The sequence below is a fragment of the Corythoichthys intestinalis genome, chromosome 6 (genome assembly GCF_030265065.1).
Source record: "Corythoichthys intestinalis isolate RoL2023-P3 chromosome 6, ASM3026506v1, whole genome shotgun sequence".
Taxonomy (NCBI): domain Eukaryota; kingdom Metazoa; phylum Chordata; class Actinopteri; order Syngnathiformes; family Syngnathidae; genus Corythoichthys; species Corythoichthys intestinalis.
In genome coordinates this window covers 35,657,529-35,801,707 of record NC_080400.1, presented here as the reverse complement: position 1 = coordinate 35,801,707, position 144,179 = coordinate 35,657,529, and the positions used below count along the sequence as shown (strand labels likewise).

The 144,179-nt window shown below is 38.9% G+C and overlaps 2 protein-coding genes and 1 long non-coding RNA gene across 16 annotated transcripts; 1 reads left to right on the top strand and 2 right to left on the bottom strand.

Annotated features, from left to right (window-relative positions):
* The first annotated feature begins 8,925 nt into the window (after positions 1-8,925).
* Positions 8,926-10,196, top strand: LOC130917363 (uncharacterized). The gene is made up of 2 exons (XR_009063450.1): positions 8,926-9,875; positions 10,009-10,196. It is a non-coding gene; the product is annotated as an uncharacterized LOC130917363 (long non-coding RNA).
* A 39,737-nt stretch (positions 10,197-49,933) lies between these two features.
* Positions 49,934-113,557, bottom strand: igsf5b (immunoglobulin superfamily, member 5b). 4 transcript variants are annotated; one of them, XM_057838417.1, is made up of 10 exons: positions 110,878-113,557; positions 110,200-110,293; positions 107,146-107,454; positions 93,086-93,213; positions 86,347-86,512; positions 83,066-83,197; positions 77,989-78,013; positions 72,591-72,679; positions 67,257-67,321; positions 61,587-67,043 (listed from the first exon to the last, which is right to left on the bottom strand). In XM_057838417.1, exons 2-10 carry the CDS (start codon positions 110,276-110,278, stop codon positions 66,933-66,935), a joined length of 1,104 nt encoding a protein of 367 aa, XP_057694400.1. In that variant the 5' UTR covers positions 110,279-110,293; positions 110,878-113,557; the 3' UTR covers positions 61,587-66,932. The 4 variants fall into 4 exon arrangements, with proteins under 4 accessions (XP_057694403.1, XP_057694400.1, XP_057694402.1 ...); XM_057838419.1 differs by lacking the exon at positions 67,257-67,321; XM_057838420.1 differs by lacking the exons at positions 61,587-67,043; positions 67,257-67,321; positions 72,591-72,679 and adding an exon at positions 49,934-50,327.
* A 147-nt stretch (positions 113,558-113,704) lies between these two features.
* sh3bgr (SH3 domain binding glutamate-rich protein) lies at positions 113,705-143,885 on the bottom strand. 11 transcript variants are annotated; one of them, XM_057838421.1, is made up of 12 exons: positions 143,663-143,827; positions 134,611-134,796; positions 134,422-134,502; positions 131,388-131,477; positions 130,656-130,796; positions 130,268-130,294; positions 126,318-126,341; positions 125,941-125,967; positions 124,553-124,579; positions 118,764-118,793; positions 118,641-118,696; positions 113,705-113,958 (listed from the first exon to the last, which is right to left on the bottom strand). In XM_057838421.1, the coding sequence occupies exons 1-11, from the start codon at positions 143,705-143,707 to the stop codon at positions 118,679-118,681; spliced, it is 696 nt and encodes a 231-aa protein (XP_057694404.1). In that variant the 5' UTR covers positions 143,708-143,827; the 3' UTR covers positions 113,705-113,958; positions 118,641-118,678. The 11 variants fall into 11 exon arrangements, with proteins under 11 accessions (XP_057694404.1, XP_057694405.1, XP_057694407.1 ...); XM_057838422.1 differs by having other exon boundaries at positions 126,318-126,338; XM_057838424.1 differs by lacking the exon at positions 125,941-125,967.
* Between the last annotated feature and the right edge of the window lie 294 nt (positions 143,886-144,179).

Sequence of the window (144,179 nt, the reverse complement as noted above, 5' to 3'; positions counted from 1 at the left end):
GCCGGGTCTTGGTAGATTTGCAATGGTCTGATGCTCCTTCCATTTCAATATGATGGCTTGCACAGTGCTCCTTGAGATGTTTAAAGCTTGGGAAATCTTTTTGTATCCAAATCCTGCTTTAAACTTCTCCACAACAGTATCTCGGACCTGCCTGGTGTGTTCCTTGGTTTTCATAATGCTCTCTGCACTTTAAACAGAACCCTGAGACTATCACAGAGCAGGTGCATTTATACGGAGACGTGATTACACACAGGTGGATTCTATTTATCATCATCGGTCATTTAGGACAACATTGGATCATTCAGAGATCCTCACTGAACTTCTGGAGTGAGTTTGCTGCACTGAAAGTAAAGGGGCCGAATAATATTGCACGCCCCACTTTTCAGTTTTTTATTTGTTAAAAAAGTTTAAATTATCCAATAAATGTTGTTCCACTTCACGATTGTGTCCCACTTGTTGTTGATTCTTGACAAAAAAATTAAATTTCATATCTTTATGTTTGAAGCCTGAAATGTGGCGAAAGGTTGCAAGATTCAAGGGGGCCGAATACTTTTGCAAGGCACTGTATACATATATATACATACATATACATACATACATATACATACATATACATACATATACATACATATACATACATATATATACATATAGATAGATAGATAGATAGATAGATAGATAGATAGATAGATAGATAGATAGATAGATAGATAGATAGATAGATAGATAGATATATATATATATATATATATATATATATATATATATATATATATATATATATATATATATATATATATATATATATATATATTAGGGCTGTCGCGTTATTATCGCGTTAACGGGCGGTAATGAATTTTTAAAAATTAATCACGTTAAAATATTTGACGCAATTAATGCACATGTCCCGCTCAGACAGTATTAGGGATGGGAATTGATAGGATTTTTACGATTTCATTATCGATATTGTTTAACGATTCGATTCTTTATCGATTCTCTTATCGATTCTAATTTGGGGAAAAAGAACAAACGTTTTGATTGGCATCGAGTTTGTTTAATCAGAACTCACAACGTTACAAACTCACAACGAAATCAAAAGAGGCCCAAAGCCTCAATGTTAATAGTGGCAATAAGTGGCAAATAGACAAGAATGTGTAATATTTTACTGAAACATTTATCTAATAGAAATACAAAATATTGGTATATATTGGCAGATAGGTTGTTGTTCTGCCTTTGGCAATATGTGTTAAAGCAGGGGTCCCCAAACTTTTTCCTGTGAGGGCCACATAACTTTTCCCTTCTCTGATGAGGGGCCGGGGTCAGTTTGTAACAGGAAAAAGTGTGACGATTGCAGAAGTGCATAAATATTAAAAATTATTGTTTTTCAGAAAGCCACAATCAAATAACCCTTTCTGGATTCTTCACGGAATGAAAGTAAATAAAATAAAAATAATAATATAATAATAATAATTAATAATAAAAACACTATTAATTAAATAGATAATAACCAAATAACCCTCTCTGAATTCTTCAAGGAAAAAGGCCAGGAAATAAATAACACGATTGAGAAAAAAAAAAATTCAAAATGGCCGGACCAAATGTGGAGGTGGGCCGTATTTGGGCAGCGGGCCGCAGTTTGGGCACCCGAAGAAATGCCGCATCCAAGCGAGTGAGCGAGCGAAGTGAGAGAGGGAAACACTTCTATGAGCCTACGTTCTTTGTTAATGTTAATATCTACAGAGGCAACGCCTGTATGTATCATCTTTTGTGTTGTTGTTGTTGTGTTTCCACTCGCGATCGGACACTTAAATCCAGTTGTGTAGTGGTTTGAACGATGTGCTAATGCTAGCGAACGAATGCTAACCATACTGTTATTAGCAGCTAATCATCGCTGATTTACGTTGATGCAAACCTGTTTGTTATTGGGGACGGAATTGATTTTTTTCATTTCTATTCTTAGTTTCACTCTTCAAGTGATGGTTGAATAAAGTCACCAAATTATACCAACGTCTTCTACATCGTCATTTGGGAGTTTAGCTAGCTGTATAGCCAGAACTGAGCTTTAGCCTCTCTGTGAGGACAGCGCAGTCGTATTCCCTCCCGATGCAGTTACCTCCACCTTGCAAAGACTGCAAGTCGCTTTGTTGTAATTTTTCCTCGTGAAGTGAAGACACACTTTCGAGCGTTTGAACCTACGTGCTGTCATTGTTATGTTTATGGCTGCAATGCTCGTGCTTACCCATCGTAACCTTTCTTTTTCACACTCTTTCCTGGTGAAGTGTAGTCAAACTTTGGAGCGAGTGGTTCTTGGCGCCATGCTAGTTTGATGCGTCTGGACAACAAGACACGTCACGACGCAATACGTGTCTTTAGGAATCGTTAAAGGGATCGTTAAGGCTTTTTCATTGTGATGTCGAGGCCTCGAAACACTCGGAACCGGTTCCGAAGTGGAATCGGATTTCGATTCCCATCCCTAGACAGTATTCTGCCTTTTGGTAAATTTTACAGCAAGGCTTTTTGTGCTGTCTAACAGCGAACTCTTGTGGTCGCTTTGCGACATGGTTTATTGTTTTCTTGCCAGTTCAATATGGCTGCATGACGTTTTAGGCTGACACCTACGTTGTAATTTTGTGCTTATATGATCCTTGGACAAGATTTGTCCATAAGTATGGTTGTTGTAAAGAATGTACATATTATGTTAGTAAGCAAAATGTTATATTTTTTGTATGAGATGCTTTTTGTTCATGTTTAGTGAACCTGTATAGCGTGCTAAGCTAACTTTGTTGCTAATGCAATGCTTGTGTACGTTTTTTTGTAGTTTTACGACGGTCTAAAGAGGACAATGGTTTGAGGCCATTTTATTAATAAATCAGATGAAAAAGGAAGAAGTCTGATTATCAAGGCGTCGTTCACTCGCTGTCTGGCTTTGGAAAAAGTAGACGCTTCGGAGTGAGGAAAGCATAGACAGATTTAAATGACAGTAGAGTGAAATGCCCACTACAGTCCTTATGTACCGTATGTTGAATGTATATATCCATCTTGTGTCTTATCTTTCCATTCCAACATTTTACAGAATATATACAGTGGGGAGAACAAGTATTTGATACACTGCCAATGGGTTTTCCCATTGGCAGTGTATCAAATACTTGTTCTCCCCACTGTATATAATTTACAGAAAAATATGGCATATTTTATAGATGGTTTGAATTGCGATTAATTGCGATTAATTACGATTAATTAATTTTTAAGCTGTAATTAACTCGATTAAAATTTTTAATCATTTGACAGCCCTAATATACATATATATATATATATATATATATATATATATATATATATATATATATATATATATATATATATACATATACATATATATATATATATATATATATATATATATATATACATATATATATATATATATATATATATATATATATATATATATATATATATATATATATATATATATACACACACATATATATATATATATATATATATATACACACATATATATATATATATACACACATATATATATATACATATACATATACATATACATATATATCATTATCAAGTCTATGGACTAATATTTGACTGATATCCACAGGTCTAATTTCCAGGTTCAGTTTCAGTTTATTCACACATCGTATCATGGTACACACAAGAACATGGTCATATATACAAGCAGTTCATCTGACAAGATGCATGAAAGGGACACTCCGAATAAGCTATTTAAAGCTTTCAGTAGGGGCCCAGTCAAACAGCACACACATACACACATCCATACACATACATACAATTAACTATGGAAAATTTCAACATTCTGATTACATCGAATTTGACATGCGATACCTTAGTAATGTTATTCAAAGACAGCATATTAAGCATACATTGCAAGGAGGTGAGTTTTCAGTTTTTTCTTAAAAATGGAGATGGAGTGTGACATTTTAAGTGTTTCGTCCAGTTCATTCCAGATCTGTGGTCCTTTGCACACAATGCCAAAGCTTCTAGACTTTAGCATTCTGTTTTTTCCTGTGATGTGATTTTTTCTTCTGGTAGTATATTTGTACTAAGGAGTATAGATTGGGAGAGAGATCACTTAATTTATGGTTTAGTTTATGGATGACCTGATACATTATGCAAGCATTTTGAAAGTCGTATAGTTCTTTTAGCTTCAGAAGGTGGTGATGGTAAAAAATATAAATTTAGTTAGAGCATTGAACCCGGACCAATTTATGGCACATTTTTTTTTCAAGCTTTTTTAGATAGGTTGGAAATGTGTTGCACAATATGATATTACAATATTGTAAATGTGGTTCAAATAAAGATTTATACAGGGTGAGAAGTGCAGATAGTGGGATGTAATGTCGCAGTTTAAAAAACAAAGCAGCATATTTCGACAGTTTATTTGTGAGCTCATCGATATGTTTTTAAAATTAAGGTAGTCATCAATATGGATCCCCAGGAATTTTGTAGAGCAGACTCTTTCAATGGTTTCTCCATTTATGTTTAAACAAATTTGTTTGATGGGCTGTTTTTTATTGGAGCGAAACACAATGTAATTTGCTTTATTGATATTTAGATAGAGTTTATTAAATTTGAACATGTGACTATTTTCTTTAGTTCACTATTTATGATTTGCTCAAGTGCAGAGGGATGTTTATGGGAAAAGAATACATTTGTATCATCAGCAAATAGTACTTTATGAAAAACAGATGAGGAATTAACAAAGTCATTAATGTACAGGATGAAGAGGAGCGGCCCTAAAATGGAGCCCTGGCGGACTCCATGATTGATGAGTTTGTATGACGATTCTGATTCTGAGGTTTTTTGTTGTTTTTGTTTTTTTTTGTCATTATGTTCCCCAAAAGCAACACATTGAGATCAATGTTTATATTTACCAACACAGAGTTGTTAATACATCATTACAGTAGCAGCCACTTTCTGAGGCTGTTTTAGAATAATCTTGTGTGGTTTTTTTTTGTTGTTTTATTTTTTGGGATGGGGGGGCAAAATACTCCAAAACAACTTCCTACTTCCTAAATCTATTTTTCTGCGCCAGTATGCAGCATGTGAATTAAAGTAACTCTTAGCTAACCAATTCACTATGAGATGCAAGAAAGGAAAGCTTGCAGATAATTATTCTACATAATCTTTAAATTTACTGGGGCAAGTTGGCAGTGACTGAAGGTATGAAAACATTTACGCTGACATCTTTCCACTTGTTCTCCTGTTCAAACCCTCTTAGGCTCAAACCTGTTTCTGCAACCTTCCTACTTATTAGCTTGCCCTGCAGTCCCCCAAAGTCTCTGAAGTGCTATTTTCAGCCTCCAATCTCTGGGGTGTGATGCTGTAATGATTTTGTAGTGGGTAAATTTGCAGCATGCAGCAGGAATGCCATTTCACTAATTCAGTCGCTTGCAGCCTGCTGGAGTGGGAAGGTGTACATACATGACTGAAACAAGTGCACTTGCCTTTCTGTTGCTGAGGTTGCTGGAATGCGTGATTTACATGAATGCTATTTGCACAGTAAGCAATGAATACATATTCTGCTATATTAGGAAAAGACATGATTTAAATATTCAGTCTAACTGTATACAAGAATCATAATGTTCTTTTTTTAATTGCCAATTTGCCACTATCATTGTGTCTATATCCAGATCGATTTACTGTATAGGCTTGCATGCAAACTGCTTGCCTATAATTTATCAAATACTGCAGGGGAAGCACTCCCAAAGCACTTCACCTGAGTAACAGGCTTAATAGAGATGCCTATTTATTTCATTGATTCACCATACATTGTGGATAGCCTGTGCAAGTGCCGTCAAAACCATTCAGAAACAGCATGTGGCACCCCACCTACCCCCCACATCAGCTACCCCAGCGTGTGCACAGCTTGTGAATATATGGGGTCTATAATACTAAACAGCCTCAAATGTATTATTAAAAAAAACGAGTCAGTTAACCACCCAGTGTGTAATAGCACTAATTTCAGCAGCAATTCTGCAGGTGAGTTTGTCAGTGTCATTTATGCAGTATCATCTTTCCCCTGTTGGCTGATGGTGTGATTACTAATTAGATTTAGTCTGATGAGAGTCAATAATAAACACCATTGAGTTAATATAAATTGATAATCGGACAACAGAGACTCAAACTTTACAGCATACACAGAGCAAACATTATGTATAAATCTAAAATGTTATGTTTAAACACCAAGTTATCTTGTGTTATTACATTCTACATTAAAACGAAACAAAGAGCAACAAATGAAACATCATTACATCTTTGTTTAATAAAGCTTCATTTTTTTGTTGCTATCTGCAAAACAACAATAACTAAAATAGAATCTCATTAGATATACTTCATTCACTTGACTTTTGGTCAGGCAGCGTGGGTTCAGTTCCCAGTCTGTGATGATGTGAATGTATGAGAGAAATATTTTCTGTGTATGTGCCCCGTGACTGACTGACGACCAGTCCACGGTCTAGTCTGCCTATTGCTCAAACGTCTCCTGGGATAGTTCCACTTCCTCGTAATCCTGAAGACGGTAAGTGGTTTTCAAACTGTTTGAATTGATTGATATCACTTGATTGTGCAGATGATGCATGGTACTGAAATGCCAAACATGGATGGTTAGATCAGACCAAAAGAAAAAAACTTAGTAAGCACAAAAACAAGTTTAGCACTTTTAAAAAGTCAAACAGTCTCTCCAGGAGGGATCCATCTGCCTGTTCAGTGGCAAATGAAATGCGACCATCAACGTGGGAGGCTGCGACACAACAGAATGACACAATCCACAAAAGTCCCCTAATCCTGCAGAACACGCGCTAAAGCTGCTTAACATCTGAACATAGTGACACACTAGTTCCTCTTGGGGCTTTGCCAATCAGCAGAGACTAGGGCAGACTTATTTTGTGGCCTCCACAGGGGTATGAATACAGATTTTCACCCTCAGATACATTTGGTGGATTAAACTCTTCATAGAGCTGATGTTGAAAGCCACTAATGTCCCTTTTTTGATGGGATGGAGAGGAAGTGCTTTAACCCAGAGATGAGAAGAGGAACAACCAAGAGAGGAAAACAATGGGAAGACTAATTCCCTAAATGTACCCTTGTTAGAAAAATGAAAAGCAGGCCAGGCTTATTCCTGCATTATTGGTACTCTGTAGTCAAAAAACCTCTAACTGAAACAGATATATTTTTTTAAGTGCCCCATATTGATGCTGCTGACCAGTAAGACATCTTTGACTGCCTTTTACAGCAACACTAGGTTACTTTTCAACCTTTATGAAACATTTTCATAACATTCGTGATATTATGTCGAGTGACAACTCGTTGAATGATACCTCTTTTATATCTTGAGGGGGTCTGTATTGCTTTCACCGGCACTAATTAACTTTGAGGAGGGTGGCAAGAACCCTGCCACACACAAAAAAAAAAAAAAAAAAAAAAAAAAACTACATATGTGCTGACTGCTTTACAGCATACTTCACTTCCCCCTTTTCCCCCCATTCATCGTGAATTCTGCAAAGATGGCAGAGCAGACAAAAAGTCTCATCTCTGACAATGAAAAAAAAGCCATAATATACAGAATAAACATTGGCCCGGCTTTCACTCATTGGCGTGACAGTTCAGGTGGGGTGGGGGGGTTAGCCACACTTAGCCACACGGTTGCTACCAGTCATATGCTATTGTTTAGCCACAACAGAATTCATTAACTTATTACAATTCTTCTTTCACACAACCACTGGAAACAGAAATGTTGTTAATCCGTCTGCAGGCAACCGGGAGATTGATTTTTAATTGAATGATGATTTTTACGACACTCTACGGGTGTGCGCTGGTCCTCGTGGGAAACGCAGTCTTCCTGAAGTCAAAACAATACCACTTTTGTCCACAGGCCTTGCTAAGATCAACCAAAACTGAAACGTTCTAAAGTGTTGCTTTAATTGTAGAGCTGTTCTGTGTTATTTGTCCACTTTGTGCCAACTATCAATGTAATAACCTCCTCTTACACCCTGTCTAAAAAATTTCACTTACTCATTGAAAACCTCTTTAAATCAATAAATAGCTTTTAATGTCAATTCTATCATTCCTGACTGCTTGTTGGATTTAAGCCAGTACAAAGTCATAAAAGGCTAATAATTCTGAATAGTTGCAAAGCTGTACATTTTCATTTAAAATTCTCAGCCCGGACCAAATGGATGCCAATTTGCAATTCTAGTAGTGAAATTCTCCAAATGCATAATCATTGTGCGAATTTCCAAAATACCACATCCAGCACACTTACCAGACATTTATGAAAATGTTGTCCCTACACAAAGAGAATGTTTTTCGTCCATATTGCAGATTATTACATCATCAAAGCAAAGGATTGCAAGATAAGAGGTTACGTCAGAAGCAGCTCAAATTTTTGTTGGTATGTTGCCAAGGGGCACTGTGACTCATCAGATTCACTAGATTGAGTGATGATAGGAAATGAGCTTTCAGTGTTTGATTTTACGGAATTGTATGTATTTAAAAATCAAAAAGTTGCATTTTGCTATTGAGTTACAAATTCTATCTCCTTACTGGCTCAGCCATTGGCTGACGTCCAAAGTCACTGCAAATAGCTCCAAACCACCAGGGACGCTAGGATGGATCTCCTCTTGTCAGAATCAAAATTGCATTCCATACACTGCGCTTCCGTACCATGAACCCTCTCGGTCCAGCTGCATGCTAAGGAGGCTGTTTTGCCTATGAAGACGCCTTTTTAAAAACTATATCTGTTTTTGGCCAGATTGCTTCTGAAAAATAAAAGCTAGAATGACAGTCTTGGAAACTCTAATGATCCCTATGTCTTAATCAAACAAGTCAGGCTGACATTTTTAGGAATCCTTGGTGAAGGTATGCTCTTTTCCTTATTGAGTTCACAAAAGGAAGCACACCCACACATTTTTAACAATATTTTCATTTTTCTTCTCATATAAGATTTCTTTAGTGTTTAGTGCTATGATTTAAAGCAGTCCCTATATAGCTTGTATGACAAAGTACATTTACTCATCATAGAGGCACAGCCATTAGCGTCTGGCAAAAAAAAAAGGGATTTCTGTACAAAAAAGTACCGTGCTGTCAAGTGCTGCTTGGTCTTTTCCGGTCTAAATAAAAAATGTTATTTACAATACAGTGTTAACAGCACTTGTCCGCACTAGCACCACAGACTCAGACATACAGTACATCGCCTTTGTACAACCTTGTCCTCTGAACCGAGCAGCAATTTAGAGAAGCTTTTTAAGATGTATGTGTCCTCTTGCATAATCATATATTAAATTACCGTAAGTAGATTGTTCTAAACATAGTGCTTGCACTAGGTGCTATGAATTGAATTCCTATGAAATATTACTGTGGATATTTAAGCAGGACATATCTACAATTGGGTTGTTTGCGTATTAACGAGTTTGAAATGAAGTATGATCACACTGCTCCTTCTACTGGCAAACTAGGAACCTACGAACAACAATAAGGAATGGGACGTACTACGTCATTGTTTGGACCCGCCTCCATGCTGGCAATATAATTCACTTCCGGGCCGGCAGAGTCAATGCGGATTGTAACGTGTGGTAGTGCTAAGCTAACTCTTTCGGTGTTTTAGAAAGAAAATATGGGTGCTTATTGTTGCGTTACCGGGTGCAACAGCGTCTCCTACGACAAAAAAAGGGGTTAGGAAAAATGGACTCACTTTTCACCGTTTTCCTGCATGGAGGACCAAATATCAGATCACGAAGGTACGACGGATGGCTGGATTGCAGCGGTTCGTCGGAAAAGCATTTCTTATGATCATATTTCTGCTGGAATGAGAGTGTATTCCCCTCATCTCTACTCTTGTAAGTTGAACGATTTATCCGTTTTGGTTTCAATACGTTTTTTGTTTTTGTTTTTTTCTTTACTGTTGTGTAAATCTGCCTCGGTAGCAATGCTAACCTACTCCTCCTCATCACCTACCTGTTGTGTTACTAGGAAAACCTGCATATGAAATGCTGACAACACATCCCGATTGGTCACCATATCTCTTCTTGGGTTATTCTGAGGTCAAGCGCACCACATCGGAGCGTTGAGAGGTTGGAAAGGCGAAGAGTGCACGCTGAAACTTCAGTTTGCTCTGCTCTTACAAACACGATCCCAAGTGTTATGAAAAGTCAATAAAATATGAATACCAAAACATGACTTGAACAACTTCTTGACAAACTGTAACTGCTTGTTGTTTACTTCAGGTCTTCATAATAAACAGGTGTAATAATTACAAAGTCAGGTGACTTAATTTTGTTATTCTATTTGGAATATGCATTGACAATTTTTGGACAGTGTTGTAGACAAGAACTGGGACTGATAAGTTGCAATAGATTTATTTCAAGTAATGCAATTTCTCCAATACGATATTTGAATTGACAGTTTAAAATCTTTAAATTAGTGCAAACAAGGCCCACCCTCTGACGGTGGCAGCAAATATTATATAAGTAATACACAAATACAAGATCACAATAAACGTGTCTTTGTCAAAGCAGTTTAAAACACTATTTACTGGCCTTGGGTAAATTGCCAGACAGGATAAATATGTGCTTTAAAGTTCTTGCATTTCCATTTTAAGTATTGCAAGTACTAGTCTCCAACACAGTATTTGAACTGACAGTTTAAAATCCTTTTAGTACAAAATGGCCCACACTCTGGCAGGGGGCAGCAAATATTATAATACATAATACATTATAAAAAGCTATATACTATATAAATACAAGATCACAACAAAACCTGTATTTTTCAAAGCAGTTAAAAAACATCCAGTGGCCTTAGGTAAATAAAGGTGTATAAATATGTACTTTACAGTTCTTGCATTTCTATTTTAGGTATTGCAACTTTTCCAACACTATTTGAATTGACAGTCTGAAGTCTACATAAGTGCAAATAAGAATATTATAATTTAAAAATAATAATAGAATATATAAATTCAACATTACAATGAAAGGTGTCTTTGTCAAAGTGGTTAAAAAAAAAAAAAAAAAAAACGTCACTGGCCATAGTTAAATAGCCAGGCAGAATAAATATGTGCATTAAAGTTCTTGCATTTTCACAAGTTAAAAGCCCGCAGTTCATCGACGAGAAGGGCAGACCCAGATGGCGTCTGCTGCAGGGGCTTGTTTGAGTCCGACACAGGACAAATGGAACCACTCCATTGAACAAATTTTCTTTGTCAAATGATCCAAGAAGAGAGATGGTGACCAATCGGGATGTGTTGTCAGCAGGTTTACCTAGGAACACAACAGGTAGGGGAGTCGTAGTAGGCGAGCATTGCTACCGAGGCAGATTTACACAACGGTGTAAAAAAACAAAAACGTATTGAAACCAAAAGTGGATAAATCGTTCAACTTACAAGAGTAGAGATGACAGGAACACCAGCCATCCGTCGTACCTTCGTGATCTGATATTTGGTCCTCCATGCAGGAAAACGGTGAAAAGTGAGTCCATTTTTCCTCACCCCTTTTTTTGTCGTAGGAGACGCTGTTGCACCCGGTAACGCAACAATAAAGCACCCATATTTTCTTTCTAAAACACCGAAAGAGTTAGCTTAGCACTATCACACGTTACAATCCGCATTGACTCTGCCGGCCCGGAAGTGAATTATATTGCCAGCATGGAGGCGGGTCCAAACAATGACGTAGTACGTCCCATTCCCTATAATAACCACAATAAATAAATGTAATTAAGCAGCCCTGAGACAGAAAATATATATATGAACAGAACTCTTACACAAATATGAAAGGAGTAGCCATTTTAATTCCACAATTAATTGATCTAATTAATTAGCCCACAGACATTAAATGAACAAATAAATGAATAAATACATAAATAAAAAAGGGCTCCATGGACAAATATTAGGAGCAATTTTGGACAACAACCATCCTCATGAGGATAAGCGGAATGAAAAAAAAAAGGTATTTATTTCACAATTTGTCACTCAGTGTAAAAATAAGCAAGGCAAGGTTCTTAAAACAAAAATTCGCTCCACCAAGGAGGACAAAAATGTTATCAAAAACACAAAGTAACAAACTAAAATGGCTTATGCACTATGGCTGTGGACAAAACGATGGCTCGGGTGACACGTCAGCGGACAATGACACTCTAGTAGATGACAAAGGGTAGACTGACTATATATGCACAGAAAAGGTAATGGGAAAGAGGCGGGATCAAGTGGTGATTAGGAAGAAGATGAGAAAGGGCAAGTGCCCTGAAATGAGGAGGGTAAAACCTTCAAAATAAAGTAGGAAATGATGCCACGACACAACAAACCTTCCCACGGTGTGAGAGAATGAATGACTGAATGAATGAATGAATGAATGAATGAATGAAGTTAGTGAGATTTTGATTTTCCTTCAGACAGTCTGAAAATCTGTCTGGCATTTGTATCAATGTGAGTGAACCGGTTATCTTCCACAAAGAAGACCAGAAAGGCTAAGTGTAAATTAATTCCAGGAAATGTTCACATTGAGGTGCAGTTGTATTTATTAGACTTGCACAATATATCATTTGAACATCGCAATATGGGCATGTGCAATAGTCCCATCGCAGGACGTGTTTTTTTTTTTCTGTAAGCTTTTTTTTCTGCATTTTCTGCATAAAAGCAGAAAATGTCCAGAGACATGGTTTCTTGGATCCGCTTTATATACACCAATCCTCATCATTCACAGATAAACCCCCTTAGCTTGGCTTAAACGGTTTTATATGAATTCTAGACATGTCCGGATCGCATATTTTTGCACCCGAGTGACCTAATTTTGAGACTCTGCCAAAACCAAGTCTTGATCAGATACCGTATCTTTTTTTTTTTTTTTTTTTGCTTTGACACTCACACTGCTGAGAACAGCCTCTCACTTACACAATGATTTAGTTGCCCCAGCACACTTCAGACTGTGTACCAAGCTTAACGATGATTAACACATTTGTGCCTTTGATCGTAGAGCTATTGAGGCGTCTCTGGCCAGATCAAAGCGACCAGCCTTTCTATCATCGTTAACTTTAAGTTCGAAACGCCAGCTGCACTGGTGACCAAGAAAAACAGTTTGGTCACACTGCTTAACGGGAGGGAAGGTGAGAGGCTACACAAGCATGAAGAAAAAAAAAGGATAAATATATTTTTCTGATTATTAAACCTTTTCACCTGATACTTCTCTGCAAAATGGCATGACTTTGTGGGGTGGTGTGACTCAGTGGTAGAGTAATTGTTCCCCAACCCAGAGGTTGTGGGTTCGATTCTCCGCCCTGATGAACACGTCTAAGTGTCCTTGAGCAAGACACTGAACCCCACGTTGCTCCTGGTGCTGCGTCACCATGGTGAGATGCGGATGGTGAGATAGTGTAAAGCGCTTTGAGCGCCTAGAAAGGTGGAAAAGCGCTATATAAGTGTAACCATTAACACCATTTACCATGATCGGCCCGACTTTTGATAATGTGATCAGATCGGGACATCTCTAATGAATACAATGTGGTCATAGTGATCCACCAAAGTCTTCCCAAACAGAACTATTCAAGTCATCTGGTGAAAATTATTCCAGTTTTGATATCGCAATAAATATCACAATATATTGCAAACCCCCAAAAAGTCACAATGTCAGTTTTTTCCAATATTGTTCAGTTCTAGCATTTATTATTATTTTCATAAGCAGATATCGTCACTGAACCCGACAACTCTTTGAAATCACTCATTGCTCATTTCCGGTTCTGGGGTCTCTTTTTCTCAGAACAAAACAAAACAAAACAAAAAACGATCTTTATGAAAGCTCAAACTGGGCTGGAAACACGAGAATATGAACGGAATTTATGAATAAAGACCAGAAAGGTGTAAGCAGTAAAAACAGATGTCACAGTGTTTTGTGCATAGAGCACGTTAGTACAACCATAAGTGAAAATTGAAAACAGTCCCAATTAAACATTTTCCTTTCCTTTCCTTTCCCTTCCTGTAAAAATGTTGTTAGTATTACAAGGTCTCTGATGTAAATGGGTTGCAGGTATGTTGAATGTTGTGTTATGATTTTACACTATCTCATAGTGGTCACTCAAAGTTCAATTTGGCACCTCACTTGCATTTATGACAAAATGTATCTAAGGTAACTAGGACATTATGCTTTGTCAGGTAAGTTATTGTCTGATGGTGTCAATTAAAAAAGAGCATTATTCACTTTGTAAAGTATAGATTTTGATACTGGTTGGTGAAATCTTTGCAGATCTGTAAATGTATAAAATAAGGCAGCTCTGTTGTTGATTGTGGAAGCACACTGTAAGGATAGGATATAAATCAAGATATGTAAAGTGTTTAGCATAATCTTTAATATTGAGTAGGTTTCATTGCTTCGCTGCATGTGCAAGCAGTAGTAATGGAGATGAGGCATTGACAGTAGAAACTGGAAACATGTAGCAACTTTTTATTGCTGCTTTTTCATTCCTGTGTTAAATCAATACAAGATAATCTCATGGATTAAATGTTATTTCGAGTAACATTCTATAATGGTGAGTGCAACAGTGTTATTATGTCTAGTAACAGTATCAGTAGCGTAACCTCTGGTCTGCTCATAAGGGAAAAGGGATTAAAACATCTCAGTCAGCCATTTTTCACTATCTGGAGCAACTGACATTTTTTTCTGCTGTCAGCTCATTCATTTGTCTTTGACATGCACATGCTGACAGAAGCTTTAGGGACTGCTCTGTTGGATTTTTAATCTTTTTTGAAGTTGTTGACTCGCTTCTCTGGTAACAGACACAAACTTGGAGGGGGGCAGAGAGCTCATGGAGCATAATTAAAAAGCAAAGATAGAATATACCTTTGGGACATTTAGCAGCTTCACTGCAGTAATATTGGCAAAATCTTATAATACTGAACATCACAGGTGTCTAGACGTTTTTAAGAATGTTTGAAATGCATGCATTTAAACAACATGTTATTTAATTCACAATTGTAGCTGTAAAGCATCATAGTGAGTTGTTTTTCAATAGTTTTTTTGTTTGTTTGTTTCAACATTTTGTTATGATTAATAGTTTCCTCGTTATTTTTCAAGAATGTTTACAAAAAATATTGATGGCATCAAATTCGCATCTAAATTAGAAAGCTTACATCCTCATTGGATGCAAATTGCTGAAAGTTTTACATTATTTTTTTATATCAGTAGATAATTAGCCGATATAGTAGTAGTATAACTGTTATGTTAACTGTTTAGGTGATGATCTTTATTAATTGTAATTCTGTATCACTTAGGGGCCACTGTTACAAAAAGGAATAGAAGAAGAAAAAGTTCTTCTAATACCAGTCCTCGATACCGTGTTTTGGCTTGAATAAAGTGTAATTGCACATTTAATCAGTGGGTGGCAGTGGCACTCTCATTTTAAGAGTGCACGTAATATTTTTCCATTAAACGAGCACACAGTAAAGAGCATGAGATGTGAAGTACATTGAACAAACCCTTCAGCGACACCATGAAAAAATATGTTGACACGGATGTCAGAGATGTCTCCCGAAAGCTACGACGAGGAAATAGGAATTGGATGAAGCCTATGCAGCATTTGGATTCATTTTTAATACAGTGGGAGACGAGGAAAGACCGGTATATTTACAGTGTTTAAAAATGTTGGCAGCGGACAGCATGAAGACAAATCATTTAAGATGTCACTTAAAGACAATAGACCCCAATCACATTGATAAGCTGCTTGAATTTTTTTCCCCAGCAAAAACGTGCCAAATATTGCCAACAATCGTCCCACTTTGTGAGTGTTACGTCAATAAACCAGCGAGCACTGTTAGCATCATATAAAGTGGCATACCAAGTTGATTAGAGCATTCAACCCCACACCATAGCAAAGGAACGGATATTGCCTGCAGCTTTAGACACGGTCTCGGTCATGCTGGACGATAAAAGTGCAGCAAAAATTAAAACTTTCCATCTGTCCAATGACATTGTCGTTTTATATTCATTTTTGTGGGGGTTTTTTTGGTCAAATGGTTTGGCATATTGTGCTCTGAGTTAATGTTGCTCACCAATTTTTCATTATTATCTATTGAATTTATTAAATTTAATTTTTTGCTTTCCAATGGTCAAAAATGTTCCTTGAGTGTATGTTTAAAATTTGGATGTGACTTTTTTTTAATTCAGGAAAATTGATGCACTTTTAGCCATTTCTGTTATCAACAAAAAACAATGTTAATAAAGTCATACTTTATTGTAAGTTGAGATATACACCTTAGCACAATGTCACTTACAGCTACAAATCAAGTCAGAAACCTTGGCGTAATTATTGACTCAGACCTAAAATTTGATAGCCATCTAAAGTCCGTCACTAAATCTGCTTATTACCACCTAAAAAATATAGCCAGAATTAAGGGGCTTCTGACTCAACAAGACATGGAAAAACTTATGCATGCATTCATTTTTAGCAGATTGGATTATTGCAACGGTATATTTACAGGTCTTGATAAAAAATCAGTCAGGAAGCTGCAACTAGTACAGAATGCTGCAGCCAGAGTCCTCACAAATACAAGGAAACTGGACCACATTACACCGGTTTTGAAAATATTACACTGGCTTCCAGTGAGTCACAGGATAGACTATAAAATACTACTGCTCATCTACAAAACAATTAATGGCCTTGGACAAAAATACATGTTTGATTTGTTAGATTCCTATGAAACATCTAGACCACTAAGGTCGTCTGGAACCGGTCTCCTGTATGTTCCAAGAACAAGAACCAAGCAGGGTGAATCAGCATTTAGTTATTATGCTCCTCACCTCTAGAACAAGTTACCTGAAGGTCTGAAGTATGCTCAAACTGTTAGCTCCTTTAAATCAGGGCTAAAAACGCTTTTGTTTAACACTGCATATCCATAACTGTCCATATATTTCAATCTATTTGCTTTCTATTTCTCTTGTGCTTTATCTCCATCGCTGATTTCAATTTTTAGCAGTAGTAGTAGTCATTGTTTTCATTCATTCATTCATTCATTTATTCATTTTCCATTTATTTTGTATTTATTTTTTTTATTGTATTTGTGACTAAATGCGATTTTTATGTATAAATGTATTTCCTATTTCGATTGTCTTTGTTTTTACATTCTATTGATTTTAATGTGATTTTCATGTGATGTAACGCACTTTGAATTTGCCCTGTGTTGAATTGTGCCTAGCCTTGCCTTTAATGTTAACAAGCGTGTTGATGTTATGCGAGGTGTACTTATAATAATTTTATAGACAAATTTCATAGACAAATTATATATTATATAAATTATACTATTTACAGTGGCGTCAGAGAGATGGGAGGTGCGAAACATTTAATTATTCCTTGGTGGGGGGGCATAACAAAAAATATTTGACAAGAACTGTTCTAATATATACAATTATATTATGAGTGTTTCATTGACTTTCATAATAAACATGCTTTTAAAAAAGTATATTGGCCACAAATATCGTTTTTTAAAATTGGCTTTAGACATTGGCAAGCAGCTGAAGTTTTCTTTCAGTCAGCATCGGCATTCCTCTAGTTTGCGCGACAACTTGCGTTCAAAGTGCTCAGAACATAATATTTCAAGCCATTTTAGTTAGTTCTTTTTTTTGCCTTACTGCCACATCCCAATTCACATTAATATGTAGCTGACTGGATTAATTTGAATATTCAAATTTTAAATTTCACATCGCAGAGACACGGACAACAATCGTTCTTCAATGACACCAAGCTTGGACATTTCACTATTACAGTGATACCTTGTTTTTTGCGATGTAGCGCACCTGCCCACCCCCCCACAAAAAAAAAAAAAAAAAAAATTCAAATTTTTTTTTGGGGGGGGTGTTCAATGTATTTATTCAGATTGATTGACACAAGCGGCACTTCAGAAGTTCTTGACTTTGGCAAGACCAAACACATTCATCTGTCAATCATCGTTAACTTTAATAAATAACTCCAGTGCTAGTGCACTGCCTGCCTGACGAAAAAAGACCAAAAGAGTAGGGAGAAGGAGGGAGTGTGAGGGAGACTGCGCGATCATATCAGGACAGCTCATCTCTATTTTTTTTTTTGTGGAGAAAAAAAATCGCAGTGGGGTTCTGTGCACGCAAGTTAGCAAAGAGGTGTATTCCAGACAGGAGAAAGCATACAGTTTATGCTAGGAGTTCCTGGTTCCAAAATGCCCATATATTTCTTATTTCTACCGAAATATATCATTTACTCTTTTGACGGCAACACAAACACGATACATCCTGGTCATATTGCAGATATCCAAAAATGAAGCAAGAGAGGTAAAAAAATTTTTTTTAATTCCATTGAGAACCAGGCGAGGAGGCCAACTTTTGCTGGTGAACAAGCCAAGTAAAGTGCCTCTCAGCCAGCCAGCTAGATACAGTGCCTTGCAAAAGTATTCGGCCCCCTTGAATCTTGCAACCTTTCACCACATTTCAGGCTTCAAACATAAAGATATTAAATTTATTTTTTTTGTCAAGAATCAACAACAAGTGGGACACAATCGTGAAGTGGAACAACATTTATTGGATAATTTAAACTTTTTTAACAAATAAAAAACTGAAAAGTGGGGCGTGCAATATTATTCGGCCCCTTTACTTTCAGTGCAGCAAACTTACTCCAGAAGTTCAGTGAGGATCTCTGAATGATCCAATGTTGTCCTAAATGACCGATGATGATAAATAGAATCCACCTGTGTGTAATCAAGTCTCCGTATAAATGCACCTGCTCTGTGATAGTCTCAGGGTTCTGTTTAAAGTGCAGAGAGCATTATGAAAACCAAGGAACACACCAGGCAGGTCCGAGATACTGTTGTGGAGAGGTTTAAAGCCGGATTTGGATACAAAAAGATTTCCCAAGCTTTAAACATCTCAAGGAGCACTGTGCAAGCCATCATATTGAAATGGAAGGAGCATCAGACCACTGCAAATCTACCAAGACCCGGCCGTCCTTCCAAACTTTCTTCTCAAACAAGGAGAAAACTGATCAGAGATGCAGCCAAGAGGCCCATGATCACTCTGGATGAACTGCAGAGATCTACAGCTGAGGTGGGAGAGTCTGTCCATAGGACAACAATCAGTCGTACACTGCACAAATCTGGCCTTTATGGAAGAGTGGCAAGGAGAAAGCCATTTCTCAAAGATATCCATAAAAAGTCTCGTTTAAAGTTTGCCACAAGCCACCTGGGAGACACACCAAACATGCGGAAGAAGGTGCTCTGGTCAGATGAAACCAAAATTGAACTTTTTGGCCACAATGCAAAACGATATGTTTGGCGTAAAAGCAACACAGCTCATCACCCTGAACACACCATCCCCACTGTCAAACATGGTGGTGGCAGCATCATGGTTTGGGCCTGCTTTTCTTCAGCAGGGACAGGGAAGATGGTTAAAATTGACGGGAAGATGGATGCAGCCAAATACAGGAACATTCTGGAAGAAAACCTGTTGGTATCTGCACAAGACCTGAGACTGGGACGGAGATTTATCTTCCAACAGGACAATGATCCAAAACATAAAGCCAAATCTACAATGGAATGGTTCAAAAATAAACGTATCCAGGTGTTAGAATGGCCAAGTCAAAGTCCAGACCTGAATCCAATCGAGAATCTGTGGAAAGAGCTGAAGACTGCTGTTCACAAACACTCTCCATCCAACCTCACTGAGCTCGAGCTGTTTTGCAAGGAAGAATGGGCAAGAATGTCAGTCTCTCGATGTGCAAAACTGATAGAAACATACCCCAAGCGACTTGCAGCTGTAATTGGAGCAAAAGGTGGCGCTACAAAGTATTAACGCAAGGGGGCCGAATAATATTGCACGCCCCACTTTTCAGTTTTTTATTTGTTAAAAAAGTTTAAATTATCCAATAAATTTTGTTCCACTTCACAATTGTGTCCCACTTGTTGTTGATTCTTGACAAAAAAATTAAAATTTTATATCTTTATGTTTGAAGCCTGAAATGTGGCGAAAGGTTGCAAGGTTCAAGGGGGCCAAATACTTTTGCAAGGCACTGTAGGGGGTGAGGTTGTAGTTGGAAAAAAAAGTTGATTGTGAACTAGGCAAGGAGGCATATTTATGGCGACGAGCAAGCCGACCAAAGTGCACCTCAGCCGGCTAGATGACAAACAGTGGCGTAGGGTGGAGGCATTGGGGAAAAAGAATAATAACGACAAGAACTAGTCAAGTGACAAAAGTACTGTACTAAACCCCAGTGAATGCACATGAATAGATTTAAATACCACATGATTTGAATACTGTATGTTTGGTGCGGCTCAGTTTTGAACTATGAGTGGCCAACTCTAGAAGAACTTACCCGCCTCCTCCCCATATAAGTAGGTCTGAAGGAAGAATGACGAGAGCAGGTACTTGCATAATAAGACACACTTTGACGTCACTCCATCAAAAAATTTTCAAGCCAACTATTTGCAGAATAAAATCATTTGCAAGCAAGATTGCAATCAAATAAAAAACTACACAGATGACACACTTTAACCAGGACACACTCTCATTTCTTATGCATGGAACGGTTAAGAAGTATTGGAAAAAGTCTTTAGTGCCTCTTTAACACTGAAAATCCAAAATAAAATGATCAAGTCTTTGTTGTGAACACAGAGTGATTCCATACTTTTTAAATACTACTGTGAATAATATTCTAAAGATAATACAAATAATATACTGACAGAGGAGCCAGGAGCATAATTGTCACAGCTGGGGGTTTACATGTTCTCCTCAAGCTTGTAAGGATTTTCTCTGGCTGTCGGCTTAACTCATGCATTAATTGGGTTCCAAAAACTTCGAATTGACCTTGTGAATGTCAGTGTAAATCGCTTTTTTTTTTTTGTCTATATGTGCCCCTTAATTGGTAACAAACATTGAACCCATAACTCAAATGAGGATGGATGGATGGATGGATGGATGGATGGATGGATGGATGGATGGATGGATGGATGGATGGATGGATGGATGGATGGATGGATGGATGGATGGATGGATGGATGGATGGATGGATGGATGGATGGATGGATGGATGGATGGATGGATGGATGGATGGATGGAAAAATAGAATTAAATAGAAAAATAAACAACAGCTAAAACATTTAACATTACTAAATGAAAAGTATGAAGAAATAGAAGTAGGTAAAGTAAATAAGAAGCAATAAAATAATTATAATTAGAGCTGAAACGAATACTCGAGCAACTCGAGTAACTCGAGTTTAAAAACTGATCCCAGTAATTTTATTCACCTCGAGTAATCGTTTATTTTGACAACTCTAAGCATCACGTTTCGCTCGGACTACTTTTAATGCGGGACAACGCGCTGACGTCACGTGCGTAGAGGAAGAAGCAATAAAAAAAATATAAAAAACATTTCCGCAGCCGACAGCCGCTCCAAACTACGCCGACGTTGCTAAAAACTAGCCCGCATGATGTTAAGTTGGTAGCAGGTAGCATCTGAGGAGTCTCATAGAGATCACATGTATGTTGAACTAGATGCATTGTGATAGACTCGGCCGCGTCTGGGCAGCGTTAATAAACAGCGGCCATCTTAAAGCAGTAGAGCGCTAAGCGCTAATAAAGAGCGCTAAGCGCTAATAAATAAGATTAACGTTACTGTCTGAGTCACTAGCTCACGTAACGTTAGCCCTGCGGAGGGCTAGGTTTCTATTAATTATGACCACTTTCGATGCGTGGCTAACGTGTCTTACATACAGGCTTTAACATAACATAGCTTTGTGGAGTGATAAGGGTGTAAAATAAAAACTCAATAATGCTAACTATCAATTTTAGCTTAGTAGTCATTGCTGGATAAAACACCAAGTAGCACTGGTCCCTAATGTGCTCCAATACAGCCTGTATCATACATTTATCTTGAACACTGCAAAAACACAAAATCCTATCAGGACTTACAGTTTAAGAGTAGCGTAAAACTTAACTAGAACTTAAAAATGGCTTGACACAAATAGAAATTCAATTGAAACAGGTGGGAAAAAATCCCAACTTTTAAGTAATGTGTGTTATCAAGCGTAATGGCATTTTTAGGTATAAATATATATATATTTTAATAAGATCTAAAGGTTTTTTGAGTGAAAGCAGTGAATTTGTCTTTTTTTTAAAATTCTAGTTACATCTGAGATGCAATTGTTGTCGGTTTTCAACAATATACATCGAAAATAAAGACATTGATTGACTGAAAATGGTTCAAAAGTAGATGAAATGTCTTGTTTTCTCATGTATATTTATAATTGCTCTTCACCTAAAAATATATTTGTTTTATCCGATTACTCGATTAATCGATAGAATTTTCAGTCGATTACTCGATTACTAAAATATTCGATAGCTGCAGCCCTAATTATAATTATTTATATTTTTTAGGAAAGTCTATTAGCATGGCATTAGGTCTGAGCTCTGAGAGTCGAATAGTTGTTGGCATGCCACGAACATTTTTTGGGCCCTAAGTGCTCATAGATGTGATGCGTTTTTACTTGTATAGCGCTCTTCTACCTTCAAGGTACTCAAAACACTTTATAACTGTCTCCTCAGTCACCGATTGTCGCATCAGAATCAACTTCGGTTCAGTATCTTTCCAATGGATACTTTGACATAGTCGCTAGGGCAGTTATCAAACTCAATCTGTGGTTTAAGACACGACTACTCTACCAATGAGCCATGCCTGATGAAAAATGTTTGTTCATATGTGCCTGGGATTGGTTTTCACCAAGTCAAAGGAATACTCCACCTTTAACTCAAAGTCATCTGAGATGAGCTACAGTTACCCATGGTACTAATGAGAATGTGAGAGGTACTGTATATAGATGGTACGATGGAGTGTAATGTTACTGATGGCTTTATAAAAGAGCGAATCGAGCCAGAGAGGCTGGTGTTGATGGAGGGAGGTGACTCATTCATTTAAAACATAATGCTTTTCTGCTTTTCACTGCTGTTGCCTATAACATGATCATGTCATTCTTACTTCATCCTGCTTCCGTTCGCACTACATCTACTCTAATGTAACACCTTTTTTAATCAAGAGGAAGTGTCAGCCTCTCTTTACTTTGCATATTAACACCAAATCAAAGGCTCACAATTTTTCTGCGGGTGAAAGGGATTCAATTATTCAAACAGCTCCTGTTGTGTGTGTGCACACCCAGTATGCATCTTTTATTAAGCTGCCCAGCAAACAATTTGTCACAAGCAGCTTGCGGCAAAGTGCACTGATGTCTCCATTTGCCATTTGAGGTGATGACAGACATACATTTTAATAGAGCTGTGCGTTGAAAGTAAAACTGTCTATTCTTTGGATGTTACTATCAGTGGTGGCATTTTTTCCCCTGAGTTGACCTCCACAGGAAAACTTGATATAGATAGATTTTTTTAATGGTCATAAAATGCTCCCAACAAAAATATTTCTATGTGAGTTAAGACTGTAAATGGGATGCTAAAATATTCTACTGATGAGAGGTTCACTTCATTGTATTCCTTTCATATAAACCTCAGAAGACCTTTTTTTAGCATTGTATGGCTGTGATCGCATAGCTGTCTTTTCTCTGCATTTCACTCCATGGCTATGTATAAGGAGGGATAACATACCAAAGGCACCAAATTGATGAAGAATATTCATCAATTCAATCCCTCAGAGACTGCAAGCTGTTAAAAAAGCTAGAGGTGGTGCTACTAGAGATGTGTTTTGATTGTTATTTCTTTGTTTATTTCTCATGATTCCATATTTTTCCTCAGAATGGAGTGATTCCATATATATTTCCCTGCACTTGCTCTATAAAAGTAACATTTACTGACCACCACGATGTTTTTTATTCATTTCTTTTCGTGTTTCTGAACGCTAAAGAGCACTTTTGAACTAATTCGTTATTTTTTCAAGCTTTTTATCTGAGTTTGTTCTACATGATAAAATGTCTGAGTGAGTGCTCGTCCGAGACTGGTGATTCCATACTTTTTGCTAGGGGTTGTATTTCAAAGTCATAGCAGCAGCCATAATGAAATTTGAAAACAAGCAGCATTTTGGACAATTGCAACGGTATATTTACAGGTCTTAATAAATCTTAATTAAAAAAATCCGTCAGGAAAGTACAGCGGGTGCAAAATGCTGCTCCCAGAGTCCTTAAAAATACAAGGGAAACTGGACAACATTACACCGGTTTTGAAATTGTCACACTGGCTCCCAGTGAGTCAAAAGATAGATTATAAAATACTACTGCTCGTCTACAAAACACTTAATGGCCTTGGACCAAAATACATGCTTGATTTGTTGGATCCCTACGAAGCATCTAGACCGCTAAGTTAGGGTGACCATATTTTGATTTCCGAAAAAGAGGACACTCGGCCCGGCCTCGAGATACTTGAATTTTACTCGAACTTCACTCAAAGATGCCTATATCACTTTAATATATTTAAAGTGTGCCTCCTCCGTCTGGATAGAAAAATTCAATTTCATATTTAAAAAAAAAAAAAATTATTTTTTAATTAAAAAAAAAAAAAATTTTTTAAACGAATTAAATAATGATAATAAAAATAACACAGTGTAATGCAGACTCATGGAAATGTAGTTCAGTCAATACACACACACAGTAGGCTATGTGCCAACCAGGGGTCGCGTTAACCGGAAATTTTCCGTCGTTGACCGGTGTCCGTCAGTCATTTTGACAGGTTGCAATTCACACCCCAGACCACAGGGTGGCGAGTTAGCATATTAATTGGCTATTGTCTCTCTTAATGCATGACGTCGATGGCTATTCTGTCAGAATATTGTAGCGTAACCGGGGTCTGGCGGCGGCACCGTGATTGACACATCAACGCGAGATTCTTATTGGTGCACCCGGTGTGCCAGCGCGTCATCCAATTGATGGACAAGATTGCCGCCTGTGTATAGACCCCAATCACATGACGTCACAACTCTGCCCCCCTGACCGGAGCCGCCATATTGTGTGTCAGCCCGTCATGTTTATACATTACCGCTACGTACATGCCTCCTATTACGGCGTGTTTTTCTGCTCGTTAATATTAATAATCAAAATGGTGAAGGCGTGTGTGGCGGTTGGTTGCTGTAACAGAAAAGATAGACGGAGAGACTTCAAGTTCTACCGTATTCTGAGAGACGCGAAGATGAGAGCGAGATGGACTGCTGTAATTCGACAAGAAATCTGGGCACCAAACGATCACCACAGACTATGTAGTAGTCTTTTTATATCTGATAAGATGCAATTAATATATATTTAGAAGATTTTGGGCTGACAACCACAATTAAGATCATTGTGTGACGTTGGTGATTGGGGTCTATATCGTTGCCTCCTTTTCTTTGGGTGCGGAGTTGTTGGCGGTAAACAGAGTAAAAAGGGTGAAAAAAACCACGACTTCCGTGTCTAATTTTTCGCCGCCAAGCAAGCATTACAATATCAATTAAAAATGAATGAAAACTAAATACTATTGAATATGTCATCATTATCATTTAAAAAATTTAAGTGACGGGTAAAAATAGACTATGACCGGATTTTTATGACCCTGTCAGTCAAAATGACAGACAACGAAAATGTCTAGCGCAACCTCTGGTGCCAACTAAACATTTTTATAAATTACTATCACGACAATTGTTCTTGACAAATTGTTATTCCCACTCAATTGTTATTCTCATTCAATGTTCTAGATTGCACACAAACAATAACCGTAATAAAAGTTTACAATCATCGGCAGGGCAACAATTTGACACCAAACGGGATTTTACAGATCACGCCAGTACAAAGCTATGACAGAAGTCAACAGTTGTCATTCTATACGTATTCATCGCAAAAAATTTAACAACTGGGCAGGCGCTCTGGAAACACGTCACAGGCAACTAACTGCCTGAGCTCTTGCCAAATAGTAAACCCAGCAGATGGCGGTAATGCCCAATGATAACAGGGGGTAAACTGCCAACAAAAACAAGAAGAAGAAATACTCCTTCCCTCCCTACTAGTAGGAGCCACGTCAACGCAAGTAGGCGCTGCCCCCGAGTGGTCGTAGGGATTCTCCCGTGAAAATTCATAAAAACCAGAAATTTTCGTGAATTTGTAAAACCCAGCCGGATGCTATGGAGAGGATGTGAAACAAGGACTTGTCCAGGAAAAAATGGACGTTTGGTCGCCCTACCCTAAGGTCATCTGGAACTGGTCTCCTACTAGTATATGTTCCAAGAACAAGAATTAGCAGGGTGAGGCAGCATTTAGTTATTATGCTCCTCACCTCTGGAACAAGTTACCTGAAGGTCTGAAGTGTACTCAAACTGTTAGCTCCTGTAAATCAGGGCTAAAAACGCTTTTGTTTATCACAGCATATTCATTACCGTCTATATAAAATTTAAAGCTATTTGCTTTTTATTCATTTTCTGCTTTAGTTCCATTTCTGATGTCAATTATTATGTGTTTTAATCCTATATGTGATTTAACGTTTGATTTTTATGTAGAATTTTATTTCCTGTTTCAAATGTCTTTGTTTTAACTTCCTTTTGATTTAATGTAATTTTGACTAATCATTTTAACTCTGCCCGTGGATTTTCATGTAGTGTAAAGCATTTTGAATTGCCTTATCTTGAATTTTGCTATACAAATAAATTTGCCTTGCCTCGCCTTGCCAGTTGTTGTATCATCTTGATTGCTCATTCCATGCCCTGCTAAGAAATCCATCATGCTGTTTTCTTTACCAGCAAGACCAATACAACAACAACAAAAAAACATCAAATCCAGTAAGTTTCTGCTGGATGTTGTGTTTTGGTACTGCTTTTGCTGGTTCAGAAACCATTATTTGCTGTATTTCTAGAAGGAAAGGAATTTCGAATAAAATGACCAAATAGCGCCGCTGTCAATGGATCAATTATTGTGATCAAGTTTAAACACTACTCAGTAGCCTACATCTACACCAACCCACCACATTACAATTTTTCAACTCGAAACTGGTTCCTGGATTAAAAATGTAAATAATAAAGCGTTTATTTGTTGATTTCGTGTCCACTCGTCAGCACTGTTGACAATATGATCGGAACAAGTAGCAGTTCAGACTTGTGCGTAAATCCACCCTGAGGGGAGTCGCCCGGAGCACACGCGGATGTTCCAGATGCGAGTAATACATCATTAAAAGTGACCAAATAAGTCGACAATCGCAGCGAAAACTTTCAAAAAAACCTCGTTAATAGCGATGCTTAGCGCTGTGCGCATTACCATCACCATTACCGTCAGTTCAGATGCGTCAAATAGTCCTTACCCCGCTCATGTTGCACCTTGAAGTGGAGCTTGGCGGTTCTCTAAACAGGCTCAGTTTCGTAGCGAGTGAATGGCCGCGCGCACAGATGCTTTTATAAAGTCCTCAAGCCGACTCCTCCATGTGATCACGTCACCGATAAACCAATGGCAGCGCCGTGGGCGAGCGGGTCTCCCCTAAATTGCCACCCAATTCATCGTAGTGGAAGCCCCCCTGTCGCGGTGATTAGCCTCGGGGAAAGGCACATCCCATATTCAGGGAACAGTTGGAAATATTTCACGACAAGGTTTTCACAGCCACAGCTCTTATTTGTAACAAACGCGTATTTGTCCTCCCTTTCCAACATGAGTGTGGGATCAAATATGAAGATTTACATACACTGCTGGCCAAAAGTATTGGCACGCCTGCAATTCTGTCAGATAATGCTCAATTTCTCCCAGAAAATGATTGCAATTACAAATGCTTTGGTAGTAATATCTTCATTTATTTTGCTTGCAATGAAAAAACACAAAACGAGAATGGAGGAAAAAATCATGATCATTTTAAACAAAACTCCAAAAATGGGCCGGACAAAAGTATTGGCACTAGGGTTGTTCCGATCACGTTTTTTTTTGCTCCCGATCCGATCCCGATCGTTTTAGTTTGAGTATCTGCCGATCCCGATATTTTCCGATTCAATTCCAATCATTCCCGATAATTTTTCCCGATCATATACATTTTGGCAATGCATTAAGAAAAAAATGAATAAAACACGGACGAATATATACATTCAACACACAGTACATAAGTACTGTATTTGTTTATTATGACAATAAATCCTCAAGATGGCATTTATATTATTAAGATTCTTTCTGTGAGAGGGATCCACGGATAGAAAGACTTGTAATCCTTAAAGGATAAATGTGACTTTGTATATTGTGACTAAATATTGCCATCTAGTGTATTTGTTGAGCTTTAAGTAAATGATACTGTAGCCATTTAACTGTTCTGCCCAAATGCATAATGGGAAGTGCAACCATGACTGTGAGTAGTGGCACCAATTGATATATCTTCTCTGCGTTGGGTAATAACACAGGGTGTTAAGAAAAAGATCAGCTACAACATTTCTTCCCCACATTGCTTCCCACGATATTTGTATTTGTTGAGGGAGGGATTGTAAGGCTTTAGCCAATTAAAACAAGGCTCCAAAGACTGCCAAAATTCACTCTACTCATTTTACGCTGTCTTTTAGCTCTATGTATAGGTAAAACGGCGCCATTATAGATTGAACGCGACAATGCGTGAGTGAGTCGTGCAGGGCATGCGTTAATTGTGTTATATATTTTAACGTGATTAATTTTTTAAAAAATTAATTACCGCCGTTAACGCGATAAATTTGATAGCCGTACTTTAAGCCAAAACCAAAGACTCGGATGAGTGTAAGACATTTTGTCTGTAACGTTAAATACAATTAGAAAATGATTTAATTAAAAAATATATATACTGTATATTAAATAAAGGCATGTCCGATATTTTTTTGCCGATTCCTATACTTTGAAAATGACGTGATCGGGATGCCAATCGATCGGGACATCTTTAATTGGCACCCTTTGAAAAATCATGTGATGCTTCTCTAATTTGTGTAATCAACAGCACCTGTTACTTACCTATGGCACATAACAGGTGGTGGGAATAACTACATCACACTTGCAGCCAGTTAAAATGGATTAAAGTTGACTCAACCTCTGTCCTGTGTCCTTATGTGTACCACACTGGTCATGGAGAAAAGAAAGAAGACCAAAGAACTGTCTGAGGACTTGAAAAGCAAAATTGTGAGGAAGCATGGGCAAGCAAGGCGACAATGTTGATTGACCTGCATGTTCCTGTGTCTCCCGTGCGCAATGTCATCGATAAGTGTAAAGACCATGGCACTGTGGCTACCCTCCCTCGATGTGGACGGAAAAGAAAAATTGACAAAGTGTTCAACAAAAAATTGTTCGGGTGGAGGAAAAAGAACCTCGACTAAAATCCAAACAAGTTCAAGCTGTCCTGCAGTCTGAGGGTACAACAGTGTCAACCCGTACTATCTGTCAGCATCTGAATGAAAAGGGGCTCTATGGTAGGGTACCCAGGAAGACCCCACTTCTGACCCAGAGACATAAAAAAGCCAAGCTGGAGTTTGCCAAAACTTACCCGAGAAAGCCAAAAACGTTTTGGAAGAATGTTCTCTGGTCAGATGAGACAAAAGTAGAGCATTTTGGGAAAAGGCATCATCATAGAGTTTACAGGGAAAAAAACGAGGCCTTCAAAAAAAAGAACACAATCCCCACAGTCAAACATTGAGGAGGTTCCCTAATGTTTTGGGGTTGCTTTGCTACCTCTGGCACTGGACTATTTGATCGTGTGCATGGCATTATGAAGTATGAAGACTACCAACAAATTTTGTAGCACATGGTAGGGCCAAGTGTGAGAAAGCTGGGTCTCCCTCATAGGGATGGGAATTGATAGGATTTTTACGATTCCATTATCGATATTGCTTAACGTTTCGATTCTTTATCGATTCTCTTATCGATTCTAATTTGGGGAAAAAGAACAAACGTTTTGATTGGCATCGAGTTTGTTTAATCAGAACTCACAACCTTACAAACTCACAACGAAATCAAAAGACGCCCAAAGCCTCAATGTTAACTGTAGCAATAAGTGGCAAATACACAATAATGTGTAACATTTTACTGAAACATTTATCTAATAGAAATAAAAAAAATATTGGTATATATTGGCAGATAGGTTGATGTTCTGCCTTTGGCAATATGTGTTAAAGCAGGGGTCCCCAAACTTTTTCCTGTGAGGGCCACATAACTTTTCCCTTCTCTGATGAGGGGCCGGGGTCAGTTTGTAACAGAAAAAGTGTGACGATTGCAGAAGTGCATAAATGTAAAAAAAAAATTTCAGAAAGCCACAATCAAATAACCCTTTCTGGATTCTTCACGGAATGAAAGTAAATAAAATAAAAATAATAATATAATAATAATAATTAATAATAAAAACACTATTAATTAAATAGATAAAAACCAAATAACCCTCTCTGAATTCTTCAAGGAAAAAGGCCAGGAAATAAATAACACGATTGAGAAAAAAAAAATTCAAAATGGCCGGACCAAATGTGGAGGCGGGCCGTATTTGGGCCGCGGGCCGCAGTTTGGGCACCCGAAGAAATGCCGCATCCAAGCGAGTGAGCGAGCGAAGTGAGAGAGGGAAACACTTCTACGAGCCTACGTTCTTTGTTAATGTTAATATCTACAGAGGCAACGCCTGTATGTATCATCTTTTGTGTTGTTGTTGTGTTTCCACTCGCGATCGGACACTTAAATCCAGTTGTGTAGTGGTTTGAACGATGTGCTAATGCTAGCGAACGAATGCTAACCATACTGTTATTAGCAGCTAATCATCGCTGATTTACGTTGATGCAAACCTGTTTGTTAGTGATGGCCAAATGAAGCCTCATGAAGCAATGAAGCTTTGCAGCCAATTGGTTTGCACATGTAGCAAAGCTTCATGGTGCTTCATTTACCCTATGGCGCCATCAAGTGGTCTAGAAGCCCAAGAGGTCAACATTGTTAAGAATTCAATTGCTATTTGCTTAAGACAAAGATATGAATGTGCTTGTGTTAGTAATTTAGTATGTGAACAAAATACAACAAGTGCTAAGGGTAATTTGTTATTCATTTTTATTTAGAAATAATAGCTTTCCCACAGTGGCTGGCTTTAAACAGTTTCTTTTTTTTTTGGAAAATATTTCACCAGCTTTAGAAAATATTCTTTCACAAGGCACAGATGAAGCTGGGGTGCAGAGAAATGTGAGTGCCAGTTTATATAAATTTGGGTAGGTATTCTTTTGTGCCTCCCAGTACACTAATGGATTGTTCATTCTGTTGATGTTTGGTTCAGATAGGTACACACACACACACTCACATTTATATTAAAGTAGTTTTTCTCCCTTACCTTATTGAAAGCAATCAAATCAAAATGTTCCCATACAGGGGAGGATCGCTCTTTTCGCGCAGGTTCCATCGCAAGCAAAGGACAAGGCTCGAAAAAAGATTGCACTGGTTGCACTGTTGCGCACAGATGTAACAAGTACAGGAGCCCGAAATCCACAAAATGTGAGATAACAGGCGATCGCCATTGCGTTTTGCAACCAATTTATACCGTAGTCTGTCCTGTTTTTGCAATGTGCGCCAAACGTTGGATCACTTCCGAAGCACTCACGAGATTCAGCCAGCCGCCGGCCGCCGGCAAGGCTTCCTACGTCATCATTTCCGGGTTTTGCCGAAATGAAGCGCGCCTCGCTACAAGCTTCGTGGAAACCCCCCTCCCATTACTCGACACAAGCTTCGGAACCTCGGCTCATTTCGTCCCATCACTACTGTTTGTTATTGGGGACGAAATTGATTTGTTTCATTTCTATTCTTAGTTTCACTCTTCAAGTGATGGTTGAATAAAGTCAGCAAATTATACCAACGTCTTCTACATCGTCATTTGGGAGTTTAGCTAGCTGTATAGCCAGAACTGAGCTTTAGCCTCTCTGTGAGGACAGCGCAGTCGTATTCCCTCCCGATGCAGTTACCTCCACCTTGCAAAGACTGCAAGTCGCTTTGTTGTAATTTTTCCTCGTGAAGTGAAGACACACTTTCGAGCGTTTGAACCTACGTGCTGTCATTGTTATGTTTATGGCTGCAATGCTCGTGCTTACCCATCGTAACCTTTCTTTTTCACACTCTTTCCTGGTGAAGTGTAGTCAAACTTTGGAGCGAGTGGTTCTTGGCGCCATGCTAGTTTGATACGTCTGGACAACAAGACACGTCACGACGCAATACGCGTCTTCAGGAATCGTTAAAGGGATCGTTAAGGCTTTTTCATTGTGATGTCGAGGCCTCGAAACACTCGGAACCAGTTCCGAATTGGAATCGGATTTCGATTCCCATCCCTACTCCCTCAGAGGTCATGGGTCTATCAGCAGGACAATGACCCAAAACACACTTCAAAAAGCACTAGAAAATGGTTAGAGAGAAAGCACTGGAGACTTCTAAAGTGGCCCGCAATGAGCCCAGACCTGAATCCCATATAACACCTGTGGCGAGATCTGAAAATGGGAATTTGAAGAAGGCACCCTTCAAATCTCAGAGACCTGGAGCAGTTGACCAAAGAAATATGGTCTAAAATTCCAGCAGATCATTGTAAGAAACTCATTGAACTACTCATGAACTACAAAGTAGTTAAAATTTCAGTTCATAAATATAAAAATTGTTAAGTTCATATTTCATAATTCAAAATTTTAAAACTAAAGCTGATGGTGCAAAAAATGAACTTTTGTAGCTCTGTTCTTTCTTCTCCCCAGTGATTGCTGCAAGCTATTATTGACATAGTCGATATAGAACCATTGACAGCAATTATTTGATCTACTTAAACACTGAAACTGTGTCAGACTCATATTCATATTCAATTGCAAATCCGCGTCGGTACTGATCTGTTTGAAAAACTTACAAAGTACAAAGTAAACACCAAAAACCTTCTATAAAGAGAGGAATATGGACGTGTGATCATGGACGCACACGACGGAATGTTCTACTCTCACACATCCTACCATGTTCCTGTGCACAACTCAACTGCACGCCGCTCTCTCGCTGTTAACGTCTTCCCTGTGCTATTAAGCATTTATTTACGCTGTATTCATGCTGAACAAGTGAGTTTATGATGTAACTTGTTAATTTGGCAACCTTGGGTAATATTTGCTTGTTTGCTGCCATAAAACCTTCAGGAGCAAAAGCTTTCGTATTTGCTAAAACAACACAGCCGTGACAGGCAGCTTGGGTTGCCAGGTTGGATAGTTTTTCACTAGTAAGGTTTATTTTTTTATAGTGTGTTTTTAGTTTACGGCTTTATCTGCAGTTTAGCCGGACAGCTCTAATTCTGAACCCGTGAACGATGTTATGAACGCTGCTCACAACCGCTATAATGAGCGTGTTCACAGTGAGGTTCATGAGACAGAAATACAATTCGTTCAATTCACGTTCGCCCAAAATATAAACGTGTCCGTTAATGATCGTTCATTGAACGCGTTAATGCACAACACTGGTCACTTACGGGATGCCGTGTTGAGTTCTTATATAGTGCTTGCGGCGGGCCAGAAAGAAAGTTCTACAGTAGGTGACATCATCTTTTTAGGCCCGCCCAAAAAATCATGGGCATTGACACGAAGAAAAGAGCTTTTTGTTACTCAAAGTTTATTGCTACTCAGACATTAAGCACTGAACTGCACTCAGCCTGTGCACTTGTTTTCAGCACTTCAAGCATCTTTCATATATTTAGAAACAAGTCATCCAAATTGACTGGAATACCCCTTAAACATTCTTAATTCAAATATTTGCTCTTTGCAATTTTATTAATATATTCCCAACAGTTAAGCAGGCCATAGTACAGTAGCAGCACATTCAGCAAACACACCTACTGTACATGTTCGAGGCAATAGAAAATAGCGCGTTTTATTTTAATTTTTTTTTGTTTTACGATTTTTATACCTTAGTTTATATACCTTGTTATTTGTTTTAATCATTCAATTCATTTTATTCAAACATGTTTAGCTTTAGAGGGTCTTAAATAATCAGCATTTCTTTTCAGTTAGGGTTAAGATAATTTAAGTTACATAAGTATTCACCGAAGGCACAGGTACTAAGGATACAGCCCATATATATCTAATTAAACAAATTAAGGTAACCGAAATATTAGAAATATCTCTCAGTGTAATCCATTGTGGTTCGTCATGTTATTAAAAAGCCGGTCTGTGAAGTAAAAATTTGTATGGGACTGCAGTTGTGTTGTGTGCAAATTTTCCAAAGTGTTACTGAATGTAGCAGTTTTAACAAAAGAATCGGTTTAATGGCACAATAACTTTAACATATATACAGTGTTTACTGGAATTTTTTTCATTATTGGATAAGTCTTCTGCTTAATTTTTACCACGTCGTGTTCCGCTCAATTATGAAATGACATCCATACAAATAGGTCCCTACAAGCAAAATTAAGAGACCAAAAGGAGGACAGGACTACAGATGAAGAGGCAACTGATACAGCAGGCCCAGTGATGTCTTGTGGATGGAGTTTTGATGGAGGAAGTCGATTTGAAAAGAGGTTCAACATATTTGACCGCACCAGCATGTCCGTTACTAACTGTCAACTTGTCTGACAAGGTGGATTTGCTCCCAGAAAGGCTTTGGGCTCTCCGTTCTACAGAAATAATCTTCAAAATTCCCCGCTGAAGATAGTTGAAAGGACAGAAGTTGTTTATTCTTTGCCAAATGTAACAGATGGTACCAGAGCCTCTATAGTCACCAATGCACAGTACATTCTGTGGTGCTAGCTATGTGACTGACTGTGAAAATGTCCCTCAGAGTACAGAGCTCCTATATGCTAACTGCAGAGTTGCCCTAAAGTAAAGAGAAGAAGCTACCCTTAATGAGTTTACTGAACAATTAAGTGACCTACAAAATGTATTTAAATTGTAAAAACAGAAATGAAATGAGTTTTGGAATATAATCAATAACAAGCACTGGTCTAAAAAGCATTCATTTTAAAATAGACCACGTCCATCTAACCACGTATCTACCCAATCGACAGTATGTGCCTGGCAACATAAGCAGTGCTTGTGTAACAGCAGCCATTAGGGGGGAGAAATCGAGACACGAGAAGAGAAAAAAAGAACTATTGATTTTGTCTTCAGGGAAGCAAACGGAAATATTTCAAAACAGGCAGCATTGCGAAGCAAGTGGATTAACGTTTGGGGAAATAACAGACATTCCCACAGAAGACAGTGAACATCGCTATGAGGCAGGTTTCAGCATAGGTTTGTAGAGCGTGCCAAGTGTATCATGGGTAGACACAAGAGAGGCTCTTGAGAGAAAAGCACACAAGCATTTTTTTTCTCTCTCTCACTACTACTCTACCTAGTAACTACCTGATTAAAATAGCTACGTGAACAAAACACACTGCTCATATCCCTGCAGAGGAAGATAGAACAGCTCTGAGTGAATGTGACGTGAAATGTGGTATTATCATTAATCTGATTATTGGAAACATGAATTGTTTCATTCCAATATGCTCATTTCAAAAAAAGAACTTCCAAAATAATGATTGTTTTAAAGGGTTTCCATACAAACCAGGAAAAGAACAAATCAGCTGGGTTTCACCTGGGGGATTTTCTAAACACAGCAAATCAGAATCCATCTGTTCCATTTCAACATTAGGCCTATCTAACAACTTGAAGTAATCTACTGTCTTCACATTTAATTCGTGAAACTTTCTTTGACACTTGTGTGGCAGCTAAAAATTAGACGTGTTAACCATTTTTTTAACCCTACATAAGTTTAAGACCTTCATACAATACCATTTAATATCTGCAACAAATGGTTAAATTACTTGAACATTTTTACCATGAGGGTATATTCGTGTCATACCAGTTGCAGCAGTCATGTTTTATTTACAATGTCTTACAGCCAGTTTTTAAATATTTGATGACCTCACAATATATGTTTTTTACAGTCGTTACTGGCAGAACGTATCGCTTCAAGCACTTTTGAAAGCATCTTTATAATGGGTACATACAGTACTGTACATGCAGTCAATCCATTCTGTATATGCAGTCCATCTATGCTCCTAATTGCGTTCTTTTGCATAGTGTGACGCAATTAATTAATTAAATTAGCATATTAGAACTCCTTTTCTATGCCACACTTTGCATGAACAAATGGCACTCCAGTCCGGGCGCACACAGATTTGTGTTCAATTGTCTTCTATCTGGTGGTGTCCCCCATAGTACACATTACTCTTTGCTTGCCAAAAGTGCACGCGCTGACATTAAATCTGCATCATTCTCAACAAATCTGTGTGTAATTATGGCTATAAGTGATGTAAAGGGCTCTGAAGCATCTTACAATTTAGACTTATCTGAGCTGAAATGCATGGGAACACTAATGCTTTTGAGAGGACTGAATAAATAACCAGTTCTGCATGGTTTAGAAATTGGTACGCTGAGCAATGACGTTGCAGGTTTAAATTACGCTCAGCAGCATTTTATGACTTTGATTGTAGTCATTGTGTATACTATAATGCAGGGTTCACTAAATCCGGACCTCGGTGCCACTTTTCCTGTTGTGTTTTCCACGTCTCTCTCCCCTAACACACCTGAATCAAATGATTATGTCATCAGCAACCTCTCCAGAAGCCTGATAATGATCCTGATTATTTTGATTCAGGTGTGTTGGAGGAGGGAGACATGGAAAACATGACAGGAAAAGTGGCACTGAGGTCCGGATTTAGTGAACCCTGCTATAATGTATACAATTTAGGATGATGGGTAATTTTTGAAATAAATATACTGTGATATGACTCTAAAAATCACCTTTCAAAGTTCAAGGTGTGTGATGCAAAACACTGTAGTAAGTGTGTGGAAGCAAAGAACTATTGTAATCTTTTGGTATTGTAAATGACGGACACGTCATGTTTCGTTACGTTAACGCAAAATATGAAACACATACAAACATAAAATTTAACATCATGCACATCAAGGCCAGGCAAGGCATTGTACCATGAATAAATGTTACTCATTCATTCATTCATTCATCTTCGCAAGTGCAAGTGCCTCAAGAGTGCAAGAGCCTATCCCAACTATGGGAAGGAGAGGCAATGGGACTGTTGAATAATATAATAAAAGGAAATTTATATATATATATATATATATACAGTGCCTTGCAAAAGTATTCGGCCCCCTTGAACCTTGCAACCTTTCGCCACATTTCAGGCTTCAAACATAAAGATATAAAATTTTAATTTTTTGTCAAGAATCAACAACAAGTGGGACACAATCGTGAAGTGGAACAAAATTTATTGGATAATTTAAACTTTTTTAACAAATAAAAAACTGAAAAGTGGGGCGTGCAATATTATTCGGCCCCCTTGCGTTAATACTTTGTAGCGCCACCTTTTGCTCCAATTACAGCTGCAAGTCGCTTGGGGTATGTTTCTATCAGTTTTGCACATCGAGAGACTGACATTCTTGCCCATTCTTCCTTGCAAAACAGCTCGAGCTCAGTGAGGTTGGATGGAGAGTGTTTGTGAACAGCAGTCTTCAGCTCTTTCCACAGATTCTCCATTGGATTCAGGTCTGGACTTTGACTTGGCCATTCTAACACCTGGATACGTTTATTTTTGAACCATTCCATTGTAGATTTGGCTTTATGTTTTGGATCATTGTCCTGTTGGAAGATAAATCTCCGTCCCAGTCTCAGGTCTTGTGCAGATACCAACAGGTTTTCTTCCAGAATGTTCCTGTATTTGGCTGCATCCATCTTCCCGTCAATTTTAACCATCTTCCCTGTCCCTGCTGAAGAAAAGCAGGCCCAAACCATGATGCTGCCACCACCATGTTTGACAGTGGGGATGGTGTGTTCAGGGTGATGAGCTGTGTTGCTTTTACGCCAAACATATCGTTTTGCATTGTGGCCAAAAAGTTCAGTTTTGGTTTCATCTGACCAGAGCACCTTCTTCCACATGTTTGGTGTGTCTCCCAGGTGGCTTGTGGCAAACTTTAAACGAGACTTTTTATCGATATCTTTGAGAAATGGCTTTCTCCTTGCCACTCTTCCATAAAGGCCAGATTTGTGCAGTGTACGACTGATTGTTGTCCTATGGACAGACTCTCCCACCTCAGCTGTAGATCTCTGCAGTTCATCCAGAGTGATCATGGGCCTCTTGGCTGCATCTCTGATCAGTTTTCTCTTGTTTGAGAAGAAAGTTTGGAAGGACGGCCGGGTCTTGGAAGATTTGCAGTGGTCTGATGCTCCTTCCATTTCAATATGATGGCTTGCACAGTGCTCCTAGAGATGTTTAAAGCTTGGGAAATCTTTTTGTATCCAAATCCGGCTTTAAACTTCTCCACAACAGTATCTCGGACCTGCATGGTGTGTTCCTTGGTTTTCATAATGCTCTCTGCACTTTAAACAGAACCCTGAGACTATCACAGAGCAGGTGCATTTATACGGAGACTTGATTACACACAGGTGGATTCTATTTATCATCATCGGTCATTTAGGACAACATTGGATCATTCAGAGATCCTCACTGAACATCTGGAGTGAGTTTGCTGCACTGAAAGTAAAGGGGACGAATAATATTGCACGCCCCATTTTTCAGTTTTTTATGTGTTAAAAAAGTTTAAATAATCCAATAAATGTTGTTCCACTTCACGATTGTGTCCCACTTGTTGTTGATTCTTGACAAAAAAATTCAATTTCATATCTTTATGTTTGAAGCCTGAAATGTGGCGAAAGGTTGCAAGATTCAAGGGGGCCGAATACTTTTGCAAGGCACTGTATATATATATATATATATATATATATATATATATATATATATATATATATATATATATATATATATATATATATATATATATATATATATATATATACACTTACCGGCCACTTTATTAGGTACACCATGCTTGTAACGGGTTGGACCCCCTTTTGCCTTCAGAACTGCCTCAATTCTTTGTTGCATAGATTTAACAACAACATTCCTCAGAGAGTTTGGTCCATATTGACATGATGGCATCACACAGTTGGTGCAGATTTGTCGGCTGCACATCCATAATGCGAATCTCCCGTTCCACCACATCCCAAAGATGCTCTATTGGATTGAGATCTGGTGACTGTGGAGGCAATTTGAGTACAGTGAACTCATTGTCATGTTCAAGAAACCAGTCTGAGATGATTCCAGCTTTATGACATGACGCATTATCCTGCTGAAAGTAGCCATCAGAAATTGGGTACATTGTGGTCATAAAGGGATGGACATGGTCAGCAACAATACTCAGGTAGGCTGTGGCATTCCAACGATGCTCAACTGGTACCAAGGGGCCCAAAGAGTGCCAAGAAAATATTCCCCAAACGATTACACCATCACCACCGCCTGAACCGTTGATACAAGGCAGGATAGATCCATGCTTTTATGTTGTTGACGCCAAATTCTGACCCTACCATACGAATGACGCAGCAGAAATCGAGACTCATCAGACCAGGCAACGTTTTTCCAATCTTCTATTGTCCAATTTCGATGAGCTTGTGCAAATTGTAGCCTCAGTTTCCTGTTCTTAGCTGAAAGGAGTGGCACCCGGCGTGGTCTTCTGCTGCTGTAGCCCATCTGCCTCAAAGTTTGACGTACTGTGCATTCAGAGATGCTCTTCTGCCTACCTTGGTTGTAACGGGTGGTTATTTGAGTCACGGTTGCCTTTCTATCGGCTCGAACCAGTCTGGCCATTCTCCTCTGACCTCTGGCATCAACAAGGCATTTCCGCCCACAGAACTGCCGCTCACTGGATATTTTTTCTTTTTCGGACCATTCTCTGTAAACCCTAGAGATGGTTGTGCGTGAAAATCTCAGTCGATCAGCAGTTTCTGAAATACTCAGACTAGCCCTTCCGGCACCAACAACCATGCTACGTTCAAATTCACTCAAATCACCTTTCTTCCCCATACTGATGCTTGGTTTGAACTGCAGGAGATTGTCTTGAACCATGTCTACATGCCTAAATGCACTGAGTTGCCGCCATGTGATTGGCTGATTAGAAATTAAGTGTTAACGAGCAGTTGGACAGGTGTACCTAATAAAGTGGCCGGTGAGTGTATATACGTCTATATATAATGTCCTCATTTTAAATGACCATTCAATATTAACTGTAGAAAAGGTTCAGTATTACAAGTTTCCTGAGCGAAACATGGGCGGCGCCATCTTGAAAATGTCTGCTGTGAACTTCCGGTTTAGAAAGAACAACATGAATTGCGGTTGAAGTAAGCAGTGTGTTGACAAAGTTAAAACTGCAAAATCAAACCTGAGGAACCCATAGAATCTCCAGAAAATTGATTCAGCACGACTTAGACGACAATCCGAGACATCAACTCCTGGACGCGCCTATATTTATGGTTTGAAGTGGAATATTTTGAACAGCCTCCAGCTTCAAAGCGCCAGTGTCAAAGCGCCAGTGTGGATCTACCTCGCCATACGCCTTAAATCGAATCCAGCTGCAGAAAAGAAGTTTAGGATGAGATTAAAACCTAAGGATATACCTAAAAGACTGTATGATTGTTCTTATCACTTCGTTGATCATTCGTGGACAAAATAGCAACCTGTCAGCCTGTGTTGACGTGAGGTGTAGATTGATACGCCGGCCACTTGAGTGTATAAAATGAGGTGAAATTACAAATAATACTACATTTGCCAAATGCAGACGGGCTGACACGGATTTTGTTGATACAAGGAAATACTACAAGGTATGTAAATATATTTTTAAAAAAACATAGTATGTCATTCTTTTTTATTGCAGATATTGATCGCAATAAAACATTTGGACAACATGATTCCATATCTTGTTTTATTTAAAATGATTGGTGCATGTGCAAAACAGGTCAATAAATTACAATTTATAAAATGAGCAGAAAAATATTAAAGAAGGTGGAGCATACTAGAATCTCTGGAGATTTTGAACCGACATTACGGACATCCTCGGCAGCCTCCAGATGGCCTTTATCCGGTTATCCTCGGTAATTCCAGCTCCAATAGCGTATCTTAAAGTTGCTGCAGTTAAAAAGATCCTAGTTGGCTTGTGCCATCTACACATACGGAACAGGCTTGCAGCAGATACAGTAGTTGTAGTAAATAATATTAAAGATCATCATAGTTAAAATCATCATCGTAATAACAAGTTTCATGCGCAAGATTTTAGCTTGAGTATTTTTTGTGCACCGGACACATGAAAATGCAGGGATAGGAAGAACATACCTTCCAATACACAACGGCAAAAAGGCTACAAAAACACCTGGTCCTTGTGGTGGCACGAACTTGGTTCCTGAACATGCCTTCATGAACATGTTGGCCTCCCCTGTCGTGATGATGGCAGATGGATGTGGTATTTCCAAATTGTCTTTTTTAAAGGATTGTTATGAGTAGTGTTACTTCAGCTCCACTGTTGTTTTGGGTGGAGAAATTCAAAAAAAGAAATTGCAAGCAAACCTGCATAAACTTGTCTATACAGTACAGTATATTACAACAACACACTTCAGGCCGTTACAACAGAGGATTTCAAGGTAGGCCTACACCTGCAGTCAAGTTTTGAGACAATTCACCATTCAGTAGGAGATCGTGTCTCAAAATGTTTGACCACGGGTGTATTCCAAATGTTATTTTTATTGATTGTATTTTTGTATGTAAAAGACAGAGGTCAATAATTGTTTGCATGTAGACATTACCCACTCTTTATCCATAACAAATACAAAAAATGGATTTCCAGTCATTGTCAAGATGGTGAGTCTCTTCAACACACACAAAGAGAAAACCAGCATCCAGCACATGATTAAACCGCCCCAACAGTTAAATAATGAATTGAAATATGCAGTAGCATGCAGATACCACTACTGTTGTTGTTACAATATGCCATATGACCAAAATGTATGGTTAAGTATGGGAAGTACATAACATTTCTTTCGCCCATAATTACTCCCAGATGTACAGAGAAGCACATTAATGTTATATTGATTTTGTAGTCCATATAACCACCCTCTGCTTTAATCATTGCAATGATTCAGGGAAGGATTTCCACATATCTTTGATACAAATCCCACAGTACAGCAACAAGCTTCAGAGGAGAGTCAGCCTCATTTCCCTTCATATCAGGTAGCTCATTTTGTAAGCCTTGTAGCATTTTATGGCTCAATTGAACATTTCTCATCCTCATGCATTTGATTAAAGCACAACCGTGCAGCGTTCACCACAGGCCCATTCCAAATGGAGCTTTTATATTTCAGTGCTATTCTAAAAAGCTTTGGCTGAAATACTGCAGAAGAATGAGAGAGAAAACTACAGTGGGGCAAATAAGTATTTAGTCAACCACCAATTGTGCATGTTCTCCTACTTGAAAAGATTACAGAGGCCTGTAATTGTCAACATGGGTAAACCTCAACCATGAGAGACAGAATGTGGGGGGGAAAAAAACAGAAAATCACATTGTTTGACTTTTAAAGAATTTATTTCCAAATTAGAGTGGAAAATAAGTATTTGGTCACCTACAAACAAGCAAGATTTATGGCTTTCAAAGAGGTCTAACTTCTTCTAACGAGGTCTAACGAGGCTCCACTCGTTACCTGTATTAATGGCACCTGTTTTAACTCATTATCGGTATAAAAGACACCTGTCCACAAACTCAGTCAGTCACACTCCAAACTCCACTATGCCCAAGACCAAAGAGCTGTCCAAGGACACCAGAGACAAAATTGTAGACCTGCACCAGGCTGGGAAGACTGAATCTGCAATAGGTAAAGCGCTTTGTGTAAAGATATCAACTGTGGGAGCAATTATTAGAAAATGAAAGACATAGAAGACCACTGATAATCTCCCTCGATTTGGGGCTCCATGCAAGATCTCACCCCGTGGCGTCAAAATGATAACAAGAACGGGGAACAAAAATCCCAGAACCACACGGGGGGACCTAGTGAATGACCTACAGAGAGCTGGGAGCACAGTAACAAAGGCTATTATCAGTAACACAATGCGCCGCCAGGGACTCGAATCCTGCACTGCCAGACGTGTCCCCCTGCTGAAGTACACGTCCAGGCCCATCTGCGGTTCGCAACAGAGCATTTGGATGATCCAGAAGAGGACTGGGAGAATGTGTTATGGTCAGATGAAACCAAAATAGAACTTTTTGGTAGAAACACAGGTTCTCGTGTTTGGAGGAGAAAGAATACTGAATTCCATCCGAAGAACACCATACCCACTATGAAGCATGGGGGTGGAAACATCATGCTTTGGGGCTGTTTTTCTGCAAAGGGACAAGGACGACTGAACTGTGTAAAGGAAAGAATGAATGGGGCCATGTATCGAGAGATTTTGAGTGAAAATTTCCTCCTTCTATCAGCAAGGGCATTGAAGATGAGACGTGGCTGGGTCTTTCAGCATGACAATGATCCCAAACACACAGCCAGGGCAAAAAAGGAGTGGCTTCGTAAGAAGCATTTCAAGGTCCTGGAGTGGCCTAGCCAGTCTCCAGATCTCAACCCCATAGAAAATCTGTGGAGGTAGTTGAAAGTCCGTGCTGCTCAACGACAGCCCCAAAACATCACTGCTCTAGAGGAGATCTGCATGGAGGAATGGGTCAAAATTCCAGCAACAGTGTGTGAAAAGCTTGTGAAGAGTTACAGAAAACGTTTGGCCTCCGTTATTGCCAACAAAGGGTACATAACAAAGTATTGAGAGGAACATTTGGTATTTTCCAAATACTTATTTTCCAACATGATTTGCAAATAAATTCTTTAAAAATCAAACAATGTGATTTACTGGGTTTTTTTTTTCCACATTCTCTCATGGTTGAGGTTTACCAATGTTGACAATTACAGGCCTCTCTAATATTTTCAAGTGGGAGAACTTGCACAATTAGTGGTTGACTAAATACTTATTTGCCCAACTGTATGTAATGATACAGGGAATTTGCATGCATGTTTTTTTTGTCAAAAGGCTCTAAGTTTGAAACTTGACTCAAGCCCTCCAGTGTGGCGTTCGCATGTATGCTACGCTTATATTATCTTACTGTGTTATATCACCACTAGCCCTCACAGTTAAAATGGATTGAAAGTCTACTGCCATCACTGGAAGCAAATTAGTTCATGTTTACAACTTATCCATTCATGTGCATTGCTGTGGTTTGCAACGGATTTATGACGGCAGTAGCTTGAATCCGAAACATGTTTTTCAAACATACGCCATTTCCAAATATGAATGTAATACGGTAAATCGGAATAATGCATCAGAACCAATTGTGTTCAACCATGAAGGTGCCACTGTAATTCAGCTTTACTTGTGTTACTCTGTAGGATGTCAGATCTTGAAGACTTTTTGTGTTTAATCTTCTCCTGCACGCAATCACCAGTGGAGAGGCAGCAACATAATGAAATCTCACACTGGGACAAGCTGACAGCTCTGCCTGCCTGTGATCATCTTCATTATGATCCACTGCCACTGAAGCCCCCTCGATTCAGACTCCCTCTGTTTTGGTTGGTGTCATCTCTCCAATGTCATCTCAAAGTTCCTCCTTCTGTCACTCACCTCTTCATTGTTCTTTTCTGCAACAACTCAAAGATATAGTTCACTATCTGCTGTGGTTAAAGTGCATACGACAGGAGAAAAAAAGTCTTGAATAGGATTATTATGTGAATTAGAATCATATTTTGAGACGATTCGACTATATACAACAATTTAGCAAAGCGCAGATGACGAGAAATTCGTCTTTTAATCTGCCGGTTAGCCACGCCTACCATTATAGGGCTCTAGCATCCCCAACAGGTGGATGACGTCAGCGGAGTCACGATTTCATTTGATTTAGTATGCAGCACATTAAGGAGGAATTATTCACAACGAGGAAAACACGACTAAGAGAGCTGCAAAATATCATTGTTTCAGTCTCTCTACTCCAATATTTTTACAGGATATTCTTTTTATCAAAGTATTTTTCTCCAATAGCTAAATAAATGGCTTGAGAAGGACCAGTCAGCCCATTGAGGGGGAATTATTCAGAACGAGGAAAATGCGACGAAGAGAGTCGCAAAATGTCATTGTTTCAGTCTCTCTACTCCAATATTTTTACAGGATATTCTTTTTATCCAAGTATTTTTCCCCAATAGCTAAATAAATGGCTTGAGAAGGACCAGTAAGCCCGTTGAGGGGGAATTATTCAGAACGAGGAAAACGTGACGAAGGGAGCCGCAAAATGTCATTGTTTCAGTCTCTCTACTCCAATATTTTTACAGGATATTCTTTTTATCCAAGTATTTTCCTCAATAGCTAAATAAATGGCTTGAGAAGGACCAGTCAGCCCGTTGAGGGGGAATTATTCAGAACGAGGAAAATGCGACGAAGAAAGCCGCAAAATGTCATTGTTTCAGTCTCTCTACTCCAATATTTTTACAGGATATTCTTTTTATCCAAGTATGTTTCCCCAATAGCTAAATAAATGGCATGGTCGTGACAAATAACAGTCTTGTGCTAAATGGAATATGAAATAATTAAAATGCATTTATTCAAGACGACATGGCAAAATTACTCCATAATGGTCAAAACTGTCGGCTTCACCTTTACTGTTGCACCTCCCGAATGATATTTTATGCCACCTAAATCGGGCTTATGTCTTTTCCCTTCCCCGGCTTCGGAGGATAAAAACAAACCAAGAGGCGTGACAGGAAGCCAACATGCTAACCTGAACTGAGTGATGTTTCAAAGTCTTTGTTGAGTTAATTATCGAGGGTTGATTGAATATTTGCTTGATTGATTGAATATTTGCTTGTGCTCATACATACCTAATACATACATAATACATATTGCCATATTTTTTCTTATTGATATAACCAGTAAATAATTATTGCTTGCTATACTAGGTTGTAGTATAATGTTTTAGTTAGTTCCACCTACATGCTCACACATAGCCAACCAAAATCACATGGGTGTCTCCAGCTTGCTTTCCCCCTCCTTTTAGGGCGGCACCCTTCTGTGTTAGGACAAACCCCTAATAAAAAGAGCAAGGAGGGTTTTTCTTTAGATCAATTTTGGTGACTATACAGCGTAATCTAGCATTTCTCTGTCTAGTCCCTCTTTGCTCTCCTTGGCCAAGAAAACTGAGTGTCTTCTCTCCTTATTTTTGGGTAACTTTACAAATGTCTACCTAAGGGTCTATTTTTGAACTTGACAGTCTTCAAAGCGGAAAATCACACATAACTAGCCCGGATCATTTCACATGACGACTGGGTGGTCGATTGTCTTCGCCGATGGGCAAACCGCCCGGCAGAGAGCAATTTACAGCTCGTTCCCCTGCTACTACGGACAGGAGAGCTCGCCGGAGAGGTTTTTACATCCCCATCCATGATCAAACGTAAGTAGTCCTTTATTTAAAGAAAGTTTGCAGTGTTTACTTTGTATTCGCTGTATTCGCGGCTATTTCTAACTCAATGTCGCAATTTTTGATCGGTCAGAAAATTTGACAGAACACCGGGCACATGACCACAATAAGCCGAATACAGTGCCTTGCAAAAGTATTCGGCCCCCTTGAACCTTGCAACCTTTCGCCACATTTCAGGCTTCAAACATAAAGATATAAAATTTTAATTTTTTGTCAAGAATCAACAACAAGTGGGACACAATCGTGAAGTGGAACAAAATTTATTGGATAATTTAAACTTTTTTAACAAATAAAAAACTGAAAAGTGGGGCGTGCAATATTATTCGGCCCCCTTGCGTTAATACTTTGTAGCACCACCTTTAGCTCCAATTACAGCTGCAAGTCGCTTGGGGTATGTTTCTATCAGTTTTGCACATCGAGAGACTGACATTCGTGCCCATTCTTCCTTGCAAAACAGCTCGAGCTCAGTGAGGTTGGATGGAGAGTGTTTGTGAACAGCAGTCTTCAGCTCTTTCCACAGATTCTCGATTGGATTCAGGTCTGGACTTTGACTTGGCCATTCTAACACCTGGATACGTTTATTTTTGAACCATTCCATTGTAGATTTGGCTTTATGTTTTGTATCATTGTCCTTTTGGAAGATAGATCTCCGTCCCAGTCTCAGGTCTTGTGCAGATACCAACAGGTTTTCTTCCAGAATGTTCCTGTATTTGGCTGCATCCATCTTCCCGTCAATTTTAACCATCTTCCCTGTCCCTGCTGAAGAAAAGCAGGCCCAAACCATGATGCTGCCACCACCATGTTTGACAGTGGAGATGGTGTGTTCAGGGTGATGAGCTGTGTTGCTTTTATGCCAAACATATCGTTTTGCATTGTGGCCAAAAAGTTCAATTTTGGTTTCATCTGACCAGAGCAACTTCATCCACATGTTTGGTGTGTTTCCCAGGTGGCTTGTGGCAAACTTTAAACGAGACTTTTTATGGATATCTCTGAGAAATGGCTTTCTTCTTGCCACTCTTCCATAAAGGCCAGATTTGTGCAGTGTACGACTGATTGTTGTCCTATGTACAGACTCTCCCACCTCAGCTGTAGATGTCTGCAGTTCATCCAGAGTGATCATGGGCCTCTTGGCTGCATCTCTGATCAGTTTTCTCTTGTTTGAGAAGAAAGTTTGGAAGGACGGCCGGGTCTTGGAAGATTTGCAGTGGTCTGATGCTCCTTCCATTTCAATATGATGGCTTGCACAGTGCTCCTAGAGATGTTTAAAGCTTGGGAAATCTTTTTGTATCCAAATCCGGCTTTAAACTTCTCCACAACAGTATCTCGGACCTGCATGGTGTGTTCCTTGGTTTTCATAATGCTCTCTGCACTTTAAACAGACCCCTGAGACTATCACAGAGCAGGTGCATTTATATGGAGACTTGATTACACACATTTGGATTCTATTCATCATCATCGGTCATTTAGGACAACATTGGATCATTCAGAGATCCTCACTGAACTTCTGGAGTGAGTTTGCTGCACTGAAAGTAAAGGGGCCGAATATTATTGCACGCCCCACTTTTCAGTTTTTTATTTGTTAAAAAAAGTTTAAATTATCCAATAAATGTTGTTCCACTTCATGATTGTGTCCCACTTGTTGTTGATTCTTGACAAAAAAATTAAATTTCATATCTTTATGTTTGAAGCCTGAAATGTGGCGAAAGGGTGCAAGATTCAAGGGGGCCGAATACTTTTGCAAGGCACTGTATAGTGCTTTCCCGGCGGGGGGATGTGCGACAAACTGCCGGTGTTGTGCCGAAAAATAGCCGGCCTGCATGCATGTCAGCCACAAAATGCAAGCCACCTACATATTAAAATGATCCCAGTATTTGAGATAATACAAAACACAATGTTTACTCACTTCCTCGTAAGTCCCATGGTCCCACAGTAGTAGGGCTTGTTTTGGCCAATATCCACCGGTGAATGGGAACCTTTTGAAACCCCAAAAAAGGCGCACACACTTCTCCCTCGAACAGCAAGATTTTTCTGCAGGTGTTTGGCTGGCGTGATGTGAAAAATAAACGTATTAATCCGCACAATCAGCTGAATCTTCAGTCCTTCTCATACAACAGTACGGCTATATAGTGAAGAGGACTCCTTCCTCCGTACATGTCACAGCGCCCTCTTTCTCAACACCAGACTGTTGCCGGAAATCACCCTTTTTTATGACGCGGGATTAAAAAAACTAAATAAATATAGCGATCACTTCCACACACATCCAAGCGGTCCATTTCATTCAGGAGCATTAAATACCGCGTGTATTATGAAATAAACATGCTTTTTTGTGTCACAGGCACTTTAAACAATCAAAATGACCAATGTAAACATAGCCAGTGTGAGTAAGACATGATGCAGAGCTGTTCTCCACCACGGATACACAGTACACAAATGTTAAGTTAAATGAATAGCACTTCTAGTTCCTCTTCATGACGTTTAGTAAGATGAATGCAGGAGAGGGGAGAGAAAATAAAATGCTAAGTGCACTGAAATAACAGTCACACAATGATCAAATACAATTACATTATAATGAGAAAGAAACGAGTGACTGAGTGCAATAGCTCAACTTGAAGAAACTTACATTGCTAAATGTGATTGAGTCACTAGGGACATTTTATTTAAAACAAAATGTGTGTGATTGGTCTTCATGCTACGTTCATTCAAAATGCAGATCACCCTATTTTTTAAAAAGAAATCACCACACGTGATTTAGAGGACGAACCAGAACTTTCTGCTTTACAAGCAGAATTCAAAGATCGCCACTAGGTCATTTAAAGCACAGAACTGATGCCAAATGACAAAAAAGGTAAATACAAACTACAAAAAATATATTATGTATGTATGTATGTATGTATGTATTATGTATGTATGTATTTTATTGTGTTTCACCGATACCATTGTCGGACTTCCAATTCCGATACCCAGCAGTGTGGTATCGGCCAATGCCAATGTTTTTGAAAAAACACACATTTTATTTTTATTTTAACACTAAATTGCTGCATTGCCTCGTCAGTGTGAACTAATTGCTATAATGGGTTGGTCAGACAACGCTTAACTCATTAGCCCCTTTCACATATGCCTAATTACCGTTAAAATCCCGGAATTTAAACGGGCAGCCCTTGTATGTGAAAGCAACTCCATTTTCTGACTGACACAGAGATTACGCGAAACAAGGTTGTACCTCAAAGCACAAAACGATGGAGGGATATTTTCAAGGGTTTATTAAATACAAACAAAGATAGACGCGATCGCGGAAACGGGAATAACTCGCAGCCCATCCCTCCTCCCACAGCCCAGCAAAGGAGCCCCCCCCCGTAATCCAGGGTGGTCCCCCGGGCCACCCGCGCACCCATCAACTGGCCTTCAGGGATGGCAAGAAAGGATGCTCCACCAACCCCACATCCACCCCCGCCCGCCCACCCGGCCCACAAGCCACAGCCGCAGCCCCCCAACCGGCACTGCACGCCACGGGACCCCCAGCGGCCCACCAAGCCCAGGGCAGTGTCCCCCGCCAGAGCAGGCCACATCCAGCCGATACACCGGCGCCCAGCCAGCGACCCGGGACGGAGCACAGGGCGGATACCCAGTCAGAGAAGAGAGGGGCGACGCGAGATCGGAGCCCCGACCTGCCCCCACTCCTGCGGCCGGTAGCCCAGGTAGAGGGGAGGCCACGCCCCAGGAGCCATGTCATAGAGAAAAAGTGTGGGACCCACCTACCACCCTATTACTGTGGCTGCCAGGTTCCCAGCTAGCAGGTGATCAATAATTCTAACCTAAGTGTTAGTCAGAGAGCTGATAAGACAACAAAACAAATACACTCAAATACCAGCACAACGTAGGTGATTTCAAAACAAGGGCGGCAGAGGTGTCAAATGGCGCCCAAAAAGTTAATATCTTGGCGCCCTTCTCTTGGATTGCCTGGGCTTAAATACAGTCTTCATGAGCTTGAAATGGCTGCAGTTACGACATCGGGAACGCTCCCACAACCGGCTCTGTAACAAAACACAATATGACAGACAATGTGACAGCTGATGCAAACCAAAAATGACCTAATGTCCGGGATATAAAATCGCGCCATCAGCCCTCCCCTCAAAGAGAGCGCTAGTGGGCAACATGGGACAAGTCTGTGAAAGTATCCAACCCGCGTCATTCCCGGGATATCTCTACTAGAGTTGCCACCTGTTCCTTGAAATAAGGAACGATCCGTAATTGGGAATTAAATGTTGCGTTCCGTATTGAACTAATACGGAATATGTATGAATAGATACATTTCTATGCATTTTAGGAGTTTTGGGGATGTCTCTTTTTTTTCTGCCTGTACGGTTTTGGGCGCAAGGAGGGCGTCCCGTATTTCTTATTTCTGAAAGGTGGCAACCCTGATCTCAACATCCGAGAAAGCAATGACGCTAGTAAATCCCGCATCCCCTTACACGGGAATTTTCCGCGATATGTTTGTGTAAGGGGCAATTGTCTGCCATCAGCGGCGCTAGACGTTCCAATCCATTTAACGTGGAGGGTTGTTCGTTCATTTGCTGTCAGCCCTCCCACTTCAAATGGATTGGACGTCTACTCGTGATAAACTCAAATTCACAGCAGAAAGATGAATGGATGCCACACGAATTCACTTCTATCATCATCTGAGGAAGGGTGAAAAGCGCGCCTCTTTTTCACGGCAGAGTGCGTAGCTGGCGGCCATCTTGGATAGGGCAACCAGCAGTTGGAAACTAGATCTCGAAGAGTACATATTACACAGCAGCGACATGTTATATGTTAATACCGTATTGGCCCGAATATAAGACGGTGTTTTTTGCATTGAAATAAGACTGAAAAAGCGGGGGTCGTCTTATATTCGCGGTCTAGACGTTATACCCATTCACGACGCTAGATGACGCCAGATATCATTGAAGCGATGCTCTGTCACGACAGATCTCAGCTACTCTCAAGTTTAACCAGTTTGCATTATTTTATTGCAATGTTTTTCCTTATTCAGATTTGTTTCAAGACTACAGTTAGTTAGACTTCACTCTGATGATTAAAGCAGTTATTGCAGTTTTGTTGTTTTATCACAATAGATTGGTTTATTTACATTTCAAAAACCAGGAGCCATTCATTTACAAATGTGATTGCACTTAAATTTACATATTTAAATGTTCAGATATTAAGATTTGAATGAGGCAAAACAACAGATGTACTGTAATTATTTTCTGTATAAAAAAATAATCTGGTGTTCAAAAAGTCTTTTTTTCAAACTTGAGTCTTGAAAAAGAGCGGGTTGTCTTATAATCAGGGCCATCTTATATGCTGTATCGGTAACGATACCGATACGAGTATCGGTATCAGAGCAACACTAGTATTTTTTCCCAAGAATTTCAGAGACCTTTTCTTGTGATACCCAGGAACTGTTTCAAACAACTAAATTGTTTACTTTAAGGAATAATAATGGTATATTAGTTTAAAGCTGTGTTTGAAATTGACACGGTGGGCAGTAGCAACAACAGACAAAACAATAAATAGTGGCGTGATGTCATGAAAATATTGCAGCCACACACAGCGTCCCGATTTATAACATCTTCTGTGCAGTAGCAGACAAGTCAAGACAATCCATGTCATGTCTCTTCTGCTACCCCCGCATAGGCTAATTAACAGGAATGTTGCTAGTCAAAGGGAAGTGAGGATCCTCTGTCTGAATGTCTCACACTAGATGAATGTTTTCCAGTCAGAGCAAGAACGCGATGAATGAAGTGAAGTCAATCAGCCTGATTCGCTCAGAGTGAAATTAGTGCTCTTTGCCTGAAAGGGGAGGTTTTGATATACTTCATCATGCCTTGTCTAGGCTCCTGATCAATGCCACTTGCCTTACAGATGTGCAAAGTCATGGAAAAAGAAAATAATGATAGTAACTGAATCCAATGGAAACCAATCTCGCTTATCACTTACATAGGGAAGTAGGTCGGTGCTTTTAAGGTTAATACAGTATGTCCACAATATCTCCAGGGACAAAGAAACATATAAAAGTAATTAACTGTACAGGCAAATTCATTTTTTTTAATGATTTACTTTTAGGTGGGGAAAAATGAATCAATCACTGTTTGTACATTCAAACTACATTTAAAATTTAAAACATTATTCATTGTTTAATGGTGTTTTAGTGTGTATGACACAAAAAAACATGTTTATTTCCTATATCACGCAGTGTTTTATGCTCCTGAATGAAATGGACCGCTTGGATGTGAGTGGAAGCGATCGTTTTATATATTCAATTTTTGAATCCCACGCCATGAAAATGAGTGACTTCCGGCTTCAGTCTCGGGTTTAGGACGAATGTGAATGTGACATCGCCCGGGTCAGCATCTCACAATACAGCATTGATTTATAGCATCCAGATGGACTGCGGATTCAGCTGATTTTGCGGATTGTTTATTTTTCGCATCGCGCCAGCCAAATGGCTGCAGAAAATTGTTGCCGCACCAGGGAGAGGTGTGTGAGCCTTTTTGGGTTTCAAAAGGTTTCCGCTCACCGCGGATATCAGCCAAAACAAGCCCTACTACTGTGGGACCATTGGACTTACGAGGAAGAGTGTAAACATAGTAAGTTGTTTTATGTCAAATACTAGGATCATGGCACATGTTTTAATACAGAGGTGGCTTGCATTTTGTGGCAGATTGTCCACCAAAAATGCTAGTCGGCCGACGGCTTGTCGCACAACCCCCCGCAGAGAGAGCGCTATATTCAGTTTATTGCCCTCTTCGTGTGCCCGGTGTTTGGTCAAATTTTCAACCCGATTAGAAATTGCAACAGTGTTAAAAATGGCCACGAATACAGCGATTACAAAGTAAACACTACAAACCTTCTTTAAATAAAGGATTATTTACTTACGTTTGATCATGGATGTACATGTAGAAAAGTTCCCCTCAGACACACCCTGCCATGTTAGCTGCACAAAAACTGCACACTGGCTTCTTTGGCCAAATCTTTGTAAATAACCGCTAGCTTGCAGTTGCGCTAAGTATACGTGTTCATGCAATTTTAAAAAGTTTTCATCACAACAAACCTGTGTCTTTTTCACGTTTATGCTTCTCTTTTTTTAAAATTCTTTCTAAAATGCGACCCAGAGGGCTTTTGTCTTTTCATGATGTCATCACCGTAACGTCGCTTAACTGCGGTGGCTAAAAATAACACCTTCAGGTAGCACGCTGTTCTGCGGGGGGGTTAGTGAGATTAAAGACTTTGTTAAAATTACTGCATCACAGGAAATAGTGAAATGGGCAGAAGGCACATTAGAAAAATTATTTCATTATTGTTTAAAGACTTATTACGATATGTATTGTTGTTCCTGTGTTTTATTGTCTTGTAAAGTTTTTTGAATACTGCTATCATCAAATATTTAAACATTTTTCTTGACTTCCTTTTGGGGCCCCTAGCATTTGCCTAGCTCGCCTAATAGACCGCACGGGTCTGTTGCCCAGCATCATATTGTAGGCATACAGTTGTGGTCAAAAGTTTACATACACTTGTGAAGAACATAATGTCATGGCTCTCTTGAGTTTCCAGTTATTTCTAGAACTCTGATTTTTCTCCGATAGAATGATTCGAACAGATACTTCTTTGTCACAAAAAACATTCATGAAGTTTGGTTCTTTTATTACTTTATTATGGGTTAACAGAAAAAGTGATCAAATCTGCTGGGTCAAAAATATACATACATGGATCTGAAAAAGCGAATCATTGACTTGAACAAGTCAGGAAAGTCACTTGGAGCCATTTCAAAGCAGCTGCAGGTCCCAAGAGCAACAGTGCAAACAATTGTTTGTAAGTATAAAGTGCACGGCACTGTTTTGTCACTGCCACGATCAGGAAGAAAATGCAAGCTATCACCTGCTGCTGAGAGAAAATTGGTCAGGAGGGTGAAGATTCAACCGAGAATCACCAAAAAGCAGATCTGCCAAGAATTAGAAGCTGCTGGAACACAGGTGTCAGTGTCCACAGTCAAGCGTGTTTTGAATCTCCATGGACTGAGAGGCTGCCGTGCAAGAAGGAAGCCCTTGCTCCAAAGCGGCACCTTAAGGCTCGACTGAAGTTTGCTGCTGATCACATGGACAAAGATAAGACCTTCTGGAGGAAAGTTCTGTTGTCAGACAAAACAAAAATCGAGCTGTTTGGCCACAATGCCCAGCAATATGTTTGGAGGAGAAAAGGTGAGGCCTTTAACCCCAAGTACACCATGCCTACCGTCAAGCACGGTGGTGGTAGTATTATGCTGTGGGGCTGTTTTGCTTCCAATAGAACTAGTGCTTTACAGAGAGTAAATGGGATAGTGAAGAAGGAGGATTACCTTCAAATTCTTCAAGATAACCTAACGTCATCAGCCCGAAGATTGGGTCTTGGGCGCAGTTGGGTGTTCCAACAGGACAATGACCCCAAACACACATCAAAAGTGGTAATGGAATGGCTAAATCAGGCTAGAATTAAGGTTTTCGAATGGCCTTCCCAAAGTTCTGACTTAAACCCCATTGAGAACTTGTGGACAATGCTGAAGAAACAAGTCCATGTCAGAAAGCCATCAAATTTAACTGAACTGCACCAATTCTGTCAAGAGGAGTGGTCAAAGATTCAACCAGAAGCTTGCCAGAAGCTTGTGGATGGCTACCAAAAGCGCCTAATTGAAGTGAAAATGGCCAAGGGACATGTTCCCTAATATTAGCGCTGCTGTATGTATATTTTTGACCCAGCAGATTTGATCTCTTTTTTCTGTTCACCCATAATAAAGTCATAAAAGAACCAAAATTCATGAATGTTTTTTGTGACAAAGAAGTATCTGTTCCTAACACTCTATCAGAGAAAAATCAGAGTTGTAGAAATAACTGGAAACTCAAGAGAGCCATGACATTATGTTCTTCACAAGTGTATGTAAACTTTTGACCACAACTGTAAATAGGAAGGTGAAACTTGAAATTAATTAGTGCATGTTTTGGTTTTATTTCCACAGCTTTTCCTTGGTCCAGAAGAGGTATTGCTCAAGACAACAGAAATGTTTTGGTTTTTTTCCTGGCTAGTATGAATGACTGAATTTGAACTGACATAACACAGTGAGTCACAAACAGAGTGTAGGAAACGGAGAAAGCTTGGGATTGAAAATGCTCCGAGGCAGTGGAATTACTCCGCTCAGCCAGGCAGCAGAATTCGGTCAGTGATGATACCCGTTGCACTGTCGCCAAGGCCACTAAATCAGCTGCGGCAAAGCGAACCACAGGGGGGAAAAGTCTTATATCCAGATTTCTTTTTTTAGCCTCACAATGAACTTCCATTAGTTGTTTACTATGATTAATAGCCTGTGAATCTCCTGTTTCCAACATCATATACATTGTTTCTTGACAGTACAGTTGAATCAAAGATTCTAGCCCAATCACTCTGAATTGCAATTAATGACCCCTATGACCACAAAGCACTGTTTTTTTTCCATTGAGTGCGTGCTTGAAAGTCAAGGCTTGAGATGATGTGCTAAGTTATTCATCTGTGCTGCTGTTCCGCTTCATGCCTGGGAGCCCAAACAAAGCAACGGTCACCTAATTAGCCCTGATCGGGGGTAACAGGCTGCTTTGAATCAAGTCGTTCGCAGTAGAAGTGGCAAACCTTTTATGCACAGGCTGTGTTAGGAACCAATATACATAGAGCTGACAATGCTCTCTCTCTCTTTGTTTGAATGTCTTGTCAGTGGAGAGGCATCCTTAACTAGCAAAACTTTCAGGACGAAATACCTCATCAGACTTTTGTTTCCACCATAGGGTGCATAAGCAGAAGAGTCAGCTTCGTAAATTGTCATCATAGGTGCGTGGGAAAAAATTCATTAGCAAAGACGGGCACCTCGCGGATGATCAACTACCTCAATTTTTCTGTGCTTCTGCAATGAAAATAAAGTCATTTTATTATTTAGCATTTTATCCTAGGAGTAAAACTTGACAGCAAACAGGTGCAAGCTTTCAGTTCAGGTATGGCTGGAAAATAAGACTCCATTTGTGGTTAATAGGGAAAGTTTTGAGCCAGCACAATTCTTCTGTTAGTAATACTTAGTCGTTTTTCCCTCTGTGAGTAAATTATATTATTGATCCATTTCCTTTTGTCTTCAAATATTTGGCCTTTTTTATCATTGCTACATCAAGACAAAAATTTCAAATTTAGGAAGGTGATGTTGCAATAAATACCGTGATTTTTTTTAAAATTTGGGATTATTTTGCATACCTTTTACAGCAGCACTGCGGACCCTAATGAACAGGAAGTGGTAAGGAGTCTATAACAAGCCACTTGAGATGGCATGCTGGACCCCAGAGAGCTATTAGCCAAAGTTTCCATTTTAAACATTGACCAAGAAAAGAGTGTGTTGATGTATTGCTAATTACTCTCAGGAAGTTGTTACAGGGTTTGGGGAACTGCATTCCTTATTCAGAGTCTGACGGTTCGGTTCTGCTTAGGATGTTTCTATTATTCCTGTGCGTTCTGCAGACAACTGCACGACTCCTTCTGATCTGAATCCAATCAAGTTGCAAGTCATTTGGTCTCAAGCAAGTCCCAAGTTTTTCTGTTGTCGGAAAATCGTGACAAGTCGTGTTGAGTGACAACGTTTAGAGTCAAGTTGTGTTGACTCAGAGGATTATGTCAAGTCGAGTTAAGTCACGTGTCAAGTCGTGTCCGAGGTTAAGTCAAGTAGAGTCACAAAGTTATGTTGAGTTGATTGAAGTCAAGTCACAAGCTTATGTCAAATCAAGTCATAGAGTTGCTAAGCCAAGTCGGGTCAAGTCACAAGATTGTCGCGTTGAGTCACTGTCATGGCTGGAGTTAAGTTTTGCTCCGTTTGTGCCCTAGTATTTCTTGTCCATGCGATTACTCATTGATTTTACCCGTTGTGGCTTGCTCCTTGTGTCTTGACCAATCTGCTGCCTCTTGTATCAACCACCTGTGTCTTATTGTCTCGTTACCCCATATCTGTTTTTAAGTTCCCCATGTGCTGTCTGTTCTTGTTGCGTCGTCAATTCATGTGTCTATCCCAGTGTCTATTTCAGTGTCCGATCCCCCCGTTTTCCCGTGCCCTGATCCTGCTTGGTTTTCTCATTCTCAGTGAGTTTTCATGACAGTCTTCTGTTTGCCTGTCTGTTTTTTGGATGTCATTGTCTTTTGTTTTAATTAACTAAGCAATTAAAGCATTTTTTCAGGTCTATCCACCACCTTGCCTCGCCTCCCCGTTTCCCTGCATTTAGGTCCTCCGTGCCCATGCCTCGTCGTGACAGTCACAGGTTAGTCATATATGATTTACTTATTTTTTAATGAGAGAAAACCATATCTTTCCAAAGTCAAAAAAAAAAAAAAAAGACCATGCAGTCTAGTCCGCATCGAATACACTAGATCTATTCCAACTGTTTGATCAATTAGACCTAGTTTAGATGGGAAAATGCCTTTCATAATTGGTAAGCGAAAAGTCCTTATGAAAAACAATAAAAAGCAATTAAATGTGATTTTCATCATCTCAGTTGTGGAACTGTTCACAAACAACTTTTATTTAAAAAGGGGAAAAAAGCTGAATTTACACTGTTTACACTGTCAATGAGAGGCAAAAATGAGAGTACATAACAGTCTTGCTACAACAAAATTGCTCACTGACTATCCCTTTTTTGATCAGTGTAAGCGACACCTATCAAGTGCCCTGAGTGAGCCCCAGGGAGGTTTAATGTTAAGCCCGAGCAGGTCATATAAGAGGCATCTCAGCATCTCTGCCTATCTCTGTCGGGCCCACTGGAGGAAATCTAATTTGTTTAATAGCCTGCTGCTTCGACGCCAAGCGTTTGGGTGCAAGGAAACAGAAGGTAGCGATGATGAAAGCTTTGCAATAGAGAAAGAGCGAGTGAGGGAGAGCGCAAACATTCTCTTCCCACATTCACTGATGAGTTGTGATTTCCAAAGTAAAAATCTGTGTCAGCCATCTGGTGACAAAGAACAGCACAAAACTATTGCCAGGATTCGATTTTCTCTTTTTAATAATTCAAGCATGGATGCTGCCATTGTGATAATGACAATACATTTCCGAACACCAATGATGACAATGACACAGCTTTATATATTTACATTTGAATAAGCGCCAGTTTTCCAGTTTCTCAAACATGAAAAAAAAATCCTCATATTTCGGTACTTTTCTTATATTATTTTTAATAATTCAATCAATAACCAGACACCGCATTGTTACCTCTTGCACAATCAACACTAAAGCTTAATAAAAAATTGTCTACATTGATTTAAAAATGGATGATCAATGCACTTGGGGAGTTTGCAGTTGAGCAGGACTATCCATAGTTATTTGCCTATAATTCAGTGACAACGTTTAAGCCACATAATAGTCTTTTCAATCTGCTGTAGGACAAGCCACATCAACCAACTCAGGGTGTACCCCACCTACTACCCATAGTTAGCTGGGATACATAAGGCCCTTCACAACCCCAATGAGGATAAGTTGCATGGATGATGAATGAATAAATGAATGTTAGATTGTTCTTTGTTTTTGTTTTTTTAAATAAAAACCTAACCTATAAAATATACATTTCAGTTTTCACACCTCTTTGTTTGCCTGTCAATACGTGAGCAAAAGCCATATGGTCCATCTTTGTTTTTGAGTGACATCCTGTACTTGAGCATGACAACGCAAAATATGTAATATAAATATAGAGTTAAAGCAGTTTTCAGCAATTAAGATTTTCACTGTGACTTCCTGTTCATGGCCTCCATCCATATGCAGGCATGAAAATGGGTCAGGGGTTAAAAAGGTGAGAAGGGTGTGGAGGAAATATGTTCCAGTACACTGTACACCCCAACAAAATATTGAGCTCTGTCGACCCACACTGTGTTTCAGCAGGGCCGTGCAGAGACCGGTGGAGGGGCGGGTGCTCGTAGATCAAAAGGAGCACATGAACAAGTATTTAATACACCTAAAACTACATAACTTCAATTTTAACCAGCTTTAGATAATTATTGGCTGCGACTGTGACATACTTTAATTGGGAGGGGGCAACAGTGAATAGAAATCAAAACTGTCATCAACACTTTCTGGCTTTGACTCAGTCAGTCTGCCTATTTTCTTCCCTCAACCTCTGCATCAAAACTTCCTTCCTCAACTTGTTCATCTGAGAACAAACCACATTAGATGGTCACTGAGCCACCAACAGCACAGTTTTCTTAAAACTATTATTTCATTATTATCCATACTTAACAACTCTAGCACCTAATGATTAACAAAGCAATGACATAAAATCTTATAGAAACATAACATTGTAATTGTGTTTATAATTGTATTTAATACCCGACTATCCTTGCAAACTTGTTCTTACCAGGTCTGCTATTCACCCAGCTGATGAGGTATCCACTGCCTTTAGCAGCCTCATCTAACTCCTTTTTTTATCCCTCAATCTCCCTTCCCTACGAGGCATGTCTATGTAATGAAATATAAATATTAAAAAAAACAAAAAAACAGACTCCCCGGTGGCTTTTAGTTTTAAAGCTTTCTTAATTTCTTTCTCTCTCAATAACGATGGAGGTAAATTTGTGTTTTTATTATTCAATCGTGTTTTTATTATTCAATCAAAAAACAAAGTTACTTCTATCAAAAACAAAGTTGCTTCAATCAAAATACAGTATATACTTTTAATCCCCAAAAAGTCACTTCAATTTAAAAAAATTGTTTTTGATTGCAAAAATAAATTTGAGACAAAAAAAGCATTTGAAAACTATTTTACTTGATTGAAACAAATTTTTCCATTGAAGTAATGTTGTTTTGCGTTTGGGCCACATTTTGGCTAGGACATTTGTGTCTTTATTATTCCATCAAATAAGTTGCTTCAAACAAAAAAATATATATAAAAAGAAAAACTTTGCACACGTGTCAATCACCGTTTACCAAAGCCTGAGAGGGTTTGAGTAGACTCACTATGAAGCATTTAATAAAGCCAAGCATTTTCTTACTACTTTATTCTTGTTTAAAAATAATTCGGTGGGGCAGTAACATGTTTAAAACTTATCATAATTCTTACATTTTGAAGTGCTTGAAAACCATTTATAAATGATACTTTGGTGAAAAAAGTGAAAAAACATGTCATATATATGTATCTTTTTTCCAATGTAAAATCTGAATAAATGCATTGAACACGCACAAAAAAATGGGGGGGGGGGGGGGGGGGGGGCGCGCTACTTCGCGGTTTTCACTTATTGCGGCGGGTTCTGGTCCCCATTAACCGCGAAAAACGAGGGATCCCTGTATTTCTGAAAAGCTTTAAGAAGCAGGACTCATTCCCACCACTCGTCGGGCCGGTGTTGTGCCGACACCGGCCGTCAGCTCAAATCCAAGCCGAAAATAACGCGTCTCCGGCGGACGACGGGAGCGATGTGAGGCGCCACCTCCATCCGAGAGCATGCCGCTTAATTTGACTCAACAGTGTGTTTCTTCGTTTATATTACCGCTAAATACACAAGCTTGACGCCAATTTAACGGGAGCTATTTTTTTTCATGGGAGATTTGGCTAGCTCTGGCAGTGTTCAACGCAAGCTGCAACGAATGGCAGTAACTTTTTTATATCGCAAAATGTGAAAACGATTGAAACCATTACTCACCAAATTCAATCTGCTGGCAAATACAGGCAAGTGTGTATGCTGCGCTCTGGTCTGCCCCGGTGTGGATAAGGCCTGCTTTTTGTTTTCGCAGCTATGCAATGCCACCCAAAGGCTCTCCGAGCACTCCATGTACAGTAAGGAGTGCGCGCGTTTGGAATAATGGAACGCACCTTGGGCCGATGATTAGTTCTCGTCAGCGAAGCATCTAGAAGGATTTGCTGACTGTCCAAGTGTGACATTTTTTAAGGAACCGATTTCTTAAGTGCTCAGTTTACGTACTAAGTTAATCACATGATGATAATAATAATGTAACGTTGATAATAGTCAACCGTTTTATCAGATTGAAATTCTTTATTTGTGGAAACTTATTGAACAACACGACTGCTATCTGCCGCAGCCAACGCACATATCTCCCCCGCCAGAACAAACGTAAACACGGAAGGCACGTCCCTCGCTCTCCCGCACCTCCCTCACCCCTCTACGTCATGCGGTGCATTCAGGAACACATGCTAACACCCTCGCCACATTGTAACTCGATTCGTTACAATAATAATAATTAAATAAAACCTCCCGACCCCCCCTCCTCCTCCAAAAAAGAATTTCTCCTCGGATCTACGCAATTCACGTAGGTCGCCATTTTTGACTTCAAAACGGCGAATTTCGCCGAAAGGTGAGAGATTTTCATGCCTGCATATGAGATTATTTAAAAATTTATCGACTCGATTGAGCTATTGCCCATGATTGTAATAAATCCAAATGCATATGCTAATCCCTTGACATTTCCTATCGTAGAAACTGCAATTTACTTTTTGTTGTTGTTGTTCTAGGAGGTGTGTTAAGTATTTATGTTCTTATGGTGCCGCCTTGCTTATCCTGACCTCATACCCACTAAGACGCTCTCTCATAGGCTGAAACATATGCAGCTAATCAATGTTGCCAGAAGAGATAAATCAAATGCAGGCGGCGAGCTCCAATCAGGATATGCATCGGCCTTCAATGAAATGAAAGTGTACTTTCCATTCAACAAAACACACGCTGCTGATTGCTTTTTTCTTTCAAGTACTTCCAGGAGTTGACACATGACGTACAAACTTTTCAATACGATCACAGTGTTTTTCTTCGAAACAACCCATCATTCCTTTTTACCCTTTTGAATGAATACATGTGACGCATAATCAAATAAATTTGGACTTTGGTTTACTCCTTGTAAAATAGAAAAAAACAAATATGAAAAATGATGCACAGTTCGCAGTGAGAAAACTCTTTGTTTATGGGAGATGCAGGACATTCCTTGATGCATCTATATGGAGAAGGTCTGGCAGATTCATAGACCTTCATCACCAACACTCCACTCTTCCTGCTTTGCCATTATGAAATGCAAATGTTATGTCACCCTCTTCATGCAGAGATAAATCTGGTGTTTTGTGCGTCACTGCAAAGATACTCACGACCCTGCCACATTTCAAACAATCACACTCTGTTCATTGCATCCACTAACAGCTTCTTTGTGTCTTGAACTATGAGGTGGAGACACATAAAAGAGCAAAGAACACATGATCATGGTTGTCCTAAAAACGCACTTAAACAATGAAATAGTCTTTCCTCTTTGGATAAATGATTAAATTTTCAAGTTTCAACTGTATTCTGAAATGTGCCTTTGTCAGCTTACATCACTGCAACAAAGTAGCACAGAGAAAAACTGTCAGCCCCATCAGGGCATCAATCAATATGCGGCAGAAGTTCCCGCTTGCTGTCGCACATTGATATTCTTAGAACCCAATTATCAAGCATGTGAACATAGGACAGGAAGAAGAGGCAGCACACAAACACATTTTTCAGCAGTGTGGTTGTTTAAATAAATTGGCGAGTTTACATGTTTCCTTTACCTCCTCATTATCCAGAAAAATGTTACTGCAACATTCTCCGGTATATCCAGATGGGTAAGAAATATAAAACCAAGATTAGTTGTACTCCAGAAAGTTTTATATTTCAAATTATTTTAACTAGGCTTAAAGAGCATACGACATGAGAAAAAAAAGTCTTAAATGGCTTTATTATGTGAATTAGAATCATATTTTGAGACGATTCGACTATATACAACAATTTAGCAAAGCGCAGATGACAAGAAATTAGTCTTTTAATCTGCTGATTAGCCACGCCTACCATTATAGGGCTTTAGCGTCCCCAACAGGTGGATGACGTCAGCGGTAGACTGGGCTCATCGGTTTTACTATTCAGCACATTGAGGGGGAATTATTCAGAACGAGGAAAACGCGACGAAGAGAGCCGCAAAACGTCATTGTTTCAGTCTCTCTACTCCAGTATTTTTACAGGACTTTCTTTTTATCCAAGTATTTATCCCCAATAGCTATATAAATGGCTTGAGAAGGACCAGTCAGCCCGTCGAGGGGGAACTATTCACAACGAGGAAAACGCGACGAAGAGAGCTGCAAAATGTCATTGTTTCTGTCTCTTTACTTCAATATTTTTACAAGATATTCTTTTTATCCAAGTACTTTCCCCAATTGCTAAATAAACGGCATGGTCATGACACAAATAACAGTCTTGTGCTAAATGGAATATGAAATAATAAAAATGCATTTATTCAGGACGACATGGCAAAATTACTCCATAATGGTCAAAACTGTCGACTTCACCTTTACTGTCGCACCTCCCGAACGATATTTTATGACACCTAAATCGGACATACTGTATGTCATTTCCCTTCCCCGGCTTCGGAGAATGTAAACAAACCAAAAGGAGTGACAGCTAGCCGACATGCTAACCCGAACCGAGTGTTGTTTCAAAGCCTTCGAATCGGAAAGTCACACATAACTCGCCTGGATTATTTGACATGATGACCGAGTTGTCGATTGTCTTCGCGGATCGGCAAACCGCCCGGCGGAGAGCAATTTACAGTTCGTTCCCCAGAGGAGGGTGGCTGCAGTTGTTGTGCAGCTAACGTGCTAATGTGCATGAGGAGAGCTTTTTACGTGCCTATCAATGATCAAACGTAAGTAGTCCTTTATTTAAAGAAAGTTTGTAGTGTTTACTTTGTAATAGCTGTATTAATATTTGACATAATACTAAACAAGATGTTTACTCACTTTCTCCTATGTCCAATGGTCCCACTGTAGTCGGGCTTGTTTTGGCCAATATCCACGGTGAATGGGAACCTTTTGAAACTCCAAAAAGGCGCATGCGCCTCTCCCTCATACAGAATGATTTTTCTGCAGCCGTTTGGCTGGCGTGATGCGAAAAATAAACGTATTAATCTGCAAAATCAGCTGAATCCTTCGTCCTCGTACACAACAGTACGCTGTATAGTGAAGAGGACGTCTTCTACCGTACACGTCACAGCGCCCTCCTCCTCAATGCAAGACCGAAGCCGGAAGTCACTCATTTTCATGGCGCGGGCTTCAAAAAACTAAATAAATATAGCGATCGCTTCCACACACATCCAAGCGGTCCATCTCATTCAGGAGCATAAAATACAGCGTGTATTATGAAATAAACATGCTTTTTCGTGTCACATGCACTTTAATGGATGACCTGTTAGCACACCTGCCTCTCAATTAATAAATCATGAGTTTAAAATCAGCTCCCAAGCCTTCCTGTCTGGCGATAACTATTAACTAATTCATTTTTGAAACATTAAACTTAGTTCAAAATGCTGAACTATGAACTTTATTAGTTTAAAATTTCTGAACTGAAGTAGTTCATGTTGTAAAGCAGGAACTTTCCCAACAGTAGCTGTACGTTGATTCAGAGACTGATTAAATAAAGACTATAATATAGACCACTTGTCCCTAACCCACGTGGTGACGTGATGCAAACGGACTGTGATTGGTCCACTCAGACTGTTGTTTCCGGTTCAGCGCGAAATCACCGCCATTTTCAAACATTGTTGTGTTACACCCAAAATGGACCAAGCCGACAAGAGTATCATCGAAGCGGTCCGCAAGTACAACAACCTCTACAATGTCTCGTCAAGACATTATAAAGATTACCAAATGGCAAGCAATTCATGGAATGAGGTTGCTGAAAATACGGGGCTGGAGGTCAGCGATTGCATAATTTTTTATTTTTATTTTTTAAATGGAAGAACCTCCGTAACAAGAATGTGTGTGTTCGGAAGCGAATGGCCACACGAAGCGGTGACACAGTCGGCCAAAAACTGCCAGCTTTTTATCACTTTGTCGTATTTTTGGTTGGTGCACTTTATCATTTATTGTGTACATCTGTTTGCTGTGAGTCTGACTTATTTACATTTTAAACTTCAAGTATATGAAGAATAAAGCACACGTTTGGTGTCAAAAGAGTTGTTTTGATGTTTAATTTTCAACTACAGACAGTTCACACACTTGATACTTTATCAATGATTGAGAGTGCGTCGGTGCTTTTATGATAACGTGTTTATCATTAAGGCTTCCAACACAGTTCCGGAAGTTCCATAGCCGCCAGAACTCTGCTATGGCTTCCCACTAGCTAGATGTAGGACACGGCAAAGAAATCAGACAAAACGCTTGACAACGCAGCTTGCTGGCTTCTACCCGATGTTAGAATTCGTAAACTGTCTGTCTCTGTGCGGCATCAACAGTCAGACAGACCACCTCCGCAACAGTCTTCAGCATCGCCTGCGCCTCAACATTTGTATTGTAATAGCCCCGGATGGGGGAAGAAGGAGAGGAGTCGATGATGGCTTTCCCCACTTTATTGTGTCAGTAAAATAAACAAATAAGAAAATAACGTGACCGCTAACGTTTGCTTTCTCCTGTTCTTTCCAATCGCTTCCCGCTACGTCACAGCTCCCAGTCTGTTTGCCTCTTCTTAATGGACCCGCTCATAGTCACAGACATTATAGTATGATCAACATTTGTTGTTCAATGTTGATAAGCTGAAGATCCACATTGAAGCGTTCCATAGCCGTTGGCATTGTTGTGTAACCGGAAGAAAATTAGAGGAAGTCAACCAGAGTCCCCCAAAACCGTACAAACACAACGCCACATCCAGTTTTAATTGTTACCTCTATATTATGATTATCTCTATATTGTGATTTCCTTTTCTTTTTGATGAGCGTCTGAGCAATACGACCGGAAATACCTCGTCTACCATTGCTGATGTGTACCGCCAGCTGTTTACATTGACTGACGCTGGGCTGCTACTGAGATGTGTAAACACCCCAGTAATGGCGGTTACCACTAGAAGGCGAGATCCACATATCTCTACTCGGACTAGTCAATGGAGTAGGCAGACAGATTGCTGTGTCAAGAGGCACAAGGCACAATGCGGTCGTTAATAAATTATTTATTATTTCTGTGCAGCACGGTAGAATAGGTGCCACGGAGCCGTACCGGTCCCCAGCCCGGTGTTTGGGCACCACTGATTTAGACTACAAAAGACAATAATACATATATCTCTATATATATTATTCACTATAGAATAACTATGGAAATAAATGCAATGGACTAGGAAAATGTATAATCATCTTCAGACGGTTTCTTTGGATGTACAGTACAATTTAAAATTTAACCAAAAATATTATTCTAGTAGAAAATTCTGTCCAAGCTAAATCATTGGTAATCACACCAAAAAAAATGCCTGATTAAACAGAGTAACGTCATTGCAGACACAGTGTAAACATAATATTGGGTTACATTTTAAATTGATAGATGAAATATTTCTCCAGGTTCTCCAAGGGTAAATACAGTATTTTAAATAGATTATTGGCTGCCACTGATGGTGACAGATATCTGATCCATTTTGACTGGGAGGACTGTCAGCGATAATTCGCTGCAGAGCAATCGTAATTGAGTCATGTATTTTGCGTCCCTAAGCACACAGAAATGTTTCCATGCAACATGCGAGTGTGGCATATTTAAAGGGAATGAGAAGAGCCGATTATGTTGGATTTTCCGAACTTGCACTGGGCACAAAAAAAAAAGCCGCAAATGTGTTCAAACTGTTGTAACTCTCCTGATGTTCTTGGAGTTCTCCTCTAAAAGGTTGATTGGGGGTTGAACGTCACTATGTAAAGACAGGCTCCTGGATGTCACGACATCAGGGACCTGAGGACAGAAATTGGGGACTTAGTGGACAAAAACAGTATGAAACTGAGACTCCCTATGATTTGTAATATATAAAGGGTTGGGGGGCAACAGTGAGAGAATAAAGATGGTTTTGTGTGCACCTCCAGATAGGTCAACACGACCTATCAAATCAGTGGTTCAATTCTTTAAATATTAGCAAACTTTCTGTCTCCTTGTCTTTCTCTAGCTTACCGTCTCAGTGCTGTCAAAATCCATCTTGCTATGAATTTCCTTGATTATCTCTTTGTAAACTGCGTCTGCAGAGTGGGAAAAAAGCCATTTAGCCCCATTTAACTTTCAAATTGGCTGCAAATCAGCCAGTTTTGGTTTAGGTTCATTTAATGCTGCATAGATTTCCAATGTAAACACAGTGTCCTGAATTTGCCATGATCTAAATATGTGAATTATTTAGTGTACGTTCATTGTAGTTTTGGGCCTATATTGGAGCTTGCACTGTAGCTGCTTTCTATTCTCTTAACACTTTGAGGGTTAAAGATGAGACGAAACAAAAACAAAAAAAAGTCAGGGGCAACACCTGTTAACATTTACATGTGCATTCATATTTAAAAAAAAGAAAAGAGCATGACAAAGCCACAGACTTTCGTCACATGGAATGCTGCAATCTTGAGTTGTTGCCAGACTGGAAGAAAAACTCTCATTTGGTTGTATCATCTGTCTACGCTGCCTCTCACATGATGCAGGTCAACTCCTCATATGTGTACTAAGAATTAAAACTGAATAATGGGGAAACAAAATAGACAAACTCAGAATTGATCATAATTCTGATATGCATGTTTTTGGCAATGTAGCTGCAGCATAATTTATCTTATTAAAGATTTAGCGCAAGAATCCATCAATGTATTTGAAAGGTTTTCAAGCATAATTGGATAAATGTTGAAGGACAGTAACTGGCTACCTAAGGGTTGTGTTTGAACAGATCCAGACTTTTATGATGCAAAACAATCTTTTTAACTCATTTCAGTCTGGATTTCGGCCACAACACAGCACCGAGACCGTGCTTATCAAAGTCCTAAATGATATTCGTCGGAATACTGATGCAGGCAAATCATCTGTTCTGCTACTATTGGATCTCAGCGCCGCATTTGACACGGTTGATCACAACATACGACTCAGCAGATTGGAACAGTGGGTAGGACTTACTGACACTATTCTTCAGTGGTTCACATCCTATTTACATGATAGAGATTTCTTTGTGTCAATTGGAAACTATCAGTCAGAACGAACCAAATTCACGTGTGGAGTCCCTCAAGGGTCAATTCTTGGACCACTCTTATTTAACATCTATATGCTTCCGTTAGCTCAGATAATGGAACAGTATGACATCTCCTATCACGCCTATGCAGATGACACACAACTGTACATTTCTGTGTCCCCACATAATTATAGTCCCTTAGTCTCCCTGAGTAAATGCATTCATCAAATCAATGAATGGATGTGCCAGAATTTTCTCCAGTTAAATGTGGAGAAGACAGAGGTGATCATTTTTGGGCCAAAAAAGGAAAGGTCAAAGATAAGCAGCCAACTTAGCACAATGTCACTTACAGCTACAAATCAAGTCAGAAACCTTGGCGTAATTATTGACTCAGACCTAAAATTTGATAGCCATCTAAAGTCCGTCACTAAATCCGCTTATTACCACCTAAAATATATAACCAGATTTAAGGGGCTTCTGACTCAACAAGACATGGAAAAACTTATGCATGCATTCATTTTCAGTAGATTGGACTACTGCAACGGTATATTTACAGGTCTTGATAAAAAATCAGTCAGGAAGCTGCAGCTAGTACAGAATGCTGCAGCCAGAGTCCTCACAAATACAAGGAAGCTGGACCACATTACACCGGTTTTGAAATCGCTACACTGGCTTCCAGTGAGTCAAAGGATAGACTATAAAATACTACTGCTCGTCTACAAAACACTTAATGGCCTTGGACCAAAATACATGCTTGACTTGTTAGATTCCTATGAGACATCTAGACCCCTAAGGTCGTCTGGAACGGGTCTTCTGCATGTTCCAAGAACAAGAACCAAGCAGGGTGAGGCAGCATTTAGTTATTATGCTCCTCACCTCTGGAACAAGTTACCCGAACGCCTTAAGTATGCTCAAACTGTTAGCTCCTTTAAATCAGGGCTAAAAACACTTTTGTTTGGCACTGCATATCCATAACTGTCTATATATTTCAACCTACCTGCCTTCTATTCCTCTTGTGCTTATCTCCATTGCTGATTTCAATGATCATTATTAGTAGTAGTTTTTGCTTTATTTTTATTTTTGTTTTATTTTTATTTATTTATTTTTATTCTGTGATTAAATGCGATCATTTGTCTTGGTTTTTACGTTGTGTTGACTTAAATGTGATTTTTATGGTCTTCATGTGATGTAAAGCACTTTGAATTGCCTTGTGTTGAATTGTGCTATATAAATAAATTTGCCTTGCCTTGCCTTACCTTAACTACATTATATTTATCTTTTTTGATGAATAAAAGAGTCATTGGATTTTCAATAAAATGATTTTACTGGATTTTATTTATTGAGAAACAGTTCAACTCTGATTCATTTATACATACTACTCATTACTTTTATTTTTCGAACGCTATTTTTGCCATTATGATCGGTTTTCATTCAATAATAATAATGCACTGGATTTATATAGCGCTTTTCAAGACACTGTACATTGCATTATTCATTCACTCCACACTAGATGGTGGTAAGCTACAATTGTACCCACAGCTGCCCTGGGGCAGTCTAACAGAAGCAAGGTAGCCAATTTGCACCATCGGCCCCACTGACCACTATCAACTACTCAGTCTCACAGGGAACAGGGTGAAATATCTTGCCCCTGAATACAGCAACAATGAGCAAAAGGAGCTAAATTCGAACCCCCGATCCTTCAATTAATAAACACCCCGCTCAATCACCTGTGCCACCATCGCACCCAAGACACTTTTACCTCAGACACTATAACTTGAAACTGTTTTACCAATCCAATGTGACCACAGGTCGCATTTGGCTAAGTTTCTCAATGCAAACAGAGCCAACCAGTTAAAAGACTCAATAAATAGTTTCAGTATGTGGTCCCATGCAGAAGCAGTTTACAATAATAGGAAACATGGAGAAAACAATGATTTGCCTTATGTCCCTTCATTTAAAATGTATTGTTGTTAATACAGTATCTGAATTTGGAAAAATCGATTTAATTTTTTTTTGATTCATCAATATCTTCTGATTACGAAAATAAATAAATCTTCGGGAACTGAATAGGGAAACTGTAACAAGTGTTGGACAGAATCACAGTAGTTGGGGGTATGTGATCAGTTTGTAACGATCTTCATTGCAAACCCAGAAACTGAGGTAAGGAGCAGAGGGGTAGTTGTGGGGATCGAAGCCAGATGGGCACGCCACAAGGCAAACGCACTGAAGAGGAGCAGGGTAGAGGATAGCCGAAACCAGACAAAGTGTGTGACGAGTAATCAGCAAAAATCAAGGCGAAGTGTGGTTTGGAGCGCCGTTTGATGACATAATTAATGACGTTTGAACCATCCTGAAGCATAGCACCAAATGATTAATTCAAGATGTAGTTTGCCATTTTGGGGTAGACATCATGTCACTTGAAACTAGAAGGCGCTGCAAAAGACAATGGTGTCCCCCGAACGTCTTTAGTCGCTTGTTTAGTTTTGACTTGTCAAGTATTTGTAACTTGAAGATCGAACGAGCAAAAAAGAGAAAGTGTACCCCGGTTTGGAATTTCTTTGACTTCATCACTCTCAATAAGGTTTGTCTTATAAGAATCAATCATAGGATATAATTAAGATTTTATTCCCACACAATGGGAAATGTGTTGCATAGCTCTTACAGACACACAAAGACTACAAAAAACACATCATCTGCTCACGTAGAATAGACATTCCGTTTTTTTTCTTATTTACAGTATTTACAAGCACTACTACAAAGTAACATGAGCACATTCCTATTTCTAATACCGTAGTACCGTTGCGTGTCTCATGCATTTGTCTACGTGCTGTTGTGGAGCTTAAGTAATTCTATACTTGGATCTCTAGATGGCATCATAGAGTAAATGAATTATTATGAAGTGTCAGCATATGTACTGGCACAGTTTTCTGAAAGTGGTAATATACACACACCGGCCACTCTATTAGGTACACCATGCTTGTAACGGGTTGGACCCCCTTTTGCCTTCAGAACTGCCTCAATTCTTCGTGGCATGGATTCAACAAGGTGCTGGAATCATTCCTCAGAGAGTTTGGTCCATATTGACATGATGGCATCACACAGTTGGTGCAGATTTGTCGGCTGCACATCCATGATGCGAATCTCCCGTTCCACCATATCCCAAAGATGCTCTATTGGATTAAGATCTGGTGACTGTGGAGGCCATTTGAGTACAGTGAACTCATTGTCATGTTCAAGAAATCAGTCTGAGATTCCAGCTTTATGACATGGCGCATTATCCTGCTGAGAGTAGCCATCAGAAGCATTCCAACGATGCTCAATTGGTACCAAGGGGCCCAAAGAGTGCCAAGAAAATATACCCCACACCATTACACCACCACCACCAGCCTGAACCGTTGATACAAGGCAGAATGGATCCATGCTTTAATGTTGTTGACGCCAAATTCTGACCCTACCATACGAATGTCGCAGCAGAAATCGAGACTCATCAGACCAGGCAACGTTTTTCCTATCTTCTATTGTCCAATTTCAATGAGCTTGTGCAAATTGTAGCCTGTTTCCTGTTCTTAGCTGAAAGGAGTGGCACCCGGCGTGGTCTTCTGCTGCTGTAGCCCATCTGCCTCAAAGTTCGACGTACTGTGCGTTCAGAGATGCTCTTCTGCCTACCTTGGTTGTAACGGGTGAGTCACTGTTGCCTTTCTATCAGCTCGAACCAGTCTGGCCATTCTCCTCGGACCTCTGGCATCAACAAGGCATTTCCGCCCACAGAACTGCCGCTCATTGGATATTTTTTCTTTTTCGGACCATTCTCTGTAAACCCTAGAGATGGTTGGGCGTGAAAATCCCAGTAGGTCAGCAGTTTCTGAAATACTCAGACCAGCCCTTCTGGCACCAACAACCATCCCACGTTCAAAGTCACTCAAATCACCTTTCTTCCCCATACTGATGCTCTGTTTGAACTGTAGGAGATTGTCTTAAACCATGTCTACATGCCTAAATGCACTGAGTTGCCGCCATGTGATTGGCTGATTAGAAATTAAATGTTAACGAGCAGTTGGACGGTGTACCTAATAAAGTGGCCGGTGATTGTACACAAGAACACAAGCACGGACCAGAAAGAACGTATTGGACCTAGTATTGAAAAACACTAAGTGTGTTTTGTTTTCATTGAATACTTGCTCTTGCTCAAGTAATTATTTGGATGACCATTGTTTATTTTTACTTGATTAATATTCTTCCTAAGTAACTATTCTTCCTTGAATATAATTTTGGTTAATCCCCCCACCTTTGTTTATTTAGATAAGCCTACTCACCTGTTGCACCCTCACTTATATATCCCAAATTGATTCTGGCATGTGTAGGCTCAGCAAGTGAACTTTGTCCATTGTTCGACTCCTCAGTCCTGTAAGTACCCGAATACATAAGAAAATGTGAGGTTTAGCTCAGATATGTTTTTTTCCAAGGAAAGGCTTTTGAAATTAAAAAAAAAACTGTTATCAGATGTGCTGCTACTTGGTGTGGTATAAATCATGACCGTAATTTAAAAGGTCATGTTCAGTCAATTCCCTTGGTCCACCACACGTAGTACCCAAAGCCATGACTACCGTTGCCATGTTGTGCACTCAACCCTAAAGGGGCGTGCTGCGTTTGAGCAGAAAGTGTTAGGAGACACAAAATCTAATAAATGTGCCTGATTTTAATATTTTGTTTTTTTAAATATGCACGGTATGCTATATTAGATCTTATCATATTATATAATATAAATGCAGAATCACTGGCCTAGTGGTTAGTGCATCTGTAATAAGCACCAATCAATCTTTGCTCAAGCCTTGCATGTTCTCTGTGCTGGCTGCTCACTTTCTTCAGGTTTCAATGGGTTACCATCTCCACTGTTGTCAGCAACAAATTAACAATGATAGTAAACACACTGTTGAACAAAGCTGCTGTCCTTCTGGTTCCTGCTTCAGAAGCTCAACTCTTCCTTCAGCAGAGATAACAGCTGCCATGGTCTTCCACTAACAGAGAACAGTGTTTACTTAACACGACTGTCGACAGCTAAGCAACAATGGTAATAAACATACAGATGAGCAAATCTACCATCCTTACAGTTACTGCTATGTTCAAGTAATGCAGTTGGTCCTTCAGACACTAATTACAGCAATCAGCCCAAGAAATTGGTTTTACTTTTTTCCCCAACAAATTTCAATTCCTGTTTTTCACAGCTAGCCGTGCTCCAGGTTACTTGATCCTCAATGTGGACTTTCTATCCAAGAGAAGTCAACTCATGGAAAGTGAGATCAGAGACTCTATTTAAAGGGATGCCCTTGATATCTGTGCTGCGTAGTGTTGTTAATAACAGCGTTAGAATATAACGGCGGCAACGCCGTTACATTTACTGAGGCGGGAAAGGTATGCGTTACTATGTTGATTTACTGACGCGAGAAAAGTCTGAGAAAGACGGACTCACAGAGATGAGAGAGCAGAGCAGGAGTGCGGAGGAGGCAAGGCAGTGTGACGCCGTTGCAAACGCGATGCTACTATGCTAGGTGGCTCCAATAATACCTGACTGTAGCCGATAGCCTACAAACTACGCCCACATGATGCTTCGGTAAATATCACATATATACAGAACTAGATGTAAATGACAGACACGGCGGCATTAGCAACATACAGTATATAATAAAGAACTAGATGCGTTAGTAAACAGCCGCCATCTTAAAGCAGTAGACTTCTCATGAAGGCTCTGTTGTAGAGAACCTTCCTAGCGAACCTAAATCATCTAAATCGGCAAAATTTAACTTAAATCTATTTTTAAATGATGAAACAGATGAAACTTACACATGTCGAAAATAGACGGAAGGGAACTAATGCAATAACGGTAGCAATTTTAACAACTTTTAACAGTTGATTCACAACATTAAATGATTTCCACACATAGAAAAGGTTGTTATCTAGTAGTTATTGCAATATCCGCAATACCCCTGTGTCTAGTTAAGTTTAGGGTAAAGAATTCGGCTTGGGCCAATTGTTCCAAAAACCCTTTAAACTTCACATTTTCACACACATTTTTTGGAAAAAAAAAAAAGAGGAAAATGAAAATGATCACCAGTTACTTTGTCAAGTACCTAATTTCTCTTACATTCAGGTAACTGAGTTACTAACGCAATTACTTTTTGGGAGAAGTAATTTGTAACTGTAATTAATTACTTTTTTAAAGTAAGATTACCAACACTGGTGCTGCATCAAGTCGGTCTTCACTGCGCACATTTTTTCAGTTCTATAGATTGGATATAAGAGCTCCTTCAGTGGCTGGTTCTTCTGGGGACATGTCAACTGGAAAGAGGCCCATGAACTGTGATTGAAACCTTGAGACGGGTCCAGTAGCAAAAATAAAATTTCTCCTACAAGTAGTTGCCATTTTAAATTTTTTTGTTCACTTCTGGTCATGAACCATAACCATCAGTTTTCAAGGCCAAAATAAACCATTAAAGAATTAGCAACTGCTGCCTCATCTTCATAGGTCAAAATCATATCAGTGCTTAATTTAGCCCAAGATAAACAGAAGGGATAAGTCATGTATTTATTAACGTTTGTTTTATTGCTGCACTGGTACCCATGTGCGCTTTTTATAAATGATACAACAGTTATTTTGGGGTAATATTTTGTGGGCCCCCAGCTATGGCATGCTAACAAACAGGGATCCCCAGACTCCAGTTTAAAAAGCCACTGGAGAGGCCACAGGAGGTCGATGGTGAATAAACTGAAGAGAAGCTAAATATTATATACATAGTAACGAATGAGGTGAAACACCTGATTGCGTCGCTGCGCATGTAATGAGCCAGCCGCTTTTGCACTGAGAAATGACTGTGATTACACATTATCACTACTCAGCCAGGTTATTTACAAATCTATGCCATGGAAAATGAAGCTGCACAGGAGAGAGTATACTGTATGTACAACTAAAATATAGCTCAATTCATCACCTTGGATAATTTTTTTTCAAGTAAAGTTTATTCATGTAAAACAAAATACTGTGGTACCTCGACATACGATTGCTTCAACGCACGATCTTTTCGACGTCCGACATAAAATTGGACTCACCATTTGTTTCTACATCCGACAACATGCTCCAAATACGACTATTTATGACAGCGCCGCAGTTTGTTTGTTTTCCCGCAAGACGGACGCACAGCAGATTTTCTTGTGAGAGAAATCAACATGGGTTCCAAGAATGTCAGTGCAGGTGGTGAAAAAAGGAAAAAGGCTTACCATTGAAATGAAGATGGAAATGATAGAAAAATATGAGCGTGGTGTGCACGTCCGTGAACTGGCTCGAAAATACGGCCGTAGAATGTCTACGATCTTGACGGTTCTCCTCAGACCTCCATTCGCCATTCGTCTTTATAAGTTAAAGTGCTTATGACAGCAAAAAGCATGTTTATTTCAGATTTCACGCAGTATTTTATTCTCCTGAATCAAAATGGCCCGCTTGAATGTGTGTGGAACAGACAGATTTTCGCGAGCCCGCAGAGAATGCGCTTTCCTCGGCTTGGCCATGAGCACAGCCTCGCTCCGATCTCTGCCGGTTCTGCTGGCCGATCCAGCCCGCTTGGTCCTATCCGCGTGCCCGCCAAGAATCCACTTGGCCACGAGCAGACCCCCCACTCAGACGTCGGCCGGTTTGGCTGGCTGATCCAGCCTGTCTTATTTGCGTGCCCACCGAGTATGCGATTTCCTCTGCTTGGTCACGAGCAGCCCCCCGCTCTGACATTGGCCGGTTTGTCCGGCGGTCATTTTCCAGCTGCGTCCCCGGTACCTAGCACTCCTGGCAGCAGCAGGGAAACGATGAGCCAAAACTTGCTCACCTCCCTGGGCTGGCCGATCGGTGAAGACAATCAACCCCACCGCCGTGAGTGACATGAGTCAGAAAGGCGAGAATAAGACTTGGAAAAGCTGCTCCGTTCGGGTTAGCATGTTGGCTAGCTGTCAAGCCTCCTGTTTTGTTTATGCTCTTTCCTCAGTCTCCGAAGCCGGGACACGCAAATGACAAAAGCCGGACTAACTCTGGTGGCATAAAATACCATTTGGGAGAGGAAGAAGTCGGCAGTTTTGAGCATTATGCAGTAATTTTGCCCTGTCGTACGGAATAAAACAATTTTTAACACGTATTTCATATTCCATTTAGCTTAATACTGTTATTTGTCATGACAATACCATTTATTTAGCATTTGGGGAAAATACTAAGATAAAAAGAATATCCTGGAAAAATATTGGAGTAGAGAGATTGAAACAATGATGACATTTTCCTGCTCTGAGTCGTATTTTCCTTGTTCTGAATCTTCCCCCTCAATGGGCTGAATTCGAAATTAGATGAAATCCTGACCCTCATCCAGTTGGGGACGCTAGAGCGCTATAATGACAGGCGGGTTTAAACGGCAGATTAAAAGAGTAATTTCTCGTCATCTGCGCTTTGCTGTTGTTGTATATAGTCGAATCTTCTCAAAATATGATTCTAATTCACATTATAGTGCTATTTAAGTTTTTTTTTTTTTATATGCTGCCACAAGAATTATTATTGTGGTAACATCCCCAAAAAATCGCCAGCTGTCAGGTTTTTAATAATTTATTTTAAATCTTGTGCAACACAACATTCCTACTGTCTGCCGCAGCTCAACATGAAACGTGAAAGTAAAAAGTCCTCTCTCACTATGTCAAGTCAGCCACGCGGTGCGTTCAGGTACATCACGCAAAACACATTCGCCCCATTAGAACCAGATTCATTACATTATTACAGGCATTATTATTATTGTTATTATTACTATTATCATAATTCAAATTTTTATTCATAATTGATTTGTTTTGCTCTGTATAATTGCTATTTGCAACAGTGCCAGGAGCATTTATTAAGGACTTAGTGTAGGCTTTCGGGCTGTGGAATGAATCAATGAAATTATAATGTACTCTTATGGGAAATTCCTTTTCCACACACAATCACTTCGACTTACAAGGTCCTTGAATGAATTAACTTCATATGTAGAGGTACCACTGTACTGAAATTCTACTGAGAAGTCTAACAGATTGTAGGCTGAACTCAAGGTTCATGTGCGGGCCGTATTCAATTTTATTTTCATTGCGGGTCAATAAAAAACTGCAGTGGCTCGCGGTCCGTAGTTTGGATAGCCCTAATTTAAATGGAAAAAGAAATATGATATTATTCTGACAGAGGAGAAGAGGAAAAACGAAATCTGCAGCATTACCAATTTAGCGAATTTGAAGCCATATTGAGCAACTCTGTGATAGTCCTGGACCTGATAAAATGACATAACCTTTTCAAATTGATTCATCTCTAGATGGGAACAAACAATTTCCTCCCAAAGCAGCAATATATCAGAGGCCTTGTATTGTTTTATCATTAAGTGCACTGTCAGTAAGAAACATGTTTTACGAGACCCAGTCCTCTCCTTGGAAACACCGTAAAGTGCAGTTCGGCTGTGGCGAAAAATGCTGACAAATAAAATGTGCGCTATATCTGAAGGCTAAGACGTTAATGTCTATTTTTAACAAGCTATTTTAAAATCACAACTTATTTGCCAGAGCAAAATTAAAAGTGTCTTACGTGTAAGGGAGCTTTACTGGCAATTATGTTGTCCAGCACTCACCAAGTCTCAACCTTTTGAAGAAAGTGTGTCCAGAAGACATTTAACAGCTTACCTTATTGCATCCTGTGTGCTTCTCTCTGAAAGGCAAGAAGAAAGCCTTTTTAGCACAGTAGTGGCAAAAACCTAAATTTCAGTTCATTCTCAAACCACCAGAACAATTGGACAGCCATGAAACATACAAGCAATTATTAGTTTTGAATTCTACTCTAATAGCCTCCAGTTAGTTGAATGTTAATGAGTTTTGTAACAAGGCTTCAACATCATTGAACAAGGGTGTAAACAATGTTAGCCCCGTGAGACATATAAAACTGTTACTGTTGCTAGGATAGAAACTGCCTCTTCCATTATATAATAAATCCCCTCTTGCTCAAGTCTCTGAGGGGGACCAGAGCAGCTCCTTGAATTTTTTTTCCAATAATTGCAAAGCGCACATTACTCTCACATATGGCTCAATTAAAGAGAGCAGCAAGCACCTTCATTGAGATGCAAAACATTCCTCTTGCACTTATCAAGCTCAAGCTTCAAGATGTAATAACCACAGTGATGGTAAAGAAGCACTGAGGAAAAGAATCAGCTGCTGGAGATAATCCCTTAGCCCTGAACTACAGCCACGATTCAGTTACCCTGGTCCCCAATCAGTTACAGGGATTACGACAATTTCTAAATGTGCGAGTTAAAGCAATTTTTTTGTTGTTGTTGTCAGAGAAAAGCTTCCCCTCAGAGTGCTCACACTAGAACCAATTCTACCCTTCTTCTTAGCAACACTACTGTATATAGTGCACCATTTTATCATGCCAGCCTTATTAGATGCTTCCTAAGTATTGACTTCTGCATTTAGAGAGGAACCACCATGTCTGACTACATCACAAATCAGATTAGGAGCAACAGTAAAAGTGTCACACTATCAGTGACTTTAAATGTGACTTTTAATGTGGCTTGCAGCAATTCTGGCGCTTTAATGTACTGCACCATCTGTCATCATTTCTTCTTTATATGGTATTATTTGAAGAAATTTGAATGTATTATATATGTTACTACTATTGCTCCATTAAATTGTCGTATTAGAACGGCTTCCTCCCGCCTCCCAAAAAAATGCATAGTAAGATTACTGAGCACTCTAAATCCTCCATAATTGTGATTGTGAAAGGTTTCAATGTGCCTTGTGATTGGCTGGCAACTAGTTCAAGGTGTACAGTGCTTTCTGCCTATAGTTAGCTGGCATATGCCCCACCATCCTTTGCAACTCCTGTGAGAATAAGCGATACAAAAGATGAATGTAAGAATGAATGAATGAATAAATATAAAAAAAGGTCATTCTAAATGGTAAAACACTTGATTTCATTGAAATTGAAAGAGTCTGAATTAAAACACTCTGTGAAGCAGGAGGACCCCTGAGAAAAATAATGGTATTATGTGTGGTGAAGGTGTAATTCATTGGTTAAGTATGGTATCTTGCATTATATATTAAAGGGGAAGTGCAGAATTTTTGACATCAGGCTTAAAGTGCCTGTGACACGAAAAATCATGTTTATTTCATAATACACGCAGTATTTTATGCTCCGGAATGAAATGGACCGCTTGGATGTGTGTGGAAGCGATCGCTATATTTTAGGGCTGTCAAACGATTAAAATTTTTAATCGAGTTAATTACAGCTTAAAAATTAATTAATCGTAATTAATCGCAATTAATCGCAACTCAAACCATCTATAAAATATGCCATATTTTTCTGTAAATTATATATATATATTCTGTAAAATAAATTGTTGGAATGGAAAGATAAGACACAAGATGGATATATACATTCAACATACGGTACATAAGGACTGTATTTGTTTATTATAACAATAACTCAACAAGATGGCATTAACATTATTAACATTCTGTTAGTGATCCATGGATAGAAAGACTTGTAGTTCTTAAAAGATAAATGTTATTACAAGTTATAGAAATTTTATATTAAAAATATTTGTTAATGTTTAATGTTTAATGTTTTCGTTTTAATAAAATTTGTAAAAATTTCAATCAAAAAAATAAACTAGTAGCCCGCCATTGTTGATGTCAATAATTACTTACACAATGCTCATGGGTGCTGAAGCCTATAAAATCAGTCGCACCCAAGCGCCAGCAGAGGGCAGCAAAACTCCATAAAACACAATTAACAAGTGGGCATTTCACTCTACTGTCATTTAAATTTGTCTGAGCGGGACATGTGCGTTAATTGCGTCAAATATTTTAACGTGATTAATTTAAAAAATTAATTACTGCCCGTTAACGCGATAATTTTGACAGCCCTACAATATTTATTTAGCTTTTTGAATTCCGCGCCATGAAAATGAGTGACTTCCGGCAACCGTCTCGAGTTGAGAACGAGGGCGCTGTGACGTGTACGGAGGAAGGAGTCCTCTTCACTATACAGCCGTACTGCTGTATGAGAAGGACTGATTCAGCTTATTTTGCGGATTAATACGTTTATTTTTCGCATCACGCCAGCCAAACCGCTGCAGAAAAATCTTGCTTTACGAGGGAGAGGCGTGTGCGCCTTTTTGGGGTTTCAAAAGGTTCCCATACACCGGTGGATATTGGCCAAAACAAGCCCTACAACTGTGGGACCATGGGACTTACGAGGAAGTGAGTAAACATCGTGTTTTGTATCATGTCAAATACTGGGATCATTATAATATGTAGGTGGCTTGCATTTTGTGGCTGACATGCATGGGCGGCTATTTTTCGCTTGTCGCACATCCCCCCGCCAGGAGAGCACTATATTCGGCTTATTGTGCTCATGTGTCCGGTGTTCTGTCAAATTTTCCGACCGATCAGAAATTGAGTTACTTTAAGTTAAAAATAGCCGCGAATACAGCGATTACAAAGTAAACACTACAAACTTTCTTTAAATAAAGGACTACTTACGTTTGATCATACACATTAGCAACATTGTCCAGCTGCTTCCCTGGCGAGCTCTCCTGTCCGTAGTAGGGGAACGAGCTGCAAATTGCTCTCTGCCGGGCGGTTTGCCGATCAGCGAAGACAATCGACAACCCAGTCGTCATGTGAAATGATCCGGGCTAGTTATGTGTGATTTTCCGCTTCGGAGACTTTGAAACATCACTCGGTTTGGGTTAGCATGTCGGCTAGCTGTCACGCCTCTTGGTTTGTTTACATTCTCCGAAGCTGGGGAAGGGAAATGACCAAAGCCCGATTTAGGTGGCATAAAATATCGTTCGGGAGGTTCGATAGTAAAGATGAAGTCGACAGTTTTGACCCTTATGGAGTAATTTTGCCATGTTGTCTTGAATAAATACATTTTTATTATTTCATGTTCCATTTAGCACAAGACTGTTATTTGTCATGACCATGCCATTTATTTAGCTATTGGGGAAAAATACTGGGATAAAAAGAATATCCTGTAACTCTCTTCGTCGCGTTTTCCCTGTTGTGAATAATTCCCCCTCAATAGGCTGCATACTAAATCAGATGAAATCGTGACTCTGCTGACGTCATCCGCCCTATAATGGTAGGTGTGGCTAATCGGCAGATTAAAACACTAATTTCTCGTCATCTGCGCTTTGCTAAATTGTTGTATATAGTCGAATCGTCTCAAAATATGATTCTAATTTACATAATAATGCTATTTAAGACTTTTTTTCTCCTGTCGTACGCACTTTAATGTTCGAGTTAGCAGTAGTTTTAATTAGTTGGCGGAGTTTATTATAACAAATTTCATGCAGTTTGTCAATTATTTGTTAGTTTCAGTGCTCCGGAGTGGCTAAGCTAGCCAGAGTCAATGGTGCCTGCTTAGCATGCTGATAAAAAACAATATTAACAGATCCAACACAGTCAAATAAATTCATAAGTCAAATCATTGTTCGAAACACCCATGCAACCGAAACAATGTCACACCAAACTGCCGTAATTCATTTCATTCTGTGGGACTATATTTTTAGATGCATAGTACGACCACAACAGAGAGGAGTGCTTCTGTGTTCAGTCTGCTGGGGAGACCCTTGCTTTCCCACACAAAAAAATAAAATCAGCGGTGAAAAATACGATGTGATATCACTCCGCCCTGCTTGCCTAGACAGCCTGTTCCCTGCAAAGCTGCTGGATTACAAATGTTGCTGTTCTTACTACAATCATTGACATGCAATGGTAAGTTTAAAAAATTTCATCCAGAAAACATAGCTAACACTATTGATTGCATGGGTCATCGGTGATTCTCATTTGTGCATATGTTTGTTTGTTTTTTTATTGGTATCCTAAGCAGGCATCACTGAATTGCGCTAGCTTAGCCACTCTGGAGCCCTGAAACTAGTATATAGCTAACAAATTGCACGGAATTTGTTGAAATCAACTCCACTGACTTATTAAACCCCTCGTAACTCGAACATTAAGCCTCATGTAAAAAATTATAAAACTTCCCCTTTGATTGAAATGTATTATATTAAATAATCTATATTTTGATTCGTATGTTGTGTGTTGTTTTTAACATTTCAATCATGTATTTCAGTGGGTAATCTTTATACAGTATACACAGTACAGTACATGTGGTATGTATGTATGAACATTAATTGTTGAGATTTAACTTATCCTCCGATTTCAAACCATTTCTCTGCTGCTGTCCTATTTTGGCCATCCATTCATTTAAAACCAGTTAATTCAGAGCATATTTCTCAATTACTTTATATTTAATTACACCAGGGATTTTCTGCTTCATAATCGTGATGTAAGTCTGCTACCTTTCATCCCGTTGCAAAAATGTGTTCCTCTGTTGAAGCTTAGACCTCCAATTTATAATGTGAGAATCTGTAAAAAGACTCTTATAAATCTTTTTTTTTATCTTCATAGAAATCCTTTGTGTTATAAGTGACAGCTTTTAATCAGCCTTGCAGTCATTGTACTCATAAACCTAGTTTTTCAAAAATGCTTCTGTAAAAGTATACCTTTTTGCTGACAACTAATGTTCTCTATACAGTTGGGGAAAAACTATTGCTTGTCCTTGGTGAAGACCATCATCACAGAGTGTGACTGCCTTCCTTTTTCATTATACTTTAATCATACTCTCTGCACAGAAATGAGAAGAGGAAGGCGATAGTTATTTCTCCCAGCTAAAGCAATTCAAAGTGCATACTTGCTTGTCTCCTTTGTCTGTAGCAGAGGACAGTGCAGATGCAGAGCAAGAGAAGCAGGAGAAGAGCAGTGAGGGAGGATGTTACCGCCAACGGGACTCTGCAGTCATCTTCATCTTGCACCACCTCTGCAACTAAGGAAGGAAGGTCACATTGGTAAAACTAGAGACTTGCTATTGTGTACATTCATTGGCTGCAGTTCAGTAAAAAGGCATTTTGAAGAAGTATTCTTGCATTTCTAAACAACTTTACAAACCAGAAAACTTACTTCACACTTCCCTGCCAACTAATAGAATTAATGTTTAAAAGAAAATGCCAAATTTATACAAAAGTGAAATCCTCGTGATTGATTTAAAATGCTCTTCACTATGTAAAATTGAAGCTATCTGGCAATCTGATTGAGTTTTGCTTAACAGACTAGCGGGTTTGACTTGTATATTTCAGTTTTCTCATTGGCCGCATAGGCATTTACAATTGAGCTTTGTGAATTCTGCCTGGCAACAAGCAGCTGGCAATAAACAGCTGGGACAGCTTCAGCAATACATGCATGGCTGACATGTCTTTTTTTTTAATGAGCTTCTGCGAGCAAACAAGAAATCTGCCTCATAACAAGCATATTAGTCGGAAAGAGTGCAGTAGCTTTCTTTACCATACATAGTTGGGCTGTAACGATTCGTATCACGATTCTTTTTACCACGATTTAATACACAAAATAAAGAGTATGAAAGCATTTTATTTAAATTACATTAAAACAAACATTTTGTGGAAAAAAACACCTGATAATGTAACACTAAGACGCTAGATAAATAAATGAATAAATCAATAAATACAAATATAACAATTATCTACCCACCAACATGTTTTTGAAATAAATAAGAAGAAGAAGAAGAAGAATGCTTTTGAGTCTCTACAGTAGAGGAAGTCAAAATTCACCTGGGAGCAATTTACCACTTTAGGACAGATTTAGAAAATAGCAATGAAAATTACATATTACAATGGGACAAATAAGTATTTAGTCAACCACTAATTGTGCAAGTTCTCCCACTTGAAAATGTTAGAGAGGCCTGTAATTGTCAACATGGTTAAACCTCAACAATGAGAGACAGAATGTGGGAAAAAAACAGAAAATCACATTGTTTGATTTTTAAATAATTTATTTGCAAATCATGGTGGAAAATAAGTATTTGGTCGATACCAAAAGTTCATCTCAATACTTTGTTATGTATGTACCCTTTGTTGGCAATAACGGAGGCCAAACGTTTTCTGTAACTCTTCACAAGCTTTTCACACACTGTTGCTGGTATTTTGGCCCATTCCTCCATGCAGATCTCCTCTAGAGCAGTGATGTTTTGGGGCTGTTGTTGGGCAACACAGACTTTCAACTCTCTCCGCAGATTTTCTATGGGGTTGAGACCTGGAGACTGGCTAGGCCACTCCAGGACCTTGTAATGCTTCTTACGAAGCCACTCCTTTGTTAAGCTGGCTGTGTGTTTGGGATCATTGTCATGCTGAAAGACCCAGCCACGTCTCATCTTCATTGCCCTTGCTGATGGAAGGAGATTTTCACTCAAAATCTCTCGATACATGGCCCCATTCATTCTTTCCTTTACACAGATCAGTCGTCCTGGTCCCTTTGCAGAAAAACAGCCCCAAAGCATGATGTTTCCACCCCCATGCTTCACAGTGGGTATGGTGCAATTCAGTATTCTTTTTCCTCCACACAAGAGAATGTGTGTTTCTACCAAAAAGTTCTATTTACGTTTCATCTGAACATAACACATTCTCCCAGTCCTCTTCTGGATCATCCAATTGCTCTCTCGCGAACCGCAGATGGGCCTGGACGTGTACTTTCTTCAGCAGGGGGACACATGTGGCAGTGCAGGGTTTGAGTCCCTGGCGGCCCATTGTGTTACTGATAGTAGCCTTTGTTACTGTGTTCCCAGCTCTCTGTAGGGCATTCACTAGGTCCCCCTGTGTGGTTCTGGGATTTTTGCTCCCCGTTCTTGTTATAATTTTGACGCCACAGGATGAGGAGGGAGTTGAAAGTCCGTGTTGCCCAACGACAGCCCCAAAACATCACTGCTCTAGAGGAGATCTGCATGGAGAAATGGGCCAAAATACCAGCAACACTGTGTGAAAAGCTTGTGAAGAGTTACAAAAAACGTTTGGCCTCCGTTACTGCCAACAAAGGGTATATAACAAAGTATTGAGATGACCTTTCGGTATAGACCAAATGCTTATTTTCCACCATGGTTTGCAAATAAATTATTTAAAAATCAAACAATGTGATTTTCTGTTTTTTTTCCACATTCCGTCTTTCATGGTTGAGGTTTACCCATGTTGACAATTACAGGCCTCTCTAATATTTTCAAGTGGGAGAACGTGGACAATTAGTGGTTGACTAAATACTTATTTGCCCCACTGTATGTCAGCATGTTCAGCCATTTTGCACTTAAAGACTTATGCAATGAACTAGCGCCTAAATATTTGGGGGGGGGGGGGGGGGGGGTATCATTTAATAGAGACCTGCGATACATTTTATGCAATGTGACATAAGAAATAGATAATGTAGGAATTCTGAATTGTAAAAAATCTAGGGATGTCTCAATCGCATATTTTTCCACCCAAGTCCAAGTTACCTGATTTTGTGAATCTGCCAACACAGAGTCCAAATCCGATACTGAAAAAGTCTTTTTTTATTTGCACAAAAGTAGTGTACTGTTTCCAGTACTTTCTCGTCCGCTTTTTCCAGTAGTGTTGCGGTGTATAAGACGTAAAGAATGTTGTTTCTTTTGGCAGTGTCATTGTATTTCTGGATAATTTTACTTTTTAGCCCTTAAAAATATTTCATTATATTTTTTATTAAAAACCAATCCTTTTCCCCCGATTCCGATCCTCTGAAAAATGGCCCAATCGGCCCGATTTCCGATCATGTGATCGGAATTTGTTTGCATGTATGTACCAATGCATTTTCAAATTGTTAAAAGAAACAAGAAACTACTTTTTTGATGTTAAGGTGTTTTGATGTTTTCATGTTATGAAGATTGAACGAGTACTTTTGAGAATTTCAATTCTGATCTTAGAAATGTAACAACATGACTGAGAAGAGGTTTTTTGATTTCAGGCTCACCTGAATCAGCAGTCTTTCCCATTATTGCCTCGACGTTAAATTGCCTTATGTCATCGGCAGAGATTAAAAACATTTTTTTAATGAAAAGAAAACATTTTTTAAAAAAGAGAGATAGAAAGAGCAAACTGTAACATAGTGCTTTTGGTGTCTCACCCACTGTCAGAGGGATGCTGCTCATCAGCGGGGTAGAGAGGGCAGACACTGAGGCCAGACAGTCAACACGTGAGCTCTTAGTTGCTGTCATGCTGAGGTTGCTGCTCACAGTGAAGAGACTCTTTCCCGTCAGTTCACTGCTGAGGTTGTATTCACTCTGGCTCAACTCCACAACAGAGCCCAGACAGAAAAACACATTACTTCCAGCATTTTATCCTTTAGACAACATTTACCACGACCAAGGGGAAGGCATTTCATTTATGGCAATTTCCTTAATTAGCCAGTTCCCTCAATGATCACATTAACTATTTCTGAATTTACACCCTGCAAGAACACAATTTATTTAAGCCATTTACTCGTTTTTCTCAATGGCTTTGCCATCAAATGAGATAGAAGGGCTTTGTTACTAGCACCGCTTCCAGAGAACAATTCCGCCTAGAAGAAAGTCTAATGTCATGTCGAATTGTCCAATAAAATATAGCATCCTTAAAGGAGGCAGTCATCTTGTCTTTTACATTCCTAGATTTATTCATTGAGAAGTTGTCGCCTTCATCCTTCAGTCCAGCAAGAGGCAATGCTGCTAGGATCAGTTCATCTGCCATGCTGCTGTTAATCGACTTAATTTTCTTACCAGTGGATGTTGAGATGCTGCAGCAAGGCAGCTGGGTCCATCTGCGACACCCAGGCCACAGATCACTGGCTACATCCAGGGGGCTAGCTAGGGCCCACATCCAACCTTGTTTGGCGACTTTATATTTACGTTGTGTGTAGACAGACAAAATGCGGTCGAGCTTTATGCAATCATTGGGCACAAAATTAGCTACATCTGCACATTGTAATGAAAGAGCTACTATAAAAAGATATTAAACAATATCTAAAATGGCATATTAATGTATTTATGAATGTTTGTTTGCGATATCAAGGTGGCACAGTATAGGTTGTAAACTGCAGTTCAGTAGACTGTGTATGTTGGGTTGCAGACCCTTAATTGAAGTGGATTGTAAGGGGAAAAAGGAGAGCATTTAAAATATATTTATTCATGTATGCACTATAACATTAATATTGTGAAATAAAACAATTGTTAGGCACCATTTTCTCAGTACAGTGGTACCTCTACTTATGAAATAAATTGGTTTTGGAAGTACTGTAGTTTCGTAAACTGGAAAATTCCATAAATAAAGACACATTTTCCATGTAAATGCCCTAATCTGTTCCAAGCCCCCCAAAATTCAGACATTTATCTTTTATAAAGCATAAAATGCATCAAAACATGTAACAAATCGAATTCAAATGATTACTCGAATAATTCGAGTAACTCGATTTTCAAAATTGATCGAGGAATTTTCTGCGCGTCGAGGAATTGTTTAATTTCACCAGCTCTAACATTTTGCCCGGACTACTTTTAATGCGGCACAACACACTGACGTCACTTTCGTATAGGAATGGGAACTAATACAATTTTTACGATTCCGATTCCTTTATCGATATTGCTTAATGATTCGATTCTTTATCGATTCTCTTATCCAGGGGTCCCCAAACATTTTCCTGTGAGGGCCACATAACTTTTCCCTTCTCTGATGAGGGGCCGGGGTCAGTTTGTAACAGAAAAAGTGTGACGATTGCAGGAGTGCCTAAATGTAAAAAATTATTGTTTTTCAGAAAGCCAAAATCAAATAACCCTTCCTGGATTCTTCACAGAACAAAAGTAAATAAAATAAAAATAATAATATAATATAATAAATAATAATAACACTATTAATCAAATAGATAATAACCAAATAACCCTCTCTGAGTTCTTCACTGAAAAAGGCCAAAAAATAAATATCACATTGAGAAAAAAAAAAAAAAAAAAATTCAAAATGCTCTCTGATATTGTTCAGGGGGCCGGACCAAATGTGGAGGCCCCTGTGTTAAAGTGTATTACCAGAAATTGAAATGCATGCATGTTAGTTTTTATGGTGCTTTCACACTCAAGTGGGGGTGCCCTTGCGCTTCCTCACGCGAAGAAGAACGCGCTCACGTGAAGATGAGCACGCTTACACGCGAGGAAGAAGTGCCGCATCCAAGCAAGTGAGCGAGTTGGTGAGAGAGGGAAACACTGCTACGAGCCTACGTTCTTTGTTAATGTTTGTAAAATATCTACAGAGGCAACGCCTGTATATATCATCTTTTGTGTTGTTGTTGTGTGTAGAGATGGAAAAACCGAGGCTTTCCGAAACGGTGAACCACTTTTAAGACAATTACCCTAAATTGAATCACTGTTTCGAGGCGTTCGACACACTGCAAGAGCTCCATCTACTGGATAAACAGTGCACGTTTCTTTTTAAAACTAAAGTTGTCAAATTGACTCAGCATTACATATCTTCAATAGAATTAAGTGGATTTCGTCTATTTCAACCAGGAGATCGTGTCGTCATTAAGTGTGATTTACACAATTAAAGTTTTTTAAGCCTGTGTCATTGCTTTGTCTGTGAAGATGTGTTCAAAGCAGTATTTGTAATACACGACAGTGCTAGTCTCGTAAGTGGCTTGTCCTAGATGCTGGGGAGTAACTATGTATTGTTAATTTTTTTGTAAATATTACAGTACAGGAAGCACAGTGCTTGGGAACAGGATTATTATTTATTGCATACTGTAAGGATTTCCAAAATCATAAGATGGAAATAATTGAGCCAAATAAAAGAAAGGAAAGGTTTGTGAAACATTTTATTTTTTAATTAAGTATGATTTCTGGGGGGCGGGTGGATGTGTCGTATTTGTATCTATTCTAAATATCTAAACGTATGCAACTATCTAGTGTATAACAATGCAGAATGAATTTCATGAAATTCAAGTGATGATATTCCCACTCCTGACTTGAAAATGAGCAAATGTTTGTAGCACTCGCGAAAATTCCTCCTCTCAAAAAACCGCAGAATGACTGTGTGATTCTGCCACTTTTTATTGCGTTCACACCAATTGAGTGGGCGGGCTCCCATCGAGTTTTCATTTTCCTGTGGAAACAGTGTGACTCGCTGACACGTCTGTGACGTTCGAGGCCTAGTAAGCAGTGGTCACGTGACTTTTGGCTTGCTCGACGCCGTTTTCGGAACACTGCTTTGACACGCCTCTACTTCATTTGCTCGAATCAGATTCGAGCAGGAAGGCTCGAGCATCCCATCTCTAGTTGTGTGTTTCCACTCGTGATCGGACACTTAAATCCAGTTGTGTAGTGGTTTGAATGATGTGCTAATGCTAGCGAACGCATGCTAACCGTTTTGTTATTACTGTGTTAGCAGCTAGTCATCGCTGATTTATGTTGATGTAAACCTGTTTTTTATTGGGGACGAAATTGATTTGTTTCATTTCTATTTTTAGTTTCACTTTTTAAGTGATGGTTGAATAAAGTCAGCAAATTATACCAACGTCTTCTGCATCGTCATTTGGGAGTTTAGCTAGCTTTATAGCCAGGACTGAGCCTTAGCGTCTCGGTGAGGACAGTGCAGTCGTATTCCCTCCCGATGCAGTCATCTTCACCTTGCAATGACTACAAGTCGCTTTGTTGTAATTTTTCCTTGTGAAGTGAATACTCTTTCGAGCGTTTGAACCTACGTGCTGTCATTCTTATGTTTACGGCTGCAATGCTCGTGCTAAACCATCGTAACCTTTCATTTTCACCCTCTTTCCTGGTGAAGTGTAGCCAAACTTTGGAGCGAGTGGTTCTTGGTGCCATGCTAGTTTGATGCATCTGGACAACAAGACACGTCACGTCATGTGATGATGCAATACGCGCCTTTCGGAATCGTTAAAGGGATCGTTATGTCTTTTACATTGTGATGTCGCGGCATCAAAGCACTAGGAACCGGTTCGGAATTGGAATCGGATTTCGATTCCCATCCCTACTTACGTACAGGAAAAAGACAGAGGTGGCGGATATATTTGATTTCATATAGAAGTAACGATGAAGAAGCTGACGAAAGCGAAGAGAAACACACCAAGAAAAAGCAGAAAATGTTAAAAGTGTGGGAGCATTTCCAGCTGGACACCAAGGCGAACGCTGTTTCATGTATTCACTGTAAGACAGCGTTTGCATACCACTACAACATGTCTTCCATGCTGCAGCTCCACCCAAGGCACCCGGTTTACTCCGAGACCAGAGGAGCGATACTCGGGACAAGGTAAAATTAAGTTAACGTGGCGCTAATAAATGAAATCAACGTTACTGTACCTTGCTAACGTTACGTTAGCCCTGTGGAGGGCTAGGTTTCTATTAATTATGACTACTGTCGATGCATGGCTAACGCATCTTTCATATAGGCTTTGTTTAATCTGTAAAAACACAGCGCTGTAGAGTGATGAGGGTGTAAAATAAAAACATAATAAAGCTAACTGTCAATTTTAGCTAAGTAGTCATTGATGGATAAAACAACAAGTAGCACTGGTGCCTAATGTGCACCAATACAGCAGGTATCATACATATATTTTGAACACTCAAAATCCTATCAGGACTTACAATTTAGACTAACTTAAAATTTCACTAGAACTTAAAATTAGCTTGACACAAATGGAAATTTAATTGAACCATGGGAAAAGTGATGTGTGAAATCAAGCGTAATGAAATTTTTAGGTAAGAATATTTTCTTTTTATAAGATCTTGAGTTTTTTGAATTAGTTTGGGTTTTTTCTAGTCACATCTGAGATGCAATTGTTGGCTGTTTTCAACAAAGTACATTTAAAATAAAGACATTGTCTAAAAATGGTTCAATATTAGGTGAAATGTCTTGGTTTCTCATGTATGTATATTACATATATATATATATATATATATATATATATATATATATACATGGCTCCTTACCTAAAAAAATGTTTGATCCGATTACTCGATTAATCGATGGACTTTTCAGGAGTACTCCATGACTAAAATATTCGATAGCTGCAGCCCAGTAACAAATACATGTTATTATTAGATTATTGTGATTAATAACAATAAAATGAGGGTTGTGCATAATGTAAAAACAAAGAATAAAGAATAAAAGTTAATACACTTATGTAAGCTGTCGGAACACGAAGGGCAAAAATGAAGAGGATGCTGGAATACACACATACAGTAGAGTTCCCTCTTAGCCAATTGAATGCCAGGAAGATGCTAGCCAATAGCAGAGCAGCTATAAGTATGTTACGTTCATTAAACGCTGGGAGCTGCGAGTAGCAGCCAATACTGAATTTTTGCCCTTTGTATCCTGAAATTTCTTTCGTAATACGAGGTAATATTTTCCCGTGAGGCGTGTCTTAACCTGAAATTGATAATGTAGGGACATTCGTAAGTAGAGATACCACTGTACTTGCATGTTTCACTGCAAATAAATAACGTCCCTTTGAATGTTTCTCATGCACTCATCCATATGGCATCTGTATTGTCCTGTTCCTAATCCGATTAAGTGCATGTTAACCCAATGATTAACCTAATGAAATATGAGGTATACACAGGGGTGAAAGTGGCTAGAATTTCTTGTCAGAACTCTCTGACATAAAGGTCGCCACGGAGCCAGAATTTTTTATTTTCATTATTTTTTCAATTTTGAGGGGTGGCGTTAAATCTCCTAAAACCACTGAAATGCAAAGAAGACTGCTTTTGGCATAGTTATACCTATAACACACACATTAGGCTACTGTGTTACACATACTGTCACAAGGCATATACATGAAAAATTGATTTTCATTCAAAATCTTTTAATTCAGTGATTTCCAAATAACAGTTGACAAAAGCATCAGTTGCACCAACCTCCACCTCCTGATTTTTATTTCCCCTCATTTCCTCGCATCTAAACGCAAAACCTCAATTTAACTACTTAAGAACATACAATAGGGTGTACATTAAAACTGAACATAATGTAATTTTTTTAAATAATAAAGTAGTACCATACATTAACAAAAATAAGTACAAATGACTTACATTATGCACAGCGAAGTGGAATATAGTTTGAAGATCAAGCAAACATGAACTTATTTTTAATCATAAGGAAAGCCTAACATAAATGAACAAAAATAACTGCAGTTTACAACCTATACTGTGCCACCCTGTATGGCTTGATATTGCAAACAAACATTCAACGTGAACATTAACATAGAATATGTCCTGAACCTCCCCATCAGAGCAATTAAATTAAATTAAATTAAATAAGCCTCTTCAACTCTTTCCTTTCTCTTAAAGATCTGATCAATTTTCTGTTGCAATACCTTTTTTTATGGCATTAATTCAACAAGCTTGTTCTTTTTGTCTTTTATTGCAGTTCCAGAAAGCATTTGCATTTAAACCAATCAGAGCTAACTATCCATGCTGATCACATGACAGTCTGTCTGACAACTGAGTCATGGGTGGTTTGCTGCGCGCGTGCGCACATCGGCTCAACTCGTCACTGAATGAGAAGGTTTTGCACTGACTCGTCAAGATGAGATGCGTGTCTGGCAGCCTGGCATTTTTTTATTACAAGCGGTTTTGACAAGTGCCATCATATTTTTGGGATCAAAGCACCGTTTTGCCCAGTTTCGGCCCCAAATCTTTTACCGGAAAAGCGTCCCGGCCCACTTTCACCCCTGGATATACAGTGTATGGTCTTCCAAAAGTCAAAATGCAGTCAAGTCAGATGTCAAAAAACAGCTATAACGTGTGCTTGCAAAATATTAACCGATATCTGATTTTAACTGTTAGTTGTAAACAAACATGTCGCACATTTACATGTTTTTGTTGTTCGTTTACCTTTTTACCATGGACTTCCCATTGCAAAGTAGGGAGAGGGTACCATCCCACAGCATCACACTCAAACTGGACCAACTGCCCTTTTAATGCTATTGTGTGAACTCCAAAGACTTTCACTATGCCTTTTTCTGAAATCAAAAAGAACAGGTGAAATTACACAATTGCATACATGAAGGTGCCTCGGTTCATTTTATGGTGACAGAATTTTAGATTTTAGCCTAAATTGATAATTTAGTAATATTGTAATATAGTAATAATACTTGAATAATGTGAGTTTTCTCAGACAGTGATGAAACTAAAATATATTATTCAAGAAATATAATGGGAATACATTTGACAAATATAGCTAGAATTGATTATTAATTAATTATGTTAAATGTACCGTACATATTAGTAGTGAATCAGGCCCTCTTGTGTAAAGTTCTCATGTCCTCATCATGCTTGCATGGGGTTTCTCTAGTTACTTGCGGGTTAGCCTCATTTAACACTCTAAATTGTCCATTGTGTGAATGTGAGTGTGGGTGCTGCAGTATATGGTGTCTGTGCTACACTAACAACCAGTCAAGGATGTACCCCGCCTCTAGCCCAAAGGAATGCTTGTGATCCTGGCTCCAGCTTGAGCCTAATGAGGACGAACACCACAGAAAATTAAGGATATGTAATGTGGATCAAATTTGTGAAATCAGAATAAGTAAAAAATAAAATTTTATTCATTTCTACTATTCTGCTATGCATGAGCAATATGTACACCATCTACGACAAGGTGCATTTTCCATTTTACCTTTAACTTGAATTATTTTTAACAGAAACTTCTCATTGTGAGTGAATGCCATTCATAAGCATAATTTTTTAAAAGAGAAAATCCACTTTAAATCTAAATAACAGCAGTGAACATGCCATAATCAGTGTTGTTAATAACGGTGTTACTAACGGCGTTATTTTTGTCAGTAGTGAGTAATCTAATTAATTACTTTTCCCATCTTTGCAACGCTGTTACCGTTACTAAGGATGTGAAGGTTCGCATTACTTCAATTTGGGTGAATGACGTGGGAGACATGGTGAGAGCAGAGCAGGAGGGGGAGGAGGAAGGGGGGACGTGACGCCACTGCAAATGCGATGCTAGGTGGCTCGAAGCGTTAGCATAGAATTCGCGCTCTTGCTAGCATTACAATTTATCGTGGCGAGTGTCATCTTAAACTGTCAGGCAACTTTTTTTTTTTTTTGCATACAGTTCATGGCAATCATGTGGGTACAATTAATTGAAAATAATGCACTCTTTTCCTGTTCAGTATGCACTATCATCACCAAGTGGGCGTTGTCCTTGTAGAAGCTTCAATATAATAATTTTTTATTACCAAAATTAGTCTTTTTTTGAATGACGTATCCTATAAACCTTGACTGATTTATTTTTAATCAAAACAACTAGAGCAAAGATAGAAAAGGGAAGAGATCCAGAGCCTCACCAGCATATTGATGAATATATCTACAGTATATACAGTATATTAGAGGGGTGACGGTACACACAAGTCACGGTTCAGTACGTACCTCGGTACGGGGGGGTCACGGTTTGGTGCGAGTTCAGTAGAACAGGAAAAAGAAAAAGGCTTTTTTCTCACAGCATTTCTAAGTTTGTACACCATTACATTCTTTTGTAGGTGACATTTGAAAAAATATGTACAAAGGGTGACCTGTTTTTTTTTTTTTTTTTTGAATGGAAAAGACAGTTCAATTCAATCAGTTAATATAAACATTTGATTTTAAACATTTGATTTGAGAGACATTATAGAATTGCTCATGTAATAACGTGTAGAACATGAAAAGTAACATCAGTTACTTTGTCGAGTAACTAATTAGTGCTACGTTGAAGTAATTGAGTTACTAACTCAATTACTTTTTGGGAGAAGTAATTTGTAACTTTTTTTTGTAATTACTTTTTTAAAGTAATATTAACACTGGCCATAATGATTATGAACATCTTGTTTTTAATCCATTTTTTTTAAGTTTAGTAATTTGGGAAATACTTTTAAATTTACAAGTACAAAATTGTGTTATAAAAGGTTTAACAATGGACAACATTGAGGAGTATGAAAATGATAAGCAGCAGTAGTACCTCAGAGGACTGTTCACTTATAAGGGAGGGGCAGACGTATAGCTGATTGATTGAGCGCCTTAAAGTGTCAAAAGCTTGACAAATGCTTCTCATCCTTTCCCCCTCATCTAGCACCCTGCGAGCCAAATAAGCCTCTATGGAGCACAGATGTACAGCAGGTTGTCAGGCAGCAACGGAGGCAAAGACGACTTGATTGTTGAATTTAGAGCCTTGGAGAAAAGCATACGCTCCAATTTTAATGCATTTCAACTGGGGATGGAATGTACTGAATGTATTTAGCGGGCAGTTAGAGCAAATTTTGGCATGTGACCAGCAGCTTTGTTCATTGGTGACCAGTGAGAGTAGGGGAGCCATTCAAAATGGGAATGCGATACCCCAGTTTATCTTATTCACAACATTACTCTTACACATTAAGAATAACTTAGTTTAGAATTGTGCAGCAAATCATCGGTGTTGTGTCAAAACATGCAGGGCAACACTGAGGTCCACTGAATGTTCTATTTCAACAACATTTTTGCACATTCCTCTTACGTTAAAAATAAATTTCTCATGACAAGTCCTCAAAAAACTGTTTTAGTATTTTGCATGTCACTGTACAGGGCACAGTGAAATAAGTCTTCCAGCTTATAAAGTGGGGCAAATAAGTATTTAGTCAACCACCAATTGTGCAAGTTCTCCTACTTGAAAAGATTAGAGAGGCCTGTAATTATCAACATTGGTAAACCTCAACCATGAGAGACATAATGTGGGGGGAAAAAAACAGAAAATCACATTGTTTGATTTTTTTTTTTTTTTTTAGGTTTATCCATGTTTAAAATTACAGGCCTCTCTAATATTTTCAAGTGGAAGAACTTGCACACTTAGTGGTTAAGTAAATACTTACTTGCCCCACTGTATTCTTAAAATGACCTTCTGAAAATAATTTTTGGCTCTACTTTATGGCTGTAATTTTGAATATGAGCCATTTTTTGTCTTTGGGCAAAAAAGAGGTGCGTGTTTGTTTGTGTGTGGATGGTGCGCTATGGCTAAAGTGATAGCCATTAGCCATAGAATATCAGATACTATGGTGGGGATTTATAAGTAGAGGGCAAGGGTGGATTTTTTTATTTGAAATGATTGTTATTAAATTTGGAGAAATTTGAGCAGCGGGAAAATTACAAAAAATACTGTATATACTCTATTTATGCTCTATAGTGTGGAAATTACAATATGTACAGTACACACACATACAGTGGGGCAAGTAAGTATTTAGTCAACCACTAATTGTGCAAGTTCTCCCACTTGAAAATATTAGAGAGGCCTGTAATTGTCAACATGGGTAAACCTCAACCATGAGAGAATGTGGGGAAAAAACAGAAAATCCCATTGTTTGATTTTTAAAGAATTTATTTGCAAATCATGGTGGAAAATAAGTATTTGGTCAATACCAAAAGTTCCTCTCAATACTTTGTTATGTACCCTTTGTTGGCAATAACGGAGGCCAAACGTTTTCTGTAACTCTTCACAAGCTTTTCACACACTGTTGCTGGAATTTTGGCCCATTCCTCCATGCAGATCTCCTCTAGAGAAGTGATGTTTTGAGGCTGTCCTTGGGCAACACGGACTTTCAACTCCCTCCACAGATTTTCTATGGGGTTGAGATCTGGAGACTGGCTAGGCCACTCCAGGACCTTGAAATGCTTCTCACGAAGCCGCTCCTTTGTTGCCTTGGCTGTGTGTTTGGGATCATTCTCATGCTGAAAGACCCAGCCACGTCTCATCTTCAATGCCCTTGCTGGTAGAAGGAGATTTTCACTCAAAATCTCTCGATACCTGGCCCTATTCATTCTTTCCTTTATACAGATCAGTCGTCCTGGTCCCTTTGCAGAAAAACAGCCCCAAAGCATGATGTTTACACCCCCATGCTTCACAAAGGGTATGGTGTTCTTCGGATGCAGTTCGGCATTCTTTTTCCTCCAAACATGAGAACCTGTGTTTCTACCAAAAAGTTTTATTTTGGTTTCATCTGACCATAACACATTCTCCCAGTCCTCTTCTGGAACATCCAAATGCTCTCTAGCTAACCGCAGACGGACCTGGACGTGTACTTTCTTCAGCAGGGTGACACGTCTGGCAGTGCAGGGTTTGAGTCCCTGGCTGCGCATTGTGTTACTTATAGTAGCCTTTGTTACTGTGGTCCCAGCTCTCTGTAGGTCATTCATAGGTCCCCCCGTGTGGTTCTGGGATTTTTGCTCACCGTTCTTATCATTTTGACGCCACAGGGTGAGATCTTGCATGGAGCCCCAGATCGAGGGACATTATCAGTGGTCTTGTATGTCTTCCATTTTCTAATAATTGCTCCCACAGTTGATTTCTTTACACCAAGCATTTTACCTATTGCAAATTCAGTCTTCTCAGCCTGGTGCAGGTCTACAATTTTGTCTCTGGTGTCCTTCGACAGCTCTTTGATCTTGGTCATAGTGGAATTTGGAATGTGACTGGCTGAGGACAGGTGTCTTTTATACCGATAATGAGTTAAAACAGGTGCCATTAATACAGGTAACAAGTGGAGCCTCGTTAGACCTCGTTAGAAGAAGTTAGAGCTCTTTGACAGCCAGAAATCTTGCTTGTTTGTAGGTGACCAAATACTTATTTTCCACTCCAATTTGGAAATAAATTCTTTAAAAATCAAACAATGTGATTTTCTGGGGGGGGGGTTCCACATTCCGTCTCTCATGGTTGAGGTCTACCCATGTTGACAATTACAGGCCTCTCTAATCTTTTCAAGTAGGAGAACTTGCACAATTGGTGGTTGACTAAATACATATTTGCCCCACTGTATAGTATATAGGAAGGAATTCAATAGATCTCAAGGCAAAAGAATGGAAAACACAGAAGTAGCAGACTACAGAGTAACTGATTTGTCTGTTTTGGACCCTCATGTGACAGAAGAGGGCATTAAAAACATTCATCAGTGCTGATTAGTTCACAGGAGCATCTTTAAGTGGAATGAAAAGACTAAGGATGAGTGTTTGAAAACATCCTTCCTATATGGACAATTAAATACCAGAGGAGGTATCTGCAGCAGATTTGTGGCTCCCTTCCAACACTATTTGAGGCTGCAGTACACAAATCAAAGAGTTGCTGACTGTTAAGTGGACGTGCCAGGATGCACTGTTAATTCCAAGGCTGTGTCAGGTCAGGGCAATCGTCTGCTTCCAGCCAGCCAGAGGGGTGCGTGGTGTGTGTAGTGGAGGGCGGGTTGGGCTGTTTCACTAACAGTACTATTAATGAGTGAACATGTCAGAGGGGATTTTCAGTTCTGGCAAGCAATGGAGGCTTCCTTTATAATTTATTGGAAAAGGTGATGGGTCATTGGCTTCCTCCTGCTTTTTTGCAGCAGGGTAATTTCTTCCGGGGGGTTTTCCATCGAGTTCTCAATTTAAGGGCAAGGATGCAAACAAGCAGAAGGATAAGGTCACTGAAGCAAAGGTCCATACAAATCTTGTGGTATTTAATGACTTGTCAACTCATTTGAGATATGCCATTTCCATGAGACTGAAAAGTGCTGTGTCAGCAATAATAGTCAATATCTATCACGAAATAATTTATTTCTTATGAGCAGGAATGTTATATCTCTTAATCAAGCAACTGATGCTTATATATGTAATTTGCCTGGCACAGCCAGACTGTTCTCCCTGTGTTTTTCAAACACTGAGAGTATAGTCTAGGACCCAGCCCATTAACGGCCTCTCGAGCAAGTACAAAATCAATCTACAAATCAGATTCGTTTATTTGCGTGACGTGTTCTTAACGAGCAACGTCACTCCTCCGCGTCGGGAGTCGTCTCCACAACAACACAGATGGCGAACAGGAGAGCCGAGAATATGTTCCAATCCACGGTAAAATCAGTTTTAAATTACCAAAAACACATCGACACAAGTCATTGACAATAGTCTGTCTCGCGCTAGCCATGTTCAATAAACTCCGCTCTCCTCGTATGTTTACTTCCGCGCGCAAGTCCCTCGTCCCGCCCGTCGCTGATTGGTCCACTCCGCTGTGTTTGCTATGGCTTGCTCTGTCCTGGAAATTTTATCCGCTTAATGGTGGCCAGACTCAATAGCTGGAACAGTGGTGAGTCTGGCGTACCAGGCTAATGTGTAATGGCCTATGAGCTGAAACGTTCTTTTTTTGTCACCATTATCTCATCAATCCGCATGTTTTAAAAAATTAATTTAGCTCATATTTTTCAAATATTTTTACTTCTTGCCTTCACGGTTAATTTGAACATTGGTAGGCCATAAAGAAACAATTATTTTAATCATCAATTTCAATAGTGTTTGTGTTTTTTGGAGTTGGTAATTACAGGTGACTTTAGTTGAAATGTGGTACACTTAGCCAATCGCAAACTCAAAGGATTAAACTTAGACCCTTCAGTTATGAACATTTAATAGCTAGGTGTTCAACACTGAATTTCAAGTATACCGGTATTTCATCTGATTCTGTTGGAATGGCATTTTTTTTTCATTTCATTAACTTTTTTTTTGTTTTAATTTTTTAAGTAGTGGTGGTTGCTTGTACTATTTTTCTTTGGACTGAATGCATTGTATTGACCAAACCATTGAAATGTGTTTTGTTTTTGGTTTTTACTTGTTTCATCATTCTAACATACCTCTCTTTCTGTCAACAAAAAGACAAAATAGTTATAATTTGTTTTTTCCCAATTCCTTTCAAAGAAACTACAAACAAAACAGCTTGAAAAGCAAAATGCATGTTTTTCTATGGTTGAGATCATAAGTTGAAGCAGCAGCAGTGTGTGGGTGGCTACAATCAAAGCAACATTTGCTTTTTTTTCCTTTCTTTTTCCCCCTCATCAAGGTTATATTCAGTGTGTTTTGCAACCATGAGCCCTGCAGTGGATTTTAAGGCTTGGAAGTGTCTTTTATTTGCAAGAAGACCAGCTGAGGGAATCTTTTTTCCCTGTGAAATGTGTTCCTTCCAAACATCTTTTCCCTTCCCATAAAACCTTATTTCAGTTCAGATAATATTGCAAAGTCAAAATGTACACATTAGGGTTTAGTGTCTACAGCAGGGGTCCCCATTTCCCGGGCCGCGGAGTGGTACCGGTCCGTGGCGCATTTGCTACCAGGCCGTACAGAAATGATTATTTATTAACGACCGGATTCTGACCGAATTTACTCTGTGCCCCTGCTTAACACACCAATATCCCTGTCTACTCTAGATATATTACCACAGGATAGATTAGAATGTCGTCATAGAAATCCATTGATTGGACTACTACCAGTACATCTTATTTTGTATATACAATATATCTATGTGCGCTTGTCCTCGATAATAACGTATGACTAAGCGCAGCACATAATTTCCCGGAAATAATTAGCCCCAACACGAGCTAAGATGACTGGAAAACAGATGTCTTTGGAGCGATTTTTTACGGCGAAATGGGCACATGACGAGCCAGAAGATGAGCCTAGAACCTCGAAGACCCACAAACTGCGAAAGATTGGATTCATGACTCGTTTTTGACTAAAACGAGTGATTCGAGCATGTCTGTGCAACAGGAGGATCAGCTTGTAGAGATCGCAAATGACTGCGACCTTAAATGTACATTTGAGACAACAACTCTACCAAGGTTCTGGTATAAAGTCATTCCGGAATATCCTGACATCGCTGCAATAGCACTGAAAACCTTGCTACAATTTCCAACATCGTATCTTCGTGAAGCGGGCTTCTTAATTAATGCTGAACGACACGGCGAAGTAGTTAACGGTGAGAGAGCGGTGTGCAGTTGTTGTGTGCGGGTAACATGGCAGAACTACTTTTTTACATGTCCATCCATGATCAAACGTGAGTTTCTTTTAAGAAAGTTTGTAGTGTTTACTTTGGAATCGCTGCATTCGTGGCCATTTTTAACATTACGCGCATGCGCAGAACCGCATAGTTGCAATTTTTGATGGGTTGCAAAATTTGTCAGAACACTGGTCCGTGAAAAAAAGACCCATATAACACCGGTCCGTGGTGCAAAAAAGGTTGGGGACCCCTGGTCTACAGGATTAATTAGTCAAAATGACATACCTAGTACAACTTTTCGAATGTCATCCAGCAAACTACAGACACACTATGGATTGGCCATGAACGTGTTAACGTGTCTGAAATCTAAAGATTATACTTTAGACTTTTGTCAAAACCTACCACTTAAACTTTAGACAGGTACTGTACATGATTTTACTTCCAATAGAGGAGCACAAGACAACATACGTTCTCATGACTAGGAATGTGACAAAATATCGAAATGGTGATATATTGTGATACTTTGTATCCCAAAAGGTTATCAATATGCTCCTGCCAAGAATCGAGATATCGTTTTAAAAAGGTGTCAGTGTTCAAAATATAAAAGGAACCAACAAGTTGCTCCCAAAATCTTCCACCCTAATAATGTCTCAGTTAACAATATGGCTTCCATTGACGGCATTGGAGGCCCAGTCCGTTAAGACTGGCAAGGGTGAAATGAACGGTCGTTCATTCGAAACTAGAGCTGAAACGAATACTCGAGCAACTCGAGTAACTCGAGTTTAAAAACTGAACCGAGTAATTTTATTCACCTCGAGTAATCGTTTCATTTTAACAGCGCTAAGCATCACGTTTTGCTCGGACTACTTTTAAAGCGGGACAACGCGCTGATGTCACGTGCGTAGAGGAAGTAGCAATACAAACTTACTGCAGTCGACAGCCGCTACAAACGACGCCGACGTTGCTAAAAACTAGTCCGCATGATGCTACAGTGGTAGCAGGTAGCGTCTGATGTGTCTCATAGAGATCACATGTATGTTGAACTAGATGCGTTAGTAAACAGCCGCAATCTTAAACCAGTAGAGCGCTAAGCGCTAATAAAGAGCGCTAAGCGCTAATAATTAAGATTAACGTTACTGTCACTCGCTCACGTAACGTTAGCCCTGCGGAGGGCTAGGTTTCTATTAGTTATGACCACTGTCGATGCGTGGCTAACGTGTCTTACATACAGGCTTTAACATAACATAGCGCTGTGGAGTGATGAGGGTGTAAAATAAAAACTTAATAATGCTAACTATCAAGTCTAGCTCAGTAGTCATTGCTGCATAAAACAACAAGTAGCACTGGTCCCTAATGTGCTCCAATACAGCCTGTATCATACATTTATTTTGAACACTGCAAAAACTCAAAATCCTATCAGGACTTACAGTTTAGACTAACTTAAAACTTAACTAGAACTTAAAAATAGCTTGACACAAATAGAAATTCAATTGAAACACGACGGAAAAAAATCCTAACTTTTAAGTGATGTGTTTTATCAAGCGTAATGGCATTTTTAGGTAAGAAATATATATACATACTATATATCTTTTTATAAGATCTAAATGTTTTTTGAGTGAAAGCAGTGAATTAGTCTTTTTTTTTTATTCTAGTTACATCTGAGATGCAATTGTTGGCTGTTTTCAAAAATGTACATCAAAAATAAAGACATTGATTGACTGAAAATGGTTCAATATTAGATGAAATGTCTTGTATTCGCATGTATATTTATAATTGCTCTTCACCTAAAAGTATATATGTTTTATCCGATTACTCGATTAATCGATAGAATTTTCAGTCGATTACTCAATTACTAAAATATTCGATAGCTGCAGCCGTATTCGAAACCATTCTTTCTGATTTTCGGGGCATTTAGAGGTCACTTGCTGTTCATTTGAGGGCATTTACAGGTCATTTCCTGTTGAGTTTGAGTCACTGCCTCTTCATTCCTGGGTCACTTCCTGTTCTGTAACCCAAAATCAACAGAAAGTGACCCATAAAATGCCCCAAAATCAACCGGAAGTGACTGAAAAAAAACAAGTAATGACCTGAAATGGCCCAAAATTACCTTGTTGCCTGGCATTGGCTGTCACTGATGACCATAGTTGTGGGAGGGCTGCCACTGACGGTGCTCGACGCCCAATCCATTTAGACTGGGAAGGTTTGTTCATTCGGAACCAGAGAATTCACAATCATTCTTTTCGATTTTCAGGGCATTTCCAGGTCACTTTTTGTTCATTTTAGGGCATTTACAAGTCATTTCTTGTTGAATTTGAGTCACTGCCAAATCATTTAGGAGATTCGCGGGTCACTTCCTGTTCATTAACTCAAAATAAATAGGAAATGACCCAAGAAATACCCCACAATCAACAGAAAGTAACTGAAAATTAACAGGTAATGAAATGGCCCAAAATTCCCTCAATGCCTGGCATTGCTTGCCACTGACGGCCATAGACTTTCAATCCGTTGGAAGTGGGAGGGATGGCAGCGAATGAATGAATGTTCATTCGCTGCCACCCTCCCACTTCAAATGGATTGGACGTCTACTAGTGATAAACTCATTCCAATTCACAGCAGAAGCTTGTTTTTCTGTTTATTAGTTTGTAGAATATCCAAGAATGATTTCCTGAATGTATCGATAATCGTATTGCCATGTCGTCAGATCATCATTATCGTGAGCTTTGTATCGCGAATCGTATCGCGAATCGTGAGGTACCAAGAGGTTCCCACCCCTACTCATGATATTGTAGGGCCTTTTCTTTTTCTTTTTTTATCAGTAGCGTACGTTTTACACAGGTTACTAACTGGTCTGTTGAAATGGATTGGAAGGCTATTGCAGTCAATGGCAATGAACGAGTTAAAAGATACTGTATAATGCTATTGTTTTGTTCACGTATACAGTAAAGTGGTACCTCTACATACAAATTTAATTCGTTGCAGGACCTGGTTTGTAAGTCGAAATGGTCATATGTCAAGCAGGATTTTCCCATAAGAATACATTATAATTGTAACAATTATAACAATAATTATAATAATTATAATGTATAATTATAACAATGTACAGTACTGATTATCATGACACTAAGCTGTCAATGTAGCCACAACGCGTATTGAATTGTTTCTATGATTATTATAACAGCTGTTTTTTAGCTTCTCACAAGTCGACTAGTTCATGTTATCGTCCATGTCAATTCGCCAATACGGATTTAAGTGCAACTCACAATGCTATTCATCTCATCTTCAAGGATACAAGGAGCTATAATTCATATTTGAAGTATAAACTACATATGTTGGCATTTTTCCCTTCAGTTTGAGACTAGTGAATTTTCATGGCCGCAAAGGAACTGAATTCTAATGGATAATACATGTGAGCAATACAATATGGTTTTAGTGTCACTCACAATGATGTTAATCTCATTATTCTCTCAAACTGAAGGGGGTTTTTTTTCCCCACACATTGATACTTTTTGAGGTGTATTTCTACACATTCTTTTAGCACAGCACAAAATACGCTAAATCCTTCATAAATACTGCAGGTAGAATTACACATAGCAAAACAAATAAATTATATATACAAATCAGAATACAGGTAATCCCTGGGTTACAAATGAGTTCCGTTCCTACGTTGGCGACGTAAATATAATTGCCACGTAAATAGGAATCAACCCTTAAAAAATTCAAAATAACTAATGGTAGAGGATACACTGCCCTCTGGCAGTCCGTAGTCTGGTAGGTCGTTGGGTCTGGCCGGACTATAGTTCAATTATGCTTCCATTTAGGAGCACTCAGACATCTCACAAGGATAAAGGATAGCTGTGCTGTGGTTTGGCCCACATAAGGGTATAAGTTACTTCAGCTGATATATGTTTGTGTATGCATTTGTAATTACAGTGGGGCAAATAAGTATTTAGTCAACCACCAATCATGCAAGTTCTCCACTTGAAAAGATTAGAGAAGCCTGTAATTGTCAACATGGGTAAACCTTAACCATGAGAGACAGAATGTGGGGAAAAAACTGAAAATCACATTGTTTGATTTAAAGAATTTATTTCCAAATTAAAGTGGAATATAAGTATTTGGTCACCTACAAACAAGCAAGATTTCTGCCAGTCAAAGAGGTCTAACTTCTAACGAGGTCTAACGATGCTCCACTCGTTACCTGTATTAATGGCAGCTGTTTTAACTCATTATCGGTATAAAAGACACCTGTCCACAATCGCAGTCACACTCCAAACTCCACTATGGCCAAGACCAAAGAGCTGTCGAAGGACGCCAGAGACAAAATTGTAGACTTGCACCAGGCTGGGAAGACCGTACCCACTGTGAAGCATGAGGGTGGAAACATCATGCTATGGGGCTGTTTTTCTGCAAAGGGACCAGGACTACTGATCTGTGTAAAGGAAAGAATGAATGGGGCCATGTATCGAGAGATTTTGAGTGAAAATATCCTTCCATCAGCAAGGGCATTGAAGATGAGACGTGGCTGGGTCTTTCAGCATGACAATGATCCCAAACACACAGCCAGGGCAATAAAGGAGTGGCTTTGTGAGAAGCATTTCAAGGTCCTGGAGTGGCCTAGCCAGTCTCCAGATCTAGACCCCATAGAAAATCTGTGGAGGGAGTTGAAAGTCTGTGTTGCCCAACAACAGCCCCAAAACATCACTGCTCTAGAGGAGATCTGCATGGAGGAATGGGCCAGAATACCAGCAATAGTGTGTGAAAAGCTTGTGAAGAGTTACAGAAAATGTTTGGCCTCCATTATTGCCAACAAAGGGTACATAACAAAGTATTGAGATGAACTTTTGGTATTGACCAAATACTTATTTTCCACCATGATTTGCAAATAAATTATTTAAAATTCAAACAATGTGATTTTCTGGGGGGGTTTTCACATTCTGTCTCTCATGGTTGAGGTTTACCCATGTTGACAATTACAGGCCTCTCTAATATTTTCAAGTGGGAGAACTTGCATAATTAGTGGTTGACTAAATACTTATTTGCCACACTGTATGTTCAGAGCAACAGTTTGTGGTATTATGAGTGAGCGATTTGCTATGAGAATTGTAAATATGTCAGCATTCGCAGCATTTAAGATAGTGGCCTTTTGTGAAGCAAATTAGTGTAATTTAATCTACTAAATTTAAATATTGATCAGACAAGATGGATGTTTGAACACCAATTGTTGGTGAATCGGGGAAGGAAGTCAAAAGCTTCAAAAAGCACAATAGCTTTGTTTGTTGTCTGTCAAGCTTAACATCTTCACGTTTAGTGAGGACAGAACAAGTCATGTCAATAAAGTAAAAAATAAGACACTGTGAGGTACAATTGGGTACTGTTTGTGCAACTAAAAAAATAATAAAAAATGACAAACTGGCGAATGAGACCCTGTCGTCGTACAGTTGAAATCAAGTAAGTCGAGTAGGTCGTAACCCGGGGACTACCTGTAATGATAATAATAATAATATAATTATAATGTAACGAATCTGTTTCTAATGTTGTAGTTGTGTTTTTCATGCTGTTCCTGAATGCACCATGTGATTGAGTGAGTGAGAGAGGTGTGGAAGTTTTTAATTTCGCTTTTTTCATGTTCTGTTGTTGGCATTGGCTACAGTGGAAAGTTGCCGTGTTGTGTTGCACAAGTCCTGAAATATATGATTAAAAACCTGACGAAGCTAGCAACTTCCTTGTCGATTTTACAATAATATTCACCTTAACTTAAACAGACTGGCGAACGGAGGTCGAAGGAAGACCGTGGAGTTCGTAGACATATTCCGGGTGTATTGTTGAGTCAGTTCACTAACGCCCACACCATGCTCATATTTTCCTATCATTTCCATCTTAATTTTAATGGTAAGCGTCACCTTTTCCTTTTTTCACCACCTGTATTAACCTTCTTAGGACCCATATTAATCTCTCACAAGAAAATCTGCCGTGCTGCCGTCTTGTAGGAAAACATGAAATTATAATTATGTTTATAATTATAAACATGAAAATGTAACGCTGTTATAAATCGACGTATTTCGAGCATGTTGTCATTTGTAAAGACAAATGACGAGTCAGATGTCGAAAGGATCGTATGTCGATGCGATCATATGTTGCGGTACTGCTGTATTATACTGACCTTGAACAAAGAGATTTGCTGTTTTCTTGGCATTGCCCTGGATGTTACAGCTCACTTGACCCTCGTAGTGCCTCTCCACATTCATAAGCAACAATATCCAAGCATCTCCATTCTGGCTTTTCTCTGCCGTCACATTGGGGACGGAAGAAGAAAGCACACCGTGAATTCTGGAGATGGTGACCACCAGTGTGTTGTTCAGCTCCCACAGCATTACATCCCACTCTGCATTCTCAGAACTACAAGTAAAGCGGGCTTCATCCCCACTTAAGACAGTTAAGCTGCTGGGTGACAGCTTTAAAAGAGCAAAAACTGCAAAAGAATCAAAGGAGAATACAGATGTTATAAGGTTATTTCAACACATTTAAGAAAACATTAACATTTTTTGACATTTAGTATACAGAGAAAAGACTTAAGTTTGTATTATCAGTATGCAGCATATTAATTACGCCCAATTTTGATTTCAAAATACACAGTGAAAAATGTGGTTTCATGATTTCATTCATTCATCTTTCATGCCGCTTCTCCTCACGACGATCGTGGGGGTGCCGGAGTCTATCCCAACTAACTATATGGGCAGTAGGCAGGGTATTCCCTGAATATGTTGCCAGCCAATCGCAAGGCACATCAAGACTAAAAACCACTCACACACGCGCACACACTCATACCCATGGACTATTTGCAGTGTTCAGTCAGCCTACCACACATGTTTAGGAGATGTGGGCGGAAACTAGAGCACTTGGAGTAAACCCATGCAGGCACGGGGGGAACATGCAAACTCACTACACAAAAGACTGGAGCCTGGGGTTGAACCATTGATCTCTGAACTGTGAGGCGGACGTGCTAACCACTGAACGACTGCACCGCCCGTTTCCAGAATTGTACGTTAAAAAAACTTCAAAACTGTAAAATGTTGACTTTCAAGTTAAGAACAAATTACCGTAAGAAGCACCACTATTCAACATTTGTAGTACAGCAAACATACATATTATTGCACTGTGCTTCCTACCATTTTTCACTCCTCTCCAACCATGATTTGAACCCACACTGTGGCAGTCAAGCATGCTGACTACTGAGGCAATAGCCAGGTCTAGCTTCAATTGCTAGCATGGTGTTTAAAGTTCTCAGGGAGCAATGTTTTCCTAACCCTCAAAACACACAGCACTTGCTGCAAACAAATTTGAGTAGCTCAGCTGTCAATACGCGCAACTGCCAAGATGATATAGTTAGTTTGAACTTTGCAGAGATGCCACCAACAACAACAATACCAGTTTCATATGGGTCACAGTCAGGGGTCGCGTTAACCGAATATTTTCCGTCGTTGACCGATTTTTTAAAACGGTGACGGAAAAAACTGAAGTCCATCCGTCATTTTGACAGGTTGCAATTCACACCCCAGACCACAGGGTGGCGAGTGAGCATATTAATTAGCTATTGTCTCTCTTGATGCATGACGTCGTTGGCCTTACTCTGAAAAATGTCAAGGCAACTGAGTGCCCGAAGTTTCTTCAAAAAGCCCCAAAACGACGATGGTGTTGATAAAAGAGGTGCAAAAACAGGGACCGCACAAGAGGGCACGCAATTCAAGTCCATGCTCACCAGGAGGAAGGTGTGAGACTACGTTCAGGCCACAGCAGGTGAACTGTAATTTCATTGTTCCATATGCTACATAGGGTAGGCTACCTACCTACTGGGGCCACAGTCAGCTGTTTTTGTCACTGCGGAGAAAAAGTTACATATTCATCTGCTTGATGTGTGATGGCACGGTGTGGATTCTCTGTTAAGCTTGTTCGGACAGAATATTAATTTAAAATGAATGAAAACTAAATACTATTGAATATGTTGAAGCAGTATGCAATGTTAAGAGTCTTGTTAGCTCGAATTGCTGTGTCCAGCCGCTGTAGCTCTGCTGCTCTCTGTGAACTCTCTATTCAAGCCATAACGCGCGCGGCTCTTAAGTGTCTCTGTCACGTGACTGTGTCATAGCCGGTAACGCGCTCGGCCAAATGGACACACAAGTACGGAAGGTGAATTATGCCAAACAAAGGGTCACCACAACGTCATTATCATCATTTTAAAAATTTAAGTGACGGGTAAAAATAGATTATGACCAGATTTTTATGACCCTGTCAGTCAAAATGACAGACAACGAAAACGTCTAGCGCAACCTCTGGTCACAGTATTTTTTTTTTTTTTTTTAAACTATCATCCTTGGCATCATGTAGGTCAACTGAATGAAAATGCATAATTGAGAGGCAAAAGAAGTTCCCCTGCAGAGTTGCAATATTAGTCGTTGCGCCAAGATGATGTGCCATAAAATAAGATGGCATATTGTTTGTTTTTTTACAGTATGCATTGCTGTTAAGAGTTACAACAGGTATACGGATGATTGTAAATGACATAAAATATTTCAATAAACAAGACCATAGTTTGATGATGTTGCCATTTTGACTGGAACAGATCATTAAAGTTTTTTTTATGATGAGAAAATGTTGTTTTCAGTCAAAAAATATTGAATATATTGGTTAGCATCTACAATGTTTATCCTTTCTACTATATGAGATTCCCATAAAAGAAGCAAGCAAACACATATCAACTTGTAAATAGATGTGGGCTAATTAGTTTACCCCGCAATACAATGTGTGATGTATAACTCCTTAACAGCGAACCAGGCACACAGGATCATAAATTATGAATCCATTTATTAAATGAGGCTTTAGAAAAAAAATAAGAAAAAAAAAAAAAAAGACTCCGGATCAAATAACATTTGTTGCAATCAGAGATTGGCACACTAATGAGTATCATTTGAGCTCACTAGTGACTCTAAATTCCTATGGCTACAAGTTTTATTTTAGTGATCTATTCAGTAGAAATTTTAAAAGTGCAGTTAGATCATTGGGGCCACATTTAATTTGATGGTCTGTGGGTGTAAGCAGAAGTAGTGCCGCACTTCAACACAATCACTGTCAGGACGGTTAATGCATACTTTACTGGCCTTGGTGACATCATCCTCATTGGCAGTCAGACAAGAGGCAATATGCTTTATGTTCAACTCACCTTGAGTGCTGCATGAAAGAACCATCGTTAAAACAAAAAAGTCCATAATTAGGCATTTCATTGCAGGTAGTCGATTCATTACAGCAGAAGGGACCTGAATATAAAACAATATATGCATGAAGTATATTTATAAAACATCTGCATTGCAAACTGCAAGCAGGCTCTATCAAAATTCAACATTGTAATCTAAGCAAAGCATAATTTCCAATAGACACTACATATTGGATCATTTTAGAATTTATTTGATGTGCAGGAATACGTACTGTACCTAATGAAGTCCCTCAATATCAGAATTGCCTATCTAATCAAGCAGAAAGTATTGAGCTATTAAAGACAGAATAATTACTCAAGAATAGTAAACCTGACTATAAAACAATCCATCAAAACAGAGTAAATCTAAAGATGTTATTAAAGCTATGACTTAAAAGGGACTGTACAGTAAATCATGGGGCGAAAAGGAAATGGAATGGCAGGTTCCATCACATTTAGTTGTAATTAAGAGTATGTTTCTTTTAGCATTTAGAACAATAGTAAAATAGCGCAATTTTCAGACAGTAAAGTGCTACTTTTTTCTCTCAATTTAAACCTCGCAACTATTAATGGTGTTTCACAAAGATTGGCACATTAAGTCTGTATTCCATTCTATACCACACCCAAATATTAGTGTGTCTGACTTACCTCATTGTTTGTGTGGAGCAGCAGTGAGTATTACACCCATAAAATACAGTACAAATTATACTGGTCTTTATGTGTGGGGATCCACTACATCACCCAAAAATGTCCCGTTAAATATTAGCAGAAGGGACTTTGCCCCGCAACACAAAGCTCTCTCACGAACTTACACAAACTGAGCGAGTCCGAGTCATTCAGACAGCAAACACCAAGGCCTTGTACACGCTTCCCATGGAACATAAAAACAAAACCCAATCAGTAAATGGAACATACATATTAAAACATGTGTACTTTGTGGACCACACTAAAAGCTTTAATAGAAAATCATAGTTTGTCAACTTTGTGACAGCTTTCGTATAGATATTATGGTTTGAGTAATGTAAGAGAACAAAAATCCCTGTGTTGAAGAGGTTAAACAAGCCCTCTGTTGTCAAAGAGCGCATTCCGTACATCATTCCATTCAGTGAAATACAGCTTTGTGGGGTTTTACTGAATCTGTCGGAATATTGATTTCCTGAAATCAGTGACTATGCTTTAAATCAGAGTGCTCTATTTCACATTCATTTTATTAACTTCTAGCCTAGTGTATCACATTTGATACACTATGAATTTCATTATTTTGAGACTAATTTAGAATTTTGAAATTTAAAAAAATGATGGAAGCAAGTCAACACATGCATCTGCAGGTTCCATGAGAAAAAGAAATCTGGATTTACCTAGAGTTATAGATACTAGAGCGCTTATTACACATTTTCATTTTGATTTTTCTTTTCCACAAATTAGAAAAAAGTACCATTAGGACCTTATTTTTTAAGTTTTGAGATTCTCTGACAATTGCTTCATGTTCATGTTCATTAAAAAAAAAAAAAAAAACAGGTAGAGTTGCTTTCATATCTGCATTGAAATGTCATTATCTTCACTATACAGTGACGAAAATAAGTATTTGAACATCCTGCTATTTTCCAACTTCTCTCACTTAAAAATTATGGCGGAGTCTGAAATTTTCATCGTAGGTGCATGTTCACTGTGAGAGAGTGTTAGTCCGCCTATTAAAAGTCCACCTCCACGTCATGTATTATCCCGAATCAGATGCACTTGTTTGAGGTCGATAGCAGCATAAAGACACCTGTCCACCATATACAATCAGGAAGAATCCAATTACTTACATGATCAAGACTAAAGAGCTGTCAAGACACCAGAGATAAAATTGTTTATCTCCACAAGGCTGGAAAGGGCTACGGAGCAATTGCCAAGCAGCTTGGTGAAAAAAGGTCCACTGTTGGAGCAAGCTAAACATGACGGTAAATCTCAATCGTTGTGGAGCCCCATGTAAGATATCACCTCGTGGGGTCTCAATTATCCTAAGAAATGAATCAGCCCAGAAATACACGACAGGAGTTGGTCAATGACCTGAAAAGAGCTGGGACCACAGTTTCCAAGGTTACTGTTGGTAATACACTAGACGTCAAGAGTTTTAAATCATGCATGGCACGGAAGGTTCCCCCGCTTAAACCAGCACATGTCAAGGACAGTCTTAAGTTTGCCTATGACTATTTGGATGATGCAGAGGAGTGGTGGGAGTTTTTGGTCATAACTCCACTAATCGTGTTACCAGAAGGAAGAATGATGAGTACTAGCTCAAGAACACCATCCCTACTGTGAAGCATGGGGGCGGTAGCATCATGTTTGGGGGTGTTTTTCTGCGCATGGGACAGGACGAGTGCACTGTTTTATAGAGAGTATGAATGGGGCCCTGTATTCTGAGATTTTGGGGAACAACCTCCTTCTTTCAGTCAGAGCATTGAAGATGTGTTGTGCCTTGGTCTTCCAACATGACAAAGCACACAGCCAGGAAAACCAAGAAGTGGCTCCATAAGAAGCAAAACATTGTTCTAGCATGGCCTAGCCTGTCTCCAGACCTAAACCCAATAGAAAACCTTTGAAGGAAGCTCAAACTCCATGTTTCTCAGCGAAGAAACCTGACTGATGAGTGGGCCAGGATCTCTCCTGCAGTGTGTGCAAACCTAGTGAAATACTACAGGAAACATTTATTTGTAATTGCAAACAAAGGCTACTGTACCAAATATTTACATTCATTTTCTCAGGTGTTCACTTACTTGCAGTGGTATCACACAAATACTTTAAAAAATCATATACTTTGATTTCTGGATAGCCTGATTGTGGACATGCACCTACGATAAAAATTTCAGACCCCTCCATGATTTCGAAGTGGGAGAACTTCCAAAATAGCAAGGTGTTCAAATACTTTTTTTTTTTTCACAGTAAATCAAAACTTTTCTTAGGGGAGTGTGAGCAAATAGGCTACTTCCCCATCCACACTGCAAGAATGGCATGGCTAATAATAAAATGTACATTGTCCCAGTACTCTTTCCAGGGTTTAGACGAGCACCCATTGATCTATAAATACACACAACTCGCTAAATATAGCCATCATGATCTTTTTTTAAACAACTTTCACTTTATTGCATTTCCATCTGCATCCACATTAGTCACATATCTTACAAGAAAGTGCATCGTTTAAACAGTATTGCCAGAAGTCTTTTAATGGCAGACTAGTTTGTAGTCTAACAGGATGCACTCGTGTCTTCCTCATTATAAATCTTAGGTTGTAGTTTCCATGTAGCTGTGTGTTACATTGCGTCGATATAACTGAAAATAAATATGAGAAATGGGAAAGTGTTGAAACTACTAAACATCTCTAGATTACAGGAAATTTTAATCAAGGGTCAATTTTTGTTCTAGATAAAACATGCAAAATGCAAAGGACATAAATTTGCAGCACTACACTACTCTGCACATAGGCATATTAATAGTTTGTTAAGTTTCTGAATGTCAAATATAAAAAGAAATCTGTCCAAAGAGGATAAAAGACAAAGATGACTTTTCCCTTGACATTTTCAAGCACATGACCAGTGATATGAGTTTTTTTTGTTTGTTTGTTTGTTTGTTTTCAAGGCGGGTGCAGCAAGCACTGCCTTTGGGGAGAAAGTCGAGATGCTTCCTGTAGGAGCCGAAGTTGCCAATGGTAGGGGGTCAGGGAAAGATGTCACAGGAGGCTCCTTCAGGCTGGACAAACAAAGCAAAACAAAATCCAGGTCACTCATTTCCCCAATGGATGTGAAGGCTGAGGCAGCCGCCACCACTCTGCCAGTGTGCCACCCAATATGGCCACTCCTCCGCGGGCGCATCCGAATCGCACTTGGCAGCTTCCGCTAACACTATCTGACAGAAGCTGGCAGGGCTCGGATGGATTGCAATTTCTGCAAAGCTCGCTCTTCCAGAACCTGCATATTTCCTCGAGTGGGTCACAATAGCCCAACATGCAAAGTAGAGCGAAAAAAGGGGCTCTGCAGACTGGGATTATGTAGGTTGGCTATCATCACTGCCTCAAAAGAGCAAAAATTGAGACTTTTCATCTTTAAGTGCGGCTACAGATAATCCTTAAGGCATCTTTGTGTACAATGAAGCTGCTAGCACATGACCCAGAGCTGGTTTCTACTAACCCAGTACTTCTCAAATAGTGGGGCGCGCCCCCCCAGGGGGGCGCAGAGCGATGCCAGGGGTGACGCGTGTGACCTCGGGGAACATGCTTTTTTTTTTTTTGCCGTACTAGAATAAAGTGTACTTGCACATCCACTCAGTGGGTGGCAGTGGCGCTCTCATTTTCATAGTGCGCGCAGTATTTTTGAAGTAAGCAAGAGCACACGGAAGAGACTCATGAGCAGATGGAGAGCTGTGCGCCGTTTTCGAAAGCCGTTTTCCGGCCGGACTCACACAGCGACCCACTGTCTTCTCCGGTTCTCACGTGTCCGCCCGAGAAGTGCCATTTTCAGCTTGGGATCGTCACGACGACCGCCCTCACCAACGGTTCTCCCTCGGCCGCCGAGAATGCGCAGTTTTTGACTGCGGTGAGCAGTTTTTGTCGGGCCGTTTGCCTTCTGGCTTTGACATTTAATACAGTGGTAGATAATGAAAGACTACTGTTTACTGTCTCTAAAAATGATTATAGCGGACACCCAGAAGCCAAATAAATTAAGACGCCATTTAAAGACATTAGACCCCAATCTCATTGATAAGCCGCTTGGTTGTTTTTCAGCGAAAACGTGCCGAATATTGCCAACAATCGTCCCGATTATATCAGTAAACCAGTGAGCACTGTTAGCATGCTCAGTGCAAAAAACACCCCATACCATTGAAAACTGGAGGTGATATTGTGAGCAGCGAGCAGCGAAAATAAAAACTGTCCTTCTGTCCAAAGACGCTATTTTTTATTCTATTCAGTTTTGTTTTTTCGGTCAAATTTTTTGGCATATTGTCCTCATGAGTTAATGTTTCTAATCAATTTGAATTTGTTATTATTTACCGATTTTATTTTTCAGTATCAAATGGTAAAAAATGTACCTTGAGTGTATTTTTACAGTTTGGATGTGACTTTTTTTTTTAATTCAAGCAAAATGATGCGCGTTAAGTCTTTTCTGTTACAAACAAAACAATGTTAATAAAGTTATACTTTATAAGTTGATCTCTGTTATTTTCTCTAATATAAATAAAAGGATACAATGTGAGGCAGAGGCGTACTTATAATAATATTATAGACAAATGATACTATTTACAGTGGCGGCAGAGTTTGGGGGGGGGGCGCGAAACATTTACGTCTTCCTTGGGGGGGGGGGGGGCCTAACAGAAAATAATTGAGAAGCACTGCACTAACCAAACCAACCAGTAATGATTAAAAATATATACATACACACTAGAGCTGGGAATCTTTGGGCACCTAACGATTCGATTACGATTACGATTCAGAGGCTCCACTCCTTTTTTTTTTTTTTTTTTTTTTAAATTTGTTTTGTACATTAGTTCCAAAATTGTTCAAAAATCCTCTCAGGCTAAACCAAACTACTATTTCAGTATCAAGTTAACATATAGCAGTAAACAAATATACAAAAATAACAGTAAATAAAAAACTCCAGTCCCCATTCTATATCAGCAGCTTTAAACTACTTTCAATTAATTTAATGTTGTGAATCAACCGTTAAAGTTGTTAAAATTGCTCCTGTTATTCCATAATTTCTCTTTTGTCTACTTTCAACATGTAAAAGTTTTAAAACTATTTTAAAGATAGATTCAAGTCAATATTTTACCGATTTAGGAGTATTTTAGATAAAAAGTTAATTAGGTTCGCTTGGAAGGTTCGCAACAACAGCCTTGCAGGGAAGTGTACTGCTTTAAGATGGCGGCCGTTACTAACGCCCGCATCTAGTTTTTTGTAGATGTGCTGGTAACGATACCGAAGCTATAATGCATCTAGTCCTATATAAATGATATCTACCGTAACATAATGTGGCTTGTAGCAGCTTTTCGGCAGCAGTCAGGTATGTTGTTGGTTTTTTTTTTTATCTCGTGGCATGAGTTGAGCTAGAGCCGTGAGTTGAGCGTTGGCGTTACCCGAGGGGCCGGGTAATGAGAAGCATGATGTTTAGCTACTCTCGCTCCGTCCCTAATTGCGTACCGAAGACCGCGCGGCGCGCTGAGTGTGTCGTACTTCTGCTTTACTTGGCATATTTCAATAATCGGAATTTGGATGTTTGTGAATCGTTCTCGAATCTTCCACGGCCGAATCGTGAATAATCTAAGAATCGGAAATTTTGCACACCTCTAATACACACACACACATATTATATATATATGTGGTGGAAAAAACTCCGGTGTCTTGAAGTTCTGCTCTGGGACCCCCAATTTGGCCAACTTTCAAAATTGTCCAATATTCATGTGTGATACATCGTTGGAAAGCTTAAAATCTCAATTTTCTTGGGGAAGAAAAATTTTGAACGGGGCATTTTTGAAAAAAAAAAAAATTTTTTTTCAACAGCGAAACCCTATCTGGAGGTGAAAGCATGAAAGAGCAGAATCAAAGACGCCATGACTTTAACGAGATATTATCGCGTACTTACCTTGTTTCAATCCAAAAACTCCATGTACAGTAGCATGTATCACCAAGTGTCAAGTCACAGCTGTGAATGGCCACAGCCGGATTTTATGGGCGAAACATGGTAATATAACAAGGGTCGCGATGCAGAAATCGCAGACATAAAGGAGTGGTTGAGATTTTCCTTTTCATATATTCACCCTTTTAAATGTTGTTTTTTTTTTCTCAATGTACTTTGTTTGGATCGATTATCATCTAACATATTAGAGAAATGTGACAGTAACAAAAAAAATACAATTAAGCGATAGTTATGAGGTAGATATCCGTGACTTTTTTTACAGACACCATTTTTTTTCATTGTGACGTAATTTGTTTAAAAGTTTAATATATGTGAGTGAATAATTTTTTAATGTCTTTTTTTTTTTTTAAAGGAAATATTAGACATCAATTAATGATTCTAAGCTAAAAATGACATTTTGAATAATTAATATAATTAATTACCTTTGTTTTATGGCTGGGTGAAACAAAAGCGGTTGGGCGACGTCTGTAAACGGGGGTTTCCAGGGTAAAACTGACAAATTAAAAATTGGGGGCTTAACGCGCCATGAATCTGCTATTGCGGCATGTAGACATATTGTTCTATCAAACACAACAGTTCTTTTGGCCTAAAATAGAGCAGTTTATTTTAAAGAGGAGTGCAAGAACAGAAACACAAATTAGACAAGCATCACATGATTTTTCAAAGGGTGCCAATACTTTTGTCCAGCCCATTTTTGTAGTTTTGTGTAAAATGATAATGATTTTTTTTTTTTTTTCCATTCTTGTTTGTGTTTTTTCATTGCGAGCTAAAATCAATGAAGATATTACTACCAAACCATTTGTAATTGCAATCATTTTCTGGGGAAATTTGAGCATTATCAGAAAGAATTGCAGTGGTCCCAATACTTTTGGCTAGCAGTGTATATACATACTGTATATGGACATAAATAATGTGCTCCAAGCTAAGTGTTTTTGATGCATAATTTGGAGTTCAAACATTTTCTGAAACAAATTAATCACAGATAGACACAAAGAATTGCAATGATTAAGTAAGTGACATTTTTATGGCATAGTAAAGCATTACATAAAATGTATTTTATGCCCTTGCTGTTGAGTAAAATATGGCTTTAGTTACAATGCACCTTTTTTTCCACCACTCAGGTACAGGTAATAACACATTCATACCCTGTTAATAATGGTCAACTTCGTTCAACAGTTAGTAATGCTACACTTTACTTCAAATGTTGCATATATTGTTGGTAGGTTTACAAAAAAAAGTTTAGTTTTACAACACAACAGAGTTATCTAATTCCTACAATCTTTTTATTGGACTAACTGATTGCCAATTCAATAGAAATTCCATTTTATTTTGTGAAACGACAAGCATCGGCTCATTTGTATTATGCCTTATTGCATCTCCATTACTCAAAGGATTTCAGCTCAATCAAAGCACAAACAGTGTGGCTTGTCTGTTCAGTTATCGGTTTCTGATCTAATTCATATTGATATACTATTAGTTAACATCACATTAAAATAACGATGCAGAAATTATGTTATGCTGACACATCAAAGTGCATCCAATAAAATTGTTCTGAAATCATAACACTCTCACACGTCTGCATCGTTTCTGGCCTCATTGTTTTTGCAAAGGGAGATATTTTTGGTATTCTGTTGAGGATCAGATCTGGTCAGATTGCCTTTGTGAACGTCAGTAGTGTGGCTCATAAATGTAAATACAACTCTACTGTCACCCAGTGGTGGAAATTGGGAGATAAGACTTCACCTTAAATGAGAGGGTGTCGACGTGTTCCCTTGCTTTAACTACTCAGCCTCTTCTTCCTGTTGGAAGAAACAGACAGTTTAATTTAGGACCAATCAATTAGTGGATTAACTAGTCAGCAAATACCTGTGTTTCTTCCAAGTAGTCTTCTTCTCCCTGTTGGACACAAACCAAGAGATGGGTTGTATGTCAAATGAAGGTAAATAAAGATTGGGAAAGGACGGTGATTGGAATTATTATGTTATAAAAGAAGAAAAAAGGTTAAGGGAAAAAAAAAAAAAAACACTCATTAATGTGCTTTCTGAGGAGGGGGAAAAGTCAGTCTTCAAAAAGACACTTTCAGTAAAGTGGTACAAGGGCGTAGGTTTGCATAGGGACTGTAGGGACATAACACTACCAACTTTTCATGATGCTAAATTTGTCCCCACCAACTTTTAAGGTAGTCTTATTTGCATTATATAATGACTTCAGTTATATTGCTAATTTAGATTGTCTCCCCATATGTTGTAAGGATATAATTGGCCCTACCATTATTAAGTGAATTATTTTCATTATGTTCAGATTTACATTTAACCCATTTCACTGCTGAGTGTGCCAGTCCATTTTTTCCTCTCAAATGCACGTTTGATTGGCTGATGATACACACACGCACTCACAGCCCCAGTCCCATGCCGCCTCCTCCAACCCCTTCGAAGAGGAGGGATATTAGGGTTTTTTTTTGTTTTTTTGTTTTGACTAGCTGCAGCCACTGTATTTAATGTAAAAAGACGTCAATGTTGGGGAGGTGGGGAACAAACCACTCATTTTGCAACTGAAAGTCCAACCTGTAACAGCATTAGCATAACATTAAAACTGTGTGAATTTGCTAACCTGGAAAACTTGAGTAGGAAGCTGCTTAGAAATAGTGTCGTCCTGTATGTATTTTCTGCTGTTAACGTTAAACTGTGAGAAATGTAGTGAACCGAGGTTCATCCCTTTCTCCCCAATTTCCATTTTTATTTTATCTATTTGCTATTAAAGCAGCCAAAAGGAGATTACATTTTTTTGTTGAGTTTGGCTGTGCTTGTGGACAGAAGCAGTAGTGTCTTACATGAAGGAAGGCTGAATTTTTATTTATCCCTGACTGTTTTTTTTTTTTTTTTTTTTTTTGCGTCATTTCTAATGTATATTTTATATATATGTTATATTAATTTCTCTGCAATGTTGATTGGTCAAGACAAATGTTTATTTTTTTACATTCCTGGATAGTTAAGAGATTATTAACCAGTTTTTATTTATTGTGTATAATATTATGAGTTATGATCAAATATTGAAATATAAATTTGATAATTTAATCCAGACATTTATTCTGGGAGTCTTTCTTTAGTAGTTTTTGAAAACAAAGGTTTGAATGGAACAGTGTATCACCCGAATGAATACATATGAAAGTTAGCATAAGTCAATATTTTGCATTGATTATTTAGCCATAAATTAGCCCTGACCCCCATTCACCCAGTCTTTTTAATGTCCCGTCCCCAGCAAAAAGTGTACATGCAGGTAATACTGTTATATCGTCCCTACCAATGATGAGACCAAACCTACGCCCTTGAAGTGGTAGTATATTATAAGTGTTGCAGCATGGTAAGGGCGGTGGGCTCGGTCACTCTCACACAAAATGTCAATTTCACTGTAGAAGTTGTAAGCTTTTAGGGCTTCAAACTGAAAAATAAGATTATTCTGGAGGTAAAAATACATGCAATATTGTCAAACCCCGGGTAAAACATACATTAAATTTAGGTAGGAGTAAATTTCTCTTCCTCCTTGTATGATTAATTCATGGTCACCAATATAACTACACTACTTGTTCCACAGCCAAAATGTATTAAAGTCATGACTAATAAAGTTGAGAATACCACTTATTGACAAGCTATATGTATATTTGTTGCTAATACTGGGGCACAAAAATGTGAGTCAAATTTCAAATGAGTTTTAAGGTGGTGGGCGGCAAGCACTTTTCACAGCTCATGTAATACAAAAACCAAGGGACCATGAGAGTCCAATGAGTTCAGCTAAATAGGTAATTTAGGTTATCTTCTTTAAAAAATAAAAAATATTAATAATAAATGAAAAGAAAAAAAACAATAATCATCTTCCCAAATGTTGTAAGGACAGAATTGACCGTCCCTAGTATTATAAAGTGATTTGTTTTTTCATTACATTCAGACTTACATTTACCCCTTTTCACCTGCTGAATGCGCTGCTTCATTTTTGGTGTGTTGTATAACCTCATACAGTAGTATGAAAAAATATCGGAAACTTTTGGAATTTGTCACATTTCTGCATAAAATCACCATCACATGATCACGTGATCTGATCTTTGTCAAAATCACACAGATGAAAAAACAGTCTGCTTCAACTAAAACCACCCAAATATTTATTGGTTTTCATATTTTAATGAAGGTAATATGCAAACAACGACAGAAGGGGGAATAAGTAAAATAAGTAAGTGAACCATCACATTTAATATTTTGTGCCCCCATCCCCCCTTTGGCAGCAATAACTTCAGCCAGACGCTTCTTGTAGCTGCAGATCAGTCTAGCACATCTATTAGGACTAATGTTGGCCCATTCTTCCCTACAAAACTGCTGTAGATCAGTCAGATTCCTGGAATGTCTGGCATGAATTGCTGTCTTTAGGTCATGCCACAGTATTTCAATGGGGTTCAAGTCTGGACTTTGACTTGGCCACTTCAGAACGTGTATTTTGCTCTCTGAAACCATACTGAAGTTGATTTACTTCGGTGTTTTTATGATCATTTTCTTGTTGCAGCATCCATCCTCTATTTAGCTTCAACTGTCTGACAGACGGCCTCAGGTTTTCCTGCAAAACATCCTAATAAACTTTTCATTCATTCTTCCATTAATGATTGCAAGTTGTCCAGGGCCTGAGGTAGCAAAACAGCCTCAAATTATGCTCCCTTCACCATGCTTCACGGTGGGGATGAGGTGTTGATGTTGGTGAGCTGTTCCACTTTTCCTCCACACACGACGTGTGTTACTCCCAAACAATTCAACTTTGGTTTCCTCACCACAAAAGATTTTTCCAAAACTGCTGTGGAGTGTCCAAGTAGTTTTTTGCGAACATTAAACGAGCAACAATGTTCTTTTTAGACAGCAGTGGCTTCCTCCGTGGAGTCCTCCCATGAACACCATTCTTGGGTCAATTTTACATATAGTTGATGTGTAATGTGTGCACAGAGATATTGGACGGTGCCAGTGATTTCTTTAAGTCTTTACCAGACACTCTAGGGTTCTTTTTTACCTGAGTATTCTGCGCTGAACTCGTGGTGTCATCTTTGGTGGACGGCCACTCCTTGGGAGAGAAGCAACAGTGCCAAACTCTCTCCATTTGTAGACAACTTCTCTGTCGATTGATGAACATCCAGACTTTTCAAGATGGTTTTGTATACTTTCCCAGTTTTATACAAATCAACAATCCTTGATCGCAAGCAGACAGCTCTTTTGACCGAGCCATGATGCACATCAGACAATGCTTCTCATCAAGACAATATTTACCAGGTCTGTGTTTTATAGTGAGCAGGGCAGGGCAGCTTTAAACCACTCATCAGCGATTAGGCACACTCCTGACTTAAAATGTTTAGTAAAAATTAGGGCTTTCAAAATTATCGCGTTAACGAGCGTTAATTAATTTTTTTAATTAATCACGTTAAAATATTTGATGCAATTAATGCAGATTACCCGCTCAGACAGATTTAAATGACGGTACAGTGAAACGCTCACTTGTTAATTGTTTTATGGAGTTTTGCCGCCCTCTGCTGGCGCTTGGGTGTGACTGATTTTATAGGCTTCAGCACCCATGAGCATTGTGTAAGTAATTATTGACATCAACAATGGCGGGCTACTAGTTTATTTTTTGATTGAAATTTTTACAAATTTCATTAAAACGAAAACATTAAGAGGGGTTTTAAAATAAAATTTCGATAAATTGTACTAACATTTTTCTTTTAAGAACTACAAGTCTTTCTATCCATGGATCGCTTTAACAGAATATTAATAATGTTAATGCCATCTTGTTGATTTATTGTTATAATAAATACAGTCCTTATGTACCGTATGTTGAATGTATATATCCATCTTGTGTCTTATCTTTCCATTCCAAAAATAATTGTCCTTATGTACCGTATGTTGAATGTATATATCCATCTTGTGTCTTATCTTTCCATTCCAAAAATAATTTACAGAAAAATATGGCATATTTTATAGATGGTTTGAATTGCGATTAATTGCGATCAATTTTTAAGCTGTAATCAACTCGATTAAAAATTTTAATCGTTTGTTAGCCCTAGTAAAAATTGATTTTAATTGCTCTTTAAGTCTCCTTAGGCAGAGGGTTCACTTACTTATTTTCCCCCCTTCTGTCATTGTTTGCATACTATCCTAATTAAAATATGAAAACCTATACGTTTTTGGGTGGTTTAGTCAAAGCAGACACTGTATTTTCATCAGTGTGATTTTGACAAAGATCAGATCACATTGATGGTGATTTTATGCAGAAATGTGAGAAATTCCAAAATGTTGAGATACTTTTTCATCCACTGTATGTTGCTCACACAAAACTATGTACATTTAAATGGTGCTGCATTACCTGATATGCTTACAAAACATAACATACACAATACTAATGTACTACAGTATGTACATTTAGGTGGGGGGGGGGGGGGGGTCTGCACCCCAGACTAGCTTTGCAATCAACACAATGAGCACCCCTGATTTAGCTTATCAATTAATTAGGTTCATGCTTTCATATTCGTGCGAAATGTAGCCCTGACCCCCATTCACTCAATCTGTTTGGTCTTATTAATGTCCCGTTACCAGCTAAATGTGTACATGCAGGTTATGCTGTTATATCATCCCTACCAATGTTGAGACCTTGACAAAAACATAGTTTAAGTGAAAATATATATTGAAGATGTACAACGAGGATCTCAAAACGATCGCAACTCTGGTCTTGGGGATTTATCAGGTGTTGTCCACAACAAAGCAATTTGGCACACAAAATTAGGTAATTTCTTATGTACGTGATCTTGCAAATTTTCTGTTGATCGTCGATAGTGAGGAAAAAATTGATGCATATGAGATGAGATTGGCTCTCGATTGAGTTAAAGTCGCAGTGTTGTAGTAGTCGCAGTGTTGTAGTGCTCACAACTAGCCACTGCTTGTACATAAAGTGAAATTTTCAGTATAAGGACTTCTAATACAGATAGCTTACCATTTTATTCTTCTGTTTTGCACTTTTTTTCCCCCACATTGATTTAATTTCTTTTGCAGATTTAAAAAAAAAAAAAAAAAAAAAAAACCTGTGTGCTTTGGCGCTAACAAAGATGGTCGACCAAGAAGTAGTCTCCAGGATTGAACAGCGGTCAATTTTTGGTTAATGAAGGGTGCAAACTGTGTATGGTGCCACATGATTCAGCTGAAAAAATGTCTGAAAAAAATGGCATGAAGTTTGAAAGAGACAATGAAGTCAAAAGTGTTGTGAGCGACTGGCTGAGGCATCAGTCCAAAGATTTTTACACTGAGGGAACACGGAAGCTTGTGCATAGATGGGAAAAGTGTGTGACAGTGATGGGATACTACGTTGAAAATTTTAAAAAGTAAGCTTCTTTCTGTATTCGAAGTCCTTATTATATAAAAATTAACCTTATTTACTGAATGACCCTTGTACCATCCTTCCTTGTGAAAAAATATATTTTTGCGGTGCAGTATTGTATTTTTAAAATAAAGAGAATCATAATGTTCTTAAAAATCTCCCAGTATTAGAAAAATACACATATACCTCTTAATGTACAATTTTTCTTACAGGGCAATATTTACCGAACTCATTCCAAACAACTATACAGTATTTAGTACCAGTACCTCTTCTACGTCCGCCTCTTCTTCCTCCTACGACAGATGAAATTATGCAGTGTTAAAAATTGTGCATGTAAAAAAAAAACTCACAATTTAATAAGCATGTAATCTCGCATCCTGAAAAAAAAATACAAAAAGTACTGTAGTTATCATGCTTTTGGGTAGTCACGCATTTATGAATCCAGTTCATGCAGCATACATAACGAAACAGAATAAAGGACATAAAAAATACATAAAACACCATAACAGCCTACTGCACATATGACCATATGCTTTTTCTTCTTCAGGCTGCAACAGAAAAGTTTGACGGTGACAAAAGGGAGCAAAAAAAGGGGGGCAAGCAAGCAAAGCAGTGACACATGTGGCTAAACACCAGGCAGAATGTTTTAATGTCTAAGGATATCACACAATGCTGTTCTTGCAAATTGTGAAGGTAGTTTTTTCCTTTTTAAAGTGGCTGATAAGATTTTGTTTTAGCTAACGCAATGAAAACATTTGGGCGGATCGTTTTTTTGTTTTATTTTGACACAAGAACTTTATGAGTAGCTGTGTCACTATTAACTTGAGTTAGTTACTGTAAGTGCTATTAAGTTTGACTTCATACTTACTCAATTATGGAATATTATATTTGAACCTGTAGCGGATTACAGCAACCTTCTCTAAAAACACAGTCACCTAATTTTGAAGTTACAATTATGTAAAACCTGATACCACAATCTCCGAGCAAAAATGTATGCTTTTGCACTTTGGAAAAGCATTTTACTTTCCTATAATTAAATTCCCAAATATATAAATGGGATGTGTTCCTTAAGTTTCTCCCTCTGTTTCTCATGGTTTCATTTAGCACATTATCCCTTTAGACATGCAAGTCTCTTTCAAGCATTTTACGTAATTGGCGGATTTTAGTATCATTTTGCCAATTCAGTTTTTAGAATCATGAATGCAATTCAGAAGATAAGTAACAGCTAATAATGCCACTCATTCAGCTAAAATCCTACCCTTCTCAACCTTCATTTTAGGTGTGTCCCTGGGCTCTGTCGTGGTCATCATTTATCTTTCTCCGCTTGGCAGTATCTTCGATATACAGCATCCACCTTTACTGTTACAGTATGCAGACGACACCCAGTTTTACCCCTCCAGTAGACTCACTTCCAACCTCCCAACCTTCTCCCTTACTGATATTATTGTTGATCCGTACGGTGCCCTTGAGTGTTACATGATTAAAATTAATATCAGGTCACAGATATTATTGCTTTTTACAATATAATATATAAATGGTTTTAAATTAGATGTGATGAGAGCTAGGGAATGTCAGAATTGAAAAAGGGACAAAGAGATGGAAAAGGTGGTCCAAAATAAGTCAGAGGAGGTCAAATGAAGTCATGAGTTTCTACCTCGAGCTGCCGTAGTTCCTCATCATCCTATAAGGAATAATAAGAGACTGCAGATTAGCAGGCTGTGGGCAGCAAAAGAGCAGCACAGGCATGCGATATCGATGGATCTTCAGAATAAAACTGATGGGACAGTTGAGGTTTTCAGCAGACAACGACGGGACTGAAATGGAGAGGATGTTAGAGGAGCAGAAAAGGAGGGAGAAAAACAGAAAACAAAGTAACAAAGACAAATGGTACGAAGTAACGAACTGAGCTAAACAAAAATCCTCAGAGCCTCAGACGCCGGCAAGCATTCTGTGACATCCAACCCACACATGTGATAACTGGTTGAGAGGGTACTGAAGAAAGGGATGAAGGCCAATGCACTTTTACTGTACCTCTGACTGCAACTCGTCTTCCTCCTCAGGGAAGCAAAGCGGGAGATGAGCATGACACCCCACACAGCGTGAATGAAGAGGCAGAAACAAGTTGTGTCAGTTCAGGATGAGAGTGTGAGAAAATTGTTTAGTGTATGTTACTTGTTGCATACAGTATGTGCTAATATTGACCAAAAAATCCATTATCTATTGGAGGTTCATCAGTTTTCTCTTTGACGCTTCATTACAACCTGAAAAATAATTATAGTGTATTCATTCAATTTGATTAAAAGTCAATTTGTACATTCGGAATGTAACTTGAATTTCACTCTTACCATAAAGTTGACTTTGCACAAACTTCAAATTTGTTAGTAAAAACGCTTTGGTCCTTTGTAATGGGAATTTTTCAATTAATATAGTTCTTTTTATTTTTTTACTGACAAGAAACTGGGTTAAAGATTCAAATCTTACATATGCATATGTCCTGAAGGTGCATCTTTCTTTGTGTATTCTTCCTGAGACACTTAACGGTGTGACAACAAATTGTGGTGTCTAATCATAATCTGTTACGGTATATGTTTTGGTTTGACCTATATTTACTTTGCTCCACCTATAAGTCTCACCCAATCAGCTTTCATCAGCCACTTGTATGCGATCCATTTGTTCCTCATTGTCCTCTGTCATGTTGTATTTTGTTCCTTGCTTAATTTCAGTCCAAATTGGGCCACTTTGTCCTATTTGCATGGTGCTTTTTTGTATTTGCTCCAAAGTTCTTATTTTCTCAGTCAAAAGGCCTATGATCATACCGGCCCATTCAATCACGAGGCATCTTTAAAGCGCCGTAAAAATTCAAATATTTGGCATGGAGTCAACATTACTCAAAAGTGCAGAATTGAACTTCTCTATCAGTTTTATTTGGCACCAATAGACCTCAGAAAAAATATGATGGTGTTTTAATTCATAGTAGGAAATAGGTTTTCTCTACTAGAGGGCACTCATGCTCTTTGGACAGGTGAGGTTTCATTTCTGTAGATTTTTCTAGTCGAAAATCGATGATTTTTGTGTATTTTTGGCGGGCCCAATATGAGCATGTTATAGTACAGCATAATAATTACAGTTCATATGGAAGGCGTGTGCGGAGGAAAAAAATATACCATTGTTTAAAACAAAATCTGACATTGTAACCAGCTACTCATTACTTGAGTATTCTTTTCACTAAATACTTTTTTACTTGTACTAGAGTATTTTTTGTGATGACTACTTATACTTGAGTAATATCATATTAAAGTAACGTTACTCTTACTTGAGTAAAAATTTGGGTACTCTCCCTACCTCTGGAAACCGATCAATCGGCCTACCACTGAGTTGAAGACGACTTCATAAATTTTCAAATTTCATAATTCTTTTTGTGCATCAGAAACAGTGGATTGTTTTCTTATACAGGTAGTCCCCGGGTTACGAACGAGTTCCGTTCCTATGCTGGCGATGTAACCCGAATTTCCGCGTAAGTTGGAATGAACCCTTTTAGTACCGCTAAATACCCCCTAAATCTTAAAAAACTATCCAAAAACATGTATTATACATCAGTGGTCTCCAACCCAGTCCTCAAAGGCCCGCTGTGGGTGCAGGATTTCATTCCAAACAGACAAATGACAACACTTTTTCGCCAATCTGGTATTTTACAAGGGCAATCAGTTGATTGTAGTCAGGAGCTGCTTGTTTTAGCAGAAACCTCATTCGTTCAACTATCTGTGCTGGATTGGCAGGAACAAAAACCACAACCCACAGAGGGCATTTGAGGACCTGGTTGGAGACCACTGTTATACATCATTGTACTGTCCTCGCCAAGATATTAGAGCTAGTAAATCCTAACTAAACAGCGAGCTAAACTGTAATCTTTCACCTCTCTCACTCGGCTGTGCGAATTCTTCGTGGAGCAAATGCGCTCTTCCTGGTGTGTGCGAGTGCGCTCGTCTTCGAGTACGCAAATACCTTATTCTTCGTGTGCACATGCACCCTTACTCGTGTGCAGAAGTACTTCCTGCTCTACACTTCCTGCGCCAAAATAAAAGACTGCATCACAAAACAAAAGTCAACATTATAATCAAATTAACATTTCACCAAAGGGCAGAACAGTCATAATAATGAAGTGATAAATGAGATACTGTGAGTAAGCCTGTCGCAATATGCAATAATTCCATTTATCGCACGATAAATAAAAATGAAGGCGGTAATTTTTCCGCTGCGATTTATCGCCTCGCGTGCACGTGCGTGCGCGCGTGCGGCAGACATGCTGTTAAAAGTTCTGATTCCTTGTTGCCAACTCCGCAAAATGCATCTTCGTACCAGGTCCGGCAAAAAATTGCGCTGGAGCAATCGTTCCCATTATATCCTATTGTTCAACGTATAACGGCCGCGTTAGTGCTACGGATTGACTGCGGACCATCTCCAGCGTGCCGGTGTTGTTGACGTGTGGGCGCTCCCGTCAGGGGTGACATTTCACGCGGGGCAGCTATTTTTCGGCACAACACCGGATATTTGAGTGGCAAATTAAGAGCGTTGTGCTTCAAACTCGTCCTGTTTATGAAAGTCGATTTTCATATGCTGGTGTTGTGCAGTAATGAGCAGATGTGAATTCTATGGCGTTTGCTAACTTTTTTAATGCGCGCACACACTAGATATCATGAAATAGCAAACTAGATGTGTTACGTCCCATGCCATTGGCTACGTGAGCCCAGAGTGATTATGGGACACGTAGTCCATATACTACATCGATGAATTATAAACTGCCATGACGAAATGGAAGTTAAGAAGGCCAAATCAATCCATACCAGTGACTATCGATAATGCTGCAAATATTGTTAATTCAGTACGTGACACAGATGGATTGTGACCACAAATAGGATGTCTTGCTCATGTAGTAAACCTAGCTGCTAAGAGAGCTGTAGCAATCAACAGTGTGCCCCGCCTCACTTTACAAACAGTAAAAATTGTTCCCAGCACTTTTATGCTAAATTTCTTCAGATCAGTAAGAAGCAAGCACATAGATTATGCACTAAAATGCATGTTTATATGATGGCAATTTAATTTTTGCTCGTTTGCAAAAAAAAATAAAAATAAAAACCGAAACAAAAGTTATTTTTTTTCCCAGAGCATTAAATGTATTGAATCAGATCGAAAATCGTGTCCCCCGTATCGAAAATCGTACCGAATCGTGATTTAACTGTATCGTTGCATCCCTATGGAACACCATTGCAGAAGCTATGAGGGGAAAAGTTTTCATTTGCCTAATTGCTTATTTATTCTGTGTTTCTGTGCGATATTAATATTGTTGTCTTTTACTTAAGAGGCATGGGCTATTGTTTTTAGTTGTGATTTCTTATCGCGTTTAAATGGGTGTACTTGATCTATTGATATATACATATACTGTATTCTCACTGTGTTTTGTAAATTGGTTTAAAAAAAATTTTTTTTAAATGGGGGGGGCGCAATAATATCGGATATCGCAATAATTCATTAGATAAATTATCGCACACTAAAATTTGTTATCGCGACAGGCCTAACTGTGAGGTACATTAAGGCCCTGTTTACGCGACAAAAAAAGACAAAAAAAAAACGACTTGAGACAAAATGGCGGACGAGAGTCCGGTGTCGTAAAAGTCGAAATCACATAAGTCGGGTACTTCATAACCCAGGGACTACCTGTACTCAATTTCTATGTAACTGCACTTTTATTAAATCGTGAAATTAATGCTCTGAGCCAAACACACTTTCCCCAAATTTTCAGCCAAGTAAGTGAGAGCAATGTGAGTCTCTACTGCACTGTGCTTAGGGAAACAAAGGATAGTGCCACATGAATTCTAACTAGCAAAAAAATTTACTTCAGTATGTGGAAAAACAAATAAAATTGGTCAATAGAGGACAAGCAAATAGGAATTGTTTCTCCAGTAACATAAATAAAAGAGACATACCTGTTCTTCATACTCCTCTGCATGACCCTGTTAACACAAAGACAACACAGATTTAAGACAAACATCGATTTAATAGAATCCCACACAACACCGTGTTTTTAAGGACCTGCTGTAACATCTTGATAAAGACAGAGCGATATTTTATGTGAACATCAAGTTAAGACTTCAACACATTCAGGAGGAAAAACAGAGGTACCAAAAATTATTCCTGTGGGTTGACGATAAAGGTGAGTTAGTAACAAAATTAAAACAGACAATGGGAGGTTCAGTTGACAGGAACTAGGAAAAGAGAGCAATCTTTTTCAAGGAAAAAAGAATGATAACAGGAATAAAAGATGAGCATCATAGGAATGTTGAGAGCAAAGTAATTTTAGAGGTCATCAGTTACTGTGTCTTCAGGTTCGTTGTCTCCTCCTCCTTCGGAGTCTTCATTTTCTTCAGGCTCTGCTACCGGTTCTTCCACGTCCTCTTTGCCCTCCTCGTCCTCGTTTTCGTAGACATCGCCGTTACGGTCTACCTCTGGAACCTCCTTTTTTAGGTGAAAATAACAAACTGGTGATCAGGGTATAGAAATTAGGTTTGGTTAGGAAGTAACTGCAAAGTGAGTGGCACACAATTGGAGACATTCTGGATATTCAAAAGTGCACCCTAGAGAATAAAATAGGAAGTTGAAGAAGGTCAGATGAGTAGATGGCAAGCTTATAAAAGATAAAATGTATTTTTTTTTAGTTTTTAAATTATTTCACAATTGTCATGCTATTTTATAGAACCATGACAATTATTTATAATATACATTCATTACATCACATTCTTTTCAATCGTTAACTGTCACTCATCCCAAAAAAGAAAACATTCCATGTTGTTGCCATCTAGTAGTGGAAAGCAACACGTGTTGATGTAGATAAAGGTGCTGGAAACAAAACTCTGCATCACTTTGAGTAGTGTTGAGGAATTTAGTGGTTATGAATTCAAACATTTCAGCCACGGATAACACAAAGTGAATAGTTAAAATAAGGACTGGAGATGTGCACCTGAAGGAAAGCGAAAGCGTGATCAAGCTTACTGCATGAGGTTGCAAAGGAAGCCAAGAAAGCAGAGTGCGGTATCAATAAAACATTACTATTGAGTCATCCATTCCCTCCTCATTGGTTTCTTCAGCATGAGTGCCATTCTCCATTATGTGTTCTTCCTCATCAGCCTTCAGTGCTTCCTGTGTTAAAGAAGGAATTCAGGTAAATAGAAAAGCATCATTCACCCTTTAGTATTGGTCATTATAATCTCAGGGCTGATTTTATATTAATTGTCTGTTTTGGTTGTCTTACACTGCAAAAAGTCAGTCATATATGAAGAGAAAAAGGTAAAAAAAAAAAAAAAAATCAGTTGTATTATGCTTAAAAACACCAAAATTATCTGTCAATGAAACATGAACATTTGGCAAGGTAAAACTTCAGTAAAAATCAGTAAAAATGTATATCCTGGATTAATGCTTATATATACCTTAGAATTTTTTTTGTTTTAACTAACAAGTCAATTTTTCTTATTTCTGATTAACTATATGCAACCTAATCCCACAATATGTTGAAAAATGTTGAACTACATCCTAAAACTATAACTTTGAAATAATCACATGCATTAAGCATTTTTATTAGTATACATCAGTATATATATAGTATGTGACACACATATATGTGTGTATGTTTCGGCAGTATTTGAAAAGAAGTCTGTCAAAGTAAATTAGCAACAGTCACTTGATTTGCTCTCATGCAAGCAGGTTTCACAACTCTATTGTAAGGCTACAGCGTAAGCCCGGACCTGATTGTCCTCTAAGGTAGATGACACACATCAACTTAACGGCTGTTGTCGCACATCCCAAAAGAGTGGCAGCATTCATGGGTTGTCTTGTTTCTCGAACAGGGAGAATATATAAATGAGTTCCAATACGCAGACTATTTGGTCCTAACTAGCCTTGTGCATTTATTGATGAGCAATGAAGTCAGCTCCCATGATAATAGCGTACCGCACGAATGCCATTTTTAGACCGCAAGGCTGCGTGACGTCACCATCGTAAACCGGAAGAGGGTCAACATAGAAGCACGCTCGCATACTACAAGCCATGCTAGTACTGCTTGTTCTCTGACGGTAATCTTTAGAAAAAAAGAACGTGCCGATTAAACACTGCTGCTATGGAACTTGTAGAAAAGACTCTAGACATTACGACCGTCCACATATGAAGGATCTTTTCTTCGTACATTTTCCGAAGCCAAAAACTCAAGAGGAAAAAATGTGAACAATGGATCAACTTGTGCGGACGTCCAAAAGACCAGTTTAACGCCAAAAGAAACAACCTTAGAATTAAGATTTGTTATTAATGGAAACATTAAAAGTGTTTGTTGGCTGTCACTGAGTAGCATTTGCGATCGCTACACAAAAATAGCAATATAAATTACCTCAAAGAACGGTCAGAGATGCAATAAAATATAAGAGACAGGGCACATGGTTGTAAAGAATAGCTTGTTGAAACAGGAGAATGTCAGTGACGTTAAGAAATACGCACAAGAAAAAGGTGTCGATAAAAAAGCTACCTCTCGATTACATCGTCTCTTTATCCCGTCTTTTTCAGCCCTCGACACTCAAGCCATCTCTTTAACTGAACATTTGTATGTTCTTCCACATTTTATCCCGTCTTTTTCAGCCCTCGACACTCAAGCCATCTCTTTAACTGAACATTTGTATGTTCTTCCACATTTTTATCAGTGAATTTAGCACCAGGAACATAATTTCCGGACAGAATTGGTGACTTTAGCTCAGTAAACATCTCGTTCGTACACTATTTACATGTATCTAACATGAGGGACGAAACTGAGTTTGACCCCCTAGCAACAGTTGCTAACGTCATGAATATTAATGAGCATAGGTGACTTGTTACGTGCGATACACTATTGAAAGGAATATAGAACGTTGTGATCAATTCAGTATCCTGAGCAATTACTGACTCTGAAAAGTTTGGGACTAATGGTTCAGTTCACAAATATGGATTTAGCAGTGCAATATACTAGTATATATATTTGGGCTGTCAAAATTAACGCGTTAACGAGCGGTAATTAATTGTTTTAATTAATCCCGTTAAAATATTTGACGCAATTAACGCACAAATGCCCCGCTCAAACATAGTAAAAGGAAAGCAAAGTGAAAGGTGTACTTGTTGTGTTTTTCGGGAGTTTTGCCGCCCTCTGCTGGCGCTTGGGTGCGACTGATTTTATAGGCTTCAGCACCCATGTAAGTAATTATTGACATCAACAATGGTGGGCTACTAGTTTATTTTTTTATTGAAAATTTTACAAATTTTATTAAAACGAAAACATGAAGAGGGGTTTTAATATAAAATTTCTATAACTTGTACTAGTTATTATCTTTTATTTATTTTCTATAAATCTTTATAAATATTTATATATTTTTTTAAATTTATATATTTATATATTTTATTTATTATTTTTATTTATCTTTTGAGAACTACAAGTCTTTCTATCCATGGATCGCTTTAACAGAATGTTAATAATGGTAATGCCATCTTGTTGATTTATTGTTATAATAAAGAAATACAATACTTATGTACCGTATGTTGAACGTATATATCCATCTCGGTCTTATCTTTCCATTCCAACAATAATTTACAGAAAAATATGGCATATTTTATAGATGGTTTCAATTGCGATTAATTGCGATTAATTAATTTTTGAGCTGTAATTAACTCGATTAAAAATTTTAATCGTTTGACACCCCTAATATATATATATATATAAATCAGATTTTAGCAAATGCTTGCACACAAGAATTGCCACAACCAGGCAGTCAATCATATTCCAATACAAGGCACATTAAAAATATGCCTTCATAATGCAGGCAACATTAACACTAATGTAACTCACATCTTCAATAGCAAAACAAAATATTGATAAACAAATGCCTCTCTGATTATGTCAATACATATTAATTGATTTGATCAATTATGCAAGGTTAGAACCCTTTAAACAGCTCTAGCTAGATTGTGCTGGCTTAACTAATGTGAAGTAGGTAAAGATGCAACAAAATGACATTTTCAAAGACCGTCACAGAGTTACCCAAACAAGGAGAGAGAAAAAAAAAATGGTCTTAACCTTTGAACCAGGAGGAGGGGCTAACCCCAAGAAGGCAAATACCGAGTTGTCTTCCTTGGCATCAAAGAATGTCTCATAGTCCTGAACAGAAAGAGCATTATTTTATCAAAAATATCATAATCGTAGGATGCGTTTAAGTTTTTGGAGAATAATATAATAATCACATTGCTGTCGGTAGTTTATACTGACCCCACAGTAACTCTCTTCATTGAAAATCTGAGGGGGCAGTGGGATGCCATTGGAGGGTTTCTTCTCCTCTGGAACATTTTGCCTCATCCACATGCGGTTCTCCTCATTGCATGCGATGTCTAGCTGGGTGTAGTCAACCTTCAATGCTTCCAGGAAGCCGACCACATCTTGCTGCTTCTTCTTGATCTGGATGCAGTCGGAACAACTTTATTTTGTTAGACCCAAATGACTCACTCAGGGTCAAGCAAATATTTTTTAATGATTTATTGAAAATTAGTTTCACAACACTGATTATCCAAGTCTCACCGTAGTAAAACAAAGGGTATGCGGGCTGCGCCCAGTAGTATAATAATAATCACCGAATTAAATTTTAAACGTAACATAATGGCTAATTTCATCCTGTACAGAAAGTTATAGCAGTCTAATGATGAGTAGATGAGCCATTGTAAAGTGTTGCAGCAAACATCTTTGCGCTGAACACTGTGACATCACATCCGCTAGCGATTTAGCTGCTCACTGTTTTCCAGTTTTGTCCCACAACTATCATTCATATTTTTGCGTTCCCTGCAATGTTTGTGCGTTTATATTTATATTTTTTTCCAAAGAAACACAAACAAAACCATAATCATTTATGTCTTCCATTATTGTTAACGGATTTCAATGTAATTGTAGGCAATCGTAGATTTTCCAGCTGTGTTAAAGTCAGTGGTGATTGACAGTATTATGTACCACAAGTTCATTTAGTGAACCCTCTGTGCATAATTTTGCAGGATGAGATTTTACAAAGCCAATGTAGATCTGTGGTTAGAGTTGTCCGATAATAAGTTATGATATTGCACAACTGCAAAAATCCGAAACCAATACTGATATATGCGGTCGTGGACATTGCATATTATGGCAAATTGTATTGTGGTGCCTCACTGGATGCTTTATTAATGATAAATGTAACAACTTCAAGGTTTTCCATATAAACATTCTGTGAAATATAAGAGAAAAACTTCAACTAAAGTTATAGAAAAAGTGCCCTGTATTGCACAACTACAGTATATTCTTTAAATCAAAATGGTGCAAATATCAGTTTGTTTGTTGTTGTTTTTTAATCAAGTGCCAAGTGCCAATAAGTCACTTATTCTGTCCTCATTAAAATGGGACACCCTTGGTAAGATTAGGGAACACCAAAACCCCTGGTACTTCTAGTGTTAAATATATGCGGAAATATTCAAACGATGAAGACGCTATAGTAGTTCGGATTCCGCGACCCCCAAGACTTTTTGGAGACACACTCCATCCATCCCATCGACAATCATGTCAACTTGGTGGCCGGCGCTCAATTCTCACTGAGCCGTGTTGCTCAGTCGTAGGCATGTGCCGGTACATTCTGACGGTATAATAACCATAAGCCAAAATATCACGGTTTCAAGGTATCATGGTATTGCAATTACAGCTCTAAAATGTGTTCCTTTGAGATACTTTTATTCCATTGAACAGGATATTTATTTTTTCAAAACATATTAGCAAATTGGAACATACACTGCCTTGCAAAAGTATTCAGCCCCCTTGAACCTTGCAACCTTTCGCCACATTTCAGGCTTCAAACATAAAGATATAAAATTTTAATTTTTTGTCAAGAATCTACAACAAGTGGGACACAATCATGAAGTGGAACAAAATTTATTGGATAATTTAAACTTTTTTTAACAAATAAAAAACTGAAAAGTGGGGCGTGCAATATTATTCGGCCCCCTTGCGTTAATACTTTGTAGCGCCACCTTTTGCTCCAATTACAGCTGCAAGTCGCTTGGGGTATGTTTCTATCAGTTTTGCACATCGAGAGACTGACATTCTTGCCCATTCTTCCTTGCAAAACAGCTCGAGCTCAGTGAGGTTGGATGGAGAGTGTTTGTGAACAGCAGTCTTCAGCTCTTTCCACAGATTCTCCATTGGATTCAGGTCTGGACTTTGACTTGGCCATTCTAACACCTGGATACGTTTATGTTTGAACCATTCCATTGTAGATTTGGCTTTATGTTTTGGATCATTGTCCTGTTGGAAGATAAATCTCCGTCTCAGTCTCAGGTCTTGTGCAGATACCAACAGGTTTTCTTCCAGAATGTTCCTGTATTTGGCTGCATCCATCTTCCCGTCAATTTTAACCATCTTCCCTGTCCCTGCTGAAGAAAAGCAGGGCAAACCATGATGCTGCTACCACCATGTTTGACAGTGGGGATGGTGTGTTCAGGGTGATGAGCTGTGTTGCTTTTACGCCAAACACATCGTTTTGCATTGTGGCCAAAAAGTTCAATTTTGGTTTCATCTGACCAGAGCACCTTCTTCCACATGTTTGGTGTGTCTCCCAGGTGGCTTGTGGCAAACTTTAAACGAGACTTTTTATGGATATCTTTGAGAAATGGCTTTCTTCTTGCCACTCTTCCATAAAGGCCAGATTTGTGCAGTGTACGACTGATTGTTGTCCTATGGACAGACTCTCCCACCTCAGCTGTAGATCTCTGCAGTTCATCCAGAGTGATCATGGGCCTCTTGGCTGCATCTCTGATCAGTTTTCTCCTTGTTTGAGAAGAAAGTTTGGAAGGACGGCCGGGTCTTGGTAGATTTGCAGTGGTCTGATGCGCCTTCCATTTCAATATGATGGCTTGCACAGTGCTCCTTGAGATGTTTAAAGCTTGGGAAATCTTTTTGTATCCATATCCGGCTTTAAACTTCTCCACAACAGTATCTCGGACCTGCCTGGTGTGTTCCTTGGTTTTCATAATGCTCTCTGCACTTTAAACAGAACCCTGAGACTATCACAGAGCAGGTGCATTTATACGGAGACTTGATTACACACAGGTGGATTCTATTTATCATCATCGGTCATTTTGGACAACATTGGATCATTCAGAGATCCTCACTGAACTTCTGGAGTGAGTTTGCTGCACTGAAAGTAAAGGGGCCGAATAATATTGCACGCCCCACTTTTCAGTTTTTTATTTGTTAAAAAAGTTTAAATTATCCAATAAATGTTGTTCCACTTCACAATTGTGTCCCACTTGTTGTTGATTCTTGACAAAAAAATTAAATTTCTTATCTTTATGTTTGAAGCCTGAAATGTGGCGAAAGGTTGCGAGATTCAAGGGGGCCCAATACTTTTGCAAGGCACTGTAAGTATAATGTTAAGTTAAAATAAATTTTCAAAAAAATAAAGTTCAAATAAATAGTCCTTTACCTGAGCCTAAACCCACAGCTCAACATTATCACCATCAGAACAAAATAATTGAATTATTTTCCATAAAAAGCACGTGTGTATGACTCGTATCATGTTTACATTCTACACACTCTTTCTCAACAGACAATTGCTAGAGAAAAAAAACACGTTTTACCTCCGCAAGACACACTAAACAACTAAATAACTCCCGTGGCTGGTGGCTAACGTTCATGGCAGTGTTTACTAATCTTTAATCTTATATAAATGTGAAATCATATTGGCGGTATTGCCTCCTCGGCAGCTACCCTCTGCAAACATGTTTTACATGTCGGTTGGCCCTCGTCTTGAGTCGCGGCCGTCTGTAACTTTCTTGTAGCCGAAGTATTCCCATTCCAGCGTTTCGTTTTCTTCAACTGTGAAAAAAGCTCAGGAGTTTCACCTCCTCTAGCCATCGTGTAGCACAGCTGACTTGCTGACACTTGTAACGCTTGGCAGGGCAGGATGAGCGTATAGAAGGCAAAAAAAGAAGCAGACGTCCACCCATGCACTTTTAATAGTCAAAAATAACTCCAGCTCTACCACTCGTCACTCGGAGCTCAGCGGTACGCACACACGCGTTCCCAGACGAACTCCCCCAACACAAGTAAGCAATAACAGAAGAAGAACATATACAACATAAATAAAGCAGCGCCACCGCGCGGTGGACGTCGGGAGGAAGACCACTCAAGGAGGTGACTGTTACACACTGAGCAACAACCGGTGGGGAAGTGTTGACCCTTACGGCTGCAAGCGAGGGATTTCTCCATGCACTTTTGGGAAATAAACAATAGCTAATACCTTAGGGACGCTATGATGAATAATTTTTTGCGGTTTTGAAACCTTGATGTTTTCATACCACGGTATACCTTGAAACCGGTAATCGGCATATGTCTACTCAGTCGTGGTGTGGCGCCGTGAGTCTTCCTCCCGTCCTTTAGCGTCCCTTTCCTTTGCAGTTTCATTCACTTAATTCAACATCCACTTTTAATCTGAAACGCAGTTGCTTTTCAGATAGCATTTTTGAAAGCCAAAGGTGGGTGGCAAGACAATATTAAATGAATAAAAATGTTGAGGGGGAGAAATATTTTGAATGTGAACAGGGTATTTGGTGGCTCTTTCAGGAGCTTTGTCAACAAATGCAAAAAAATAAATAAATACATTTAAGGGCATTGTAATTTGTCATATTGTTTCTATCATCACTTAATGTGAATTGTTATAATTTGGTTATTTTCAAAATACATTTTTCATAAATAATGTGTCAGTAGCCACGTTTACATGCTGACTTTTATTCATACCGATTCAAATCATTCCGAATGGAAATTTCACATCAGCTGTTTACATGTCACTTCATCTATTCCGATCCAGCGTTTACATGTGACTGCCTTTATTCCGAAAGGACGTTTGACAACTGCCGTCTGACATGCACAGATTAATCAAAACAAAGCGTCACGTTGCAAAACATGGAGATCGATCGTCAGATCAGCTACTTTTTTAACTTTTCGAGTGGAAACAAAACTTCAGAATGATACGCCGTTCATTTAAAAAGTTGTGTGGGTGCGCTGTGCGTGTGCTTGGAAGCCATGTTGCAAGTGACGTTACTTACGTCACCGAGTGACGTCACCACGTCAGTACGGAGCATGCGCAGAAAGAATGCAACCAGACACCATTCCGCTTCCCTGTTTACATGATATAATTTTACTTCTAATCGGTTTGGGAAAAGGAATATTCCACCCCTGTGAATCGGAATGAAATTCCATTCGGTTTGGGCCTGTTCATTCCGAATGAGGTGTTTATATGGAACACATTTATTCGGTTTGAACAAATATTCCGATTGTAATTGGAATATTTGGCTCCATGTAAACGTGGCAAATGTTAAAAGTTGAAACATGTATAGATAGTCTGGCTGTACAAAATAAAAGCCAATGTTTTGCATTGCAGAGGTCCTTTACTCATACGTGTCAAGTTGTACGGTTTCAGCGTAATTTGTACAAGTGAGCACTGATTTTTAGATGTGTACGACGTACGTTCAAAATCTGTACGTTTTTTTTTTCTTTTCACCGTTCGGATTTTGTCACCGTTTCGGGAACGAGACAATGTGCTACTATTTACTATTTAGTTACATGGGTTGAATGACGCGAGAAAAGTCAGAGACACTGAGAGAGGAGTGTTTGTTGTGACGCTGTAGCAAACGCGATGCTAGGCTAAGTGGTTCCAATATTTCCTGACTTTAGCCGACAATCTATGCCTATATATCACGTGCATATACAAATGACAGACGCCATTTTAAAGCTGTCTCCTTAATCGGCAAAATCTTGACTTGAATCTATCTTTAAATGATGAAACAGTTTTGAAACTTTCACATGTCGAAAGGAGACAGACGGGAACTAATGCAAAAACGGGAGTAATTTTAACTATACAAAGCACAGGTGTCAAACAGATTCCAGAAAGGGCCAAGTGGGTGCAGGTTTGCTTTCCAGCCAATGAAGAGGACACCTTTTCACCAATTAGATCTTTTACATGTGTAATCAGTTAAACTTTGTCAGGTGCTGCTTGTTTCAGCAGGAAGTTCATTGGTTAAACTCTCTGCACGTTATCAGTTGGAACAAAATCCAGCACCCACTTGGCCCTTTCTGGAATCGGTTTGACACCTGTGATATAAAGGTTGATTCACAACATTAAATGACTTCCAAACATAGAAAAGGTCACTATGGTTTTTGTTTTGTTTTTTAATGAAAAAAAAAACATGAAAAGGTAACACCAGTTACTTTGCCAAGTAACTAATTACTCTTACTATCAGGTAACTGAGTTACTAACTCAATAACTTTTTGGGAGAAGTAATTTGTAACTGTAATTAATTACTTTTCAAAAGTAAGATTAACAACACTGGTCATAAAGATGGAAGTCTTTAGAATGAAAAGTGACGAAAGCGGAGATTTTATTCTGCCAATTTGTTGCCGAACAGTTTGCCCACAACTATTGCTGATCACTGCTCAGAATTGGCAAAAGAAATGTTCCCTGACTCAAAGATTGCATCGGCAAGTTGATTTTATTAATTGACCTTTTTAATTTATAATTGGACACACTAACGAACTACTTTCAAGTAGAGATGTCCCGATCGATCACGTCATTTTCAAAGTATCGGAATCGGCAAAAAATTATCAGACATGCCTTTTTTTAATGTATATATATTTTTAATTAAATTGTTTTCTAATTGTATTTAACGTTACAGACATAATATGTTACACTCATCCAGAGTCTTTAGTTTAGGCTTAAGGTAGGGTTATCAAATTCATCCCGTTAACGGCGGTAATTAATTTTTTAAAAATTTATCACGTTGAAATATTTAATGCAATTAACGCATGCGCTGCGCGACCCACTCACACATTTGCCACGTTTACATGGAGCCAAATATTCCAATTACAATCGGTTTAGATGTTCAAACCGAATAAATGTGTTCCATATAAACACCTCATTCGGAATGAACAGGCCCAAACCGAATGGAATTTCATTCCGATTCACAGGGGTGGAATATTCCTTTTCCCAAACCGATTAGAAGTAAAATTATATCATGTAAACAAGGAAGCGGAATGGTGTCTGGTTGCGTTCTTTCTGCACATGCTCCGTACTGACGTGGTGACGTCACTTGGTGACGTAAGTAACGTCACTTGCAACATGGCTTCCAAGCACCTAATTGGAGTCCGGCGGAAAGATTGTATTTAATTCAAACTTTAAAAGAATTGAATATAATTGCTCGCTTAGACGGGCGTAAAACGAGGAACAGTGAACTATTTAAAAAGTTCACGAGAGGTTACACGAAGCCGGAATAGACCGGAGCGTTGACCAGATTAGAAACCGGTGGAAAACGCTGACAACCGGCTACTACAAGGCAAAAGAGCAAAACAGCAGAAGCGGATACAACCCCACAAACACAACAAGTGGGTGAAAGTTAAAACAGCAGGACTCTGACGATCGATCTCCATGTTTTGCAACGTGACGCTTTGTTTTGATTAATCTGCGCATGTCAAACGGCAGTTGTCAAACGTCCTTTCGGAATAAAGGCAGACACATGTAAACGCTGGATCGGAATAGATGAAGTAACATGTAAACAGCTGATCTGAAATTTCCATTCGGAATGATTTGAATCGGTATGAATAAAAGTCAGCATGTAAACGTGGCTATTGTCGCGTTCAATCTGTAATGGCGCCGTTTTACCTATATATATAGAGCTAAAAGGCAGCGTAAAATGAGTAATGTGAATTTTGACAGCCTTTGGAGACTTTTTAATTGGCTCCCTACAATTAGAAATATCGTGGGAAGCAATGTGGGGAAGACAGGTAGTAATTGTTCTTTTTCTTAACACCCTATGTTATTTCCCAATGCAGAGAAGATATATCAATTGGTACCACTACACACAGTCATTGTTGCACTTCCCATCATGCATTTGGGGCAGAACAGTTAAATGGCTACAGTATCATTTACTGAAAGCTCAACAAATACACTAGATGGCAATATTTAGTCACAATATACAAAGTCACATTTATCCATTAAGAATTACAAGTCTTTCTATCCGTGGATCCCTCTCACAGAAAGAATGTTAATAATGTAAATGCCATCTTGCGGATTTATTGTCATAATAAACAAATACAGTACTTATGTACTGTATGTTGAATGTATATATTCGTCCGAGTTTTATTCATTTTTTTCTTAATGCATTGCCAAAATGTATATGATCGGGAAAAATTATCGGGAATGATTGGAATTGAATCGGGAGCACACAAAAAAAAAGCAATCGGATCGGGAAATATCGGGATTGGCAGATACTCAAACTAAAACGATCGGGATCGGATCGGGAGCAAAAAGAAAAAACATGATCGGAACAACCCTACTTTCAGATCGAAGTGAATTGCGGCGAGCTGAAGTGCCATGAAGTGGAGCCATCAAAAGACATGATAGAAATTGCCAAAAGTGCTACATACAATTAGAACAAAAGTCACTGTTAAATTTTAGTAATCAAGATGTAGCTGAAGATATTGATTGTTCTTTCATTGCACCAGGTTATATGTAACAATATAACCAATAAATTCATTATTTTAAAAACTGAGTTTTATTCTTTTCATATTGCACGCTATATACGACGTTGCAAGATTAGTCACTATCTGTAAGATTGCCAACGGCCTCGAGTTGTCAGGTATGTTTTTACAACTAAGTAAAATGCGTTTTAGAATGGTACTTGGTTTTAAATACTGCAACATGGCACATTAGTATGACGAGAGATCATCAGTTGTGCAAAGTAAAACTATCCAATTTCACTTTTTTACCAATTTTTATTTTCATAAAGTACTTCTACGTTAAGGCATAAGGGACGCAAATGCGCAACCAGTCTTAGTTGGGTTTTTCTTTTGTAAACCAGAGTTTCAACTTTGACTGACATAAAGCTTTGACTAATCAAAGGTTGGGAAACACTGGTTTATAAATCTCGCGGAAGGCGTTCTCCAAAAAAGCAAACAGGCACGTGCACGGACGGGCGGGGATCGAACACAACAGTCGAGTGCCCCATCCAAATAAGGGGTACAAAGCCCCCCTCCAACCGAATGATTGCCGAAGAAATGTTGTCCAAACATGAATACGTTCTATCAGATTTGCCCGGTCCGGATGACCATTAAGGTAGTTCTGTGGGCTTTGCTTTTAGCAAACGTGTTACCAAACAGATTCATGCCCAACTGTTGAAAGGCGACTGGCCTTTTGGAAGTATACACCAAAGAAAGTTCGCTCCAAAAAGAAACAAAATCATTAACAATGTTACAAACTTACCGCCGTGGATCCCGATGAGGTGGCGAGAAACACTTTGATAACCATTTTGTTGCTATTTTCTTATTTGAGTAAGCAACAAGTAGGCTCTTAAAGGAGAAGGCAGTCTACCTCCTCTATTATTAGAAGTAGCAGTGCATCACACACGCGCGCGTGCGCACACGCACACAAGCGGCGCTGCAAGGCTGCAGTGCTTTGGTTATTTTTGCCACTAGACTCCATTAGTGAACGTTTGGTGGCATGTCCTCTGGAGGAGCTGCACTGATTGGCAACTTCAGCTGTCAGTCGGCCAAAGGACAGTAAAGTTAGCCTCCAGTTCCTTGCTGAGCAAACATGGACAGAAATAGTAACGACCCGTTCTCTAAGACTTTGATATGCTTACTGGTAAATTTAACCATTCCAATACTTAGCATCGTTTTTCTGACCCATGTCACTCAAACAAAAATTGTTTTGTTTTGTTTTACATGTCCATCATTGTGATCCATTTCTCAGTAGTACACCATTTGGAGCTCTGTCACAA

What these genes read in the sequence shown, in the direction of transcription:
- igsf5b (XM_057838417.1), bottom strand. Translation starts at nt 110,278, where the DNA reads ATGAATCGACTACCTGCAATGAAATGCCTAATTATGGACTTTTTTGTT. An exon ending in TATAAGTGAGGGTGCAACAG is followed by an intron (nt 67,322 to 72,590) that starts GTGAGTAGGCTT and finishes CCCACTCTGCAG; the next exon opens with ACGCAGTTTACAAAGAGATA. An exon ending in ATTTTGACAGCACTGAGACG is followed by an intron (nt 67,044 to 67,256) that starts GTAAGCTAGAGA and finishes TTCTGTCCTCAG; the next exon opens with GTCCCTGATGTCGTGACATC.
- sh3bgr (XM_057838421.1), bottom strand. Translation starts at nt 143,707, where the DNA reads ATGGTTATCAAAGTGTTTCTCGCCACCTCATCGGGATCCACGGCG. An exon ending in CCTCATCGGGATCCACGGCG is followed by an intron (nt 134,797 to 143,662) that starts GTAAGTTTGTAA and finishes GACTGCATCCAG; the next exon opens with ATCAAGAAGAAGCAGCAAGA. An exon ending in AAGACGAGTTGCAGTCAGAG is followed by an intron (nt 125,968 to 126,317) that starts GTACAGTAAAAG and finishes TATTCCTTATAG; the next exon opens with GATGATGAGGAACTACGGCA.